The 144179-nt window shown below is 40.3% G+C and overlaps 4 protein-coding genes across 7 annotated transcripts in view; 2 read left to right on the top strand and 2 right to left on the bottom strand.

The window, feature by feature from the left end:
- Nucleotides 1-31468: 31468 nt before the first annotated feature.
- On the bottom strand, nucleotides 31469-81048 carry foxo1a (forkhead box O1 a). Of its 2 annotated transcripts, XM_077207732.1 has the most exons (5): nucleotides 80900-81048; nucleotides 80231-80814; nucleotides 36441-36632; nucleotides 35118-36328; nucleotides 31469-35016 (listed from the first exon to the last, which is right to left on the bottom strand). In XM_077207732.1, coding segments are annotated over exons 1-5 (1992 nt in total). In that variant the 5' UTR covers nucleotides 80901-81048; the 3' UTR covers nucleotides 31469-35012. The 2 variants fall into 2 exon arrangements, with proteins under 2 accessions (XP_077063847.1, XP_077063846.1); XM_077207731.1 differs by having other exon boundaries at nucleotides 80231-80939.
- Nucleotides 80660-102001, top strand: slc25a15a (solute carrier family 25 member 15a). Of its 3 annotated transcripts, none has more exons than XM_077207745.1 (7): nucleotides 80660-80792; nucleotides 84192-84275; nucleotides 84527-84785; nucleotides 88072-88212; nucleotides 89070-89245; nucleotides 91642-91800; nucleotides 101700-102001. In XM_077207745.1, exons 2-7 carry the CDS (start codon nucleotides 84221-84223, stop codon nucleotides 101819-101821), a joined length of 912 nt encoding a protein of 303 aa, XP_077063860.1. In that variant the 5' UTR covers nucleotides 80660-80792; nucleotides 84192-84220; the 3' UTR covers nucleotides 101822-102001. The 3 variants fall into 3 exon arrangements, with proteins under 3 accessions (XP_077063860.1, XP_077063859.1, XP_077063857.1); XM_077207744.1 differs by lacking the exon at nucleotides 80660-80792 and adding an exon at nucleotides 82020-82160; XM_077207742.1 differs by lacking the exon at nucleotides 80660-80792 and adding an exon at nucleotides 82085-82272.
- Nucleotides 102002-121936: 19935 nt separating this feature from the next.
- Nucleotides 121937-137089, top strand: stoml3a (stomatin (EPB72)-like 3a). Its single transcript, XM_077207747.1, has 7 exons — nucleotides 121937-124613; nucleotides 125621-125724; nucleotides 125846-125918; nucleotides 131001-131083; nucleotides 134453-134656; nucleotides 135127-135261; nucleotides 136662-137089. Exons 1-7 carry the CDS (start codon nucleotides 124553-124555, stop codon nucleotides 136854-136856), a joined length of 855 nt encoding a protein of 284 aa, XP_077063862.1. The 5' UTR covers nucleotides 121937-124552; the 3' UTR covers nucleotides 136857-137089.
- The window catches only part of mtus2b (microtubule associated tumor suppressor candidate 2b), a 55624-nt gene continuing 48470 nt past the window's right edge, over nucleotides 137026-144179 (bottom strand). The window contains exons 13-15 of the mRNA XM_077207719.1: nucleotides 143131-143250; nucleotides 142749-142846; nucleotides 137026-141432 (exon numbers count right to left, since the gene is read on the bottom strand). Of these exons, the coding sequence (XP_077063834.1) occupies nucleotides 141225-141432; nucleotides 142749-142846; nucleotides 143131-143250 (426 nt within the window). The 3' untranslated portion in view covers nucleotides 137026-141224. The remainder of the gene's footprint in view (nucleotides 141433-142748; nucleotides 142847-143130; nucleotides 143251-144179) is intronic.

Raw genomic sequence — 144179 nt, 5'->3', positions numbered from 1 at the left:
TGTAAACTCTGTGACCTTCTCTGAAACTGGTCTTTCTTAGATTATGCAGAAATGCTGCATCATTTCAAAGTGATGAAATATCGCCGGCACATGCAAAAGTGTGATTCACACACGCAGAGGTTCCCGATGTTTTTTTTCTATTTTAAATCACCTACAGTATTTTAACTTCATTAACTTGTTTTCAAGAAGTGCAGGTAAAAAATTAAACTTTGCTGTCGTTAGTTCTGCTGTTGTGTTCATGTAACATGAGGTGCTGACTGGAAATTCGACAAGAGTCTCCTAACCACACAGTCTTTAAAAGAGGAAACAGATTAAGTTATAGTGCTGTGGCAATTCCAAAATACCATGTTATGATCAACCATGAGACTCTGCCTGCACAGCCTCATGCACTTCCCCTAAGAGAACCGAAGGCTCGTGCCACACCATGACAAAACTCATGGACTGAAAGAGTCAGGGAGATAGAAAGAGTTTTTTCAAAATGTGTTTTGATAAAATAATAATATTCTCTCACACAAAAGACCGGTTTATATCCTTGAACATATTTTAATGGTATGTGATTTTTTTAATTTTGTGCCGATTTTTGAAGGGGTCATCGGGTGCCCATTTTCCACAAGTTGGTATGATTCTTTAGGGTCTTCATGTAAAGTTTGTAACACACTTTGGTTAAAATTCCTCATTGGTTGTGTAAAATAACACCCTTTTTACCTCAAAAACAGCTCTTCTCACAACAACCCGTTTCGGTGCATGTCTCTTTAAATGATAGCAACTGCTCACCCCACCCCTCTCTTCCATGGGGGGTGTCAACACAAGGCTCGTTTTTTTTTTTTTTTTTTTTTTTTAGGGATCGAGGGGGTTTCTTTTTTCTTTTTTTTTAGGGATCAATCGGGATTCTTTTTTTTTAGGGATCAATCGGGATTATTCTTTTTTTTAACAATTATTCATGTACAAATAATAAGGCAATAGTAATAATTATTTACATTAAACAGACAAATTAAATACAGTACATACAGAACAGGTGCATAAAATAAACAAATACACACAAAAAAGAAATAAAAAAATAAAAAAATTAGGGGCTAAGGTTTTTCCTTTTAAATCATATTTTTCTATAATGTACAATAGACTAATTGCGTTTTTCTTCTTTATCACTTTGAGGGCTTTTGTATATGAAACAAATACACAAAGAAATGCACAGAACATTGGTTTCACCTTTAGGTATTTCGATTTGTGTACAAAAAATGTCCCAAGCATGAGGATATTGTTAACCAGGAAGTTATCTTTGTTATTGTTCATTAAACAAAGCATAAATAATGTCCTTTGCAGTGAAGTCTTCGAGGTGAGGTATCTTTGGGTAGAGCCAGTCATAAATATCAGGCCTCCACAAACATACAGTGAAAAAACGTCTCGGGTTATGACTATAACCCTTGTTCCCTGAGAAGGGAACGAGACATTGCATCGAGAATCGACTCTTTGGGGACGCTCCCTTAGCGTGCGTCTCTGAAGTATGAATGAAACTATTCCATCCTGATTGGTGTTGCGTCATGACGTAACATGTGACGGCATAACCGGATGCATAAAAGCGACGCCGGCACACACACACACTAGCCTAGCGGAGAAGCAAGACGCTCTCAGGCCCAGAGGGGCGTGGCAGGACGACGCAGTGTCTCGTTCCCTTCTCAGGGAACAAGGGTTATAGTCATAACCCCGAGACGTTCCCTTTCGAGGGAACTCAACACTGCGTCGAGAATCGACTCTTTGGGGAACGAATGCCCACTAGGCCACGCACCGAAAACAGGCCTGCCCAGGAGTGAAACTGATTCAGGCACTCAGCAGGACGAGAGCACACGTGCGCCAGGCGTACTGGGGAGGTGCAGACTATAGAACCTAATAAAAGTGTGTGGGGTAGCCCAACCGGCTGCCTCACAGATCTCCTGGAGGGGAACTCCCGAGAGGAGGGCCCTAGAGGACGCCATGCCTCTAGTAGAATGAGCCCTTATGGCCAGAGGTGAAGGCAAATTGCGCACCTCATAAGCCAAGGCAATAACCTGCACAATCCAATTACTAATGGTTTGCTTGGATGCCGGGAGCCCTCTCCTAGGTGACCCGAAACACACTAACAGTTGGTCCGACCTCCTCCAAGAAGAGGACCTCTCGAGATAAATACTCAAAGCTCTGACGGGGCAGAGCAAATGAAGCTTCTCTTCTTCTGCCGACACATGAGGTGGAGGATGGAAAGCCTGAAGGGTCGTAGAACTAGCCGTATTAGCAGGCACTTTAGGCACATAGCCCGGTCTCGGGTGCAAAAAGGCCTTAACCTTGCCAGGGGCAAACTCCAAGCAAGCTGGTGTCACTGCCAGGGCTTGGAGATCTCCCACCCTCTTAAGAGAGGTGATGGCTAAGAGAAAGACCAATTTGTAGGTAAGATCTTTAGGCGAATCCGACTGAAGAGGTTCGAAGGGGGCCAGGGATAACCCTTTCAGAACCACTGCCAGGTCCCAGGCAGGAACCCTGGGCCTGGTTGGCGGTGTCATCCTCCAAGTACCACGGAGAAAACGAATGACCAGCTGGTGCCTCCCCAGAGGCCCATCACTTAATGGCGCGTGGAAAGCCGCAATGGCAGCCACGTACACCTTAAGCGTGGAAGGGGAGAGACCCGCAGAGAAACGATCTTGAAGAAACTCCAGAACTGAAGCCACCGGGCAGTTAACTGGATCTAAATTATGTTCTCTACACCAGGTGACGAAAGCATTCCACTTGAGGCCATATAATCTCCTAGTAGACGAAGCCCTAGAGCTAAGTATGGTTTCAACCACCCCGGCTGATAGACCAGCGTTTAGGTACTGAAACCCCTCAGAGGCCAGGCCCACAGTTTCCACAGCTCTGGTTGAGGGTGGAAGATTGTGCCCTCCACCTGAGACAATAGATCCCTCCTCAGAGGAATCTGCCATGGCTGAGCTATCAGGAGCGAAATGATGTCTGAAAACCATACTCGGGTCGGCCACATTGGGGCAACCAGAAGTAGACTGATGCCCTCCTGACGGACCCTCTCCAGGACTGCCGGAAACAGAGCGATCGGGGGAAATGCGTACAGGCGAAGCCTCGGCCAGGCCTGTACCATGGCATCCAACCCCAGTGGGGCTGGATGTGAGAGGGAGAACCAAAGTGGGCAGTGGGACGTCTCTCGAGACGCGAATAGATCCACTTCCATGGGCCCAAACCTCTCCCATATCAACTTCACCACATCTGGATTAAGTCTCCATTCCCCGGGCCTCAGTCCCTACCTCGACAGGATGTCTGCTCCCTGATTCTGAACCCCCGGAATATACATAGCTCTGATAGACAGTATTTTCCCTTGGGACCAGAGAATAACCTGATGCGCCAGTCTGCACAGAGGGCGCGATCTGAGTCCCCCTTGTCGGTTCAGATAAGCTACCACTGATGTATTGTCTGATCGTACTAAGACATGGTAACCCTTGATGTCTGGAAGGAAGCTCCTCAGAACCCTGAACACAGCCAACATCTCTAGACAATTTATGTGCCAAAAATGATGTTGGTCCTGCCACAGACCCCTGGCAAAGCGGCCGTCCATGACCACGCCCCAGCCAGTGAGGGAGGCGTCTGTCGAAACAGTTTTCCGGCGACATGACGCTCCTAACACTGGCCCTTGGGACAGGAACCAAGGTTTTTTCCATATTACTAGAGAACGAAGGCATCTGCCCGTTACTCTGATCATACGAAATGGATTCCCCTTGGGGGAAAACCCCTTGGGTTTCAGCCACCACTGAAGGAGCCTCATGTGTAGAAGGCCCAAAAGTATAATGTTGGATGCCGCTGCCATGAGGCCCAGCAGTCTTTGGAATTGCTTTACAGTAGTGGCCTGGCCTAGCTTCAACTTGGACACCATGTCCAGAATGGACTCGATACACGCCGGAGACATGCGTGCCTGCATCGTAGTCGAGTTCCACACAACGCCTAGAAACGTTGTGGACTGGGACGGTTCTAACACACTATTCTTTGTGTTGAGTCTCAACCCCAATTTTTGAATGTGGCCAAGGACGACATCTCGATGCCGAACTGCCATTTCTCGAGACTGGGCCAGAATGAGCCAGTCGTCGATATAATTCAGTATGCGGATGCCCTGAAGTCTTAGTGGAGCAAGTGCTGCATCCATACATTTGGTGAATGTGCGGGGGGAGAGAGTGCTAGGCCGAACGGAAGAACCCGATATTGGTAAGCTTCGCCCCCGAAAGCGAATCTCAGGAACCTCCTGTGACATGGAAGGATGGATACGTGAAAATAGCGTCACCGACGGCGGACAACTCACATCGTTTCCTTGAGGGCTCCGCTGTGAGAACAACCTCGGTTGTTCTACAACGGAGGGGACAGCCCTCAGAGGTCCCACCACTCTGGCTAGGACCTCTTTCCTGAAGCCCTCCTAGCCTGAAGGACATCCCTTAAATCGCCCTTCTGGCTGGGGGGCTTCTGCTGGGAGCGTTTCCTTCGTTGCCAAGCTCCCGGAGGAGGGGCTCTAGAGGAAACGCTCTCCCTTTGCTCTGCCCGGTGTGAGGAGCTGGTTGATGGCTGGGGCTGATGTTCTTGCCCCACCCTACTCGATTTGGACTTGAAAAAGAAACCTGTCCTCCTGAAACCTGTCGACGACTGATGAAACGGCGTCGCCGAACAGGCCAGAAGGCGAAAGTGGCGCATCCAGCAAAACAGATTTATCTTTTTCCTTTAAACCTGATAAATTGAGCCACAGATGCCTCTCCGTGGCCACCATAGCTGCCATAGAGCGGCCAATAGCACGGGCCGTCTCTTTAGTGGCCCGGAGAGACAAATCTGTGGCTTTGCGCAACTCCGCAATATCTTCAGGAGTTGGCCCCTCCCCCTCGTCCAAATCTTTCAGGAGGTCGGCCTGGTATGCCTGCAAGATAGCCATAGAGTGCAGACATGAACCAGCCCGACCTGCCGCCATGTAAGCCCTGCCTACTGAAGCAGATGTATCTCTGCAGGGCTTACTAGGCAGCGCCGGGGTTTTAAGGGAAGATGCCGACTCAGGAGATAGATAACCGGCTAGAGCTTCTTCGACTTTAGGCATCTTCCCATAACCCATATCCCGTGCCCCCACAACATTGCTATAATCGACAACAGATGGATGGGAGACACGGGACGAATGCGGTTTATCCCACGATCTCGAGATCTCTTTGTGGAGAAAAACGGCAAACCCCGGCGCTGAGGCTGTGACCTGTGCCGCAGGAAACGCTCGTCTAACTTGCTTACGACTTGCGTTCCCTGCTCATCTTGTGGCCAGCTGTTGTTAAGTCTGGCCACGGCACTAGTCACAACCTCCACCAGCTCCTCATAAGCCTGGGTGTGAACTGGCACGCTCGACTCACGGTCATCCTCGATGCTGATCACCTCTGCCTCCTCGGAAGCAGAGAGCTCAAGCACCGGGACCTGGTCGTGGGCAGAAGAAGCCGCAGCGCGGGCTTCTGCACCACTCACAGGGGCTTCGGGATCTTCAGATGAAGAATGAGAAAGTGCTGCAGCAGTCTCATTCTCATCTGCAAGATCCCGCTGCAAACCCCACGATCTGATTCGGCGCGCCGCCTCAACAGACGCGGGACCAGAACCGCGGGGAACGCGAGCCTGACCGAGCTCATCAAAGCACGCCAGCCAGGAGCGCAGCACCCTCATGGGTAGGGATGGGAATCGAAAACCGGTTCCACTCGAGAACCGGTTCTAAATTTTACGATCCATCGATATTGTATGCCCTCGACGTTAACGAGTCCTCTTATCGATGCTCCTGCTCTGAGTCAGCCATAGTATGTACAGACCGTGAACTCACAACTGTCCCTTTTGTCCTTTATCAAGCACCATAGCACCGCGTCCAAAGATAATCTTTGTCCTGCAAAGTCTTATTTGATCAGTGAGTAAAATTGTCTCTCTCTGGTAATGTAGATGAACCGCTGCGCTTGTGACAGGGCGCATGTTAAACTGATCGAGCAGAGAGAGAGAGAGAGAGAGCCCCGGTCGCGCGCACGCACTCTCTCTCTTCGGAGCAAGGCGAAAGTAGGCTTCACCGTCTCAAAACTAAGCGCTGTCTTCCTCTCTCCCTCGCACATATTAATCAAAATAAACGACACGATGGTAAGGTAGGGAGACTAAAGTTTTATGTGGAGCATTCGGAGATTTGTTTTTCCTGAATTGCCGCTGGGTGTGAATTGTGCTAAAATACGTTGCCTTATCTTCTCTGAAAAGTCTTCCGCACATTCAGCTGACATAATCACACTACAAATAAACGAAAAAAAACGATCCAGTGATGAAATGTTTTCTGTGATGACACACATCTTGTGGGATGTCCCAACTGGCGGGATAATCACACAACGCGCACACGTCCGATAATGACACGTCCAATTCGCGAACTAATGACTCATTTGAACCGATTCGTTTAATGAATGGTTAAAACAACTGATCTTTCCAACACTGAACTCACGGGACGTTTAATCGGTGTATAACTAATCGGTAACACTTTACAATAAGGTTCCATTTATTACAGAAATTACATAAAAAGTACAGTTTGCTTAGTCAAGTGTAAGCATTAAAACGACTTGTTTTCCCCCCCGAAAAAGACTACTTTTTCCCACACAGTGCTATCAGGAATCGATAAGAGAATCGTTAAAGAATCGGATCGATAAGCAGAATCGTTAGTGGCATTGATATTGATAAAATCTTATCAATTCCCATCCCTACTCATGGGTAGTGCTTCACAGTGTACGCAGGCAGCTCCCTCGAGAGCTGCCTGGGCGTGCTGCGCTCCCAAACAGTTCACACACAAAACATGCGTGTCCCCATCCGTAATAAAACGAGGACAGGGGTGCACACACATTCTGAACTACTGGCTGGCCATAATATATATATATATATATATATAGGAATAGACAAACAACACCAAATAAGACAGACAGCCGTAACATAGAGCGCTTGCTGAAGAGCGAAAAGCTGGTGTGTGTGTGTGTGTGCCGGCGTCGCTTTTATGCATCCGGTTATGCCGTTACACATGTTACGTCATGACGCAACACCAATCAGGATTGGAATAGTTTCATTCATACTTCAGAGACGCACGCTAAGGGAGCGTCCCCAAAGAGTCGATTCTCGACGCAGTGTTGAGTTCCCCCGAAAGTGAACAGATGCTCCTTGGTTTCAATATCATCACAAAATAAACATTTGAGTCAAATCCAAATCTAAGTCGTAAATATTCCCTCGATGGATATATCCCATTTAAAATTTTAAATTGAACTTCTTTAACTTTGGGAGGTAATGGGAATTTTAAATATTTGATTCTAAGTCTGTGAATGGTATCTTTTGAGAAAAAATTTGAAATTGAGTTTCTATAAGCTAATATAGGATAAGAAATGTTGAATTTATTTCTAACAGTTTTGTTTGAAAGTTGGCTTCCTTTAAAATCACGGCCTGCAACTGAAAGTACTGGAAGATTATAGAGACAGAATAAGAGATAATTTCTTTAATTAGACATCTGACAGCATTAGGGATGGCTTTAGTAATAGATTCAAATATGGCCCGATTGCAAATAAGATTATATTTAACAAAAAATTGTTCATATGATATAATTCCACTATTACTATCAATTAAATGGGACACTGACCAAATACCTTTCTCCGTCCAGTTCTTGTCAGACAGTGATTTGTTCCTAACCGTAATATATCTATTATTCCATAATGGTGTATTGTGTGGTATAAAGTTATGATTATATAAAGTCTTCCAGTATAGCAAAACCTGTTGATGAAATTTGGATAATTTAATTGGTAGACGTTGAAATCACAATTTAGTAAAAATTCTATTCCTCCTAATTTCTTAAACAGTTCTCTGGGAATATGAAACCAAAAATTATTGTGGTTTAAAAAGGATTTCAACCAATTAATTTTCAGGGTCCCATTTATAGAATCAAAATCAATGGCTTGTAACCCTCTGTCTCTATAATCTTTAATCTCTATCCTTCTAATGTAATGGGTTTTACACAAGGCACGTAAAGTGCTGCCTTGGAGGACAGATCACAAATGACTGAGGGCGGAAATATGCTAATACGGGACAGTCCGTCAGCGGACACGGGCGGAGCATGAGCAATATGACATCATATTGCTCAGAAAATCCAAACGGCTTTGTAAAACTGGAGAAACAGGAAGAACTGGAAGAGAGGGCTACTCTCCGAGAAAACAAAGGAAATTAACATTTGAACTCTCTTGCTATATTACTATGCCCATTCGAGACATGATCACACTTGAGTTGATCACCTCCCAATTTACACATTATTCCCTTCACCCATCCCTACCCGAATTCACCCAAAAATCGATATGGTTTAATATGAACACTCACCATACAGTATTATAGATGTTTGGTATCATTTGAAATGCCTCAGTGCGACTGGTACAAAGGTCTCATTCCCACAGTATTAAACCAAAAAGGTAATAAGGTGTGGAGAGTATAGTTTAAACAGTAGGCTACAATTTATACATATATAAATATATAATATACATTTATATATATATATATATATATATCAGTGGCGGCTGCTGGTCTTTCAAAGAGGGGAAGCTGTATTAATGAATGAATGAACAAAAAATCAAAAAAAAAGATGGCAATGTGGGAATTAGATTAAACTGAAACAAGGAATGTGGTTATATAATTGTGTGAAATGTATGATGAAAATTGGCTAGCAATTTCACCAAGCAAATACCAAGAAATAGGTTGCAGCAGTTTATCTTTCGACTACACTTGCAAAACCCGCGATGGGACAGAGTTCGAATATCTTCAGCGTCAGCGACTTTTTATAGTAAAAAATCGCTGTCAATCAAAAGGAGATGCAGTCTTTGGACAGACCCTCCAATCATCACGCAGAAGCCCGGAGTCCAACCCCGGGACATAATCGCAGATTTATCCAATGACCGTCTAGTTTCGAAGCACTGAAAAAATCTGTTCAAAGCAGCTCCATTGAAGTCAATAGACGCTCTGCTTCAACAGGGAAATGCACTGTGATGCTCCGGGAATGAATGAGAAGGAAATCGACGAAAACATTTTTTTTTTAACACAATAGTACATATTTGACCATTCATTTTTTAACATTATAGGGGGAGCCGAGCTTCCCTTGCCAGTCTTAAAGAAATCCCCACTGATACATATATATATATATATATATACAGTAGTCAACATTTGAAGTGGATCAAAAAATGTCATCAATGTTATCCTACAAGAACAGGTAGCCTATTGTTCAAAATGCATGTATAACTTTGATGTAAGGTTTTGATGCACTTCACATGTTGACTAATATACAAAAACAAAAATCTTCTTTGAAGAAAATATAAACTCCCTCATGCAAACATGCAAACATACTAGGCTGCATCTGAAATCACATAGCCTACTAGGTAGGTATTTCTTTTGTAATTACTTCATGGCCATTAAAAAGTATGTTTTATATAGTATGAATGTAATCAATATACTACAATTGATCATGTTGTCATTATCATGTGACCTACCAGCTTCAGTTGTGTTATCACTGCCAGTCACAAATCCTGTCCCATGGATAGTAAAGTGTCCACCGTTTGCACACTTCAGGATCTCACCAGAAAGTGAAAGTGAAAGTGATGGCCAAGTATGGTAACCCATACTTGGAATTTGACCTCTGCATTTAACCCATCCAAGTAAGTGCACACACATTAGGAGCAGAGTAGTGAGTAGTGAACACACACACACACACACACACACTGCAAACGTGGATACTTACACCCGGAGCAGCGGGCAGCCTTGAGTGGCACCCGGGGAGCGATTGCGATTGGGTAAGGTGACTTGCTCAAGGACACCTCAATCATATTCCTGCCAGTACTGGAATCGGACCAGCAACCTTTGGGTCACCAGTCCAACTCTGTTACCATTAGGCCATGAATTCCCTATTTGGGAAGTAGTAGGTCATCCGGGAACTTTTTTAAACTGTGAATTTGGACATACTGCTGTTCTCACCTTAGGAAAGTGATTTCGGATGCAGCCCTAGAGTGATGGTGGAGGCAAGAACAAAAGAAACAAGCGTTCACTAGAGACCTTATTTCAGCCATTTAAGCAAAAACCTGTTGACTTCAGGACGATGGAACTGGATTTTGGCTACAAAAATTCCCACAGCACACTATGACGGACCATTTCGACTTCACCGTATAAGCTCAAACAGTGCTGATGGGTAAGCTGTGTGATGATGTGTCATATTTAGATATCTTATTCTGTTTAGCTCTCACTTTGACAAGTTGCTAACAGCCAAATATTCTCCCTAATGAGCTGAAACAGTGGGAGGTGATTTGAAATGGGTTACCTCAAAACTACTTTCTCACCAGAAAGGGAAAGATCACCTAAAAATGTTACTGTCATCATTTACTCATTCTCATGTTTGACTTTCTTTCTTCCATGAAAAGATGTTTAGCAGAATTTCCAAGCAACACTTTTCCCTGCAGCTAAGTGAATGGACATGGGTTGTCAAATTCCCCCAAAAATAAAACTTGCTTCTCAACTGGTGGGTCGAATAACGATGACAACGACGGCGTAATTCTGAACATTTTACTCATGCGAGACCTTTACTGTAGGTTCACACCGCCGCATACTTGAGCTTCCAAAGCTACCGGAAGTCATTAATTTTCAATGGAAGCTGGGTTCTCTCAGCTGCAAGGAGCGTCAAATCCATCTGCGTCGCGTTTTGGGCGTTTTGAGCGTTTTGGGCGTAAATCAGAAAGTTGAAAGTAGCTCAACTTTATGGTAATGAGCTATGACGCGGTTCAGCGCAAGCAGCGGCAAAAGCCAGCAACCAATCGGAATATAGACGTCCTTCGCGCTGGGTGATTCCAGAGAAACATACCATGTAAACTTTCATTCCTACCAAAACATTAGTTCCGAGAAAATGGAGGAGAAGCTAATCATCACCGTTGCTGGGTTTCCTATCATTTATGATATCACCATATCACGTTGTTTGCATATATAACGGTGCTGGAGGGTGTCATGAACCCAAAATCTCTGAATCCGACGTCTTCTCCGCAAATACAATACAGCAGCACCAAACATGACAACTTCGCGATTATCCATGATCCAGTGATACACGTTTGAGAATGAGCGCAACTTTTATTTGAAATATTTACGAACGCTCGTATCAAGCGGGAATGCAATTCATTTGCTCATGGTAACACCGATTTGACCAATTGCACTGATGCAAATAATAATAATAATAATAATGATAATAATCGAATTTGGTATCGATCCGATACCAAGTAAATACAGGGCCTGTATCGCCGATATCGATACCGATATCAATACTTTTTAATTTTAAAAGCATGCACTTGAACTTACATGCACTTTCCTCTGCTAAAGCAGTGTCAGGATTTATTAGGTGAATGCATCATTATGCTAAATCTGAATACGTTTTCATGACCACTAAATATTTTGTGATTTGTGCTCTCAACTCGCCGGGAATTAGTCAGTGACATTTACCAAACTACCCTAATTATAGTAAATGCACTATTGTACACTAGCCTAATGTTCAAAAGTTTGGGGTCTGTAAGATTTTTAATTCTCTTCTGCATTTATTTGATCAAAAATACAGTAAAAACTGTAATATTATTTCAATTTAACATAGGCTATTCTGTAATTTATTCCTGTGATCAAAGCTGATTTTTCAGCATCATTACTAAACGCTTGACTGTCACTTTGGATCAATTTAATGCATCGGTCCTTGTTGAATAAAAATATTAATTTCATTATACAAATCTTAGTTATGTCAACATGTTAAACCGTTATGTAAACTTTTAATTTGTTTATTGCGAAATAACTCCCGATTGTTTCCCTGTCATCTAAGCAAGGCTTCGTTTACCAAACGCACTGTGACAGAAGCACCAGCATTGTGTGATTGATTAGTTTCGTCTTGTATCCAGATGACTAGGAGAAATAGTTCTACCCTACACAATTATTCGCTAACCTTCGCTTATTTTTCAACTTAGAAGCTTTTTTTACGCACTGAATTGCGTTCTAAATTAATAAAAATTACATTAAAAACACAATAAAAAAACACATTTGGATCGATATTTTTATGTGAGGATTGATCCTTTTCGATACCACGTCAGTATCGAAAGTATCGATACTTCAGGATCGATCCGCCCACCCCTAATAGCTGCCATGTTCGCTCTGTAGAAATCCTATGGTGGAAATACTTCACACTGGAAACCCTGCAGCAGAGCAAGACAGCAAAATGCAATGTTTGCAAAGCCGTATTAATTAAACCATTGGTCTGTGATGCATTTTTGCAATTCGCAGTCCAGAAGAGAGAGAGAGAGAGAGATCTCTCACGTGGAGCCACAGCGCTCACAACACGACAGCCCTGCTCAATCAGTAACGACGGAGAACAGAACTAAACATTCAAACGTAGCCTATATGGTTACACTTTAGATCTGTGATATTAGACTGATTTTATTTTAGATTTCGGCTTCCAAAGATTATTGAATATATTGAGATTATAAAACCATTAAAAACTATAACTTATGCTGGGCGTACACCAAAGGATTTTCACAGTCCCAGACTAAAGACTGGCAGTCTTTAGGAATCTTACTGGAGTTTCAGCGCGCTCCCGTTGTCTCGATCGTTAAATGTGAGGTGATAATCTGCAGTCGGCGACCCGATTTATGCCAGTCTTTCATATCCAACATGTTTGATATTATCGCAAGTCTTTAGTCTAAGACTAAAAACTGTGAACCCAAGTCTGTCGATGTGAGCTGATAAGCTTATAAAGTCTTTTATAAATCTTTTCAAAGTCTTTAGGTGTACAGAAAACATTAGCCGCTTTCTGTCTAGCGCAACTTCCTTCCCATCGCAGCAGTAGCCTACACTGTCATTTCTCCTTAAAACTCAAACTTTAAGACAGAATCAGCACGATCGGTGATTGTTGTAAAATGGAGTCTCTACTGTTGCTAAATTGCGGGACGCTTTTAATAATAAAAAGAGCTATTATTATGGAGCTAGAAATGTGTCTTTATTACATGCGAGAAAATAAATGATCTGAGAGAAAAAAAAAAGTTTGAGAGAAAAAGTTATCACACTGATAGCAAAAAAGCATTTCATGAGAGAAAAAAGAATATTTGAGAGAAAAAGTTTTCATACCAATAGCAAAAAATAATATTTGAGACTAAAAAAAGTTTTGAGAGAAAGTATTTTCTCATAGAACATAAAAAAATATAAATTTGAAAATTTTTAAATTATTTCTGAGAAAAAAAATCTCTCTTAAAATACTTGGAAAAAAAATCTCAAATATATATTTTTTGCTATCAGTGTGAAAACATTTTCTCTAAAAATAAAAAGTGTTTCTCTCAAAACGCTTTTCTTTGCTCTCGATGCAATTTTTTGCTCTCGTGTCAGGATTTTGCTTTAGCTGTGAAAATTGTGTCATTGGCGGGGCCACGTTCTTTTTTTCCTATTGGAACGTTCCTATTGGCCAGTCGGGTGAGCATCGTCTTGTCTTAGGAGTCGAACTGAATCATTACACCATTGTTCGCGTTCGGTTCACCTAGATAGATGCAGTCTCTGCCTTAGAGTTTAGATTCTCTGCCCGAGCCCAGGCCCGACCTCGGGCCGATATTTCCCGTCACCATCCTCGGGCCAGGCCGGGCTTTTGATCTAGAGACGTGCACTCCCAACGCAAGAGAGTGTGGCGCGGGACTAGGTTTGATGGCCGAGTGCGAGCGCGGGCGCGGGCTGTAATGCACTCACTCTGTGTGTGTGGGTTCCGGGAGAATAAAACGATTTGTGGGACTCCCGCAAACTAGAAATATCTATGAATAAAACATAAAAACTAATACATTTTTATTCATCTGTTGCAGAAAAACAACAAGAACAACTAAAACAAAATACAAATGATTTACAGGCCAGAGTTTTGTTTTATAACATGTTTGCAGCGTTGAGCGATGTAGCCAATCACAGACATATGTGTTGATTTCTTGAACGCAATGGCCAATCAGAAGCATTTAAGATAGTCTCCCCTCACTGCTCAAAACGGACTTTTTGTTCAGAGCTGAATTCTGTATGCTGGCAAATCCTCAAATTATAACAAACAAAGTGTATATATTATGAAAGATTCATTGTGCAATCAGCGTCATTGATAATAACAGAGATGTGTGAGATCGCGATGAACTGATGTCAGCTTTAGGGATTTTTCAGGGAGCGCACTTTGCGCGCATTCAGTCATGCCAAACCATGCACTCAGTAGCTGCTTGATTTTATGTTATAACAGTGGTTTGTGTGTTAATGCTTTAATAACACATAATTTATCAGGAGCATTTATGCTGATGTGTATGATGGCGACACGTAGGCTAACTTGAAAGTATTTGGAGGTGCAGGACAGAGGAGGAGAAAGTAACATAGAAAGTAGTTGAGAACGTCAGTTATAACGACCCACGTATTAAAATGGTCGGGACTCGGGTTTAAATCGGGCTCGGGCTCATAATTATTGTTAATGCGTCGGGCTGGGCTCGGACACAACGTGCACGGGCTCGGGTAGGATCGGGCTTGATTTTTTGGGCCTGATCTAAGCTCTAAGTCGAGCACGGACACTCCAATGTTTGGGTAAGATGATGACACACACAACTGGATGTTAGCTGGCTGAGCAAGTTCAGCATCACTGAAGATTAAACATTAAAAATAGCACTCATATTCATGAATGAATGTGTATTATATTATTAGCTTGCTAATCACTAGTAAAGCTAATTATTAATTAGCCATCATGCTAGGTAAACTTGCATGAGTGCTATTGTTTAATGTGTAATCTTCAGTGATGCTGAACTTGCTCAGCCAGCTACCCATCGAGTTGTGTGTGTGTCATCATCTGCAGAGACGGCATCTATCTAGGTGAACCGAACGCGAACAATGGTGTAATGATTCAGTTCGACTCCTAAGACAAGACGATGCTCACCCGACTGGCCAATAGGAACGTTCCAATAGGAAAAAAAAGAACGTGGCCCCGCCCATGACACAATTTTCACAGCTAAAGCAAAATCCTGACACGAGAGCAAAAAATTGCATCGAGAGCAAAGAAAAGCGTTTTGAGAGAAACACTTTTTATTTTTAGAGAAAATGTTTTCACACTGATAGCAAAAAATATATATTCGAGATTTTTTTCAAAGTATTTTGAGAGAGATTTTTTTTCTCAGAAATAATTTTAAAAATTTCAAATTTATATTTTTTTATGTTCTATGAGAAAATACTTTCTCTCAAAACTTTTTTAGTCTCAAATATTATTTTTTGCTATTGGTATGAAAACTTTTTCTCTCAAATATTCTTTTTTCTCTCATGAAATGCTTTTTTGCTATCAGTGTGATAACTTTTTCTCTCAAACTTTTTTTTCTTCTCTCAGATCATTTATTTTCTCGCATGTAATAAAGACACATTTCTAGCTCCATATATTATAAGCACAAAAATCTGCGCTAGAGATGCTGTTCCCAATGCGGCGCGCGCTCCGAAACAGACCGCAACGAGACAAGCAAATTATACTTTGGGCTTCATGTGCGCGCCTAAACGATCAAATGTACGCAAAAATATTTAAAAATGACCGGCTTGGAGATTCACTTAAACAGTTTATGTCTAAAATGGACGTAGTTATGAAAATAGTTGGGAGAAAATATGGTGCATCAGTAGACTCGTTCTTAAAGGGGAAGCAGTCTATGCTGACGATTGCGCCATTACTGCGAATCAAACAACACAAGGCAAAGAGAAAATCACTCACAGCTCTTGAATGAATAACTTTAGCTTTAATAAGCATAAATCTATCTATGATAAACTTTGCAGTGCTATTTTACTTTTGATTACTTTATTATAATTATTTTTAGACCATACATGAATAGTAATGTTAGTAGACCTTCCTGAAATTAAAGCACTGTGTAGGCCTGTATAATGTGTATCTTTGTTTAATTGTCTATCTTTTGTTTATCTATTGTTTTATATATATATATATATATATATATATATATATATATATATATATATATATATATATTGTGACATACATGCATATACATGCATATATGTACATATCATACTTGCCTGTAGAGAGAATTTAATTTCAGCATCATATAAAATCAACAATAATGATAATAATACTATTAAAGCAAACACAGCTCTGGTATCGGAATAGTATCGGTATCCGGCGATATCCAAATTCAGGTATCGAGATCGGATCGGAAGTGAAAAAATGAGGATCGCTGCATCCCTAGAAAATACAGTATATTTTTTTAGTATGATAGTTGTTTTTACTGAACATCTCTGCTGTGAATGTTTTTGTTTAAATAATTCCAAGGATATAAAGTAGATTGATTATTATTTTAACGTTATTACATTGCATTTCTACGTTTATTTGATGGCTTCTTTTATTCTGATGTGAGTGATGTACCGTTTTACACACTTATTTCATTAAAAGGGGGAAAAGTCTGTCCATCTTCATTTCTGAAAATGTTTAACATTTGAGACCCCAGCTCGGTCACATTCATATTTCACTAATGTTAATTACATAACTTGCAGTTCAGAAAGAAGTTAGAACTACCACTTGAAGTGTAACAAACACTGGAACATGCCACTATGTACAGTAATAGTACGATTTGATTTTGATTAAAAATAAGCTACAAAATAAACTGTGGTCGTCGAGTGGTAGACAATTGAACTTAAATTGAAGTGTTCAAGCCATTAAACAAATTAAACATAAACATAAACATCTTCCAGTCGTGATGCAGGGAGTCTTGTGATTGGTTGTCAAGCTAGCCAATCAGAATTTAGCAGCCTCATCTGTAATTGGCTGGAATTATGGCATATTGTAACGCTGGGTTCCCTTTCAGTCGAGAACGTCAGACGTAGTCGACGGTCGACTGAATTGGGATCTCGCTAGAGAGCCTGTCTTCTTCGAGTACTATTGAACGAGCCAATGTAATTGGCGTGCGTGATTCGCATCAGACACTCCGCCCCCGCGGCGCGGGTATACATACGGAAGTGGATGCACGCACTAGTTGCCTTTCGCTTCGGAGCCGATCGTTTGATGTCTCTGAGAGTGCTGTTGTCTACGACGAGCGAGTGTGTCGGTGTTCTTCAGGAAGACTCTCCCAGTGCTGGTGTTCTACAGCGCGAGTGCAGCGGTGATCGCGAGCTTTGAGCTCTCAACTGCTGTTTTAACAGCAACAAATTTCTAAATGTTTGTGTGTGTTGATGGCTGGTTAGAGGGCGGAAAAGTGAGTGCTTCACTGTTTCAGTTCTCTGTTCAGTGTTGCCGCGGTCATTCCCCTGTGTGCTCCGGCACTGGTGACGGTCCTATTTTCTGAAAGAGCAACACGGGTGCGTTTGCGTCTTTTTCAAGATGTCATTCCGCCCGTGCGTTTCTGGGTGCGGTCGTTCCCTGTCTCTCTCTGATGGTCACAACTGTTGTGTCACGTGTTTGGCTTACAGCACGCTGAGACAGCTTTTGTGGACAGCTCATGTTTTCACTGTGGGAACATGACTGTCGCAGTGTTGAGGGCGAGACTCGCCTTCGTTCGCGGAGAGCGAGTCCCCATTACCATGCCCCACCCTCGGGTGCTGTGTGGGATGGGTGACCGGAGGATAGTGTTGGATGTCCCGCCCGGTAACCATTCCCTGTGGGCTCCTCACTCCTCCCTTCCACTGCAACCACTGGAGCCTCCTGTGTTGTCTGCTGGTCCATCTGTAATGGGTGGGCCAGCGGTTTCACTCGGGGCTCCCCTGGAGGACAGGACGCCGATTGCAGCATCGGAGGGTGAGCTGACTTCTAGAGATGATGACTCGGCTGCATTGTCTCCCTCCGGGAGTTCAATGTTGCCCGAGCCGGATCCAGAATTATCAGCTATGCTGAAACGGGCCGCCGAGGCTGCCGGGCTCGAGTGGAACCTCCACCGTGTCCCGTTCAGTCTCGGTTGGAATCTGGAGTTTGGTATCTTGGGGCGGGCCGCGCTGGTTCTCAGCTCGCCGCCCCAGTGCCTTTCTTTCCCGAAATGCATGGAGAGCTTATAAGGGGGTGAACAGCATCTTTCTCTGCCAGAAACTGCCTGAATAGCTTTTCCCCCTCATTACCCTTGATGGAGGAACGGTGAAGGGTTGCGAGGTGTCCCTCCATTGGAGCGGTCTGTCGACACAGGTGCACCTGTGTCCGGCGGCCGCTGCCTAAGGCCTGTGAGTTTCGTCTGTTCCGACGGGCAGAGCTTACAAAGCCTGTGGGCAAGCCCCTTCCTTTTGCGTGCCATGGCGTTGCTGCAGGTTAGGGCACCCATGGCATGCACGAGGGTAATCCAGACCGTGCGCTCATAGGTGAGCACCGCACTGCATCCGTTCTCACCCTCCGGGGTACGGGTGTCATAGCGTGCGTGATCGGTCTGGCGATGTCCACCTTGGTGGTCCAGTAGCGCCTTTGTTGGCTCAGCCTGGTTGGTATGGCGGATGCGGACAAGGTGGACGCTCCTCCAGCCGGTACGAAGGCCAGTTGTAAACTCGTTCTTCGTGCTACTAGGTGGTGGGTCGTGACCATCTTGGCCCAAGATTGGTCTGCAGCTTTGACCTGAAAGACATGTGCTTCAGATCTCTACCTCCCGCACCGCAGGCCATCCGGTGTGTTGCGTCTAAGGGTGGAGTATCAGTACAGTGTCCTTCCCCTCGAGTGCTCCAGAGCCCGTTGGGTCTTCAGGTCAACTGGAAGAGAGTAATCTCGCCCACGGGCTGAGTATCTCTTTTTTAGTTTTGGAGAGGTACTCGGTCCAACAGGTCTCTCCAATGAGAATGTGTTCAGCTGGTGTTGAAGTGAGAAAGGGTCCCACTGAAAGAACTTTCAGAGGCTCCTGGGGTATATGGTAGTCGCAGCCTTTGGGTTCCTCCATATGTGACCGCTTCAGCGCTAGCTTCACGATCGAGTCCCGAGGTGACCGTGGCAGAGCAGCTCACCCTGTGTGACTATAGTTCATCCCGGTCTGCTGCCAAACCCTCTTCAACAGAGGGGCCATGTACAAAGGGCGTGTTTTAACGGGGGCCTGGGCGACCCCCGACTACACGGGCATTCGTGCCTCGAGTTGTTAGACATTGCAACCGTTGCTCAAGCTTCCCCTGCATGTCACAAACTCACCCGTCACCTCCTCCTTGGAGTCAGACGCTTCTGAGGGCGCCTTGTTCCACTCCTCCCGCTTACTCAATCGTGCCGCCATCGAGCCTCACGACAGTTATAGCCAGGGCAAGTGGAGACTCCATCCCCTGGGTCCGGCTGGGTCATGACCATTCCGGGGCCGCTCAGTTGCCCCCCCGGTTTTATTTTTCCGCCAGTGTTTGGGTAAACCGAGCGGACTACCCTTGGACAAACACTGGGTCTCAGCTGCCCCAGGGGCCCGCAGAAGTGCGTTTAACCCCAGTGAGCCTTTTAAAAGTGACTGCGACTCATGGTCGCCTTGCGCCTGCTCAAGTCAGTGAAATCATCACTCTTCATGTTGACCAGAATTGCTCCTGAAACTCAGTGAAGTTCATGGCACTCAGGTGTTGAGCAGCAATTCTCCTGTAGCTCTGTGAGTTCATCACAGGTAGCTCAGTGAATTCGTCACACGCAGTGCTGAGCAGAAATGCTCCTGGTGCTCAGTGAAGTTCTTCGCACTCAAGTGTTGAGCAGAAATGCTCCTGCAGCTCAGTGAGTTTATCACACTCAGGTGTTGAGCAGTAATGCTCCTGAAGCTCAGTGAACTTGTCACACTCAAGTGCTGAGCAGAAATGCTCCTGTCGCTCAGTGAAGTTCTTCGCACTCAAGTGTTGAGCAGAAATGCTCCTGAAGCTCGGTGAGTTTATCACACTCAGGTGTTGAGCAGGAATGCTCCTGAAGCTCAGTGAACTTGTCACACCCAAGTGCTGAGCAGAAAATGCTCCTGAAGCCCAGTGATCTTCACATGTTGTGTTGAGCAATGCTCCTGTCTTTTGCGCCCTCCGCTTGCACCTACGTGCCAAGTCAGGAGAGGAACAGGTCTTCATAGTTGCCCCTTATTGGCCCAACTAGACCTGGTTCCCTTCAACAGCCTTCCTGACTTCCCCTGAAAACTCTTTCGGGGACGGGGCACGATGGCACACGCGTTCTTCCCCCGGAGATTCCGGGCGGTCTTACATCTGAACGCGGAGGTTCAGGTGGCTATCACAAGAACATGTGATAGTTACCATCACTTCTGCAAGCACCCCCTAGAATTGGGTAGCGTGCTTACGCCTTTAGAAGTGTAACCTAGTCGTTGAGTGCGTCTTCTCTCCAGAGGAGATCCTGAAAGCTTTCGATCACTTCAGCGCTCTCTTTCCTGCAAAATGGGTTGCAGTAGGCTGTTTTCCTTCACCCTCAAAATGATGTTGCCTCGGTGTTTAAACGACGCTCATCGTGTTGCAGAAGTATGCAGAAGCACGTTCTGATCGTCAGGTTCCTGAGGAGCAAGGTCTTGTAAATCCTTGTGTCCCTCTTTATCCTCTTGTGCCTTGTCCCTGGTGCGACTGCACTGCAGAGACCGCCCCTGAGCCACTGCAGGCAGTGAGTTAAAAATTCTGTTATATCAGTTCTCCTGCTCGCGTGGTCTCTACTAGAGGGTAGGGACTTGCTCGCTTTCGGTCAACGTATTGTGCCTGGAGTCTGGGCCGGCTAACTCTCACAAGCTGAGACCCCGGCTCGGATTGTGCCCAAGGTTCCTACCTCTCCCGTAATAGGAGCAGGTGGTGAGCCTGCAAGCGCTGCCCTGGAGGAGGCAGATCCAGCCCTGGCTTCTCTGTCCGTTCGCTTGGACGTGTACAGCATGCAAGTCATAGACCTCAGACAAGCTCTTCAAATATCTGTTGGAATTCAGCAGAGAGGGAAGGCTGTTTCCATGCAAAGTTGCACTTAGTGCTTGCCTTCATTTCGGCAAAGATCCGAGATGCAACATGTCCACTTAGGTGTTGAGCTCCTCTATGATGAGTGTAAAGTGCTCCGCCTGGGCGTTGACGATATGCTTTGCTAAAACAGATTCTAGAGTTGGGGGCTGGACGACACCTAGTTGAACCGCTGCCTCACGTGGGCTCCCTTCTCATGAAGCCAGTTTCACCGTGAGCCCGGTTCAAGTGTCGGCTTGCTGCGCCATTCCCCTCCTATGGACTGGATACGTGCGCCTTTCTACTCCAGTTGAGTTCCCTTAAAATTGAACCCTGTTGAGTTCCTCCGCACCCCTCCGACGTCGGACGTGCGGAACGTCTGGTGTTAGGCCTACCACTCGTAAGCAGTGTGGAACCTGTGTTAGGCTGGGTCCGTATGTTGCGGTCCCTTCGGTGACCCCATATGTGTATTCTTCCACGATACGGCTCCCTGCGGTGAGCCCGTGTCTTCCCTCGGCAGAGTCTCTCTGCCGTCACTGTCCGGTGTGTCTCCCCCCGTCTTAGGCTGGAGCCACCCCAGGGACATTCCATATGTTAGACTGCCCGGTTTCCGCCCAGTTCATATGTGTATTCTCCACATTACCTCCCTCTGGGTTGGATGTGGCTTCCGCAGCGTCCCTTCCTTCCAACGTACGGGGAACGCTTTCCCAGTGGTCCTGTAGGAACAGCAGTGACTTCCCTGGCCTAAGCCCTGTCCTTCCCCGCATTAAGTTTGCGGGCGCATCAGGAGGCTTTGGTTTAGGCACTGGAAGGTGGCAGCGTTAGTGGCGTGTTCAATGGGTGATCCCAATTCAGTCGACCGTCGACTACGTCTGACGTTCTCGACTGAAAGGGAACGTCCTGGTTGCGTATGCAACCCACCGTTCCCTGAAGGAGGGAACGGAGGACGTAGTCCCCTTGCCACTACCGCTGGACCACCGCTGACCCCGGGTTACTCTCGGCTCCTCAGCGAAAAGCAACTAGTGCGTGCATCCACTTCCGTATTTATACCCGCGCCGCGGGGGCGGAGTGTGTGATGCGAATCACGCACGCCAATTACATTGGCTCGTTCAATAGTACTCGAAGAAGACAGGCTCTCTAGCGAGATCCCAATTCAGTCGACCGTCGAGTACGTCCTCCGTTCCCTCCTTCAGGGAACGGTGGGTTGCATACGCAACCAAGACGTTGGTCTGAGCAAGCGATGTCTGCGCTTATAGAGCGCTTATGGCTGGTATGAAAGGAGCATGAAAGTGAAACTTTGTACATGTGAAAGAGAATGTCTGCGCACATCCAAATAATTATTTTAAATGCAAAATTGATTTTCGTTCGCTCTAAATATTTTCTTATCTGCGAGACGAACATTTCTCCGCAAAACTCAGTTCACGCGCGTGCGAAATGACCTTTTGCGCCCTCAAAATGTGATCTTGCGCGCGCAGAATTGTGACCGTCATAGTTACATTGTCAAGTCATTAGCAAAAAGTATCAATAAATTGCTAGTACGTCATCTGTTGTCTGGGAAGGATTTGCATGCAGGTATTCTGTAATAAATATGTTAATCAGGATCTGTATGTTTTATTAACTCTTCATGTTAGTATTGTGCATTTAGCATGATGAGTTTCCATAACCTTAACCCAAAACTATCAGATATTTTCACTTTGTGTTTTTTTTTTTTTTTTTTTTTTTTTGATGACTGTGGTGGCTCATTCCAACTTACTAAATTTATTATATTAATAAAACTATTTTGGGACTGTTATTTAATAGTTTTACCATACTGTTTAGTCATCAGTGTTAGTGATATTCTCACAATTTACGTGCAGCCCATGTTAAGTATAGTGGGACTGTACTTATTGTGTGTCAACCATTTTTGAAAAATAATAGGCTACTTGATTCAAATTCCTAAAAATGTGGGTCCCATGGCCAAACCAGTTGAGAACCACAGCTTTAAAGCATCAAAAAAGTAGCGCTTATAAGCACTCCTATAAAGCTATAAGTCTTCTAAAGCAATATGATAAGTTTGTGGAAGGAACGAAAGTATATATTCTCCGGAAATTCACCACTTTTGCGTTCGAATCTCATTTGTCCTTGGTCACATTCAAACATGATGCCTAATTAGTCTCATTTTATGTGAGTTATACTTTTTGAGTATTTTCAACAAATAACTTGTGTACATTTGTTTATTAATTATGGGCTATTTTTATGGTACTTTTATTGTCTTTTTGTGACCTGACCATTCACTTAAATTGGATGTAAATGAGCAGCTTAGACATTCTGCGAAATAACAGATTTTCGTTTCATGGAAAAAAAGAAACCATACACGTTTGGAATAACATTAAGACAGAGAATGATGACAGATTTTTATTTTTATTTTTGGGTAAACTATTCCTTTGGAATAATTGGAAACATGTCAATATATCCAAGACTCCAAGAGTTATTTCCCACCCAGTCTGGTGATCGTCACACCAGTGGGGAGTCAGTTGAGGACAGCAGTCTGAGACGCCTCACCTCTCTTCACACAACCGTCCACTACATCTGCTTTTCTTTTTTTCCTTATTCTTTTCTCTCTCCAAGTGGGTTGATGAATGCACTAGTTACGTTTGCTCTTGGAAGAGCATGTAATTTAGGGGCTGAATGCTTTTTCAGAGTCTCTAACTGGCTCCGTATGGAGAAGCAGGGTGAGACACACTGGACCAGGCTGCTGCTTAGACGGCATGCAAATCATATGGTGACTATCAAACCCTTCTTTTGGAGTAGCTTGGCTCTAGAGGCATTGTATCCATTGGATGGGTATTTTGGACCTTGTCATAAATAATGACTTGAGGGTGGGCTTTTTTTAAGCAAACATCTAGCAATGCCCTATACAGCGCCCATTGTAGCGGTTACATTTGTACAGACTAGAGACACTCTTAAGTGCAGGATTAAACAGTACATATGACAGAATGTCTGCACCACTATGCTGAAAACAGGGCTGCGTTCAGCCCCGACAAGAAGTTGCAAAGCGTTTTTTAAAAAGAAACGGTGCTGGTTTGAACACCCTGTTGTGTTGCGCAAGAGTTGCAACCATGGCAGATGAGAATGGTCATTCTTTGTGTTCTTATTGAAGAAGTTTCGTAGCCTGATGAAATCAGTATAAATACGTGTTTAATACTGCAAAATATGCTTGATGTTACAGTCACTGCCCTTGCCGTCCAGAATAAAAGGCAACATCCCAATCGAGTGAAGGGACTTCACTCAGACTGTGAGGTCCCTCTATGATCGTCGCAACCGACAAATAGGAATCTCGCTAGAGAGGCCAATCTACTTCGAGTGAAACTAAAAAGCCAATGCACATTGGTGTGCAAACATTTGCATCAGCTGTTCAGCCACGCAGCGCGGGTATATAATGAGCAGCAGGTGCGATTGGACTTCAGCTTTTTGCTTCGTAGCCGAGCACTTCATTGCTGTGTTCTCTACAACAAGAGTGTTACGACGAGCGAGCTTTCAACGGGACCTCTCCAGGTGCACCGTGAGAGTGCTGAAAGGCTGTTTTTATGGCTAGAAAGATGGCCAGCGAGAGAGACAGCACACGACAGGTGACTGCGCAGTCAGTGGGTCGTTCGATGTCCACTATAGTGGTCCAGGAACGCCATCTCTGGCTGTGTCTGGCTGACATGAGCCAACCCCGGAGCCTGGCCACCGAGGACCTTTTTAACTACCTCTGTGATTTCAGCTTGGGTGATGGACGAGTCCACCTCGAGTCCTCGAGTCCTACCCGTCAGCTGCCTCAGGAGTCCCACAAGCCAGACAGGCCTGATAGGACTTCTTCTTCAGCTTGACGGCATCCCTTACTTACGGTGTCCACCACCGGGTTCGGGGATTGCCGCCTCGACAGTGTAAGCCCGGCTCAATCGGCCTAATGGTGGCATTCCATCAGCGGGTGAAGGTCTCTGCGCGTTACCGTCTTTCCACGTGGCAAAGTAATTTGATTAAAGGAAATACATTTTCTTATATGTATTAACTCGTTATTTCATCTGACTCCATAAATGAAAAAGGTTTTAATGATAGCTGTGCATCATTAAGTGTGAGCGAATGTTTGACTATTCCTTTGAACTCTTTACTGAAAATAATGTAAGTTAAGTAAGTAAGAGTCGATTAGAATAAAATCAAATGTTTACAATTTATTATGTCAGGTAAATGTATCACGTCAATTGCATAATCAGTTCAAAGATAATATATAGAAACATCAAATGCTCTGGAATAAAGAGAGAAGATGCAATACCTTGACATTATAAAATACATGATGCAAAGTGTTTTGCTTACACTTCACATCACGGGCTAGTCTGGGTTACAGAATCACGCCAGCCTCTCGTTGCATTTCATTATATAGACAGACCAAGGCAGAAACCTCTTTTCAAATGAGTTCACAGTGGGAATTTACATTAATCACTGCCCCAGACATACTGGGGGCAGAAGTTGATTTAAATGGAACCATTTGCTAACATTGGGAATTTGTTTGAGTTTACACCTTCTAAGAGCAGGAGACCATTTGCCTGGAAGACACACCCTCCTATGTGTACGAATTATCTCTAAACTCTTAAATACCTTATTTCCTTTTGGTTTATTTCTTTGAGAATTAGACCTTTGTACCAGTCACACTGAGACATTTCAAATAATATCAAACATGTGTAATACCGTATGATAATTATTTACATTAATCCATATAGATTTTTGGGTGAATTTCAGATGATCTCAGCATGATAGTACAAGAGAGAAATTCAAATGTTAATTTCCTTTGTTTTCTCAGAGAGTTGCCCTATCTTCCATTTCTTCCAGTTTCTCCAGTCTTACAACAGACACCGGAGACCTTACGGCCACAGCTCTGAGCGGCCGCGTCGACAATGGAGGTGGAGAACATGGTCCACTCGGACTCAATATCTCCAGACTCCCTCAGGATCCGGTCGAACCTCCGCCGAAGGTGGGAGTTGAAGATCTCTCTGACAGGGGCTCGACCAAACGTTCCCAACAGACCCTCACAGTACGTTTAGGTCTGCCGAGTCCGTCCCTAAAGCCAGTTTCCATGTCCAGAGATCGGGTCGTCGGGGCTCTCGCCTTTGACTGCCGCCCGATCCACTAAGCCCCGGCCCCTTACGATCCCTCCTGCAGGTGGTGAGTCCACGGGCTGGTGGCCCCACGTCACTCTTTCGGTCTGAGCCCGGGCACCACATGAAGTCCAAAACAAATTTCCTTTCGAGGACAATAAAAAAGTATACTACTACTACTACTACTACTACTACCAGTCACTCGCATGAGAGCCCCAACCCCGGGCCTGGCTCCAGGGTGGGGCCCCGGCTGCGCCATGCCGGGTGACATCTCAGCCCTTGATTTCTCTTTCTTCATAAGGGTTTTTGAACCGCTCTTAGTCTGACCCGTCATCTAGGACCTGTTTGCCTTGGGAGACCCTACCAGGAGCATATAGCCCCGGACAACATAGCTCCTAGGATCATTCGGGTACTCAAACCCCTCCACCCCGATAAGGTGACAGTTCAAGGAGGGGTACCTGTGCTCTTTGCAACTTATATGGTTTATAAATTATATGGTCAATAAATCATGGCAACATGTTTTAATATTACTCTAACTCATCAAAATGATGTAACCAATTTCCACTTCATTTTTTAAAGACCCCTCTAGTGAAAATCAAGCTTTTAATGTCTATGTGGTGTTTTTAATATGCTTTAAGACAAACCATGTGCAAATTCATAAGTCAACACCATTGCTGAGTATTTTCTCCTTAAAACTGCAGTGTACCAAAGACAGTCTCAAAAACACGGTTTGAAATCGCTGGTGTTTCTGACGTCACAAACTACCTTGTAACTAATCACATCAACGTGTGATCGTCAACGTGTGGATCTCTGAGCTGGTGCGAGTGAGTGGAGGCGGGGCTAATTTGCATATTCATAGAACCATGCATACTAAAAGAGGCAAGGGTGTAGAGTTACATTAAAGCTATTTTAAGGCATGAAAAAAAATTTCAAGGAAAAAACATTTAAATATGTAATTTTGGTGATCAAATTGATAAATTTTTTGACTACAGGGGGACTTTTTAGTTATATGTGTTTCAACTACTATAAAAAATAATTTTCATGATTTATCACAGACTTTTTTTGTCAAATCAACTTAGATCATTAATGTGGTTCAGATAACATAGTATTTGAGTTTCCGTTGATTAAACCAATCTCCTTCATTGCATTAAATCAAATTTACGAATTTCAGTGAACTCAAAATTAAGGCAACTTACTTTTTTGAAGTTAAACCAACAATATTTTTTTTACAGTGTAGACACTTTTTGTTGAATTGACTTGCACAATCGATTTGCTTTTAGTTACACATTTAAGTTGAGTTGCTACCTTTAATTTGTATGTTGAAGTAAGTGGGACATTCCAAGGAGAGAAAAAATATTTTGAAATTGAAGAAGGAACTCTTTTTGTTCACTCAATAATACAGTAGGTTGTTGAAAAGAACCTGAAAAACCACCTTTAAAGACTCCAGACTGTACCAGCATCACAGCTGTGTGTCCTCACATAACCTGTCTTGCCTTGTGCCCTCTGTAATGTAAGGGCCATATATACAGTTGGCTGCCGTCCACACCAATCTTACGCACGCATGCAGAAAACTCACACGCAGTGCATTCCACAGGAGCCTGCTCATGAGGGGCCTTCAGCGGGGTGGAGATCCCTCCTCCCTGTACTGCTCTCTGTCAGCACATGCCGCTCAAAGCTAATGCTGGACCACACTGCTAAGGAAAGGAGCGAGATGGAGAGCAAGGCAAAACTCAGGAGAGTTGTGAGACAAAGTAGTAAATGCCAGTTCTCATTTTGCACTGAGCTTTACCACCTGTTTATCTCTCAGAACCCAACGTAAGTCCTTGGTTGACACACTCATAGACACTTTTTTTCCACAAAACCCTCATTTGCCTGGATCTTAAGAAATGTATAATGGATAAACTTTATTGGATCCAGATAACTCTCTTTGCTGGGTGTTGTCCAAAGGCGGAGAGATCAGGGCATAATGTCAAGATCATTCTAATGACGAGGACCAGCTGGAAGCCTGAACCATAATAGAAATCCAACACCCAGACCTGGAGAGAAGTGCAAGGAGGAAAAAAGTGCCAGTTAAGCACTTTTTTTCCTGGCGTCCTTTACTATCAAAGCCAGGACAAAGATCCCCACTGCTTTTCACACGATTGCTTTCCACAGGACCATCTGGCTCCAGAAACCCCCAAGCCGATCACATCTCAGTGCTGAGGAGGAGCCAGAAAGAACCCAGAGCATGAAGTGGGGTGACTGAGTTCATTCTGACTAAACGTATGGGCTATTTCAGGGAGAACTTTTTACAAACTTTGATTAGGATTTATTAGTGAAATATATCCTGGAGCTCCTTTAAAGTTTCACCAAGTCAGTTTTAAAAGACGATCATGTTACACCTTAAGAAATTACTAATACTTTAGATTACACTGCTAGTCAAAAGTTTTTGTATTTCAAATAAATGCTGTTCTTTTGAACTTTCTATTCAGCAAATAATCTTTTTTTTTTTTTTTTAAATCACAGTTTCCACATAAATATTAAGCAGCAAAACATTGACATTGATAGTAATCAGAAATGTTTCTTGAGCATCAAATCACCATATTAGAATGATTTATGAAGGATAATGTGACACTGAAGACTGGAGCAATGATGCTGAAAATGCAGCTTTGACATCACAGTAATACATTACATTTTAAAATATGTTCAAATAGAAATAGTTATTTTAAATAATGTAATGGCAAGTATAAGAGACTTTTTTCAAAAAGAACTTTTAACCAGTAGTGTTGAAAGCTATGCATTCTCACATAAGTCACCATTAGTGGTACTGGCCTACTGTCTATATAAAGCTGGTCCTATCTTTCAGATCACATGACCAGACGAATACCACTCACTTTATCTTGGCAGCCCCCCAGTATTGTATACGTTTGATTGTGGAATAATTTTACAATGGGTGAGAAATACGCCTGTGAATATAGTATTGTTAACTGAAAACATTTTTCTGATTGGTAGAGTTTAGGGGGAAAGCACTTTACCGATATTTTTGGCAGCTGCCAAAAAAGCATTACATTTAAACGGCTCAAGAAAGCCCCACCAACATTTGAGAAGTATGTGTGGACTGTGAGGGAGAACAACTATGTGATGGAAAAGATAACACCAATTACGGCTCCAGATGAGTCCGTTCATGGAGAGTCTGGATGGAGTTAATGACCTTTTGATAGTTTCAGAGCGTAGGAGCAAACAAGATGGTTTGTTTTTATAGTAATTTCATCAGATCCTAATCCAGGTTATATTCCCTGTACTCTGATTTTCGTCATTGGTTCTATGTATATGTACTGTATGTATATACATATACAGTATATATATATATGTGTGTGTGTGTGTGTGTGTGTGTGTGTGTGTGTGTGTGTGTGTGTGTGTGTGTGTTATATCCATAACATAACCATGACACGTCCTCCATCTTTCACTGCCTTTTCAGTCTTTCCCCAGTTTATAATGTTCCCCATCGGACCCAAATAGATTAAACTTGCTCTCATCACTAAAGTAAACTTTGGACCAGTTGTCCTCTCACCACACAACATATGCTCCCCAGAATAGGTTAGCTTAGCCTTTCGATTCATGGCTTGGTCACTGCAGAGTGGAGTCTCTTAAACGGCAAGACAGATCCTTACCCTGTTCAGCGCTGAACTGGCGAGCAATTCCAGGAGTGATTCCAGTGTTGAGTCTCCATATTATCCTGTCCTCTCATGCATTTTGTTTTACGTGGACGACCAGCCATTTGGGGGAACTTGAATGAATTAGTGTTATTGAAGCTGCAGTAATCTAGAAATCACAGATTTGGAACAACCAACTTCTCTTGCGATGGATGATAGGGTCTCTCTCTTTCTCTCCCTTTGGCCTTTATCTGGATAACCTGCTGTCAGTAACCTTAGAGCGACTCGCCATCTTGCAATGTTAGTGAAAATTGGAAAGTGGCAGTTAAACAGGGTTTGTCAGATAATTAAGGAAATTAGCACCAGGTGCAAGATTAACACCAATAACTGGAAGGTATCTGAGGCCATGTCCACACTAAAACGTTTTTGATTGAAAACACATCTTTTTCTCTCTGTTTTAGCCTTCTGTCCACACTGAGACGGCGTTTTTAGCAACGAAAACGAAGCTTTTTGAAAACGCTCTCCTAAGTGGATACATTTGACAACGCCGTTTCCGCGTTGTAACGTGGACTGTGAAAATGGATGTATTTAAAAACGATGACATGTGACGCATATTGAAACCATAAATATTCATGTTTATACCGGTATTGTGCCTGTTATGTGCTTTCACACAGTTGCTAAAATATGTTATTTTGTACACTCTTCATATCACAGTCCTGCAAAGATGACAGAAAATTAATTCGTATTTGCTGTCCTGCGGCAAAACATGAGAGCAGTTTTAGACCAAACATATAATGGTGACTGAGAGCAACGTTGATGCATCAGTTAAAAAGGTGAGATATTTTGCTAAATAAATTTATCCTGCCAGAAGAATTGCGTGATAATGTCTTGTTTGTCTCATCTCAGTGAGCTTTTATGAGGGTTTACGCATGAGATCAGAGTTCTTTTTCAAATGTCTCATTTAAGGTTTTTATAATGTGTTTCAGAATATATTTAACATATGAAATGTACTTAAATGACTGCCCGTCTACTCCTTTTATCTTCAAATAGGACAAAGCAGTGACATTGAAATTAAGGAAATTGTAGGTTGTTCTCTGATTTTGATCTCCACTGTATGTAAAACTCTATAGGAACTGTATGTAATCCAAGTTATACTGTATTTTTTTATGTCCCTGAAAGACAATGATAGGTACCTGAGTATCATTGAACACTAATGTTTGTATAAAAATGAAAAGATGTGTAAAAAGGTATACAAATAAAGTCCCCTTCAACCGAAGCTAAAGTTCATTTAAATGTGATTATACCTTTTTAAAAAGTATTTTTTTTTAAACTTAGAAAGTTTTGTGTTTGAAAGTTGTGTATGACTTTGCACATTGACAATGATCATATTAAGGACTTCACTAAACATCATAGGAAATATAAACACATGACCATAGTTCTATACTCTATTTTATTAAAGACCAAGCTCATAATGCCGTTTGATTAAAATGTTAAAGTACTCGACAAAACAAAATGAGACTCAAATGATTATTTGAAGGTTCAACTGACCTTGTCTGACAGATGACAGTCCTGCTACTGATTTAGAGGAACGTCTTTAAGCATGTGTGTAAGTCGGTCAAAACTGTTAAAGATTGTTGATATCCCTGAGAATATAAATTTTTCATAATGGTAATAATTTGTTTCTTTCCAGGTTCTTCAAAGCGGTCACATACCTGTACTGTATTTTTTGGACAATGATTTTAAGATTTCCCTCAAGCACTCAAAGTTTCCAAAGTACGCTTGTGAATGAATAAGGAGAGGCAGTCACATTGGATTCTTCTTTATATAACATCATTTATATACACATGGCTTTTTACAGCGGCAGCATGTTTCTTGTACAGAAATACAAGCACACGATCGGCATCAAGAGCAAAAAGCAGAGCTCTGTAGCCTCACATTTCACAAACTGTTTGCTCTCTGCTGATGAATTTAAAGAATGAAGATATAATATACATATGTCAGTATTGGCATGTCAGCTTAACAATATCATTTCTCTCTTATAGATTATTACTTTCTCAACTACATAAACAAATTGCACCTTTAGTTATATCATCTGTTGATTGTGAATCAAATAGTTTCTGTACATAAGTTAAGAAATGTAACAGTTTGTTTCAAAATAGATAATCTTCACTTTTTTCGTATCTCTAAGAGAACTCATTACATCTATAGACAAAGTGCAGTATTTTAATTTAAAGGTTTTTTTCCATTAAAAATTGGTCCAAACTCCACAATCTGAAGAAAAACAGCTAAATTTTCTTCCAAATTTCTTCAATTATTATTATTATTAGTTTTTTTTTTGCCTTTTTATTAGTTCATGTTTTCTACAAACTGCTTCTAAATACAAGAATAACAGTGTCAGTGTACAAAAAGCTTTGCATGTAAATCATCTTCTACTCTCTAAATATACTTCATATTCTTCAGAACTATGAACTAACATCTGTGACATTAACATGACTCCACAGCTCTATCAAACATGAAATATCAAATATCTCGTCATCGATAAAAACATACTGGAGATGACAATAATCATAATAATCATTAAAGTACATGGATGTGCATAGGTGGGATCAACAGCTAAATTCACAAAGCAAATGCATATTCATGATGATGCTGAGCACAGTGATATTAGTAAAAAAAGCATCCAATCTTTTCCCTGTGCTGAGTGAGGCAGTGTGGGTCAGAGGTTGATAATAATAATATTTTGATGGTGTGAAGTAAACAGATGTCTGACTTTCGTCCAATGACTGAACCTCACTGTATCCCAACCAGGTGCGACAAGAAATTTGTCTGTTCATACTGAAAGTGAAAATTATGGCACAGCCAATCATATTTTTATGTTACATATAGAGTTATGTAAAGTGGAATTTTGGACCAATTAGATTTCGCAATGCGGGCTTCACAGTTACAAAGCCACAGGAATAGAAACCAAAACTTGCAGATTGTTGATGGTTAGAAAACCGTGTTAGTCTAATAACATTAAGCATTTAATATTTAAAGGTAGGCCACTGATATATCATAGTCTTCTCCAACGCATTAAAATGTCTTCAGTGTTTTATAACCCCAGACAGCAACATAGTGTCAGCCCAGATCCGGCCCACATCTGGTACGTGTGGATTCCACGTGTACCAGATGTGGGCCAGATGTCGGCCAACACTATGTTGCTGTCTGTGACTACTCAAGAAGTAATTTTCAATATTTGTAAGTCGTTAATGAATTATCTGAGATATTGGCCCCCTGCTTCAATTTTTACCAGTTTGAACATTTTGAAGGTCTACTGTAGTAGTGCAAGGAAGCAAAACTGTTGAAATTTTCAGTAAAGGGAACGAGAAATGAAAAGGAAATGATAAACAAAGGTTGAAGCAGCACAGACTTGGAAAAACACCACAAACTTGTAGAACGTATACATCACAGTGCCTGCAATTTGAGAGAGATGTGAAATCAAACAGAAATATAATACAAGTTTAAATGATACACCATGACATGATACAATCACACCACTTCTCCTTCAGCCAAATAAATAATGTTAAGTCAAAAACTCTCTACACTTTCTTAAAGGCAGAAAACTGCAGCATTACTACAGCAACAGATTCAATATGGTGGCAAAGGCATAGGAGTCTGCTAGCGCTGTAGCTCTAAACTACTTTAGCCACTGTAAAAGGCTTTGGTTGTGTCCGGAGCCCAGTAAAAAATTCAGAGAAAGAGAAAATCCAACAGTTTTTTCCCTGTATTTTTTCTTCCCATGGGAATCTTTAGATTTAGCTCTTATATGGGTCATAACAAAGACAGGCCTGATCTTTTTTTTTTTTTTAATACAGGAATGCACAGACGATTTTATTATTATTATTTTTAAACGCTAAATTTGTCTTTTGAGGACCACAAACCTCTGAAGAAACACACTATACACAGCTTAGAGGAGTAATTCATCCAAATATTTTAATTCTGGGATCATTTACTCGCCCTCCTGCCATTCCAAACATGTGTGACATTCTTTCTTCCATGACACACAAAGGATGAATTTGAATGAAACACTGGTGTTTGCCATTGAATGATAATGATGCCCGATTTGATAGACTTTTTCACCACCTTTTTTTACCTTTTGTGTCACCTTTTGTGTTCCACAGAATAAATAAATGGGTTTGGAATGACATGAGTAAAATAGGTTTTTCATCTTTCAACTATTCCTTTAAATAACACAAATCTCAAACCAAATAATAAATCTGAAGCCAATAATAAACAGCAATACGAATAATTATGATAATACAAAAGAAAAAAAAACTAAATATTTCTACTTTATACGTTTTTGAAATATATATTTCATGTATTTACAAGAAATGTGGAAAGATGTATACAATTCAGATGAGAAACATTCTTCCAAGCCCACCAAAATGTTGAATACCAAATCCAGTTTCTCTCAGGTTTACAAAACAACATTAAATATGTTGCCCTGATTGTTGATATCATTGTGTAAACTCTCTGTACACCAGTTTATAGTAACATACTCATTAGAATTGTAGTACTGTACATCTGCTCGACGTCAAATATGCTGACGAAACAGAAATGAAAGTGTTATGATGTGCTGTATGCGACGTAGTTCAACTAGTCTGCAACAATTTCCCTAACGTTTTCAAGGTCTTGTTTCTGCAGGACCATTTCTAAATAAATCTATTTACAGTCATTCCTGCCTACAACTGTTCCAGTTCTTCTTCCCAATAAGGCCAATCATGGAGTCTTTATGAAGCACAGCATGAATGTGTTACCCTAAGCAATAACTGCAGGGTAGGGTTTTAAACTGACAACACAATGAATAAAAGAAAGCTATTAACTTGGGTGACACTTTTCTGAGGTGTATCAAATGTACTTGAGGTGTGCTGCTGTGTGTTATACCTTATCACATTTTTCCCTTAATGGAAATGTGACTTAAAAACCATTCCTGTAAATTGGTGTGGACATTGGTAAGTATGTGCTGCAGCAGATGTAAGGGCCTTAGGTTCTCATTGGCCTGATTTGTGCACAGATTCTCTACAGCAAGAAGAAGGCAGTAAAATAAAGCTTGTCAATTTGGCTATGGAGCACAGGCACCTGGTTTGGCACTTGGTTTGAACGTGAGTCCCAATGTCTGAGGAAAACGTCCTTGCAATTTAGCTCCGCACTGAGCCAATGTGCTTGGCAGTGTGAGGTTTCATCTCAGCCGCCTTTGTTGAAGAAAGCGAAAGAACAACAGGGGCTACGTTCCCTGACGAGGGGTTGACGAGAGGTTTGGATGCATGTGGACAGCAGCTCAGTGTTGCTGTACTCCAGTTGAGAGTTTTTACCTGTGAAGAAACAAAAAAATGAGTCAAATTGTTTTACTGTCTAAGAGGCCACCTTGTAAACATCTTATTGACCCCTAAGTTTAATAAAAGTAGTGCCCTACCCAGACACCCAGCTGTGAGTAGTGGTCTTTACACTGTGAGGCGGGAACCCCTGTTGGGCGGCCATGGGGTCGAAGTTGAAGTCCAGCGATTCTCCATCCATGAGTGTATCATGCAATATGGACTCCACGTCACAATCGAAATGCTCCACAGGCATACCGTCCAGATCACTGGGCAGCTTCTCCAGGTGTTGCTGTTGCAGGTGGGGCATCATTCCTGGGCCCCGGCCATATCCGTTGCTGTTGATGCTGCAGTAAGGAATTCCACCACCAAGATGACTAGAGCCTCCGTACTGCATATGCAATGCTGACTTGACGGTTCCCAGGCGCCCACTGCCACCGCCAATCGTGGCCATAGGGTGCAGTGATCGCCCATTCAATGCCACAGGTGTGGTCGGGGCTTGTCCATGCATATTGTGCGGATGAGAGAGGACATGGCTATGAGTTGCTCCAACTCCCATAAGTTCATTCCGCCTACTGCTGTAGGGGGGCAACATACACCCACCACTTCCAGCTGACTGGGAGACAACGGTATCCACAGAGGGCAGGAGCTCTCCAGACTCCCCATCAGACGTAAGAAGCTCCTTCAGCAGCCCTGCTGAGCAGTTAAACTGGCCCATAGTTCCTGGTCCAGGACCAAAACTTGACTTGCTTTCTGACAGAGACTGCATCGGCATGGGGGACATGCTGCCCATTCCTGCCTGGCCGTAGAGACACTTTCGATAGTCTTGTTGAGTCTGCTGGTTGACTGCAGACAGACCTGGGGAACTGTAGGGTGAGTAGCCAGGGCTGGCCTGCATGAGTGAAGAGGGTGAGGACTGGCTGGATCCTGACCCAGGGCCTCCTGTGGGCCCCACGGATGCGTTCTTAGGTGAGAGCAAGTTGAGGTTATCCAGAAGGTTTTCCATCACATTCTCAGGGCCACTGTGACCCAAAGAACCAGCCATTTCAGACAAGCTGGGGAGGGTGGAGGTCATTTTGGCCCCTGACCCAGGGCCTGGGTAGACCATGTGGACATCAGAGTCGCCAAGTTCGTCGTCAATAAAGGGCGAGAGACGACCGCTCAGTGTGCTTGCATTGGAGCTGGTGCGGGGACGGAAGGCCGTCCAGGCATCAAAGTCGTCGTTGCTGTGGGAGTTTGGACTGCCGGGCCACTTGCCGTACTGAGAGCCTGGGCTGTCTCCACCCGCCTCGGGCCCACCTTGAAGAGCCAGCTATAAATATAGAGAGGAACAGAAGCACTCTTGAGAAAAATAACATATTTTCATGGATAGTGTGTACTGTTTATCAAAGAGATCACAGCAAGGTTTGATGTGCGGCTTTTACCTTTTTCTTTGCCGCTCGTCCTCTGCTCTTGGCAAACTTGCTGTTGTTGTCCATGGAGGCGGCCCGGCGTCGAGGCGACTTGCCGCTTTTGCCACCTTCAGGGTTGAGCATCCACCAAGAGCTCTTACCGGTCCCCTCATTCTGCACACGGATAAACCTACTATGTAGGGATAGGTTGTGTCTGATTGAGTTCTATGGAAGAGAAGCAGAGCAAGGAGAAAAAGCATGAGTGTTATGTTCGTAGTTTGCCTCATTCCCGTAAATTCCCCTCTGACGGTAAATAAGCAGAGTGCATATCCTCGCAGCACCTGTTTTCTATAAAACTCTCTTTTCTCTTCACCTCCGCTTTCTTCCACTCACCCTTTCCTTCACCTATATGTATCATTTTCTGTCATTCAAAGGAGACAGTTTTCCTTGAACATCGGCCATTCTTTTAAACATATTCTTGCAAATATTTACAAATTGCTCTCAGTGGTGCATTCAAATAGAACGGAGAATCCCTTCAATGTTTTGCTGTGAATCATAAAAACATTATTCTATTTTTAGTGAGAATTGTATAATCCTCAGGTTTAGACCACCAAGACTATTATCTAGTAGACAATTTTAAATTATAACATTTGTGTACAAGAGAAAGAATATTTTCCTCCAAAAGTTATAATAATAATTAATAATTAGTTACATTTATATAGCGCTTTTTCAAGGTACTCAAAGCGCTTTATATGGAAGGGGGTATCTCCTCAACCAACACCAATTAGCCAAGTTACGATTTTGATTTGAAATTATTAAAGGTGACAGTTTTACATGGAAACACAACTATAAGAAAACACTGGCATTTCAAAAAAAATGCTTTGTTTGTTTGAGTGGCTTGACCTGTCAATTACCTGTTCAACTGAACAATGCAAGACGGGAATTGATTCAAAAACCCATTTAGAAACAGGCACATGTAAGTTCCAAGAACAATTTTGGTTTCTTTACCTGTTCCTTTACAGGAGATCAAAAATGGACTTAATTAGCAACAAGTCACTTAAAAAGCTTAATGACCAGCCAAAGCAGCCATTTTATGCCTGCTATTCTACTCTTCCGTCCTTCGGATGAGAAGTAATACCGAGATCCTGACTCTCTGTGGGCATTAAAAATCCCAGGATGTCCTCGAAAAAGATTAGGGATGTGACCCCGGCATCCTGGCCAAATTTTCCATTTGGCCTCTGTCCATCATGACATCTTAATCATCCCCATATACTGATTGGCTTCATCACTGTCTACTCTCCACCACTAAGCTGGTGTGTGGTGGGCGTTCTGGCGCAATATGGCTGCCGTCGCATCATCCAGTTGATGCTGCACATTGGTGGTGGTTGAGGAGATTCCCCCTTCTATGTAAAGCGCTTTGAGTACCTAGAAAAGCTCTATATAAATGTAACGAATTATACTCTGGCCAAAAAATAAATGTTGTGGCATTAGGGCGAATTTAGTCTAGTATAATTATGAACTTTTCTATCATTCTGATGAGTTCACATACCGTAATGTCGAAAAAAACATGGGTAAACATTCAGCCTGGCATAGACACATTACCTACGTTGTCATGGTGATCCCAATCATTAGAACCATTTTCCCTAGAGAGGTGGAAAATGGGGTATTTTTGAAATGCTGGCCTAATGCTTCCTATGTCTAATTTAGAGTTGTTAATGGATAGTTACAGGATGTGATGGCAGCTTAGGATGGTCTTTGCTGTTGTTTGTGAACTAAAAGGCTTCATGTAGCACATGCAGAGACATGATATTTTTTTCTTTTTTTTCTTTTCTTTTAAATCTGACCCATTAATCCTATAGTGGCTGTTAAATTTTACATATGGTGCTGCTCACAATAAAACAGATATTCACAGATCAAATTGTATTAATATCTAAAATACTTAATTTGGAATAAAATTCTTTATATTAAAATTATTTATATTACCTTAAATAATTATATTACATAATGCCTTTATCTCTGATTTTTTTTGTCTTGCATTTCATAATGAAATTGGACAAGCTCAATGCCGACTCATTTTCTGCCAAATCTTCTTTATTGGAATTTGTGCAAAGGATTGGGGGTGATTGGAGGACACAGATGACACACTTGATGCATCCTTCAAAATAAGCTGAATTAATCTTTTAAATTGAGATGGCCTTCGATGCAGCTTGGGGACGTGGCAGCCGAGATATGCAGCTTTAACCAACATGTGGTGTAACAAACATGCAAGGAAGCCATTTTGCTGTTGTCATGTGACAAAAAAAACAAACATAAAACAGGAAATGATATCACAGAAAGGAATTCTGTACACCCTCATCACAGTGTCAGTAAGTTTTTAAAACAATCACATATTTCAACCAAAATTTTGGTATAGGCCTAAACGTTTTGCAAAAATGCATGGGAAAAAAACTGGACTCCCAGCTCTTGCCATTGCATCACTTTGTTCATGAACAGGGAAATATCACAATAACTGGACAGAAAATATCCTATGAAGACTTACACTATATGTGCCCGCATTAACAGAGGGAAGCAAAACCTGAAAATTAACAACACGCTACGCACAACACGAATCCATAGCAGAAGAGTACAAACTGAACCCACTAACCATCTGGCTTAAATTTTAAAATCCTTTCCACACATGGCAGAACAGAAAACACAGCATCACTGCTTTAAAACACAACTTTGCATGTCATGTGAAATGACTCCTGGCCAGTCCGCAAACTTGTATAGCGTGACAAATTTAACCACAACCACATTAGAAGACAGTTCACTGATGGATATATGGAGAGGTTTGGAAGAATGGGAGCCCCGGGAAACTGGGGAATATCAGGACAGAATGTGGCATTCTGAGTCCACATTAATCCAGATTCACATTTGAAAAAATCCATCTTTTTTTCTACCCTTCTGTACACAGAGATGGCATTTTTGTCCTGCAAGCTTTCTGAAGACGCTCTATCAAAGTGGATAAATTTGAAAATGCAGGGTTTTTTTTTTTTTACTGTTACCCAGTAAGATGATTTCAACGTTTTCCAATGTTTCAGCGTAGATGAAGAACTTCTGAAAAATGCTTGAAAACGCTAGTGTGGACGGGGAGCGTTTTGAAACGAAAAGAACATACGGCCAAAAAACGACAAAGTGAACCCAAACGATATCAAAGCCCGCTCATCCTGTGTGCAGGTCTGCGGCTTCCTTCCCGATCGACACATTTTTAGCCTATTTTGACAATAGTTGATGTATTAATGGCGGCAGAACACAGGAACTTCGACATTCCAGCTAATCACTGTGTTCAAAGTTCAAACACAATCACAGCTAACCCGCTAATACCCTATCTCTTCTGGAACTACAGTGTCCCAACCCACATTCCTGTCTGTGGATACTAAACCCCAACCATCACTCTTGTTGTGTGAAGATCCTATAATCTTAGGTTCACAACTATACTGCCATTCCACAGATACCACAACACTGCACACAATGAGACGACATTATATAAAACGGAGCAATTTCTGGAATGTTATGATCGAGTTCAACCACACTGTCTCATCTATGCAAATTAATCATATCATCATGTTGACCTACAGTGGAAGTGTGAATACATATTATATTGTCAGCATATTGTGCTGTGCTATAAAACATCTACTTTTCATATCCTCTTTCCAAATGGACTATGATCTGAATAAAATGGCAAAAATGCCACTAAAAAATGCAATCATTATAAATAAATAAATATAATATATATTTTTTAGATATTATGTTTTTAAATATTTTAGGGTGCCCACAATATGGTAGTTATTACAGTTATACTATAATAAATTTGTAGTAACTTATGTAATACGTGTAGAAAAAGTGTCGCTGATTTATGACGTTTAAAGAATAATATGGCAATGCATTTGTTTTGCAGGTGTGTGATTGTCAACAGAGAAGATCGTTCACCGTGTTTATACTTCGATCTCTTGCTCGAAGTTTTATGATCATATAAAATGCATCTATGTTTCAAAGTGTCTGCATTATGTTTTAAAAAGAAACTGATTATATCTGTGAACATTTCCGTTGATGTTTCCGTCATGTTTACCTGAGGTCATACATTTGTATCTGGAAGTTTAACTTCAAGTGGCGAACTATTGTACTTTTCTAAATTTAATTTGAAAGTCAGGTTTTCATTTACATGGAGCACATCAAATGAATGAAAGAAAATAATAATTAATTTTATCTTAATGTTTCATTTGTATATTCCTTTTTCTAAACAGAATGTGTGTATATATATATATATATATATATATATATATATATATATATATATATATATATATTTTTTTTTTTTTTTTTTTTTTTGCAGTTTCCTATTTTTTTTTTTTTTTTTTTTTTTTTGGTCAGTCCAATTGAGTCGTATCTTCCGAACTCACTCTTATCATAGCACTGGAAATAAGACTTTCCCCCATGGAATAAAAATTATTATCAAAACTGTTATTATCTAAAATGTTCTTTCTCATAAAACAAAAATGCTGGATGATCACTGTCTGTCAAATTCATTTACAATTATGCATTACATTTTTTTTAAATATTTTTTTTTTAGTTTGGGGAAAAACCTTTTAAAAGTATAAAATTATTACAAAAATATTTCACAAATGCTCAGTTTTTGGAAGTGATTAAATGATTAATCTTGACATTTCTAGTCATTTGTACATACTAAAAAAGAACTTTTCAAAATTATTTTATATACGTTACGTTGATAATAAGCAGTTTCTTGACAAACTAAGCATAACAATTCCCATGTCTTTCTCTTGACTTTTGATGATTTTATTAGTTAAATTATTAGATTATGCCAGCAAAAGTCTTTAAAAAACGAAAATGTCAAACTCCTTGATATTTCCAGGGTGTCCTTCACCGTGGGAACCCTGACAGACATGTCATCATACCCTTGCATGTACTGCTATTACATATTCAAAGTACTAATTTCACATTCACGAAGCCCCTGCTGCATGAACAATGAAGAAAGTCAACAGCAAGAGCCAAACACCAGGAAGTGACCACATGAAAGAGGACTGTCACAGGAAGCTGGCCTCACTTCCTGTCTTTCAGGAAGCAGTGGTTGTGTATTTGAGCATGTGAGTGTGTGCAGAGCGGACTGGAATGCCAGGCCTCAGAGCCAAGCTGGAGGTGGAGAGAGAGAGAGAGAGAGAGAGAGAGAGAGAGAGAGAGAGAGAGAGAGAGAGAGAGAGAGAGAGAGAGAGAGAGAGAGAGAGAGAGCTGCCCTACTGCACTCCTCTGGCAGACTTCTGTTTGGCACCAGCTCCAGCCGTGCCGAGAGAATAAACAAAGCGCTACAGACCAGAGATACAAACCCAAGAGCTCAACTACTGCCCACTCCATTACCCCCTTAAATAATGGACATCTAGACCTTGAATATGCCTTAAAATGTCTCTATAAATCACAGCCATTCAAGCCCTACGACCTGATAAGTATAAATCTTATAGAGAACTGTTATTTGTAGTCTAATGTTTGAAGTAGGTCTGGTCTGTTTTGGAAGCTCCATCGCTTAACCTCACTACTGAGGAAATTATGATGTTGTTTAACGAGACATGTACAAACATCTCAGATTTGGTTGCACCACTAAAATCAAAGCGCTCTCAACGCAGCTCTCGCCCATGGTTTAATCATCATACCAGGGCTCTCAGGCAGGAGTGCCGTAAAGCAGAACGTAAATGGAAAAAGGGTAGGCTACATGTCTCATCTGAGATTTTCAAGAACCATCTGTCTACCTATAAGTGCGCTGTTAAAGCAGCTAAAATCGAGTACTTCTCAGATTTTATAAAGAAAAATTCACATAATCCTAAAGTACTGTTTAATACTTTTGATAATGTGGTTAACACGAAGCCTCCCTCACATCCAGACGCTACTCCTGAGTTGTGTATACAATTTCTTGATTTTTTTAGGAATAAGATTGATGTTCTATACTCGAGTATCCCCACCTATCACGCCTCCAATTTTATCAATTCTTCCACCTATCATGTCTCTAATTCTTTCAATTCCAGTCTCGATAATGTCCAGCTAACACATTTTACTCAAATTGATCTTATTAAAATGACAGAGCTAATTTTAAAACTGAAACCGACTATCTCACCAGCGGATATTATGCCGACACGTCTTTTTAGAGAGGTGTTAGGTGTGACTGGCCCATCCGTTTGACTATAATGAATAGCTAATTATGCACTGGCATTATTCCGTCTTGTTTTAAGCATACCGTGATTAGGCCAGTTTTGAAGAAGCCAAGTCTTGATTCTTCTGAGTTTAATAACTTTCGACCTATCTCCACAATACCTTTTCTGTCTAAAGTGTTGGAGAAGATCGTCTTTCTCCAACTCTCTGCATTCTTAACAGATCAAGATATTCTTGATAAATTTCAATCGGGATTTAGGACCCGTCATAGTACGGAAACTGCCCTCCTTAAAGTGACAAACGACCTTTTGCGCACATCGGACTTGGGTAATTCCGCTATTTTAATTTTACTCGACCTAACCGCCGCCTTTGATACAATCCATCACAGTATTCTTTTAGATCGTCTAAAGCAGGAGGTTGGGCTTAGCGGCTTGGTCTTATGCTGGTTCCATTCATATCTCTCAAATAGATCTTTTTCAGTTAAAATTGTTAACTATTCATCACCTTCAGTACGACTAACATGCTGGCTCCCACAAGGGTCCATACTAAGTCCTATACTATTTTCCTTGTATATGTTACCTCTGGGCTCTATTTTCAGGAAATATGAGATTACATATCACTGTTACGCTGACGACACTCAAATGTATGTCCCACTACATCCTCTTGATAAGTATTGTTCTATCCTTGTAAAGTGTCTTGATGAGGTAAAGTGCTGGATGGCTAAGAATTTTCTCCACTTAAATGAGAGCAAAACTGATGTTATCGTTTTTGGCCCTCTTGGCTCTTCACCACTCATCTCTTCCTATTTGGGGCCACTATCCAGTAATGTCCACCGATGTGCAAAAAATCTGGGTTTTTTGACTCTGAATTAAAGTTTACAAAACAAGTGAGTGCTGTGGTGAAAAGTAGTTTCTACTACCTAAGATTAATAGCGAAAATGAAACCTATGCTCTCACCTAGGGACTTGGAGACGATCATCCATGCATTTATATTATCAAGACTGGACTATTGTAACGTGGTATATCTGGGACTCTCTCAGTCTTTGCTGAATCGATTGCAGCTGGTTCAAAATGCCACTGCTAGATTATTGACCAGCATGAGAAAGAGTGATAGAATCTAAAATTTAGAATTCTAAAATCCCTTCATTGCCTACCAATCAGATTTCGGATTGATTTTAAGACCTTAATATTCATTTTTAAAATTTTAAATGACCTGGCACCATCCTATCTATCCGACCTTATTATTCTGCACCAGCCAGTAAAGAATCTGAGATCGGCAGATAAATTATTGCTCCAGGTACCCCGGTCCAGACTCAAGCGGAAAGGTGACCGAGCCTTTTCGATAGCTGGTCCCAGGGTATGGAATACTTTACCTCTCGCCATCCGCTCCATCCCCATGCTGCATTCTTTTAAAACGGCTTTGAAAAAACACTTCCATAGCTTGGCATTTAACTCCGACCCAAGAAAGACCAAAATATATTAATTTTATGTTTTTGTGTTTTGTATCCTTTCTGTTTGGTTTTATTGTTGGAATTGTACAGCACTTTGGGCAGCACTTGAGGCAGTAGAAATGTGCTATATAAAAAACTAAACTAAACTAAACTAAGTACCTCATGTGTAGCATGCTAATGATTAGCATACCACACGTGATACATAAACAGTAGGGTGAAAATAACCTGGGATATTTCTTAAATATGCATACTCTACGTGAACTCAAATGCTTCAGGTCATTACATTTGGAAATGTGTTCATAATTTATAACGCAGTGCAAGTACACACACCATTCTCAGGGTCATCACAAGGGGCAGTACTGTATAGTGATGTAATTTATACAAAAATACATTAAAAATGCAATTCATACATACCTGTGCTCTGATTGACACGAAAACAGAAATGTCACTGTGATACAACTGCCCTTCCATAATGTGATGTGACAGCCCATAAACATAATTAAATTAACCTAAAAAAAAATATGTTGTGCTGCTACACCGGTCGTGAGCGGCATGATGCAACAAGACAAAATAATAGAGAACCCATTATAGTCAGTGATACTGTCTACTCTGGATATGGAGTGATGTGGCGGGAAATTGATGCCACATTGTATGTCTGATGTACTCTATGCGCTTGCGTGACTTCCGACAGCAGTGCAAATGGATTTGGAACAACCGTTGTGACCGGTGTAGATAGTGTTATTTGTCATTGACCCACCTAACCAACAAAGGAACAGATCTGTTCCATTGTTGGTTTAGTCACCACATTGTGTCGGCCCAGATCCGGCCCACATCTGGTACACATGGAATCCACATGTGGCCTGGATCTGGGCCGACACTATGTTGCTGTCTGGGGAGAAAATGCATTTAAATATTTCGATTTGATATCAAATTTCAATCTGATTTTGGTCATAAGTGTGTATGGTTAATGGATCGTTCTAGGGACAGGTGGATCAACCAACAGTCTTTCTGAGCAAGTTAGTTAGTTGACTTTAGTTAAACTGTCAACATGATTAAAGCTAACTACCTGAAAAATAACACATCCAGTTCAATAGTGATATTTCAAGGTAACTCTATCGGGTTTTGAGGTTGGTTTCTGCCAAAGTGTGCGCACTTGCAATACGCTAGCCAAGCATCCGTGTCTGCAAACCGGCGAAGAGTATATTTCTGGCTTAAGCGGTCATATTTGGTTGTACATGAAGATGTGAATCATTACGTGACACACTAACATACATTAGTGCGTGTGTGTGTTTGAGTGTGTGTCACTGTAAGCCGCACAAGCATATGGAGGTCATGTGTTCGGGCCAGTCCACAAGCCAAGGACACAGAGTTCCATTTCTATTTCTCTCCCTCCTTACTTCAATCCCTTCCTCCAAGGAGCCTGAAAGGCCACACTGTTCTACGACTGCAACCCCTCCTTCACCCTCTCATTCCATTTCTAAGCATCCAAGACTTACTGAAGGCATCAGCATTGGGAATCAAAAAAACAGCTTTTAATCAGAAATTGGGATCTAGACAATATCAGTTTGTATTCTTTTAATTCAGGTAAGAAGCAATGCCATGATGGACACACGACTTCATGTAATACAAATTCGCAAGTCAGAGTTCACCAAACTTCTTCGCATGAGCTTATTGTTTCAGGTCTATGAATGGAAGTCAATGGAACGGAAACTTTCCTTTCTGTTTTACCATGCACAATGACAATAACTTTTAATTGAAAAGTGTAAAAATATATAGATTAATATTAAAACGAAATAACAAACTCTAAGAAGTTATCTAAATAAATTTGTTGAATTTGTTTAGCACTGGTTCAAGAAAATGATTTTCATGACGCAGCAAATTTCTAAAGATGGCGACTCAGCATGACAGCAACATAAATCATGTTTTAGCTGATTTGTGAGTTTGCAGCCAGATTGGAATGTGATGACGGAACCTGTAGGCCCGGAGAAGCAAGGAACAACTTCTTAAGCAGAACTAAAATGTCACTAAAATTGTCCTCTGTGCTCTAAAATGTAAAAATCCCCAGGAAAGGTTGGTGGAGAGAAGGCCGGTGTGACTCAGATGTAGGCACTTGAGGGGAAATTTTCTTCAGAGTGAAAGACATAGAGACAATCTCAGGAGTGCATATGATAATCAGATGTCAGAAAAAGAGCATGAAGCGTGCTAAGATGATCTAGTTCCTACAGAACTTCAAAGCAGTTTCTTGCAGCCGTGGGGGAGCGAATGTAGTGACGCATGAGCAGGAGAAAAGCAGAGGCCGCAAAAAGGCCACAACAAATGGAGTAATACACCTCCCAACGTTCAAGTCTTCAAAACACAAAGTCCAGAAAAATACGAGGGTCTAATTATGCATTCGTTTTGAGCCTTGGCCTCGTGTTGGGTCATGTCTGGTGTAGACAGCGCTGCTTTCTGCTGACAGACGTCAAGAATGTTTGAGTGTGGTTAGCAGGAGACAGAGAGAGCGCCCAGACCTGTCATTAGCTCATCACTAGCTCAGCAGGTCTCACACATACTAAGTATAACCCAAGCCTCAGAACTGAAGCAGTCAGGTGGAAACTAATCCAAAGGTTAGCCCTGGAAATAAGCTGGAAGTTCAGTGTTATGATCAAAATCTTAAAGCAGACCTATTAAGCCCCTTTACAAAGCCTTGATTTTGTTTTTGGGCTCTACTAGAATAGGTTTTCATGGTTGGATATTTTTCACGTATTCGACATTGTTGCAGCACCTCTCTTCCCAGTCTGTCTGTAATGCTTTGGGTACATTTCAAAAAAGCATTGGTAGCCAACTATGGTCGCAAGTTCTGTTGTTATCAGCATAGATCAACATTTCCAGAAACCATAGTTCCAACGAACATTCGCACAGAGCATCACAAAGTTGTGTGGTTGGAACGACACCTCTCAACCTGTGGTTAGAAGCAGAGTTTCTTGTTTGCATGACGTGGACTTAATAAATCCTTTTCTTGAGCAAAATAAGCAAGCTGACATTCAGTACAATCTATATCTTTCATCTAGAATATATACAAATTTATTTTACGTCTTTTAGTTTGTCAAAAGATTTAAAGAACCGTTTTTGAAGAGTGCGCATGTGCAAACGTGCTCTAGTACGTAAGAACCAGCCTATGATTGAATATGGGAATAAAGTAAAATAACTGAGAAAAATTGAATTAGTCCACAGATGCCATGTCCGTAATTTATAGCAAAAATCTTGCATTAATTCGGTCTCAAGCGGATTCACAAATTTGGGACATTACGGTCTTGGGAAACCGTCGTGACTAGCTACTTGATTTCTTCAGCGATGCATCGTACTGTTTAGTTCCAGTCTCTATGAACTCCTCCTTCCGAGATGCACAATGTGCTCTGATTGGTCGGCTGAATCAGTGTTTTGTGATTGGTCGACTGCTTCGATCCTGTTTGGGAAATGTCACGACCTTTACCAAAACCACGAGTTTCAAGACACTACTAACACTACTAACCAGGGCTTGATATTAACACCCGCCAAGTGCTAGTGAAAATGCTGAGTGGCTAGTAACTTTGGAAAACCACTAGCTACAGTGGCTGGTGAGCAAAAAAGTTAATGTCAAACCTGAACAAAACCCAACCAGGCCCCGCCCCTTTTTTGCGTATGTCAATATTTAAAGGGATAGTTCACCCAAAAATGAAAATGATCCTACGATTTACTCACCCTCAAGCCATCCAAGGTGTACATGACATTCTTCTTTCAGACGACACAATCGGAGTTATATTAAAAAATATCCTGGCTCTTCCAAACTTTATAATGGGAGGGAATGGGGGGGCAAGATTTTAAAGCCTTGGGAGAGTCGTCATTATTTATTAATGCCGAGAAATTGCAACATATGTGATGCACTTATTATTATATTATATTATTTAATATTATATTATATTATATTATAAATATAACATAATATATAATATATTCCGGCCGTCTGCCGGAAGCTAGTTATTATAGCTAATAAAGTTTTAAATGTGGACATTTTTCTTACAAATATGCATTGATTTGCTTCAGAAGGCCTTTATTAACCCCCTGGAGCCATGTGGATCACTTATTTGATGGATGGATGCGTTTTTTTGGGCTTCAAAATCTCACCCCCATTCACTCCCATTATATAGCTTGGAAGAGCCAGGATATTTTTACATATAACTCTGATTGTGTTCGTCTGAAATAAGATATACACCTTTGGATGGCTTGAGGGTGAGTAAATCATGGTATAATTTTCTTTTTTTGGTGAACTATCCCTTTAAATGATGAATGCTGTGATGTGATTGTTCCTGGGAGAGAACTCAAGACTACAATGGGAGTTCAGGGAGTTCAGAATCAGTGCTTACTGATATAGAGAATAACTCTTTCTGGAGTAACTTTGTGCTTTGAAACTTTGCAGACATTTTCCATGCTCAAAAACCAACAAGGAAAGTTGAAAATGTTACAAAAGCATACTAGGTCATCTTTAAATGACAGTATCAGCATGAGTTACATCACAATATATAAAAGTACTTTTGTGGGGAATTTCATGAAAAAAAAAAAGTGTATATAATTTACCCATTCGGTAACGTATAATTTTGTATAATCAAACAAATTAAATACTTTACAAATAGAAGATAATCTCATTTGACTTAAATTACAGTCCTCACATAAAATTAGCTCATGCTTTTCAGCAGGTGTCATGTGTCCCATGACCGCTAATATGCTAACATGAGTTATGCTTTCACAAATACAGTGACTTTGTGGTGGTGTTGCACTTGATGTCATACAAACTTTCATATTCAGTTGTTGTTTTTCTTATCCCCCAACTAGACATGACACTATTTGATGACTGTTTTCGTAGATGTAAATGCTTGCTTCTTGAGTACGCATTACACTGTGCTTATTAGTAATAAAGTCTAGTAAAAATATTTAACATTCATCCTTTATGGACATAATAGCCCTTAGCCAAGGTAGATTTACTTTGAGAGACACAAATGAAATTGCACTTATTTCCCTTGATTAAAACTATTAAATATATTATATTATATTATATTATAATTAATTTTAAATAAATGCTGTTCTTTTGAACTTTCTATTCATCAAAGAATACTGTGTTTCCACAAAAACATTAAGCAGCAACAAGAAAACAATAATGTGTGTGTATTTTAAAATTGATAATAATCTTCTTGAGCATCAGATCATCATATTAGAATGATTTCTAAAGGATCATGTGACACTGAAGACTGGAGGAATGATGCTGAAAATACAGCTTTACCATCACAGAAATCACAGAAATAAAATACATTTTAACATATATTCACAAAGAAAAGTTATTTTAGAAAAGTTAAAAGTCACAAAGTTATTTTAAATTGTAATATTTCACAATATCACTGTATTTTTGATCAAATAAAAGCAGTCTTTGAGAGCATAAAATATTTCTTTCAAAAACATTAAAAAAAATGAGACGCTAAACATTTGACAGTAGTGTATATTTGGGGGCTCTTCACAGCAAATATTGATATATGTGATTAATTGCAATTCAATTGATTAATTAATCACCCACCATACTGTGAAATGAACTTGATTAACATGTTTAATGGATTGACAGTTCTGCTTCTTATGCAACCGCATTCCTTCAGGCCGCACATCAGGGAAATCCCTGAGTTGGCAACAAGTCTGGAAACTCGAAAAAACAATATCCGTGCCAAGTTCTGTCCATTTTTAAAAGATCATTCAGCTGTTTGGCTTTTTTATTCAGCTCTCCGCATTCGAACCTGCAAAGTGCCCAATGGTTCCTATTACTGGCTCAAACGGGGTGCGGGTTTTGTCTTTGAACAGCGCCAGTATGCAGTCGCACTGGGAGATTATAAAGAGACAGGGACAGATAAGACGCCCACACGAGAATATCTCCGTTCTCAGCAGAAAACGACACATTGATTTATAGCCACATTAAAGTGAACACACAAACTCAGATTCAGTGAACACAGAGATTCAGATGAGCAGAAATACACACTACCAAATCCAACTCTTTCTATCTCTTTCCTCACACACAGACACACAGGGGCAAATGTTTCTAACAAGTCAGGTGTGAGTGTCAGAAGTTCAGCGGTTACAAGGAAACAATCTTCTATTAGATTTGCAGTATGCAGACATACTGTGCTCGCCACTTCCTGTTACGCACTTCCTGTAAATTGCGTCAGTAGCTGAAGCTGTAGATTTTTTTTTTTAAATCCATTTTTTAAATCAAGTCTTCAGGAATTGGGCTGCATATCACCAACTTCCTTAATATATGGCACAATGGCACGATGAATCAAACAAAATCGAGATTTATTGTTGGATTTATTGTGGATTCATTAGATGTTGTGATTTCATTTGTAATAATGGCCATACAGATTCCACATACTAGACTGCAAAGGTTTTTGTGCAAATTGGAAGGATAAAACCGCAGTAACATACAGCATTTGTATCTTTTTTGTCTATTATTGACACTGACATGCTACAACAGAAATCTAGGGGGTCCATGAAAAATTTCTGAGAAATCTTCTTTATTTAAGGTTGCTTTGGAGCAATATTTATTGTGTAAAGCATTACAGAATAAAAATTGAAGACTTGAATGAATTATTTTACTGATATTTCCAGTTATAGTAATTTCTTTTGGCTTTAGTACAATAACAATGTAAATGTTAATTATTCATACCATCACATTTACTAATTTTCTCACACAATATAAATAAGTGTCAAACTATATAGCTGTCTATATATTTTATCCAAGGGAATGATCTACTGTGGGGGTCCTTGGCATCAAATAGTTTAAAAATCCCACCAAAATAAAAACACCATAAATTGCAACACTGATGACTATGGCGACATGACACAAAACATCACTACTGGTGGTATTTATGAACAACAGCAGAACTGATTTTTTTTTTTGACATTACTTTTTTCTAATTCTATTTAGAGTACAGTATGATAAATACTTTGATTGTTACACATCCTTTCAAAATTTCAACAGTAACGTACTGAAATTGAGTAGGTACTACATTTGAATTAGAATTTACTTCGCTACCATTAAAAAAGTATGCTTTATATAGTATGAAAATGGGTAATATGAATGAAATTTGGACGTACTACATCCGCCATGTTGTTGCTGACAGGCGTCGCTTTGCTTCCATTTGTAAGTCCTGTCCCGTGGCCTCATGAAATAGTAAAGTGGTCATCGTATACACACTTCAGAATCTCAACGGAAGAAGTAGGTCATCCTGTTTTTCAAATATTATGTATTCGGACATACTACTCTTTTGGTGTACTGTTTTTTGCATACTATATAGTAAGGAGGTATTCGATTTGGGACGCAGCATAAATTATAAATGGTAGCTAGATTATGTTGACCACCTGTCTATCAATGTGTGTTTATGCTTAAGTATAATTAAATAACAGTTTTAAAACATCTATTGTGTCATTCTGAGAGGTTTCATGCTTCAGAACTTCCGTCAAGGGAACATTGATGGTCCCTGGTTTTCACGGTGCATTATGGGAGATTTTAGGGAGCGAACGTTTCAGGCCCTGTCCACACGGAGACACGTTTAGCTGTATACGTACAAATTTTTGATCGGATCGGCATTTCGTCCAGACGGATCCGCCGTTTTGGGAGACTGAAACCGCTATTTTCTTAAACCGGGTCCCAGGGTGGATAAATCTGAAAACGACACCCTTGCGTTTTCGTGTTTACGGCCAATTCGTATATTTTGTGAAACGATGATGTCATCCCCCCACGTGTCGACTAGTCAGACGCGCTAAATCAGTAGCCTAACAGCAACAACAGCTGCGACTACTTGCTTGAGTTAATGCTTCAGAAGCTACTGAGCCTCTTTTATTTCTTTATTTATTATTTAGGCCTACTATAATGTATTTTTATTTTATTTCTTTATTTTACTTCTTTATTTATTTATATTTCTTTCGTATGCTATGATGCTTGTATATTGTCTGATTAAGATATTTCGTATATTGTATGGATGGGCATTTCAAGCAAAAATAATACTCGACGATCGCTGGGAATTATTTGATTATTATAAAAAAAACGGTTTATGCGCAAGTCTTCTTCTCTGTTTTTAGTGTATCTGTGTCAGAGTTACAGCGCCTCACACTGGTCTGGCATGTATTCTACATTGGTTTGAGTCGGTTTCAGTGGTTTCGTGTGTACGCAGATATTTCTTGAGACGCCGCCGCGTTTACGGAAATTATTTTTAGAACGAGGGAAAAAAGCGAGTTCATCGGATAGGGAAAGCTCTGGTTTCGTGTGGATGTGGCCTCAGTGCGCTGGAAAGATTTTGCCCTTAAAATGGCCAACTCCCTGATCAGTGCCCTGACTACTGAACTAGGGAGCTGATTAAGACGCAGCCCTTGTTTGCTCTTTCAATGTAAATTTAGCAGACAAATGGGTTTGAGAGTTCAAAAGCAAAAATTTACTTTTATTAATTCTGTAGTAAAAAAGTTTATTGGCATAGTAAAGGACTATATCGTCCTTTTTGGTTTAAGCTGTAAACAACCCGGAGTATTCCTCTAAAGATAGCTGGTGTTTTTCAGAAAGGGGGTGAAATGTTCAAAGCCTTTTTAGAATAGGACACTAAACCCGCTTGGAGTGATAGTTGCCAAGTCCTTCGTGACTGACTCTGGCCTGAATGTGTGTCTGTGGGGCCGCCTGACTCACGGGATCAGAATGTTTCCCAAATCAGAACCAGCTCCAGCTGAGGTCTCGCCAGGCCTCTCGTCTGTCTCTCTGTTTCGGATTCCACTCCGGGGAAATGAAATATTGGACTCCAGCTGAACTCAATACAGCCAGTCAATAGCTGAACACGAGACTTAAGTGTGGGCTCCTTTTCCTTCCAAATAAAGATCACGCTCCATAACCCTGGATCATGCTGTTGTAAGAGAACCAATTTAGGTTGGCCTAATCTTATTTAGTGTGATTTTGCAAACTATCCCTGAATCGGTCGGCCTTCAAGGCATGATGAAATTAAATATATTCACCACACTAGTTGCCGCCACACTTTGGACTAGTGAATTAGCCAATCCCGAGCTGCGACAGAAGAAAACCTTAATGTCTATTCGAGTGTACAGGACACAGTTGTGTCTCCTCGAGCTTGTGTTGATTTCCTGTGTTTGCACTTTGATAAGCTATCTTAGCCAACAGGGCACAATCACGGTAATACGCGCTGGCCTACTTTTAAAAGTCAATAAAGGAGCTCTTAAACGGCTTGCGAGGGAGAGGCGGATGGGGAAATATGACGCGCCTGGTGTCCTGTTGTATTTACATACCTGCTTTCATTAAAAAATCATCCGCAGAGGGGGAAATGACAGTCGTCATTACAATCCTCACATACCTGGCAACCGCTATGTGTTGCCAAGGAAAGGCAACTGAGGAAATGTGACAGTTCAAGAGGAAATCCCTGAACAGAAGGTGGACCTTTGAAGAAAAGTGGAGTAGAAATGAACCAGCTTGGTTTTGTGGTTTGGGCAGTATTGACTGTTAAAATATACTGAAGGAATATTTCAAAGGCAAATTTCAGGCATGTCAATTAACATGACTATTAGTCAAAATAACAATTTTGTTTATTTAAATTATAATAAGTCACTAAAGAAATATATCACAATTTAAATAATACAATTGTACTGTAAAATAAAAACAAACATTTAATAATAATAATATATGATAAAAATAATCAAATTAAATACTATTATTTATTATTTTCATTTAATTTTTGTATTTGTTTCATGTTTTACTTTCATGTTTTTCTTTCTCAACGATTAACGTGTGAAGCAGCATATACTGTGAATCGAGTCGCTCTGAGACACTCACTGCATCCCAATTCGCTTACATGTACTATGTCCTAAAAGTATGTACTGTTTGTGAAGAAAAAGTACATACTTTTGAGTGTGTATCAGAATAGTAGGCAAGCTTTGGGACATACTACTTCACCATAATCGCGTCTTTAACGGACGCCCTGTCGCGTAGTTACATGCATCATTACATGCACCGTTTAAACGGCCCTGTCAATCATCTTGTCACAGTTAAAATACTTCACATTCAATTTCATTTAATTTCCTACCGTTTCAGAGAGAAATGTAGTGGCACGTTGATCTGCCAGTCGTGGGTCTTTCATGCAAACTCTCCTCATGTGTTCGCATTATGATGCATTTATAAGTTAATGACCAACCGTATCATTACAAAAGTTCACAATGTTGTTACAGATTAAATATAAAGTGGATAAAATGTAATAAATATAATTTCGTCTAAACCTCTCTGCTTAACAGTCGGACTCCGACATCCGCCATTTTTGTAGTATTTTAACACGTTTTATTTGTGTTTGTAGTTCTAATCGAATTCTCGTCCAACGCACAGTGTATTGTGGGAAATATTAGCCGTTAAGTGTGTGCACGGATCTGCACTTCGAATTCTAACCGGAAGAAGTAGACCATCCGGGTATCTTGAGTATCTGGAATACTCATTTCAACACTACGATTTGGGACACACTAATTCTAATTTCGAATACTATTTAGGACGGATATGCAAATTGGGATGCAGCAACTGAAAACTTCGGATCATGAGCTCCAAAGGGTGTAAAAGAACACAGTCCCACACAAATGTGGAAATCTGTATAAGTATGGAAAAATCCACATTCCTTAATTTTGAATGATGACTGCTAAACCCAAAATAAATGTGAAATTTGGCCGATATGTATAATATTCACAATTTATTCACAATAATTTGTCTGACAACATCGCAATGATTTCAATTCGCTTTTCATTTAACGGTAACGATCTATACATGATTGGATTCTCTTTTCTGAGTTTTCTCCTTTGTCCTTTCATCCCCTTTATTCTCTCAAACACGCCACTCTGACACACCATCGGCTCATGAGCCAGTTGATCACATACTCGTGCTGTCACAAAAGAAAACCTGTGTCACGCGATGACGTCAGCTCCTCCTAATTGAATTTTGGGCGAGGGGAAACCTGCTAGACAGAGCTCCCAGTGTGCAACTCCTCAATCCAATTTCCTCAAAGCTCCTCTCCATTTTTCCTGAAAGAAACCTAATTTTTACTGGTATCCTTGAAATACCAGTCTTTCCACTTACATTACCACCATTCTGATGTAAAATTAACATGCAGAGCAGAGTAAATTGGTGGCAGCTTTTTGGGAATTGCAAATGTATGACAATATGACTCTTGCTGATGTGAGCGATTCAAATCAAAGTCATCTTCTCAACTTTTACCTCAGTGAAAAAATTTTACCATCGGGAGTTTATCGAGGACACCTACAGTTTCTATCCCTTTAGAATTCTATCCCTGCATCCGAAACCATGTACCTCTATATAAAACTATATAAAATATAAAAAGAAGTAGGCCTACACATTGAGTAGCATGTCTGAATCCTTCATGACACAGTATGAGGCGGATTATTTACTTTTGTCGAGATTTTTGAGTGTACATCCGATGGACACTCTTCCATCCCATAAAGCCATAAGTAGGTAAAGAAGCGACGCCACTGATGTTGTAGATAACATCACAATGCCAACGCCAACATGGTGGATGTAGTATATGAATTGCATTTATACTACACGCATTATAACAACGGTTGTGAAGGAAGTTCTTTATCTAATGTAGTACCTACTAAGTACATGATTTTGGATGCACTTTTACATGGCAAAATATCTGTGGAAAATTTGCCCTAACAAAACTCCAAATGAATATATTAGAAATGGAGATGGAGACCGGATCATATGTACTACATACTATATAGGCTAGTAGGCAAATTGTTAGAATTCGTAGTGGTCAGAAAACAGTTGCCGAAAAGTACCAGGACTTTCACTGATTTCCGAAGTGCACACCTGACCTGAAAGTATCCCATGAGGCCACGGGAGAGGAGTTGTGACTGGCAGTGAAGTGACGCAACTGGGGCTGTAGGTCACGTAATGACAACATGACCAATGTAGTTTGGATTTCATTCATACAACACATACTGTATAGAACGCATGTTTTAATGGTTGGAAAATTCTTAATACCAGTATATATATACTGTATGTATACAGTAAATGTGTGTGTGTGTGTGTGTGTGTGTGTGTGTGTGTGTGTGTGTGTGTGTGTGTGTGTGTGTGTGTGTGTGTGTGTGTGTGTGTGTGTGTGTGTGTGTGTGTGTGTGTGTGTGTGTACATTTACACTATTCTCGCCACTGGGTGCTTGATAATGTGTTATTGCGCAAGTGATGTTGTTGAAGGCAGAGAGCTTTGATACGTTGTGTGAAAAGACGAGGCGGTCTGCCATGGCTAAAGGGTTGCTGGCAATTTTCTTTCATAACATCTGCAAAAAAAGAATCTGGGTACACACATCCCAGACAATATCCGTCAGCTAGCATAGCTGAGCATTAGCCAAGCAGTTAAACGCTTGCCAAAGAGCACTTCTTCAGTATTTGAGAGCAAAATCCCACTAGGATACACTACAGTAGTTTCCTAAGGCAGTCTTTTAGTATTATGCAAACCAGCAACTAATTTGTTTTTGCATACATCATGTTCATGCTCCAGGTTTTAGCTTTCTATTAGCCTGATTGATATTAGCCTGCAAAGACATATTAGCTACTCAAGGTTGAGTCTTACAGATATCTGAACTATTTATCGGGTTGGAACAAGGAAAGATTGGTTCTAATAATGTGTTAAACCACATATTTTTAAAATTGACAAGTTGATGGACAACTAGTGAACTTTGCGAACCACACACTTAGCTACAGTTAGCACATCATGCTAACACCCTTTCTGAGATTGTATTGAATGTGCATTTTTAATGTCCTTTAAAGCATAAAAGTATATTTTTATAAACTGTACTTGCAGATAATATTTCTGAAATAAAAGGCCACTTAAGTGTAGGCCTACTTAAAATCAAGTACACTTTCAAGAATGTTTCTTAACACATTATGGTACAATTTCAAAAAGTGCACCTATTGTCATAATGCGCATACTGTAAGCACTGAGTGTTCACGTGTGTATGTTATGCCCCCGATGGCCCTGTTGTGGCATACAAATTGATAGCGGAAAGGTTAACACATGGTTTCAAAGAGGTTAGCAGTCGTTGCTATGCAGCGCTATTAGTTGACTTCCTCTCCATTGTATTAGAGCAGGAAGTACTGGCTAGCACTGATACGAATCCAGCTAATATCACCGTTTCGCGCAAAAACACTGGAGCCACAGTCCACCTCACACGCTGCCCAGAAAAGGATGGGGTTCGAGAGCTAACGCCTCCTTAACAAAACACAGGCGTCCGATAGCAGAAAAAAATGGGAGAAAGGGAGGAAAAAAAGAACAGAGCAAATGACAATGATTTCTCAAGGCATACACTGAGATAAAAACAGCATTGCTAACAATGAACTACCATGATTGTAGTGAACACCATATTTTAAGAGCCTCAATCTAAAAGTCATTTCCTTTGAGCATTTGTACAGCTGTTCCGACAGAAAACACGCTAACGTTATAAATACAGGCACTGTTTAGATCTCAGAGGACCATCCTTAACGTCAATGGAGAAAATTCCATCGCTAATCCAAGTGACCTTTCTTAGCAGCGCAAACAACACAGCCTCTTTATGAAATTCTATATATTTACTTATGTTTGCAGTTCACTGGTGGAACAGTGCGGTTTGGCCATGGGGTGTCAAATGAGATGGGCTGCCTTGCGAATCAGGTTGGCGTCATCAAAAACAGTTGATGAATCAAACCGAGAGAGCTGCCAGGGCCAAGGTAGGCGGCCTCAGAAGGAAACAGATATAGCACTTTTCACACTTCTTTTCTCACACATTTTGCAGGTTGCGGATGCTCTCATTGGCAGGAAGTGCATCAACATGACCTTTTAATGGTGGTTTGCTGTAGTGATTCTGCACTCAAGGCCCTGCGCCAACTTGTATTTTCTGATATGAGATAAGTTTTGTTGCAAATTTTGAATGGAAAGACTAAGCGAATAAAAAAATATAAGGGGAATGACCTTACATCTACAATGAAGTCACTGCTTGATGATCCATGACTACTTAAAATTAATTTGTGATTTATCTGATGCTTTTCCCAAAGCAACTTATTATTAGTGTCTAAACAAAATGCTACCATACTACTCATTTCTGCAGTATGCATTTTGAATATATATATATATATATATATATATATATATATATATATATATACACATACATACATACCGTTTAACCATATATGCTTATTAAAATAGCATAATACAGCATAATACATTAATGTATTTTTGAAAATATTATTAGACAAATTAACCATGTCATTGACCCAATAACAATAGACAGTGTACAGTCTATACTGTGCAGTATTCAGTACACTAATATTTCATATGAACATGACAATAGTTTGAAACCTGCATGGTTTGAACCTTTTGGTTCACACCACATTTCTTACATCTCCCCTACTTGTAACTACGTCATACTAGAAGTACCTCCACTGCCACGTATACTAATTCTACACCCAAAGTACACGATTAAAACAAACATTAAAACTACTTAAGTGACTTAAGATGATGTTTAATTGCATCCTCTGGGCTGCATGTATCGCACTAGTATCCGTGTAGCCAACATTTGTACAGAATGTCGCTGTGCACGGACAGAGCAACGTTTGTGGCCATCAGGGAAGGAGATATTTTAGAGTGTGCTCGAGAGAACGTGTCTTTTTCTGTGCTTGGATAAAGACTCTGTGTGGTTACGACACACTATTCCATGTCTTTGTGGTGAGGTGGGGTTTCATAGGTGGGTACGAGCGTTAGCGACAGCTAGGCTACGGTACATTAGACAAGTGTAGCCAGACAGATGTCTGCCTCTAGGGTGTTATTGCAGCCAGGCCACAAGAGACCTTATTTGAGCACCGTAGACGTTAACTGTCACGCAACCTTGAACCGTGGGTGGCTGTACTGAAAGGTTTTAGTAAGAAATAAGGTGCGTCCCAATTTGCGTACTTGTGCACTATTTTATGTGGTTTTGTAGTGTAAATAGTGTGAGTGGTGTGTTCACACTAAGGATTCCAAAGAGAAAAAGTGCACTTCAAATACCCACAAGTATGGCATGGTGGTCACGTCAAGCACTCAAATAGGGCTGAAATGATTAGTCGACATTATCGACAATAAAAAAGTTAAATAGCCTTTTGATATCATATTACCTATTTTAAGAGCCTGCAATAACATGTTTTGACCAGTGGGGCGCTGCAGTAATATAAATAAAAAATGTAAAATACAAAAAAAGACAATGCACCCACAGACGAGACAGAGCAGGTTACTTTTAAGTATAAAACAACGTCTCAGCTTTTAAATTCTGTCAATTTTACTATGAAATTCAAACAATGATTGTGGTTTTGTGGCTTTTTATAATGTGGCGTGACAGATAGCGACTCAGTTTAAGCGGCACGTTTGAAGAGGAAGAACATTTTATTCCCCTTTACTACTAGTTACAGCACGAAATAAACATGAATGAACATCAGAAGGTATGTTGATAGATACTGTACAACTTACTTAAATGTATCCTGTCTCATTTAATTGCTCAATCAGAGTTTCAAACGCTGAAAGACATCAATAAAACTCCATGCAAACAATGACACATAAAGTTATTTACCTCAGGAAAGCCATTCAATGACCCTAAACTCGAAAGTTAGCAAGCAAAATGAACTCTAGACAGGAGAATTTTGCTAAATATATATGCACTATATTACATATTCATATTTTTACTACAATTAAAAAGTTATAAAACTGGATTATATGCAGCTGTATACAAATCAGTTATCTTAACCTTTAATATTATTTTAATGTGCTCGCTGACGGCATTATTAGAGAGATTTTCTTCATTGAGAAAATGAATTTGAATTTGAAATCGAATTGGAAATTTGTGTCAATGCCCAGTCCCAGTAAAAACACACCAGTTTTTGTAGCAGTTGGACTATTGATGACTTCTGAGGAGGACAGAAAACCTGAAAGAGATTGGTCTATTCAGTTGGCTCTGAGTTCATTTAAAAGACATTTCAAAATATGAAGAGAGTTAGAATAGGTATAACTCAATAATTGAACTAACTGCAAAAGCTGAATAATTGATCAAAGGTGACGATTAATCGACGATTAATCGTTCTAATAATCATTATATTAACTGATTATCAAAATAATTTAGGGATGCACCGATATGAAAATTTTGGTCAATACTGATAACCGATAATCCTTTATATTTGAAAGACGCTAACCGATATATAGGCCGATAAATCTAAATCCAAATTTGAAAAATGTTTGATAACAAAAACAAAAGTCTCACCATTAAAAGCTATTTCCCAAGCATTTTCTCATTAATATTTTAAGTAGCCTAAAGGACATGTTGCATTTAACTGTACTTTCCTTTTTGAAGTGATTTCAATCATATTCCAAGCAATTCGAAACCATCATGGTGAACAGTGTGCATTTGAGGTGTCTCAGCTGAAGGAAATATTTACCAGCCATTATTTATCAGCCAAATCTTCTTATTGGGCAAATAATGATAATATTAATTAATGAACATATATCGTCCGATACCCATATGGTGGCTGATATATTGTGCATCATTAAAATAATTGTTTGTAGCATCCCTACACTCAACTGTCACAGTTTTCTTTGCGTAGCGGAGATAGAGGGGCTATCAGATTCCAACTGTATAAAATTCATAGACTACACGGTTGAGTACATACTAGTGTATAGTGAGTTATTTGGGACACAACTTTAGTTTAGGAATGGTAAGAACTGTTTAGCTTGTGCGGTCCACTTGACTGTCCTTAAAAACAAATTAATCGAATGTAATATGATAATAAAATAATGTAATAAAAATAATTCTTGACTCGTTGACTAAATTTGGAATAGCATACTACTCTTATTATCTTATGGATTTCTGTTACAATGTCTTTTATGGACTTTTTGAGACATCAGAGTTTTGGGGTAAAGGACCTTGCAATGGAGGAACAGAAATCTCTCAGGATTCATCAAAAATATTATCTTCATATGTGTTTCGAAGATGAACGAAAACCTTATGGGTAGAAATAGTACAAGCAGTAGGCCAGTATGCAATATAATTGGTCATTTAATTAATTTATTCTTTTTTTTCCCTAGACTAAAGGGTTTTAGTAAGAAAAAGAGTTTAGAGTGGGAGTGTTAATTGTTAATCCTCGCTGGAATTGGCTGAGAAGAATGCTAATGGTATCATGACTGGTGATCTCTGACACACGTTCACTTTAAACGCGAGTTGGCGATTCTTGAACTTCACTTGAGGTCCCGCAAAGTTTGACCTGTGAGTGGTTGGCCTGCAGGGTTTACATAAAGCACTATATGTGTGAGAGGGGGAAAAGAGGTGGTTTGTGTTAAATAGGTCCGTCTGCTTTGTGAAATCAATACCAGATGTCTTCTGTTTGAGTGGATCTGTCAGAGCTCACGAGAGATATTTAAACTGAAAGGTAGACGTACGTATGTTATGAAGGACTTCATGGTGTAAGAATGTGAAATATTTACCAAAGGGGAATTGAGGGCATAGAAAGCACATTCACTGAGGAGAGGAGAACCCTTATTTTCAGCAACAGGAAGTGTTCAAATCAAGGATGCGGGTTAATCGGACTACGGCCATTTTTTAATTATGTTCTTTTTTTAGGGGGAAATTAGGAAGTTCAATTCTTTGTTCATCATTATTTGTTTATGGGAAATACTATGTGTATTGACGTATATAGAGTATATGTCGCAGACTTTTTAGAAATGACTGAGTCATCCAAAATCAAAAGAAGGAATTAAGCCTAAGATTTTCTTCCACACCAAATAAGTACATTTGCACTAAAATAATGTGAGAAAAAACAAAAATTATATATTATTCAATTTTAGAAGTATTTATACATTATAGAAGCGTTTAATTTGTGCAGATTTAAAACAGGGATGTTACTATTAACTAAAAATATTACAAATTATTTTTGTTTTTGAAAAAAAACAACTATAAAACCTAGACGAAAATTAGAAATGTTGCCTTGCCAACTAACTGACATAATATATATTTTAAGTTGAAGAACTAAAATTACAAAAAAACAAACTGAAATAAAAATAAATTAAAGCTAAATAGAAACAAATAAAAATGACAAAAGTACATAAGAAAATTATACTTAAATGAAAGTCAAAATAAAAAAATTAAAATATGCCTAAACTAGTGCTGTCAAATCAATTCATCACAATTATTGACATCTATATAAATATATTACAATGACATATAAGCACAATTTTTTATGTTTGATGCGATTAATCGATTTGACAGCACTAGTACTAAAATAGTATATAGATGATACTAAAATAGCACTGATTTACATGAAAAAACACAATTGCAGTAATGTTTTAATGAGGAAATAACTGTAATTACAGTAACTAGAATCTCCTTTGAGAATAATAATAAAAAATGTGCTTAATTGTTGTGAAAGATATCGTCAAGGTACACAAACATGCTTAATTTTCTCTTTCAGTCATGTCATCGTGAGGGTCATCCAATAAAGTTGACGCACTGTCTCTGATGTGACTGATCATTCAGTAATCGTGAGAGGAAGAATAAAGGGCTTCAGTGTCTAAATGCAATGATTTGTAGTAACATAAGCAGAAGGTTTGTTTCTGAAGGTTCTGGTTCAGATCAAGTTAAGACGTGTGCGGATCCGAGGCCAGATCTAATTGCACGTTGAATTCGATCCCTCTTGGCCAAAAAGCCCCATAATGCAGACTCCACTGCGACTGCTGAAACATTCCGACGGTTCCGTGTGGGAGACGGGAATGTGGAAGAGGAAAGGGAAGGATGAAGGGAAGGTTTGGGTGGTGATTTAGAGGAAACAGGGGAACGGGAAGAGGCGTCAGAGTCAGCACGATGACATCACTTCATTCACGCTGATGATGACTTCCTGTCAGAGTCGAGGAGAACCTCTTCAACTGATGGCCATTTTGTGAACACAGGATAAATAAGTGTCCTCTATGGATAGAAATTATACTTAAAATAGCCTACCTTTAGTGATGAGTGTTTACTAAAGACATTATAATATTATAATTAATTATGGAATAAATAATTACATATTATATAATCTAATTTATTTATTACTAGTTAATTTAGTATTTTCTATTATTCTATTTAATAATTAATTAATATTTAATACACATGTATTTTAATAATAATAATAATAATAATAATACAAATTATAAATGATAATATCCTTATTATACAATATTATAATGCAATGTAATTTAATTATTACATTTACATTTATTTTATAGTAAATCATTGTCATATCTGAAAATATATTTGTAATGTAAAATTGCTTTTAATAATTTAAAATATAGACTACCATAAAAATGTAATGCAAAATTATATACACACATAAATAACATGCATTTGAATATACATATAACAATTATATACCAGTGTGTGTGTGTGTGTGTGTGTATATATATATATATATATATATATATATATATATATATATATATATATATATATATATATAAAATTAATTTTTAGATTTATAAAAATAAATCAATTATATATATATATATATATATATATATATATATATATATATATATATATATATATATACATATATATATATATATAATATGACATAAAAAATCTTTAAAAGGTAAATAAATAAATTTTATATAAAGCAATTTTATTCAAACAAAATCATATATATATATATATATATATATATATATATATATATATATATATATATATATAGTTGTTATATGTATATTCAAATGCATGTTATATGCTTTTAATTACTTTTCATTACACAGACTTGTTTTAATATGCAAATAAATATTCATCATATTAGAACGAAGCATATTTTTTTTCAAAATATTTTTTTTGGGATTGTTTTCAACATTTAATGCAAATCACAGTCACCATAATATGAACATAATATCTGCAGACACACATTCCACTGAAAGGTTGATCCAGCTTTTCACTCCAAGTTTTGAATGAGTCACGGAAACCCCGGCGTCTGTGACAGGAAGACTGACGCATGAAAAACCTTCATCACCAAAACATCAACAACATGCAGAAACAAAACAAACCCGAGTGGAGAGGCTTAAAACTCCCGCCACTTGTTTTCACTCCACTATGTTGTGTTCGACCTCAGTGAGTCAAATGAATGATTCATTGAAACAAAACGGAGAGCACGTGTGGGCACACGTTTAATCTGCCCAACTGGCTCGGCCTCAACACAGGAATTCACCATCACAAAAACAGCCGCCACACACGCAGAGCTCAAAAGAGCCAGAGAAAACAGTTTACCGTCACAGGTCCGTCTTAAACCAGATACACAAAGAGAAGCAGATGCTGATATTTAAATGATATCAAATGAAATCACACCGTCTTCAACAAAATCAAGATGAAATACTTGATACATTTCCACATACAATATTCAAATGTTGACAATAACTTTTGATAAATTTAATGCATTCTTACTAAATAAAAGTATAATTACATATATATATATATATATATATATATATATATATATATATATATATATATATATATATATATATATATATTATATATATATCTATAAGGGCCCCTTAATTAGGTACATCTTGCTAGTAGTGGGTTGTACCCCCTTTTGCCTCCAGAACACCCTTAAAGGGATAGTTCACCCAAAAATGAAAATTCTGTCAGTATTTACTCACCCTCATGTTGTTCCAACCCCGTAAGACCTTCGTTCATCTTCGGAACACGAATTAAGATATTTTTGATTAAATCTGAGAGCTGGATCACTCCTCCATAGGCTTCTTCAGGGATTGAAACTTGCCAGCCCCGAAATGTTATTAAAGACATCGTTAAAATAGTCCAAGTGACTACAGTGGCTCAATATTACATTTATCAAACGACGAGAATACTTTTTGTGCGCAAAAACTAAATAAAAATAACGTCTTTATTTCAACTATTCATGTCCTTCTCTGTGGGCCTCGAGTCAGTTCACTAGTGTAATAGCGTAAGCTTCTGTTGTTGTACGTCACACGCATCACACACATGACCAGCGTCGGCCAATAGTGAGCCTATGTGTGACGTAACACTACGCTATTACAGTACGCTACTGACTCGAGGCCCACAGAGAAGGAAATGAATAGTTGAAATAAAGTCATTATTTTTGTTTTGTTTTTGCGCACAAAAAGTATTCTCGTCGCTTGATAAACTTAATATTGATTCACTGTAGTCACTTGGACTATTTATATTAACTATTAATAACTTTTCAGGGCCGGCAAGTTTAATCCCTTAGAAGCCTATGGAGGAGTGATCCAGCTCTTAGATTTCATCAAAAATATCTTAATTCGTGTTCCGAAGATGAACGAAGGTCTTACGAGGTTGGAACAACATCAGGGTGAATAACTAATGACAGAATTTAAATTTTTGGGTGAACTATCCCTTTAAATCTTCATAGCATAGATTCAACAAGGTTCTAGAAACATTTCTCAGAGATTCTGATCCATATTGACATGATAACATCACACATTACTGCAGATTTGTCGGCCGCACATCCATGATGCAAATCTCCCGTTCCACTACATCCCAAAAGTGCTCTATTGGACTGAGATCTGGTGACTGTGGAGAGTTCAGTGAACTAGTCAGGTTCAAGAAACCAGTGTGAGATGAGTTGAGCTTTGTGACACGGCATGTTCTAATCTCCTGCTGGAAGATGATACACTGTGTTCATAAAGGGATGAACGTGATCAGCAATAATACTCGGGATGGCTGTGGTGTTTAAACGATGCTCAATTGGTATTTCTATCAGCTTGAACTAGACTGGCTTTTCTCCTCTGACCTCTGACCTCTGGCATCAACAAGGCATTTTCACCCACAGAACCGCCACTTACTGGATATTTTCTCTTTTGGTGGAGGGGTTGGATTTGAATATAGTAAAATGTGTTAAACAGAACTAAGATGCTCATATTGGTACCTGAAAGAGTTATTATATTAGATATTTTAATGATGCTAAAAGAAATCCCTCAGTCTGCGCCTGATGAAGATAAAAATCCAACAATTCTCTGGCAATCTCGAAACAGAATCAAGATGAAACACTCGATACGCTTTTCGGCACGGAAGAGGGTCCGCGTTTGAATATTGTGTGTGGAAAGGCATGTCTGTGTGTGTGAGAGGCTGAAGCCGCTCACTGTGTGTCTATGTGTCATAATAGTGGGGCCAGTCTGACAGGCACCACGTATAATCACTTTAGGGCAAAGAGTTGCACAACAGTGGGGAGAGGGTAATGCCTGCGGTTTGGGGCCTAGGCAGCCGGCGGGCTCATAAAAGTGACGGCTACAATATACTCGCACACAAATACTGGCATCAAGACACATATTTCTCTCTCTCTTTCACTTCCATGCACAAAAATGAGCCGAGAAATGTGGCATGTTGAGTGGTGGCCCCTGTGATCAGTCTGGGTGGCCCCGTCCGTCGCTGCTATCGGTCGCACTCCCTCATTTGTCAGTCAGCAGCAGACGAAGCTCTTCTTACTATCAGGAAATGTGAGGTGACGGCTCAAGTCTGCTCCTGAATGAGAGCCGCTTAATAACAAACATCACTTCTGCCGGCAAAGTGCACAAAGCCATTTTCGTTTCATCATTCGCACCAACTTACAGCAATTATATTTCCATAATCTTGCGCTGACCTACATTCACGTAAAAGTGCCAACATACAAGTTCAAAAAGAGCATCAGAGTTTTTCTGTTTTTAAAAAAGCTGAATATGCTATTGTATAATTTAAGTGCACTTACAATACTGATCAAAAGTTTGGAGTTGGTATTAAGTTGGTAACACTTTACAATAAGGTTCATTAGTTAACATTAGTTAATTACTTGAGTTATGAACTAAGAATGAACTAAACTTTTTCAGCGTTTATTAATCTTAGTTAATATTAATTTCAACATTTACTTATATATTATTAATATCAAAAGTTGTATTTGTTAACATTATTTAATGCACTGTGAACTAATATGAACAAACAATAAACAGCTGTATTTTTATAATAATAATAATAATAATATAATAATGATAATACATTTTATTTGTTTGGTGCCTTTCTGGACACTCAAGGTCGCCTTTTTTATTAACTAACATTAAAAAAGATTAATAAATACTGTAACAAATGTGTTTCTCATTGTTAGTTCCTGTTAGTTAATACATTAACTAATGTTAACTAATGAACCTTATTGTAAAGTGTTATTTATTTGATCACAAAAACAGCAAGAACAGTAAAATTGTGAAATATCACTACAATTTCAAATAAGTTCTGTAATATAACGTAATTTATTCCTGTGATCAAAGCTGTATTTTCAGCATCCTAACTCCAGTATCACATGATCCTTCAGAAATAATTCTAATATGATGATTTGATGCTCAAGAATCATTCCTTCTTGTTATTTATTTTCAATAAATGGTCAACTAGGGTGAACTAGGGAGGATGCTTAGCACTGTGAACATGAAAATGATCTGTGTAGCTTCTAATTTCAGAAGAACAAGGAGAATCTTGTTTCCCGTGACATGAGCCCAGTAACGAGAGTGTTGATTTACAGTAAAGATGGAGTAGATGAGTTTCTTATGCTGGTGCCGTGCTCACCTACTGCCATAGCAAACAACTCCGTGACTCACTCTGACTCACTCTCCAAGACTATTTGCTTTTAAATGATCCAGTATGTCTACCCTCACCATCTGATGGGCTCTTAAATCTTGCAAAGAGAAGGAAAAACAAACCAGTTGGTGCAAATTCCTTCAGTTGGATTTTTTGAGCTCTAGGTGAGTATTGCGTGATTAAAGTCACGCAACCATGTTGAACATTGTTGAAAGAGCCGAAAACCGCTACAAACTTTAAAGTCATTTTCTACCTAAATACTAATGGAGAAGCCTAAATGTATTTGTGTGGTAACAGCCGAGGATGACAAGACGTACCTGTTTTTGGTGGCCTATCCTTGAAATTTCCATATTGATAAATAATATAATATAATATAATATAATATAATAACAAAAGAAATATAATATAGATAGGCACAGGTGCATGCGATCCCGATTTCAGTTCTCTTTCACGGCTTATTGCGCTTGAACGGTCAAATACACACACAATTAAGTCCAAATGCACATCGTATGGAGTATTCATGTAAACATAGTCTGTTATGTCCTACATGAAGGTAAACAGTAAGGAGAAAATCAAATGTGTAACAGTATATTAGATCTGCACTTTTATTCTTAAAGGGACAATAGCCTCATAAACTGTTGCCATCTGTTTCATTAATGTTAATTTAAAGTGCTGTAAAACTGCTTTTGACTGAATCACTTTTGTATCTTTAATATGAATACATTTATATTTAAATCATACAGTAAAGACTATACAGTGTTTTATTTTTATATTTGATTATTACATTTCTGTAGTATTTCTTACTATATGTTAAATAAACAGGCTACTGTACCTGAAAAACATAAAGTTTATTTAATTTGTATAATTTTTTTATTGTATTTGTCCTATTGTTAGTAATCTGCTTCTTTGTTCCTATTGTTAAAATCAAAATAAAATAAAATTGCCTTTATTACAGAAGACTGACAGTCATGTGTGTAATGATTACAGTCAGCTGAAATGGCATTTCTTTTATAATATTGGATTGACTAAAATGGGAAGAAAAACTAAATACATTTCTAATTTAATTTTGTGGGATTTTTTTTTCTTTAAGACCTATTAAACTATCTACCGCAGTCAATTAGGAAAAGTAACACAAAACAATAAAGTAGAATCAAATCTATGCAAATATCAAATTAAAATTTGTTTCAGAATCTAAAGTCGTGAGTTACCAAAAGATTCCCACCCTTATAATATAATAAAGTATAATATAATATAATATAATATAATATAATATAATATAATATAATATAATATAATATAATATAATATAATATAATATAATATAATTAATATAATATTCAAAAGTTTGGGGCTGGGAGGATTAAAAAAATATTATTATACTATTATACTCACCCACTCTGCACTATTTTTTTTTACGTCACTTTAATCAATTGAATTTGTCTTTGCTGAACAAAAGTATTAATTTCTTAAAAAAGCCCTACTGATAATAATATAATATAATATAATATAATATAATATAATATAATATAATATAATATAATATAATATATGAATAAGTGCATCACACATTATGTTGCCATTCATCGCCATTAATGAATAATGACGACACTCCTGTCGTCATAATAATGACACATGGATTCATGGGAAAATAGTGTCATTTGGATACATATTTCAAAATCTGACCAGAAGCAGTAGGTCATCAGGGTACTTTTCCGTTATGGCTTCATGGCTTTATGAATTCTGTGTATTCATTTGACTTATTGCTTTTCAAATACTAGGAAAGTTCTGTTTCAGAAATCTGGTCCCCTTATAATAATCCCAAGTCTCCAAACGTCTACATCACTGCTGGAACCTATAATCAGTGGCGAAACTGTCCGACATCATGTATGTCCAAACATTTCCCATCTTTCTCCCTGTATTTATATGTTATGGGGTTGAGAGCGCATGTTGCAACCCAAACAGCAATCCTGCCAACATGCAGCTCTGCGGCCCGTTTCCCCATGCAATCCCCAGCCCTGCTAAACTGAACCATGAGGATGTGTTGTTCTGTCCCTGGGCTGTCGAGATATCAGCATGTTCTGACCACAGCGAGGGCAGTTACGCCACCCTGTCACCCTGTCCGGACAGGCAGATGGGCACAGGAGGGTGTGGGGAGAGGCATGCTAAGCCCCAAAATACTTCCCCGTCCACCTCGCCAACCAGTTTAAATTCGGCAGATGGTTTTAAAGGTCGGCTGCGGACTTGCCGGAACTGTCCTACTTGGAAGGGTTTAGCACAGTGCACTCTTACATCATAGGTGAGGGAACTCAGATTGCTATGTAACGCGGCTCAAAATACACTGCCTTGCCTAAGTTCATGTTGATAAACGAAATAAGAACAACTGTTAGTAAACTTGAGTAAGAGTTCAGGCTCTGACAATTTCTTTCCATTTGTACATTGTGTAGCTATTGAGAACAGACTCTATAATGACGATGAATATTGAGTCTGATTTCTTTGGACCACCAAGCACTTGTGGGAGAGCAGAAATCTGCAGAACATTTGATCATTCCCAGCTAATATGTCCCTTGGATCTCACGGTACTTGAAGAATATCAAACATTGCTCTTATTTAATTCCTTTTTCTCTGTCAGTGGTCTGTTTAGTCTGGAGAAGGGTGCAACATAAATCTCTGCTTCTTGTCTCTGGTTCTTCTTGCGTTCTCTGAGGTCCAAGAGGTAAACTAGAGTATTGAAGCAATACAGGGTCAGGTTGGTAATCTCAACTTCCATGAAAATAAAATGGGGTTTTCATGAGCTTAAAGCAGGGGTGTTCATCCTGCTCCTGGAGGGCCACTATCCAGCAGAGTTTAGTTCAAATCCTAATTAAACACGCCTGAATCTGTTAATAAAGGTCTTAAGGATTGCTTGGAAGTGTGTTGGGGCAGAACTCTGCGGAGCATTGGCCCTCCAGGATCACCACTTTTTATTCCCATTTATTCTCTCACATTGTTTCAAATATGTAAGCTTTCTTTGTGTAGAACACAAAAGGTGATCTTGAAGAATATCTATATATAATGGAAGTTAATGAGGACTGGGACTGTCAGGCTCACAATATATGACTTGTGAGATATATTCTAAAGCAGTGGGGATTTCTTTAAGACTGGCAAAGGCAAGCTCGGCTCCCCCTATGATGTTAAAAAATGAATGGTCAAATATGTACTATTGTGTTAACATTTTATTGACTAAAAAGACAAGTTCGTTCAGATGGGGTGGGCGGGGCTGGACTCCGGGCTTCTGCGTGATGATTGGAGGGTCTGTCCAAAGACTGCATCTCCTTTTGATTGACCGATTTTTTACTATAAAAAGTCCCTGACGCTGAAGATATTCGAGCTCAGTCCAATCGCGGATTTTTCAAGTGTAGTCGAAAGATAAACTGCTCCAACCTATTTCTTGGTATTTGCTTGGCGAAATTGCTAGGCAAGTTTCATCATAGATTTCACACAATTATACACCACATTCCTTGTTTCAGTTTAACCTAATTCCCACCAGTGGGGCTCGACAGCCTTAGTCAAACGGGTTGGCGCGTATGGTTGGGATGCGGAGAGATTGTTAGATTGTGGTTAGGTCTCAGCAGCAAGAGGGAAGTAGAGGTCAGTAAGCTGGGCTGAGTTGAGTGGGGGACGGAGGGGGGTGACTCTGGGACGCCAGAGTCACTGTCGAGCCCTCTTGAGGTGTCGTGGGCTAGTCGACGAAACACTGAGGACGGAAGGTGCCCACTTGAAGACCCTAGAGATGTTCCCTACTCCGCTCAATCCAGAGGGTTGTTATGGGGGGACCGCACTGTGGTTGCAGCCGTTGTGTGTGCTGACACGCAAATACACTGCAGCTATTAACACCAGACAGAAGGAGATTCACGTCACCAGATGGAATAAGCGTAAATGGATGGAGAAGCATAGGTTACTGTAAAGCTACGTCTTAGTTGGTGCTTATCTTGGCGAAAGCCGAGTACAAATCAGCATGAAGTTTTAACATCTACTCTCGTGTAATGGAAATCATTCCCACATTCCTTTTTTCTTTTCCATTTCCTTTTATATATATAATTATTATATAAAATAATTTAGCCGAAATTAGCTTCCCCTATTTGAAAGACCAGCAGCCGCCACTGTTATAAAGCCATACAATAGATTTGTGACATACCAATATTTAAGTCAATATTCAGTGAAATCTTTCTCTCCAGATACAGTAGCTGTTAACTGTTGTGACTGGATCACCGAGTTGACCAATGAAAGAGAAAACGTATCGGTTTGACTAAATCCTGAGTCCTAAATCATTCCAACCGCTTTTCTACCGATATAAATTGATTCATTGAACACTTAAGCCAGGGAAACGCTTAAGGACGCAAGGCCGATTATAAAAGTAATTTGCAGTCACTGTTCACAGTTGGTGTTTAAAATCTACTGCAGTCTATGGAAACAGTGTGTAAGTGTCAGTCTTACAATGTTTCAGCTAGTTGTTAAGTGTGTCCCTGGCATTAATTGAATTCAAAATCCAACTCCAATTATTTGTTGCCCATTTAGATGTTGTTACTAATTGTCTCACAAACTTTCATAAATGCGCCAAAGAGAGAATGTCAAGACCTTGTGAAAAAAGTGAAAAAATGACTTCCATCTCTTCCACAAACAAACTTGTACAGTCACAATACAATTCTGTGAGTCACATGGACCACATTTATGGTGTTTTTTTAATAATTTTGGAGCTTGAAAGCCTCATGTTTCCAGGATAGTGACCAGGATGTTCTTCAAAATAACTAATTATTTTGTTCCACAAAAGAAAGGAAGAGGAAGGTGAGTGAATAATCATTATTCAATAATCATTTAATCAATCATTTAATCAATGATGGAAGAACTATCTCTTTAAAGTGTGGGTGTCCAAAATCTTGAGCAGGATTGGATTCCCCTGCTTTAAAGAGTCTGAAGTAAACCAAACAAGCTTCTTTCTTCATACACAACACCTTCACACGCATATGCACTTGCATACACACTTCTACTCGCATGCCAGGAATAGTGATTCAGCATTTCAAACATTCACCATAACAGGGTGTAGACGGAAAGGACAGCGATACCTCAAGCTGGGTTTATTGGTTTTAAAAGAGGTTTATTGCAAGACTGAAGCCTGAAGTAAAATGTGCTAGGATATGACATATCCACCGGCCCTTATCCGTCAGTTTGTTGGGTCTGCATTGGGAAAAGCAGGTCACATTAGTGCACAGGAGGGGCAGAGACGCCCCCGTCTCGCTCACACTCCGCTGAAGGAGCTCCACTGACTAACAAGTGGCACCAGACTTTGGCCCGAAGCTCTCGGATTCCAGTAAACGTTTCATTATGCAACCTTTAATGAGTGTCGCCTTATCTGAACTCCAGCAAAAGCGCGTGTGTCGGGCAGCCAGAGCCTGAGGAGATCTCTATCCGTCATTTCACAGCTTTCGCAGTTAAAAAATAACAGCCGACGACCCACTTTCTGCACAGTCATATTCGATTAAGTGTAGCGGCCCGCGCGCAGGCACAAAACGACGACCGGAAGAGAGGAGAGGAAGGAGAGGAGAACGGAGGGGAGGTCAGGGCTTTTGGACGGATGTAGGTATCCTACATAATGAAGTTAAGGGCAAACCGCACTGTCCCAGCAGGAGCTTCATAAGCAAGACACAGCTTTCCTTGAGCCAAAATATGTGATTCTTGGAATGATGTTCCAGCTAATGTTCTCAACTCTTCAAGGAATCACCCGAGCAGGAGGCAATGTGAAAACATCACTGGGAGAAGTTATGGACACATGGAACACAACTTGTGTCCTCAATTAAAAAGCTCTCTGAAAAATGGCATATAATTATCAATTATAAATCAATTAATCAATATCAAGTAATAATAATAAATGAAATAATATTTATGCAATTGCCTTATATGCAATGTAAATGTTTATATACAACTTAATGTTTTTGTTTGAGAGTTGATTATTAAATAAATTTGATTAATTGATCGATTATTAAGTAAACTTTATTTTTGGTTTCGGTTTCCAGCCAAAATGAAAACTTTCGGTTAAAGAATCCTTCAAATCAATAAACATTTAAGGGGTATATTTAATACCTGATTCAGTTTATTATGTCATAAATATTCATTAAACAACACTTACGAAAAAGAAAAGAGAAAACCGAATGCAGAGTTTTTGTTTTCATTTGATTTAGTTTTATTTACTTGTTTTTATTTTTCTAATATTTTAAGTAAACACACTAAACTTTTTACAAAACACAATTTAGCCATATTAATAAAATAATAATAACAGTAATATTAATAATTATTATTATTTTTATCATCATCATCATCATCATTTTTATTATTTAAATTGTAACTGTCATTTCAGCGTATTTATAAACTCATAAACTATCAGTCATTCCACTCTTAAGTTCTATTAATATTATGATAATTATTATTATAATTATTTAAATGGCTAATTTCATTCCAGCGTATTTATAAATCTCACATACTATTGGTATTTGAACTGTCTAGTTATATTATTATTATTATTATTATTATTATTATTATTAATCTTCAAACTTCAAGCTTTTAAAACTTTTTCATCTAGTTATTATTATTATTATTCCCCAAGAGAACTCGGTCATTCCACTCTCTAGTTTTCATATCGCCACTGAACCCTGAAATAAACATATCGGTCGCTACTTGATATAGTTATACAAGTGTCAATCAAAATCTGAATCTCTAGAATCTCACTAGGCCGAACTGTTTGTGATTGTGCCTTTGTTTTGAAAGCGGTGATTGGATGAGGGTTTATCACAGTGATAGTGTGACGTACCACAGGACAGGGAAATCGATCGGGGACATCAAAGAGCGCACAAGTGATTGGCGACAGAGGCCTGCGTCAAATATTTACACTGCGAGAGTGACGTGTGTGCTTCATAGATCTAGCAAGAGCAACACAGCACAGATCAAACCCAACCATCTAGCCATGTTTGTTTAGAAACACTCAGAGACCTCATATCACGTGTAACCTTTCAAACCCAACACATGCAAGAGCACTAGAGTTGACCACTCCACAGACACATGATATTCACCACAGCACAAGAGCGCTCGACACAAACCATCACACACATGTGACGTCAAGGTGCAAAACTCTGAACTGAAACATGGATCCTCGAACGAAACTCTGACTGAACGTGTGGACTAGTGGTTAATGCACGTGCCTATTCGTAACAGAAGAGTCAAAATGCTGAAATAACCAAAATTAAGTAAATACAGCAGCAATGAGCTGGTTTGATTTCTGAAATCTGAACAAATGTCTCTTGATGTGCTCTGGGAGAAGAGGTGAGCGATCATGTCACGCTGCTCACAGATCATGACTGACTCACTATTAATAGAGGACATGTGTCATTGGCTAAAAGCTGGATGACAATTCAATTATTTGATTTTATTATTATTTAATTCATTTTATTTGATTTATTATATTAAAATAAATATATAATAAATTATATTTAAATAATATTAATGAAATAAAAAATGACAAATGAAAAATATGTTATATTATATTTTGTAGATTTATTTATTCAGATTATTATTTATATAAAAAAAAATATATATATATATATATAACCACATTTTTCATTTAAAATAAATAATATATATAATTTTTATTTATATAATTATATTCAATGACGTATTGCTATTTTATTTAATATAAATATTGAATTTAATTATTTAATCATTTATTTAAATACATTTTATTGATAATTAATTAATTAATTATTAATTTATAAATTATAATTTATTTGTAATTTTATAATTTAAAAAAAAATTAATAATCTCATTATTCCTTTGCATCATACAATAATTGTTTGCATATTAATATATATATATATATATATATATATATATATATATATATATATATATATAATTTCTATGTCTATTATTGTCTTTTATACTTTATTTAATATAAATATTTATTTTTTAAATTTAATAAATAAATAAATAACTTATTTAAGTAGCCTATTAATTTATATTATTCATTCATAAATTATAAGTTATATAAATAACTTTATGTATATAATTTATTTCATATATACATATATATATATTTTTTTTTATTATTTAAATATTAAAATATATTGAAACAGGCATTCAAACTGAACAACAGTGACAAACCATTGATTTAACTGAAGCTTAAGAGACAGTAAACATCAGATTTATCTCAAAGGAATGTGTATTTAGCGTCTGGTATTCACTTTGAACTGTATTCCCTTCACTAAACAACCAATGTGACCATTTAACCGATGTTCAGTCTTTATTCTGTTACCATGTAAATTTCACATGCCAAAGTTCGCCAACATCTTGTTACGAAAACACATAAATGCGTAAGACTAACTGACACTGGATTTCAGTGGATTGTGGGAACTGGATGAGTGGCGACCCGAGTACGGTAACCTGGCTTCAAGAATTTACCCTTTGGAAGTGTGACATTAACCGCCCGAAAGTTACTTTGTCAAATCCTCCGGTCCGAAGCCCATGTGTGCAAGAAGCAGCACTGATACATTTCTGCCCCTCTCACCCTTGCCTTATTCTCTGTGTGAATGCAGCTCTCGGGAGAGAACAAATCTGGCTAAAAAAGTGCCTGTGTCCCTTTGTCTTCCCCTAGAGAACTGTCTGGCCGACTGCCTGGAGGAGAGCCTGCGAGGTTTTGGTGTTGTTTTATACCACCATCGATATTTCAGGGGGAAAAATTAATATAAGTCATGTAAAAGAGTGAAGTTTTGATTTCACTAATCAATTTTAAAAGTCATGCAATAATGACAAATGCATTTTAAAAGACCAAGCAGTCTCACCAATTAGTTCATTAAAAAAAAAAAAAGTTGAACAATGAAATAATTGTTTTAATAAAATTAAAATAAAATCTCAAATTAATTATTAGCATAAATTTAAAATATGTGTATTTATTTATTTAAAATTATTAATTATAATATATATTAATATATTATTATTAATTTTAACCAATGTTTTAGGTAACCAATATGAAAAATATATTTTTAATTAAAGTATAATTCATTTCAATATATTATTTTATTTTTTAATGACATTTAATTCAAACAATGAAACAATTGATTTAATATTTTTTTTATTAAATCTAAAATTGATTATCAATAGAATTATTTTCTTTGAAAAAAATTTGAACGGTTTTCGATTTGTATTAAATAATTGGTTAATTGATTATTTTAAATTTAAAACATTTAAAATGATAATAATTCATTATGGAAAATTATTATTATACTACATTTTATTAAAATAATAATTAAATCTAAAATGAATACCTAATCAATGATTTTTCCCCCTTTGACACCTCAGGTTTCTTGATAGTAATATTTGAAACATGCTTCTTCTCTCTGAAAGATGCTCTGAAAAAATATGTACAGTAAAAAGATCTATACAAATAAATATGAGTTTAATTGTTTTAATTAAGAGGAGCATGTCACACTGTAGGATACTACTTTTACTGTTTGTCACACACACACACACACACACACACACACACACACACACACACACACACACACACACACACACACAAAACCTGCATGTTCAGTAGTGTCAATGAAAAAGCTGCATTATCCAGGATGGACACCGTGGCCAAGTGACAAAGTCACTATATACTGCTCACTTTAACCCCATTTAATACATAGTCAACATAAACAGTACAAATAAACAAGGCAACCTTAAACACATTAACACTCATGCATATCAGTCATTCGCCAACAAAGAAATGAAATGATGTCCATCTCTAGCTCTTCCGGATAACTTAAAATGACTCAAAACCCGGTGATTGTCAACAGTTACTCCTCTCAGCCTCTCGCTCCTTGCAGCACATTGGTTTTGACTGACAGAAGCTGATCTACGGTCAAATGTGTGTGTGTGTGTGTGTGTGTGTGTGTGTGTGTGTGTGTGTGTGTGTGTGTGTGTGTGTGTGTGTGTGTGTGTGTGTGTGTGTGTGTGTGTGTGTGTGTGTGTGTGTGAAAAGCCCCCGAGGGAGCTGATCATTACCAGCGCCACATTGTTTATGAGATCAGAATAAAATTGAACAGTTCCTGCGGGAAATTTCCTGTGGTTTCTCAAAAACATCGCCCCATTATGAGTCACATGTAGGCTACTGAGCATCCAATCACGGCACAGATTCAACAGATCAAATCAGTTTTACAACCACAACACAAACACACAGATTTGACCTTGCTTTTATCAGATGTGCCTCCGATAACAATGCAGTGCTGCCCGTGCTACTAAGAGTTATGTGTCGTCAGAGGTAAGAGAGGTAAACGCATGCGTATTCAGTCATCGATGCGTACGCCTCCACAAGGGACACACAAAAGCATGACAACTGTGGAATGCTGGCACACAGACACACAATAAATCCGAGTGTGGGGCGGGTCCTTACTTGCACGCGTAGCATACTTGGCAAACATCAGAGGGGTATTGACGGTTAATCCCGCGGATATTAATAGCGTGTTGTGTGATGATGCACTACACCTAACAACACGACTTTGGACCCACTTAACAACGAGGTTTCCATGGATATGAAAACCACTGTTTTCCTGTTTCTCCGGTTGCCAGGGTGCTTCACGCATACCGGTGGTACAAGCATGTCACCTGAACTTATTTATTAAGATCCTCCTTTTCACGTATCTTCTGCTTAGTCTTCATCTTGATGACGTATAACCATGACTAAGCGCAGTTTTATAGATACTATGTGTCACTGCTTATGTCCAACTGTAGTTCCAGTTTATGAAAAGCCACAATAAAACTTCTTTTCACTTCTTTTGATGAGCCCAAAAACTTTATTTAAACCATTAAACTTTTTTTTATTGCCAATGCCAATAGGATAGTTTATACACAAATTATTTGATATAATACACTTTATTTAATGGAAAAAATATATTTTTTTTTTGAAAAATGTAAAATGAGGTGATTGTCTTGATGAAAGAATATTGAGATAAATTCAACCACATCTAATGAGAAAACAACTATTTTAGTTAAGAAGTGTCGATTTTGTATAATTTCGAACTTACTTTTTGTAAAAATTGAAATTACGGTGAAAACTTGATTCTCTTGATTAAATAATATTAATGAATAATAATGAATTAATAATGAATTCAATCATATCTCATGAGAAAACAACTATTTTAGTTAAGGTGTGTCGATTTCGTATGAATTTTGTTTCCCAATTTTAAGAAGTGTTGATTTCGTATAATTTTCGAACTTTCAATTTTACTTTTCGGAAAAAATTGAAATTACGGTGAAAACATGTTTCTCTTGATTAAAGAATGTTGCGATAAATTCAACCAGATCTCATGATTAAACAACTATTTTAGTTAAGAAGTTTCGATTTCGTATTACGTATGAATCTGAACTTTCCATTTTTCTTTTTGGGAAAATTGAAAATGAGATGAAAATCTGATTCTTGTGATAAAAGAATGTTGTTATAACCAGATCTCATGAGAAAACAACTATTTCAGTTAAGAAGTGTTGATTTCATTTGAATTTCGTATGAATTTGATCTTTCAGTTTTTCATTTTGGTAAAATTGAAAATACGGCGAAAACCTGATTCTCATGGGAAAACAATTATTTCAGTTAATAGGAGGCGATTTTCTATGAATTCCTACAATGTCATTTGAGATAAGATACGATCACATTTACAATTGCTCAGCAAATTTTTAGGGGCGAAATCCATTTTAATAGGAATCAACATGAATGGGAATTTTTGTGTGAGGGCGAAAGATTTCAAGATTTAAAGGATTCAAGTTAGTCATGCGGATTCACTGTTAACCAACAGAAAGCTGTTTGTTAGAAAGTGACTTCTTTATGTGAATTGTGCTGCATACTGTGCTTTGCTACAATATTGACAAGAGACAATTCACCTTTTTGCCTGTGAAATTTCATTAATGTGACTGCAACTTTAGGGGCTCTGGCAATGGTCTGGCTCCAAACCTTGATCTTGTCCTAACTCCAACGACCTCTACCTGTAAATGTTGAAAGATCCTACAAGCCCTGACAGTCCACAGGCACCTATAACACATGTTCCTCGGGACCTGTCACGTGACAAGGGTCATGCATCACTTGAACTATTGACTGTGCTGAACCACCTCACTCTGCTCTGCCTGTAATGAGAGCCAATCATCTGTCCTACACAGCAGTGAATGGAGACTATTGACAATCCCATGACAATCCTAAAACAATAAGTGAATGATGCACCACAAAAAAAAAAAATCAGCTCTGAGACAAAATCACACAAAACGCTGTTTTCAAAACAGCTGGAGGGGAGCGTAACTCAAAGGGAACCAATGATAACCAAGACGCGTTTATAAAAAATTGTTTTGAAAAGATGCCCGCGTAAAAACGCAAAACTCCTGGCGCAACAGGGGAAAGCATAGACCAAAAAAAATGAAAACATAAATACCTTCCAACCGGCGGAGCTGTTACTATCCCCCTTGTCCTTAAAATAAGGGACGCTTTTAACCATCCAGTCGTAGATCTGAGACAAGGTGAGCCGTTTTTCGGGGGAGCTCTCGATGGCTTTGGTGATCAGGTCCGCGTATGACATATTCCCCCAGGCGTTGCGTCGGGACGAGCTGCTCTTGCGCTGCGCGGCTGCGGCTGCGGCCACCGAAGAGGAGAGCACGGGCACCTGTTGCTGGTGACTCGGGATCTGCTGCTGCTGCTGCTGCTGGTGGTGCTGATGGATGCAGTTCTCCTGGCACTGGAAGTCGCCGCACAGCATGAGAGGCTTCTGATCGGGGTAGTCCTCATTCTCCTCCAGCAGACTTAGGTTGTTGATGAAGTCCGCGTTGCTGCAGGGCTCCTGCTTGACGGACGGGGCCGGGGACGAGGTGTTGGAGTCCGGGGCGGCCGCGTTAGGGAACTCCGGTCGCGGGAGCGGCCAAGTGCAGGAGCGGGGTCGGGAGAGCGGCTCGAAGTCCGGGTCGATCTCGACCATCTGGTTTTGGGCTGCGTCAGCCATGGTACCAGCAATACTGTTTGCCACTTAAAATGTCACATATGATTGTCAAAAGAAAAGAAAAAATGACGTGAAACGCGAAACAATAACAGAAAGGAAATTAGTTCCTACTTTAAGCTGACTTTGTCACATTGGAAACGACGGAAAGGTCACAGTGCGGGTAGAACGGCATCAGATTGATGTTTGTTATGAAGTTTTGTAATCCAGTCCAGTCCAGTAGTGTGTGATAGTCCTCTTGCTGTCGCTTGTTGAATGTCTGTGTACTAAAACTCTAAGTGCGCTTTACTGGAACTCACTCATATGTCACCTGACGCCGCCCCTGCGTATGATTGACAAGCGCCGAGAGCCAATCACAGGCGCGCTTTTGAAAGCGAAACAAGCCGTGTTTTCGTCCTCTTGAAATCTAGTAAACAAACTTTCACGGAGTTCATATTATGAAAATACTCCTTTGACCGCATGGCTTCCAGCTACATTGTATTGCTTGGACATAACAGAAACGCAGTTGTTTTTTGATTGTTTAATTATATTGTAACAAAATAGTAATAGTAAAGGAAAGCTTGCTATATAAAATGAGAATGATTCTGGAAACAGCAGATCTTATGAAGCGTGTTTAGCCTATCTCTTTTACATTTTTAACTATTTTGTACAAGGGGGAACCAATGAGGACAATGAATATATGTCAATTTATCTCTCATTTATTTTGGTGGATTTATTATAAATACAATTATTTAGGCTGCATTTATTTTCAGTATATATAGCCTGCTCTTTCATAAATACGCAAAACCCATGCTACGTTGTGTAGTAAAATACATGCTTGAATAAATATATCCAATAGTGTTATTTAGTTAATTGATTATTAAATGAAAATCTGAAATGGAAATAAAATTTGGAATAATTGTATATGATGTAATATCAATACATTGCAAATAATTCTATTGATTTCATTAATATTCCCAGTATAAAAATAATGTGTGACAGGGTTTTTTCTTAAATTCAGGGTTTCTTACATTAATAGCCAACAAAATGACCATATTGTAGGCTACTCGTTTGTTTGTAAGAATTCAGGACCACATGTTAATCTGAACAAAGTTTGTTAGATAACTGGCATAATGCTCAAGGCTATCCTGCCATCTAGCGGATAAAATCCCTCACTGTCGCTGCTATATATCGCGTTTGATGAAATTACATTGTGTCACAATCTTTATTATGAGTCAACATCTTCTGAATCTGCAGGATATGACACATACAAGAAAGACCGCCTTGTCTTATTTCCAGGAAGCCCCCGCATCAACACACACCCCCTGCCCGGCATGTAGCCTACACACCTGTGGCGGTGTGTGATCGAGGAAGTGTGGATGTTTGCAGGCTTCAGGTGTGTTGTTGCGTCAGTAGTAAATACTACTTTCACAGGACGCTTCGTCCCGAGGTTCTTGCACCACAAAAGCCTAGTCTGTAGAAGTGTCTAGGTGATCGAGGAAGGGCGGGTGAGTGTGAGAATACATGGACTGTGTCATCATGCAGAACATAGGCTATGTAAATTGCAACAGCTGAGTTTAAGACATAATGATCTTGGCATGTGAATTTTGGCACATGATGAGGAGGTTCAGATGCCTAGTGTTGGGTTTAAATGTACTCTTGACCGCTCGAGGGGGATTCCCTCTGAATCTGGTTTAAATATTAAGACTAGCTGGATATTAATAGAGATCTCACAGGTCAGATATAAATATACTTGTCTTACCGACGTATTGCACTAGACTTATGCAATGTTCTGTGGTGTACGTGTAAAGATCAAAATGTTTCTGTTTCTCTTTACATGTGTACGTTTAATCATTCTCAAAACTAATTCACATATAGGCTGCCGTTGCAATGTAGCCTATCGTATTTAATTTAAAAAGTGTCCAGATTTTGATACTGTTATGGATAAATTGTCTTTACCTGCAATAGCCTATACAGATTCGTTCACAAACTGAGCAAGCAATAAAGAGCTGCTTCCCAGCAAACAAAAGTATATTCTAAGAACGGTTTGCCAACGTTCCAATTAAATTAAGAAAACGTACGTCATGCAAAAAAAGGGTTAGTTCACGCAAAAATGAAAATTACTCACCCTCTAGCTGTTCCAAACCTGTATGAGTTTCTTTCCTCTGTTGAACACAAAATAAGATATTTTAAATAATGTTGTTAACCATTTTTGTATTTTTGCAAACATTATGGTAATGTTTCAGAAATAAAATGTTACAACAATGTAGCTTATAAATAACTTTTTTGTGTGTGTTAACGTTTTAAGAGCATTGATTAAAAACCAGGTAAATCTTAACCAATATTATATTAACGTTATTGTAAGAACGTTTTTTTCATAACTTTAAAAGAAAAATACCAGAATGTTAGCTAAAGTTCCGAGAACGTTCCCTGTTAGCTGGATTCATCGTTCAACAAAATGACGTTTTGTTTCCTATACAGTGCAATGGATTGTAAGCAAGTATTCACTTCATATCATTCACAGAGAACGTGTTTTTGCTTTTGAAATCATGAAACATGACAGTGGAATAAAAAATCCGCAAGGGCCAGAGACATTTTTTTTTAAATTGGCGTTTTTCGCAATGCCATTTTTAAAGAAGCCAGACGTGAGTGCAGTTGTAAAATATCAGCCTGGTTCATGTTAACATAGAAAAAGCATGGAAACGCGTTCTCTGGGAACGTTCGTGTGATGGTCCCGTGTTCTGCTTGTTTGCTGCCTTAAAGTATCGCGAAACGTTTTCTGAAAACAATTCAGTGTGTGAGAGTGAATTGTTCCAATCAAACAGAATAGCGAACGATTGTAGACCTTTTTGCAAACCTGTTTGACCGATGAGATTTATATTGCGAATTTGGCCGTTCTGATTCTACATTAATTCTAATTCCAATAGAATTCTTACATCAAGCATGACTTCTGAAAAATAATTGAGTAAAATTACAGGGGTTGACATGTGTTTGTTTGTAATTTGAGCATTTACCCTATTCTTTAATTTTTTAACTATGTATAAATTATAGTGTAAAAATACTGTGTGTGTGTGTGTGTGTGTGTGTGTGTGTGTGTGTGTGTGTGTGTGTGTGTGTGTGTGTGTTGTATTATCAGGGATGTCCTGATCAGGTTAAAAATAGTCTCTCTCTCTCTCTCTCTCTCTCTATCTCTCTCTCTCTCTCTCTCTCTCTTTATATATATATATATATATATATATATATATATATATATATATATTATGCATACACACAAACTGTATGTATATTTATTTATGCTATAAATTGTGTGTAATAGTTTAGGCTACATTTTTTTCTTTATTGATGTGTATATTTGAAAGATGGCAGACGTGTATGTTAATGAGTGTGAATCTTGAGTAAAACGTTTTTCTGCACTTTTCCTACACAGGAAGTGATGCGATATTGCAGAAGTTAACCATGGCTCCACATCCTGTCACTCAAGCCGTCATTGATCTGTCAGCTGGAGCATGTGGTAACAGCCTTTATTTATCATTTCCTGTGTCTACATTAACAAATAGACAATAGGATTAGATTTAAAAATCCCAATTTTCATCAGAGTCGTTTTGACAGGCTGCCACGATACAGTGTATTTTCCACCTGTCTGAATTGCACAATGTTAGCATGTTGATGGGAAATTTTGTTAATGTAAGGAACAAGATATAGCCTAATCAGTTATTTAAAAACATTGAAGCATGTTCTGTTTCCTCTCCTGTTTTCTGTAAGGTGGGATTGCGTGTGTGTTTAGTGGGCAGCCCTTCGATACAGCCAAGGTGAAGATGCAGACTTTCCCCGGCTTGTATAGAAGTTTTGTCCACTGCTTCGTCTCAGTCTACAAACAGGTTGGACTGCGAGGTCTCTATCAGGGTACCACACCTGCCCTCATAGCCAACATTGCTGAGAACGCTGTGCTCTTCATGAGCTATGGCTTCTGCCAGAATGTCGTGCGCTTTGTTTCAGGACTGGACCGAGGCACAGAACTCAGGTGAGGTATTATTAACATTAAACTCCGGGCACTTAAACTATGAAAATCCATGATTAAAAATAAAAAATTGAATTATTACGTTAACAACTACGAAAATCTAAACAAATATTGAATTAAACATAACCCATTTCAATTTTTTTTATTTTTTTTATTTTTTTGGTTTATAAAGGATTTGTTAATTTTCTACAGTGATTTCAACTACACCAAACAATTTATAGTTTTTAAAGCTAGTGCACTTGTTTACCAAGGAGACACCAGTGTAAGTGAAGAATGAATCTCAACCTCTTTGACTCCATGGGCCCAAAAGTCCCAACAAAATATTCAAAGACCCCCTATATATATACATATATGTGTGTGTAAATTAATTAACCACAATTCATTTTGTAATCCCAGAAGTTTCAAGAACCGCATGATCTTCAATAAAAATAATCGTTGGGAGGGCGAAAAAAACTCCATTGTGTGTTTTTAGCATTTTAATACAGTTGTAATATATCACTTGTGTACGGCTTGTGTGAACAAAACAAATAAAAATCATGGTATATCAATTATCAACACAATATAATATAATAATAACCCTCTAGCGGTAAAAAACAAACAAAACTGCATGTATCCACAGCACAGGCGAGTTATGTGTACACAATTTCCCATGAAACCCACCCCGACAGGACACACTTATAATAGGCTTACCAAAGTGAATCAGGGTAAGATATAGTGTACCTTTAATTGAGTGTATTTAGAACAACATAACATGCTAGCTGTGAAATTAGCCTTAGCAAGACAACATAGCGATTTTATTTTTTTAAAAAAAATGTAATTTCCACCACAGTCATATGGTGGAAATGATACTGTGGTGAGAGTTTTCAACAAAGTCCACAGGGCCAAAACTGACTATAGTTGAAGAAACGTCCGTATGCTGTATATCATGTATACTCATGATACAGTGAAAATATGAAGCTCTGTTAGACTCGTGAGATGTCTACGTTATTTATATGGTATGTGTTGAAGCGTTGAGCACTCCTCTACCCCATTTTGCAGCATACAGTAATTCTTATGTGCTTGTGTTTCACTAGTCTACTCAATATGCATGATGCAATTCAATCTTCAAGGACAGACGCTGTGTCATGTGACACATGGCCAGCGGGTTCAGAACGCCTTTCTTGACTCCATAAACATTATGTTTAGAGTTAACACAGGGCTGACACCTCTTAGAAAAAATACTGTGTAGATAATGGTACAGTAATGGGATCAGATGGCCATTTGGCAGGGAAAAGAAGCTGTAAAGTCAAAAAAGCTATACAAGTTTTATTATATTTAACAAAACATGGTCGACCCTAAAACGACAAGAAAATCAAAGCCAAAACTATGAACAAATTTCAGTGTTGCAAGTTCCAGGTGTTCCAAATTTTAGGTGAGCTTTCAGTAAGATTTTGTTTGGGCGCAGTACCAAACTTTTCCACTAGATAACAATAAAGTACCATGTGTGACCATATTGAGGACTCACCCATTTCCATATAAGGTTTGAGTGATCTGAACCATATATCACCACACTTTTATTGTATTTCCACATACTATTTATGAAGTAGACATATTCATAAGTAGTATGGACAGTAGAACTGCACGGTTAATCGTTAAAAGATCACCCACGTGATCGGCTGTGTTGGTGCGTTCAAGTCATGTCAGAAAGATTGTATTTCTGAGTTGAATGCTACCACAAAGCCATAAATACGGATGGGAAGCTCTGGATTTTCTTTAATCTCCAATCTTGATGAGTTGGGGGCGTATCAGTGGCGAAATACCACAATACTTTGACTTTTATCTACAACAAAATAAGCTAATTGCCAGCACAAAATATAATAGAATTGTAATATAACAATACAATATGTAACAATAAATTTCACAGTGGTTTCATGAATTAATTAAAAACCCACCTGATGCACATTCTTTGCTCATTTTCTAGAAGTAGAGTTCAAAAACCTCGCTGTATTTTTGAATAAGAAAAGGTACACCGCAATCTTGCTCCACCTGACGTTGTAAACACAACTTCCCAAATCTTAAATACGAACTTGGCAGGAAGACTTGACCGCACCATCTATTAAACCAGGGATGGGTAAACTCGGTCCTGGATGGCCACAGGTCTGCAGAGTTTAGCTCCAACCCTGATAAACTCTCCTGCCTGTAGCTTTCTAGTAATCCTGAAAGTTCAACCCTCCAGAACTGAGTTTACCCATCCCTGTATTAAACCCTGTGTTGGCGCTACCGCTGATTTAGAGAGAGCAGTTGTTATGTAGGCCTATAGGTATGAAACCGCTTCACAAACAGTCTTTTCAACCACACAGCGTTTTTATTTTTAAAAGGCGACAAGTAACTGTTAATAAAATGTATTTGTCATTGAATCATTCATTCAAAAGATTCGTTATAAATGCTGATTCATCCAGTAATGAAACAAGTGAAGTCTTTATGAGTCATTGAATCATTCATTTAAACCTATTTTAACTGATAATTAATTCAAATTAATAAAATATTTTTTCAAATAGACTGTCACTGCAGCAATTAACATTTTGTCAGAACCTCTAGTAAATTACATGTTATTTTGTTTAGTTGTCTCTTCAGAATCAAGGAAGAATTGTGATCCCTATTTAAAAAAAAAACGGGATTCTCAATTTATCCAGAAACGCGCAGCTCTATTGGACAGTATATTCAACTTCTAACAAACACATAAAATATATGCGTAAAAAACCCAGACATCTGTTATAGTTTGACACCACATCAAAAATGGGGAATCGCTTTTACATTATATTTAATATTATTTTAGACATTTTTGCTCAAAAAATAGAATGGAGGTTATCTTTTGAACTCTTGGCGTGAAAACTAACCGCGGTTTCTACTGATTTTGATGATGTTTCATGTGCATCACTATTTCAAAATAAAGGTCTGAGCACTCCTTATGACTCTGATGAATATTCTTGTAACAAATTAATAAATTACTGTTGCCCTGTCATTTCTATCGAAAATCAGTCACCAAACATGACAACTAGAGTCTGAAAGCTTTCGAATGAAAAATAGTTTGTCAGTATTACTTTAGGTTGGTGGGACAGTATTAATCCTTTTTCATTTAAAGATGTGTAATATTGTTTTCTTCAGAAAATGTAAAAATGTACCCGTTTGGTTTGGTGACACTGTTGAGAAATGGTAGTATGTCTCTAACACAAATCCAGTCGTTCATATTACATTTGATTTGACCTGAAAGGATGAACCATAACAAGTGTATGTGATTATGTTTTTTCAGTGATATTCAGAAGGCCTGTTCGGGCTCTGTCGCCTCTGTTTTCTCCTCTCTGGCTTTATGCCCCACTGAACTGGTTAAATGTCGACTGCAGGCCATGCATGAAATGGAGGCGTGCGGCAAGATTGCCAGTGGACAGAAAAGGTCTGTCTGGATTGAAGAGGTTTTGGTAATTGAAAATGAGAAATGAGGCCTGTGGTAACTTCATGTCCATTTTAATAGGGATGATAAAGGGTTAATCAAATAATTTGTTCATAAGTATTTAAGTTGTTATTTTTTTAGTTGTTATTTGAGTTCATTCAGACTAAAGCTCCAATGTAGATTTTTTTGTCATTCAATTGAAATAAGAAATCAAACGTTTTAATGTACAGTACAATACTATATATACAAACATTTAAATATTTTGAGAGTGTAGAGGGATCGACTTGATTACGTAATTCACAGTGCTTCATCCATTCACAGTAGGCTGAGCTAAAGACCTCTTTTGACACGTTATGCTTTTTTCCGACTGTAATTGGTGTAATTTAGTTGTTGTTTTTTTACCAGGAATTCCACTGTGAAATGTAATAAAGTATTAGTAAATTAACTCATTAACTAAGATTGATAAATGGTGTTCATTAATAAATATTGTTAATTCTTAGTTCATGTTGACTAAGGTAGTTAACTAGTGTTAACTAATGGAAATATTTTCTAATGTGATACCCAGATTTTTTCCTTTTTGGATGAACTAACATTCAAGTGGCTGAATTTGGTTGAAGCCAACTACTGTTTTTAAGTTCGGTGTACTTTTTGTGTTTTTTAACTTTTAAATGAAGGCAAGGCAAGGCAAGGCAAGTTTATTTATGTAGCACATTTCATACACAATGGTAATTCAAAGTGTTTTACATAGAAGAAATTAAAATAATCAAAAATGAAGACAAAAATGACCTCAAAATCCGTTGTTCATCAGTTCTGCCGTCTAGAGTTGTCATATCTTGTTGAAGTTCCTCTCTGTCTTTCAGCACGGTGTGGTCCGTTGTGAGAAATGTGCTGCGGACAAACGGTCCTCTGGGTTTCTATCAGGGTCTGACCACCACTATCGTCCGTGAGATACCTGGATACTTCTGTTTCTTCGGAGGATATGAACTCAGCCGCTCCGTGTTTGCCAAGCACATGGACAGAGACAAAGAGCACATAGGTCAGCCCACGGGAGGAACACCATATACTCACCTTCATGTCTTTACAAACTCTTATCACGTTCTTTCATGTGTGGGAGACGGGAGAAGAGGAGATATTTTGAAGAATGTCCAAGTTTTATTCAGTGTATGGAAAAGACCAGTTTGGACATTTCCATTTTCAAAAAATTATACTTTGGACCAACTAAGCTTTAACCTCGTGCACGAGCAGATCCGTTTCCTCTCTAGAGAAGCGTTCAGTTTTTCAACTTGCAAATTCTGCCATGTAAATAGCGAATCTGCCATGGCGCGAGAGCAACTGGCTTTTAAAGGGAATGGGAGATGAGACTCTGATTGGTTTATTGCACGTTACGCCCAAAACACACCCATTACTCATCAAGAGAATAGAGACAACCCTTTTAGACCGTGCGCTGGGAGCACAGACCATTTTTCCCATCGTTAAACTAGCGAAAGTGGATTCGGACCTAAGTGCACTTGCGCCGTGCGCTTTAGATCATGCTCTTAAATCATTAACATAGGGCCCAAATAATTTGTAAAAGCCAAATGTATTAGTTTTTCTCAGATTATACAAATTACAAAATGTATTTATTATGAAGACTAGTCATTGAGTGAATTCATCAAGTGAATTTTTGTAGTGACTAAATTAAATATTCTCACAATAAATTTTTTATGGCCACTTGGCAGGATTTGATTTAATCAATTATATATATATATATATATATATATATCTTTCTTTTTTTCTTTTCTTTTTTTTGCATATCAATGCATTATAAGGTACAACTTTATATGCGTTTTGGCCATTCATTTACTCAACAACGGCTTTTTTGGGGCGCCAAAATGAAAAGTTTTGAAAACGTGTTTAAATGTACAAACGATATCGTTATTGTCTCTATGTAAACTACAAAAACGCAAATTTGTGAAAACAAATGATGTCATGCATGTTCAGTGTTTCTTTACAAAGTGGCATAGCCAACTACTGGCCTGACATAAATAATGCAACGTTTGTTCATAATCCATGTGAATGGGATCATTTTGACAACGTTGTTGTCTGTACATGAAAAACACAAAGGGTAAGCTTTTCCATTTTTAGGTACATCGTTATGTAACAGAGATTTTACTTAGCAAATTCATTACATTAATTGAAAGCAAAAATGTTTTATTAAGAGACATTTTACACAACTTTTTATGCGTTTTGGCCATTAATTTACACGACAATGGAAAATCCCATTTTTTTCAGTTTTCCAAATTTAATCAATATATTTTCTTTAGACATAAGCCAAAATGTAACTTAATGTAGGTCAATATAATAATTGTTGGCCTTTTTACACCTTAATTTCAAACAAAAGCTAAATCAGATATATTATGAAAGTTTCACTTCTGAAGAATTTTGTTAGTCAATGATTTACTTAGCATAAATGTTTGCAGCAAAGTTCTTTCCTCAAAATTATTCAAATTCTCAATGGATTATATATTGCCTAGAAAGTATGCAAAGACTGCTTCCTCTATGACCACTAAAAAGCTGTCGCTCATCTGAATTCATCACGCTCTCACAATGTTCCACTGCAATCAATGAAGCTGACTGAAGCACAATGAATCTCTTTTTTAGCCTGCATAATTGCTACACTTTGTTTGTTATAAGTTAACTTATAACGAGAGGATTTGCGAGCGTGCAGAACTTAGCACTGGACAAAAACTCCGGCGTTTTGACCGATTGAGTGAATTCAAACTTAAACACCTCTGATTGGTCATTGCATTCAAGAGATCAACTGTGATTGGCTGCATTTCTCACCGCTGCAAAAACACGTTGTAAAGAAAACAGAAACCTTTGCCGCTCTTAAGAGGGCAAAAAACACCAAATTTCTTTTGCCAATAAACTTTATTCACAGCAGCGCCATCTTTGATTTTTAATGGGAATGAAAGCGAGGCTGTCAGGGACAGACATGCATCCTTTCAATTGGCTGTACTGTTATTTAATGTGTTTTTTGGATTTGTTCTGCTCAAGAAACACTGGAAAAATATATTTCCAAGAAATTTCAGTCGACAAAAAACGCCCAATATAAACTGTGGAAAATTGTAAGTAATCTAGCTTTTTACAGCGGATGCCATTGGAAACACGACAAGTTTATCACTCACAGCCTCACCTTCATACCTGTCATGGCGCTGCTCTGAATAAGGTCTATTGCATATAGCATATATTATGGAGAAAACTGATTCTAGACCAGCAGTGATGGGGAGTGTTATTTACTTTTAGTCAAACTGAACGAAACGGGTTTAAACCAGAAACCATGGTTTTCGAATTGACCAATACAAAAATGCATTTTAAATAAATGACACAGGCTTTTCACTTTTTTCAGCGTATTTACCAGGAAATGCTCCTCACGATCCGTGTTTCTGACAGGTGTAGTGCCGTTGATGTTCAGCGGTGGTTTCGGCGGAGCCTGTCTGTGGTTGGTTGTGTACCCCATTGACTGTGTGAAGTCTCGCATCCAGGTTCTGTCTTTAGCAGGGAAGCAGGAAGGCTTCCTCAAGACTCTTATGGGGATTTTACGAAATGAGGGTGAGTTCCCTTTCGTTGTCACTCCGAGTTACGTCGGATGACGACGAATGGGGTTTCGCTTAGAAAGCCTATCAACTTCGAGTATTACAAAACGAGCCAATGGCAAAGAAATGCCATGGGTCTGCGGAATTTGCATGGCGTAACTCCGCCCCACCTCGTGGGTATAAAAGGAGGAAGCCGGCAGCAAGCAGATATGTTTTCGCTTCGGAGCCAAGTGTATTCTTCTCTCCACAAGCCATCTCTGAATTGTCAGCTTTACAAACGAGTACCTCGAGTGTTGGTGTGACGGCGATCTACGGCGAGAGCGTGCTTCCTGCTGATCTGTTGCAGTGGTCTGCCAGTCGGTGCGTTTCTCCCCGGGTGCTTCAACACTTGAGTTTTCTCTCACTAAAAGAGCTTACACGTGGCACGTCTTTTTAAAGATGTCTCGCCCGTGTACTTCTGGTTGCGGCAGATTGGTATCGGACTCTGATGGGCACGAGCGTTGCATAGTATGTTTGGGCATTGATCATGCTAGAGCAGCGCTCGTGGATGACTCATGTTCTCTCTGTGGGAACATGACCATCGCGTCATTACGGTCGAGACTCCGTGAACTCGCAAGAGTGAGAGTCCCCTCATCCACCCCCCGTCCTGCGGCTGGTGGCCAGGGTGATCTGAGGGTTACGGTCTGGAACAAGGCGCCGACTATGTGTCCGCGACCCCAGCCCCCCTCTTCAATGACGGTGCCCGCTAGTGAACTGCTGATTCCCGCGGGTCTACCTTCTGGTGGCCCGCGGGCTTCAGTTGAAGCTACAGAGGAGGATGCCATGTCTGTTGCAGCATCACTAGGCGGGTTTGACTCTTCTGGAAGTGAGGGCTCGTCACAGCTGCCACCTTCCGGTGTGCATACGGCTGTGCTCGAGTCTGATCCGGAGATGACGGCCATGCTTTCCCGGGCAGCCGCGAGCATCGGACTTGAGTGGAGGCCTCCACCCTGTCCTGAGCGCTCGCGGCTGGACGATTGGTTTTTGGGTAAGGCCGCCGACCCTCGTCCTCGGCAAACCCCAATACCTTTCTTCCCGGATGTGCATGATGAGATCTCGAAGTCCTGGAAGACCCCCCTGTCTTCTCGGGACCGCTCGCTGGTCTCATCCGCCTTTCCTCCCCTCGATGAGGCAGCTGCCCGTGGGTACACTGGGCTTCCCCCGGTTGAACGCTCTGTTGCCATGCAACTATGTCCTCAGAGTGCTTCTTCTCGGGGCGAGCCTAAGCACCCATCCAAAGCCTGTAGATTTTCGTCGACCCTGGTGGCGAAGTCTTACAGAGCGGCGGGACAGGCGGCTGCTTCACTGCATGCTATGGCCACTCTGCAGGTCTACCAGGCCCAGATGCTCAGAGACATGCACGAGGGTAGGACAAACCCAGGGCTCTTTGATGAGCTGCGCGCCGCGACCGACCTTGCTCTCCGGGCGACGAAGGTTACCGCGCGCTCCCTGGGTTTGGTGATGTCCACAGCTGTGGTCCAGGAGCGACATCTGTGGCTGAACCTGGCTGACATGCGGGACGCTGAGCGGACCCGTCTGCTTAACGCCCCCTTGTCCCAGGCCGGCCTCTTCGGCGGTGCAGTTGAAGACTTTGCCCAACAGTTTTCAACTGCCCAGAAACAGACCGAGGCCATCAAACACATTCTGCCCCGCCGGCCCGCTGCTGCCTCCACCTTGCCGGCCGGGCAGACGCCTCGACCTGTTTCCCGCCGAGGGCGCCCTCCTGCGGCTCCCGCCCCTCCCGCCCGGACCACGCAGCAGCCTCCACCCAGGGCCGGTCGCGGAGGAAGCCGTAAGAAGGCGCCACAGCCCTCTCCTGCCCCGCCCCCCGCTAAACGCCGGGCCAAGCGGCGCTCCTGAGACGGGCTGCTCAGGGATGATGATTGTTTCTCAGGAGGTGGTAGCAGGACCACTCCTTCCCCCGGTGGAGGGCCGGGGGAGAATCTTTTGTTCTCCACTCCCCGCTGCTCACCCACGGGTGGGCAGCACCCTAATGTGGTTAAAGACAGAAACAATCCCCTCTTCCCTGAGCTCACAGAGTTCTCGGGCGACACAGAGCGCCGCCCACAAGCCGTGCTCTCCTCGCCCCCCTCTGTCCCAGAGGCGGTTGACACGGCGTGCCGTCCACGGACCGCTTCGCCCCTGTCCCCCTCTGTCGCCAGACCCCTGGCAGAGCAGGCCCCCGCGGGACGACCAGCCTGGTCCTCCCCTGGCCCCCTCTGCCAGGGTGCGGTTGCTAACTGTGCCCCCTCTCCGGGCCGCTATGCCGTCCACTTCTGGGCCAGTTACTCCGCCTCGCTGCCCCTCCGGGGGGACGCCTGTGGCTCGCATGATCCCGTTGGTTCAGTTCCTGGGAGCCTGGCTAGAGCTTCCCCGTCTGTCCCACTGGATCGCGCGTACCGTCAGGCTCGGCTATGCGATTCAGTTCGCACGGTCTCCTCCCCGCTTCAGGGGAGTCCGCTCCACTTTGGTCGGTGGCAATGCCCCTATCATGAGAGCAGAGATTGCCACCCTGCTGGCGAAGGGTGCAATCGAGACTGTCCCTCCAGCCGAGATGAGGTCCGGCTTCTACAGCCCCTACTTCATTGTCCCCAAGAAAACCGGTGGGTTACGGCCAATCCTGGACTTGCGCGTGCTGAACCGCTCCCTTCACCGGATGCCGTTCAAGATGCTCACCGCCAAACGCGTTTTCGAATGCATACGGCCCCAGGATTGGTTTGCAGCGATCGACCTGAAGGACGCCTACTTTCATGTCTCCATTCTTCCTCGACACAGACCGTTCCTCCGGTTTGCTTTCGAGGGGCAGGCATACCAGTACGCGGTTCTCCCTTTCGGGCTAGCCCTGTCTCCTCGCATCTTCACGAAGGTCGTCGAGGCGGCCCTTGTTCCCCTTCGAGAGCAAGGGGTTCGCATCCTGAGTTATATCGACGACTGGCTGATCCTAGCTCACTCTCGAGATCAGGTTTGCGAACACAGGGACCTAGTGCTCCGGCACCTAGCCCGTCTGGGCCTTCGGGTCAACTGGGAGAAGAGCAAACTTTGCCCCGTGCAGAGGATCTCTTTTCTCGGTATGGACATCGACTCGGTCGCCATGTCCGCGCAGCTTACGAGCGAGCGCGCGCAGTCACTGCTGACTTGCCTAAGACAATTCGAGGGCAAGAGTGCGGTTCCACTGAAACTTTTTCAGAGGCTCCTGGGGCATATGGCATCTGCAGCCGCGGTCACGCCGCTCGGATTGCTTCATATGAGACCGCTTCAGCTTTGGCTTCGCGACCGAGTCCCGAGGTGGGCATGGCAACACGGCACGTTCCGAGTACCAGTTACTCCGACCTGCCGTCAGTTCTTCACCCCGTGGTCGAACCTCGATTTTCTCAGGGCCGGTGTCCCCCTGGCTCGAGCTTCCCGGCATGTTGTTGTCTCAACAGATGCCTCCACCACGGGCTGGGGCGCCATGTGCAATGGACATGCTGCTGCGGGCTCCTGGACAGGACCCCAGCGGCTGTGGCATGTCAATTGCCTCGAGTTGTTGGCAGTACGCCTTGCCCTGCACCGCTTCCGGGCGTTGCTCAGGGGTCAACACGTACTAGTCCGCTCAGACAATACCGCCACTGTAGCGTACATCAACCATCAAGGTGGTCTACGCTCCCGCCGTATGTCACAACTCGCTCGCCACCTCCTCCTATGGAGTCAGAAGCATCTGAGGTCGCTTCGAGCCATCTTCATTCCCGGAGCGCTGAACTGTGCAGCCGACGAGCTCTCACGGCTTCAGCCCCTCCCTGGAGAATGGCGACTCCATCCCCAGTCGGTTCAGCTGATTTGGGACCAGTTCGGGGACGCGCAGATAGATCTGTTTGCCTCTCACGTCTCGACCCATTGCGCCCAGTTCTATTCCCTGACCGAGGGCACGCTCGGCACGGATGCTCTGGCGCACAGCTGGCCGCAGGTCCGCAAGTATGCGTTTCCCCCAGTGAGCCTTCTTGCGCACACTTTGCGCAAGGTCAGGGAGGACGAGGAGCAGGTCATTCTGGTTGCCCCTTACTGGCCCAACCGGACCTGGTTCCCCGAACTAGTACTCCTCGCGACAGCTCCTCCCTGGCCGATCCCTCTGAGGAAGAACCTTCTTTCTCAGGGACGGGGCACCCTATGGCACCCTCGTCCCGATCTTTGGAACCTCCACGTGTGGCTCCTGGATGGGACGAGGCAGGTTTGAGTACCCTACCACCAGCGGTGGTGGCTACCATCACTTCCGCTAGAGCGTCGTCCACGAGACACGTCTATGCGTTGAAGTGGAACCTCTTCGTCAACTGGTGCTCTTCTCTCCGAGAAGACCCCCGGAGATGCTCGATCAGTGTTTTGCTTTCCTTCCTTCAACAGGGGCTGGAGCGAAGGCTGTCTCCCTCCACCCTGAAGGTCTATGTTGCCGCCATTGCCGCACATCATGACCTCATCGAAGGTAAGTCGGTGGGGAAGCACGACCTGATCATCAGGTTCCTGAGAGGAGCGAGGAGACTGAATCCTCCTCGTCCTCCTCTCGTTCCCTCTTGGGACCTCTCAGTGGTTCTAACTGCCCTGAAGAGTGCTCCCTTTGAGCCCCTGCAATCAGTTGAGCTTAAGTTCCTGTCTATGAAGACAGCGCTCCTGGTTGCACTGGCCTCCATCAAGAGGGTTGGGGACCTGCACGCATTCTCCGTTGACGAAGCGTGCCTGGAATTTGGGCCGGCTTACTCTCACGTGATCCTGAGACCCCGGCCTGGATATGTGCCCAAGGTTCCTACCACTCCCTTCCGGGACCAGGTGGTGAACCTGCAAGCGCTGCCCTCGGAGGAGGCAGACCCAGCCTTGGCACTGCTCTGTCCAGTACGCGCTCTCCGCGCCTATGTAGACAGAACGCAGTGTTTCAGGACCTCAGACCAGCTCTTTGTCTGTTATGGTGGGAAGCTGAAGGGAAAGGCTCTCTCCAAGCAAAGGTTGTCTCACTGGATAGTGGACACCATTGCCTTGGCTTACCAGCAGCAAGGTCGACCGTGCCCCCTTGGTGTGACTGCCCACTCCACCCGGAGTGTGGCGTCCTCTTGGGCTCTAGCGCATGGCGCCTCGCTAACAGACATCTGCAGAGCTGCAGGCTGGGCGACACCTAACACATTCGCCAGATTCTATAATCTCCGAGTGGAGCCTGTGTCCTCTCGTGTACTCGCTTCAACCAGCTAGTACCGGACCCGCTCAGGTGTCTTCGCTTGCTCGCCATTCCACTCCACGGACTGGATACGTGCGATATCTTTCTCAGGTGAGCTTCTCCGAAAGCCCTGAGCTCCTCCAGCACTCCTGACGTCGGCGCCAGTGTCTATTGCCTGTGCGTCGGCTAGGTGCCTCCCGTGTGCATGGTCCCTCCTCTGAGCGACCCCCACATGTGTATTTCCACTGTAAGCCTCTCTGAGCGTGTGTCTTTCCCTTGGCAAGCCACCTTGCCACCCCTGGGGTTGAAATATTCCACCTGCGGCTGGACACCCCAGTGTTTCCCATATGCTTCCTTCGGGTCATATGTGTATTCTCTAAGTCCCCCCCCTCCGGGCTGGCATTAATTGCATACTTCCCCTAGCTTGGGATATGCTTCCCAGTGTACCTTGGTATTCCTGTGTTATATGGAGTCCTTTGTCCAGGCTGACAGGGATCTCGATTTACGCAGGGCACTGGAAGACAGCTGAGAAGGTGGCGTGATTAGACTGGTAACCCCATTCGTCGTCATCCGACGTAACTCGGAGTGACAACGAAAGGGAACGTCTACGGTTACGTATGTAACCCTCGTTCCCTGAGTAGGGAACGGAGACGTTACGTCTGCCTGCCACTTTCCGCTGTACCGCGGGGATCGCCTGAGCTCAGTCTTGGCTCCTCAGCGAAGAAACATATCTGCTTGCTGCCGGCTTCCTCCTTTTATACCCACGAGGTGGGGCGGAGTTACGCCATGCAAATTCCGCAGACCCATGGCATTTCTTTGCCATTGGCTCGTTTTGTAATACTCGAAGTTGATAGGCTTTCTAAGCGAAACCCCATTCGTCGTCATCCGACGTAACGTCTCCGTTCCCTACTCAGGGAACGAGGGTTACATACGTAACCGTAGACGATTTCTGTATTTATCCTTGTTTCTTGCCACAGGAAACTTTTAGCTTGCATGTTGCTTGGCTAAGGACACAGAAAACAGCATCTGAATAGATGTTTGTTTCCTGTTTATAATTAGCATTTCAAAACACTACTCATAAAAAAAAAAAATCATAATGCCTTTTTCCTGATGTGGATGTTTATTACATGATGCTACTGGTGTTTAATGGGTCCTTCTCAGGAAACCATTTCTGCCAGAACATGTATTTTATATGATTCCATGACACACTTAACCCTTAAAGCCTGACTTTTGAAATAATAGAACATTTTGACAAAATAAAAAAAAATAAAAATAAAAAAAGTTTGCTTGTATCTTGCATATGTGCATATGTGTTTACAGTAAATGTAAAACTGTTTGCGCTATAAACCAGTGTGTTTATAATTAAGACAATACATAAAAATAACATAGTAAGCAATACCATGTTGCAATATCAAGCAGGATAACGAGCTGTTTTGTACAGATAAAAATAACTGGAAGCGATTGACACCGGAAGCCAGACACATTCAAATTACAAATGGCACCCGCGCTTACCTGAAAAAATAACGTGGATAGACTGCAGTTAATACACATGCGCATGACGTCACCGTTTTCAAAAATTTGGGTTTTTGTAGTTTACATGGTGATGATAATGTACAGGTCCTTCTCAAAAAATTGGCAATTATTTTCCATAATGTAATGATAAAAATTAAACTTTCATATATTTTAGATTCATTGCACACCAACTGAAATATTTCAGGTCTTTTATTGATTTAATACTGATGATTTTGGCATACAGCTCATGAAAATCTTAAAAAATTAGCATATTTCATCCGACCAATAAAATAAGTGTTTTTAATACAAAAAGGGTCAACCTTCAATTCAATTCAAATTTATTTGTATAGCGCTTTTCACAATACACATTGTCTCAAAGCAGCTTTACAGAAAGTGCATTTCGGAAATGTACATAGAAAAATACAGTTAGTTAATCATGTATTAATTTATGGCATAACATATCGCCGGCTTTGAGTCGTCTCTTCACAGGCGTCGAGTCGTCTCTTCACAGGCGTTGGGGCATCTGAAAGTCTCTGTGAGAGGCTGGATACAAACTGGAGCTGACGAACGCTATTTACCTCGGGACTAGCGTCCCGAGATAACAGCAGAAAGGCAGATGGGAAATAATTAGCATAGCTGATGTTCATAATGTTAATGCATTCGAACTGATACAGCAGTAGTATTAAAGGTTAAGCATTAAGTGAATGCTTGGTTAAAGAGATGCGTCTTTAATCTAGTTTTAAACTGGGACAGCGAGTCTGAGTCTCGAACAATATCAGGAAGGCTATTCCAGAGTTTAGGAGCTAAATGCGAGAACGCCCTCCCTCCTTTAGTGGACTTAGATATCCTAGGAATGACCAGAAGCCTCGAATTTAGTGATCTTAAAGAGCACGATGGATTGTATGGCGATAGAAGGTCTATTAAATACACAGGAGCTAAACCATTTAGGGCTTTATAGGTCAGTAGGAATACTTTGTAATTGATACGTAACTTAATAGGTAACCAGTGTAGAGATGATAAAATAGGTGTTATATGATCAAGTTTTCTTGATCTAGTAAGAACTCTAGCGGCTGCATTTTGCACTAACTGTAGCTTGTGTATTGAGGATGCAGGACAACCAGCTAATAAAGCATTACAGTAATCTAGTCTCAAGGTCATGAATGCATGAACTAACTTTTCTGCATCAGAAACAGATAGCATGTTACATAGCTTAGCAATGTTTCTAAGGTGGAAAAAGGCTGTTCTTGTAATATATGAAATATGATTTTCGAAAGTCAAGTTGCGGTCTAGTATAACACTCAGGTCTTTTACTGTAGTGGATAAAGTAACAGGACATCCTTCTAAATTAAAGTTGTATTGTAAGGGATTTTGTGGGTAGTTTTTTGGACCAATAAGTAATACCTCCGTTTTATATGAATTTAATAGCAGGAAATTACACGTCATCCAGCATTTTATATCATTTAGACACTCTCAAATAATTATGTTCAGTTATGCACTCAATACTTGGTCGGGAATCCTTTTGCAGCAAAGACTGCTTCAATGCGGCGTGGCATGGAGGCAATCAGCCTGTGGCACTGCTGAGGTGTTATGGAGGCCCAGGATGCTTCAATAGCGGCCTTAATCTCATCCAGAGTGTTGGGTCTTGCGTCTCTCAACTTTCTCTTCACAATATCCCACAGATTCTTTATGGCAGGCCAATTGAGCACAGTAATACCATGGTCAGTAAACCATTTGGCTTGAGGGTGTCAATGATGGCCTTCTGGACAGCAGTCAGGTCAGCAGTCTTACCCATGATTGCGGTTTTGAGTAATGAAACAGGCTGGGAGTTTTTAAAAGCCTCAGGAATCTTTTGCAGGTGTTTAGAGTTAATTAGTTGATTCAGATGATTAGGTTAATAGCTCGTTTAGAGACCCTTTTCATGATATGCTAATTTTTTGAGATAGGAATTTTGGGTTTTCATCAGCTGTATGCCAAAATCATCAGTATTAAAACAATAAAAGACCTGAAATATTTCAGTTGGTGTGCAATGAATCTAAAATATATGAAAGTTTAATTTTTATCATTACATAATGGAAAATAATGAACTTTATCACAATATGCTAATTTTTTGAGAAGGACCTGTATAACGTTTTCAAAAACTTGCACTTTGAAACCCTTAAAAAACAAAAGCCTAAAAAAGCCTGAAAATTCTGATGCTTGTTATGTAAATCAAGATTCTTATAACAGTATAGCAAAGTACTTACATTAAATGCATATAAATATCAGTCGGCACTCTATATCTCCCAATAATGTGTCTAAGTAAAGTGATATTTAAATGCCTAGTTGTATGATCATCTTGAAATATTACACAATAAAAGTTATTTTAATGCTTAATTTATAAAAATCAATAAAGATTTGACAGCAAAAAGTCACATGTTCCACGACCAGAAGGTGGACGTTATTAGAATTATAATAAAATGCCTTTTACAGTTTCAAATTCACAAACCCCTTGCAGAATCTGTGAAAATGTGAATACATTTTAACAAAATAAGAGGGATCATACAAAATGCATGTTATTCTTTATTTAGTGTTGTCCTGAATAAGATATTTTGCATAAAATATGTTTACATATAGTCCACACAAAAAAAGATGGATTTATAAATCCACCCAGTTCAAAAGTTAATGAACCCCCTGATTCTCAATTCTGTGTGTCGTTTGCCTTGGATGATCCATGATTGTTTTTTTGGTTTTGTGATTGTTGTTCTTGAGTCCCTTGTTTGTCCTGAGCAATTGAACTGCACAATGCTCTTCAGAAAAATCCCCCAGGTCCCAAAACATTCTTCAGTTTTCCAGCATCTTTTGCATATTTGAACCCTTTCCAGCAGTGGCTCTGTGTGCTTTTGAGATAGGCTACATCTTGAATTTCTGCAACATTTAAAGCTTTTTGGGTGGGAAAAATAGTGGCAAAATTCAATACAAAAATAGGTAGATTTCACTTTTTTATTCAACACACAGTACTTGGGCTGATATTCCAATGAAAAACATTAAAAAATAAATGTAACATTTGTTACCAGTTTCAGTATAGTACGTCATGAGATATATAGCACACGATACGAGTTTCATGATTCAAACTGAATCAGATTTTTATATGATGAAACAAAACAATTTGATCTTGGATTGCAGCATGTAATATTCTGGTGTCTTGCTTACAGGAGTGGCGCCTCTGTATTCTGGCTTGACCCCGACTATGATCCGAACGTTTCCTGCCAACGGAGCTCTCTTTTTGGCCTATGAAGTCAGTCGCAAGATCATGATGCAAAAGTTTGATCCCTGAGTTTATCTCTCAGTCTCTGGGGTTTTTCAGAAATGTTTTAATCCCATCTAAAATTTTCAGCTGCACGGAGCACATGCCTCGTGAACATTTTACTCACCTAAGTGTTGTTCATTTATGCACATCTTGAATATTTTATGTGTGAGAAAGAACATTAAATGAATTAAAAAAACTGAAAATCAATCTGTTTCAAACCATGGTTATTACTGTTGTAGGGTATCTGGCTAAATCATGGGTCGTTCATCTGAACACATATAAATGCACATTCCTTCTGAAATCACAAAGCTTTTAACCTCTGAACTCATGAAGGCAAATTATGCATTAGGCTCCGGCCAGTCTGCAATAGACGATTTGGGTGACAACTTTATGGCACCCAGAGGTCCAACAGACAACAAGACACCCAGCTTCACAGAGATGTGTTATCAGCCAACTATGCCCCCCTTTTTGGCAAGGAAGAACTCAGGGTGAAGACACACACCAACAAACACACACACACACACACACATGAAACTTTCATCATATAAAGACTTTACCAAAATATATTTGATAGGTTTTTATGTGTGTCGGCATGCCCAAGTCAGATGGGAATACACATATTGCTGTTGTAGTTTTAAATTAACTATAACGTGTGTAATTATGTATCAAGCCGTATCTTTGTAATTCCTAAGCTTTTTCATGTGTTGTCTGGTACCAATGTAAATCTCGCAGTTTATCCCAGCTGAATCCATATCGTAATTTGTGCTGAAATGTATTTTACTATGTTTTATCATCTCTGGAGTAAAATTTAACACATTTCTGTCACTGTCATAAAACATCTAAATGACCTTCGTGACAGGACAAAAGAAATTCTGCCCGCCAAAGTTTCGTTAAATGTCATTGGCCAGGGCTCCCCACAGAGGTGTGGACTTCAGTTCCTTTAAGAGAACTGACACCCCTGCCTCCTATCTCTCTTACCCTCTTGTCCTTGTTCATAATGGAACGTCTCGCCTCCGGGCGAGCTTTTCGCCTTTCTTTTATTTGTTTCTAGTTTAGTTTGTGTTTTTCAGTCTAAGATAAGTCTCCGTGTTTAATTCCAATCGACGAGTGAAAAGAACACAGCGTGACATATCTCTTCAGCAAATCCATCTACAAGGGACCTTTAAACCAGCGCGCGCTCGCTTTAAAGGAGAAACACGCGCACGTGACCACGTGATGCGCCGGACCGAGAAACACACACACGCTTCTTCAAAAGCCATGCAAAAAGTGCAAGTATCCGTGTTTGATCACGCTTTTAAGATTTGTTGAAGTCTTGTTGTCTCTCAAAGTTCCGTTGTCTATGTGAATTTGCTATTTAGAAAGATCCTCGGGTCTTTCTAAACTCCCTCTTGCATAACTACAACTCTCTACATTTCCTCTCTCTCTGTCTCTATGCATTTCTCTATACATCTTATCGTGTTTTGTTGTTTATTATGTTTGTAAACACATTTATCGTTTGTTATAACCGGTATACCTAACTTTGCCTTTATTAAATGCATTATATTCATTTATTGATTCTGTCTTTCGCTCGTCTACAAGTCCCTTTAATGTATAAAGATCCAAAGCTACGTGCTTTACAACATTTATTGATACTTAAACAGTATCGTTATAGACCAGGAAGGTTGTCCCTTGTGGCCACAGGGATAATTTCTCTTGAAAGTCTATAAGTAGGATAATTTTGGTGAGGTTTGATTAGATCGAATGATCAGGTTTGCTGGACAAACAGATGCTTCGATTATAAATGAATCCCCTTAAAGATTATCCTGACGATAGATCTATGATAAACATAATTGATATATTAAATATTTAATTATAATCCGTTGTGATTAGTATTAATATACAATTGAACTGATTTTAACCTGTCTGTAAAATATATTCTACATATGCAATTGATTATAATCCTTTGTGGTTAATTGCTTAGGTACATATATGAATGCAGATGCAGGGAAATATTATCCCTTTTTGGGAGATTTAACATGTATGATTATCTGGGTCCAACCGTATGAATAATTATTAATTGAAAAATTACAAATTTTTGAATACACATCCCCAAAGCCTGACCCAGGTAATTCGTTACAGTTTGGTGGAGAATGTGGGCACATTTTAAACTTGTTTATGAGCAATTCAGTTTCAATCTATGTGTATATTGTTTTTAATATTGTACGCGCGCTTCAAACCATGAGTCGCGCAATGCGAGTTCCCAGACTGAACTGACCGCACAGGCACAAAGCCAATTTCAGTTCAACACCATTAACAGCCCTAAATATGTCTAAACATTTTGGTCACTGTTAATCGCTAAAGTAAACTGCAGTTTCATATTATTAAATTTGTTCCTGCAAAAACGATGAAAATCTCTTTGCAGTATCACATTTTGTTTTTAATATTATCAAATCCGCCTGTAGAACGAAGAAATCTTCTCCAGCGCCTGAATACAACTGGATGGACGATGTTCTCCATCTACAGTTAAAAGGCCTGATCTTATATTATAATCGTTAGATAAACGATAACTCTTGGTTTAACATTGACGTAGCTAATCAATGGAAGACATAAGACATTTAAATAGGAGTGCTATTGTGATTAAATGTTTACGAGAGCCGGACAACAGAAGTACAATTCCTGTGTCCATATTTATGCGTAGTGTAAACCTGCCCATAAAACCTGCCTTTGTGGAGTATAGCACCGAAAAATCCGCCGAGACTTGAAATTGTATCTTGTGAATTGTGAAACCTAACTGAGTGAAAACTCTCAGAACTGATATCGAGTGGTTGTAATTCCGTTGACAAACACTAGAGGGCAGCCTCAAGTGTCTAACATTTCTCAAAATTACCACCCTCTGACGTCATTCTGCATGAGTGCAATAGCGCCATCTCGTGGCAGTTATCAGATTATGCTCTCTTATTGCTAAATTCTATATGACTAGTAAATTAGCCTGTCTAAATTCTCAATAATTATTTGCATTTACAGCTTTGCTCAGGCGAATATTATTTCGTGATAGACAATTTTCCTGCTTTTGACTGGTACACTTACTTTAAGTTTGGTCAAACAAGATTTGAATTAAAACTTAGATTAAAATCCCAGCCGAGCCAGCGCGAGCCCACTTAGAAGGAAGTCCGCCACCTAGTGGCCACCACCCGCTAAGTCGGGTCACTCAGCTCTCTTTTCTCTCTCTCTTTAGTTCTGTTGTGAATTGGTTTATTTCTACTTTTTCTCTTTTGATTATTTTATAATTATTGATGACACTTCACTGTTATCATAATTATTATAGGATATCATCTTGATTCTTCAATTCTTTTACACGCTTATTTAAAATTGGTTCAAACAACTTTGAATTTAACTTTAAATTAAAGTGTCTGGGTCAACCAAGTTACCCACAGGGAGGAAGTGCGCCCCCTTGTGGTGAAACACCACTACTGCGGTTTCATCCTGCTTGGCTTATTTCTACTTTTCTTTTTTTGATTATTTCATAATTATTAATGATACTTTACCGTTATCATTGGTAGTTATCGGATATTATTCTGATTTTCCTTAATTCTTCTTGCATGCTTATTTAAATTTGATTTAAACTTCTTTGAATTTAATTTGAATTAAGTTTGTCTATTCAGTCAGGTGCACCACCACTGAGGAAGTCGCACCCTCATCTGGTTTTCTTTATTTTCTATTTTCTCCTTTGGGGTTAGATTATTTTGATAAAATAATTTGATAAAATACCATCATTATCATAATTCCCTCTTTTTATTATTATTTAGTAAAACCTTCGACTCTTATTGCTACATAATTGCTCATTTTGGTTTAAACAAACAAACCTTAATCCACTTTAAGCTTCCCTTGTTCATCCTTTGTGTCTATTGTAGTACTCCCTTGGTGATTTGAAGTCATCTCTGGTGGTGTTCCGGCCAGCAGGGTTGTCCGACCAGCGTTACCAACACTGGCTGTGCGTGAATCTCGGTTTCTTTTATCTCTGTCCGTCGTTGCGGCCCGCAGTGCTGACATCAGCAATTTGGCACTCCAAAGGTAGTGAACCAGTCCAGCCGACACAAAAAGGCAATTTCTGGGACCAGTACCTAAACCGGGGCCTAAAAAGAGGCCACTCCTCCTGGAGGGTTCTGGGGAACAGCCCAAATTTGTAGTGTTGTCTGGCGGTTGACATCTTGGCGTTGCTGAGTTGTGTTTAAAGTCAAAAAGGCTGTTTGGGAGGGCGTAACGCGACACAGAGTAACGGAGGGCTGAGGGTTGAGTGTTTGGGAAGCGCCATGGAGGTTGACCATGCCACTGGTTCTCACCGGAGTGGACTCAATTCACCGCAGGTAACCTACATTTAGTAAAACCCATTCCACTTACTATAAGCCACAGAATACTAGAAATCTCCCAGATATTTTAAGTGTTTTGCCCATCTCTTCTCCAAGCCACACCATCGTCCTAGGGTTTCTACCCCGATAGCCCCCCACTCACCTGTTGGCCCTATCTTAAACCCTGGGTTAGCAGACTCAGGCCTCCTTATCTCCTATAACACTTTCTGTGTTAGTATTTCATTCCTATTCATTTATTTACTTATTTGTTTCATGCTATTTTTCTGTTCTGTTGTGATCTGTTCCTTTCATTTCACCTAGAGACAGAACCTCTGAGAGCCACCAAGGAAGCTAAATAATAGAGCGACATACCAAGCAGCCGGTGTCATCACGTGACCCGCTAGGCTACTGCCTGTCAAATCTCTAGTTTGGGTCCTTCGTCAAACCAAGTTAATTGGCTTCGCTAACTGTTTTTATCAGTTAGCCCCAAAATTCTCATAAACGGCATAGCCCGTATGAGTATAGCTTGTTAACCGTAGAACGAACTTGCATTGGTCTCTTTGTGTGTGTTGTGTTCCTCTCGCCCACAGTGAGCCAGTATGTTCCGGTCCTACAGTCATGGTCGAGAGCCATGACGACCTCCTTCCTGCCTAAGGATGCCGACGTGGACAAGCGGATGGCCCACGATCCGACCCAGAGCTGCAACTACAAAGACTGGGCCAAAATCGTTGGAATCCTCGCTCAAGCACGGCTCAGAGAAAGGAGCAGCATCAACCTGGAGCAGGAAGCCGCAACGCTAAAGCTTCAAGTAGAGGAGGCCCGGAGGAACCAGGCCCACGCGCAGAGCCGTCTAGATCAACTACTCCGCGAGACCCACGACCAGCAGATGATGCAACAGACAGATGATGCAACAGACCCAGCGCTACAGAAAGGAGCACAAAGACTTCAAAAGGCTGTGACGGATTCGGGATGAACCGCACAATTTAATTATGTATAGATATATATATCTATCTATATAATTAAATGAAAATGCAGGAGCCAATCGGGAGAAAGGTGTGGAGGAAATAAACGAATAAAAGCGGAAGTGGAAGGAGCAGCGGGAGAGATTAATGTGTTGAGTTGCATTGAGAGTGCGGAAACAAATAGAGGCTGCAGAGTCTAGTCGCAGGAAGAGTTGAATGTAACATGATTACCTGTAACCGGGCTGGCTTTCGGAACTTTAAGGCAGAGACTACAGAGCGCTTGTTTTGTTGCTGTGTACGGAACGTTGCCTGGCACGAACGCCAAAAAAGTGCCGGTTCCCTCCCGAGACTGTAGGCTGACTGAGCGTCTGTTCCTGAGTTACCGAAACCACCTGGAGTGTGTTGCTGAATCCAACCGTGGGCATTTTACCTCGATGCGTGTTCGGGTTCAGTGGACAAAGAGGGATTATTTCGTTTTCGGATCTACTCCTCCCTTTGGTGTTTCCTAGACTGTCGACTCACCGCAGGTACTCATTAAAGACAAGCACTTCTCTGACTACAAACGCAAGCTTCCCTGCGCAGAGCATTTGCACATTTGCACACACACACATCCACCAACACACGCAAAAACACATAATACTCACTGCAAAAGCTTGTTTTGTTTATTTGTCTTATTTCCTTTTTGGGGGAGAACCTGATGGGTTTTTTTTTTTTTGCTTATTGAAACAAAGTGTTTTTCTTTTTGAGTATCTAATTAACAGACTTTTTTTTTACAAGGCCCTGGGCGATCTTCGTCTTGACACAAACCTGAGAAAGCAAGCGGAGAGAAACGCCAGAGAGGAACTCAACGAGAAACTCCGACAAGGTGAAGCTCTCCTTGCAAGAGCAGAGACTGAACTAAAAGAAAGAGACACTAAAGCCAAGACCTACAAAAAACACTTGCACGCAGCCCGAGCTGAAATCCACGAGCTTACTCAGCAGAGACACAATCTCAAAAACGAACTTGACATTGTTCACAAAGAGTTGAAACACTCTTATAGACTGCAGAATGACTGGGAAGGGGAAACACACACCACAAAGTTTCCCCTAACCAGCCGGTCCGTACCTTTCAGCCACAAACTCAGAGATGAAAGGGGGGTTGAAAGCCCATTGCTCAAGATGTCACCAGCCAGCTTCCAGAGAACCCCTGCCGCTAACCACGGCATGGCCCCCAAAGAACTCGTCAAGCTGGCCAGAAACATTCCTACGTTCACTCCGAACCCTGCAGGAGGCCCCGACATGCATGTCTACCTGCAAGACATTGACTTTCATTCACAGACTGTCGCCAATGTAACTATTTGGGACAGATTTCACCTGCTAAGAATTATGTCTAGCCGTGACATGCGCAGCTTCCTAGATCGTCAACCAGAGACTGTCAAAACTGACTACCAGCAGCTGCGACAAGCTTTGATTAAAGAATTCTCTCATCCAGAATCAGACCAAGGGCTCCTCATCTCCATGGACCTCAAGCAGACAAGACTTTAAACCCCACAGACCTACTACGGCCAACTCCGACAAGCCTACTTTGAAGCATGGAAAGAGCCAGGTATGGAAGAGGATTTCAAATTCAGAACTCTGTTTCTCCGAAATCTGCATCCCACAGCGAGTCATCACCTGGGCGTCCTCGCCTCCCCACGTAGCATGCCTTCCCAACAGCTACGAGACTTGCCCCACAAAAGCTTATGTCAAGCAAAAGACTGTGTCCGAAAAGTCTGTGAAAAACACACAATCTACCCTGTCTCTGAACACTATTCAGAGCTGGCGCTAGAGGGCGCCCCACAACACCACAGACATTTTAACAGAGAGTCAAGACCGTTACAAGCCAGCAGAGGGCAGCACAAACGTAATGGTGCTCGTCCGAAGCACCAGAGTGGGCGCTCTGAAAGATTCTGGGACCGGCAACACCCATCCAACAACCCAAGGGGTGGAGCCACTTGGGAAGCCAGCCGGCGACCCAGAAATAGCCAAGCCCCATCGTCCGGAGCATCAAGCCCAGAAAGCCGGCATCGGAAACCCTCTCAACGTGTCACTGGAAAGCCCAAGTCTGAGCCTACATCAGATCAAAACAATGCAGCCGCGTCAGAGAGAGCAGAGATCCTGAAGACGCTGAAAGAGATTCTGCACAGAAAATCCCACAAGAAAGACAACAGGGACGAGCCAGACCTCCTATGCCTAAGCATAAGACCAAGCACCCGGAACACTGCTCGTCAGCCACAGACCACAGAGCTAGCTGTCACGTCACAAAGTGACAGCATCACCCAGCACCCACAGCTGACAGCTGCACAGCCTGAGCAAAACAGCACAATTTCCTACAACTGGGACCAAAATCCCAAAAGACCAAGAAATGCTGTCCTGGCTATCACTTTGGAAAATGAGTTGAGCTTTGACACCCTGCTAGACACAGACCTCAGCTCAGACCTTACTTTAATGTCAGCTCAACACTTTGAAAGACTCAATGCTAAAGCTAAGAGACAAGATCGAACTCTGACATCGCAAACGTGTGACCTGAATGTGCAGTCGTACCGCCAGAACGACATCCGGTTCGAAAAGGTAGCTCCCATTCACCTGACAATTGGATCTATGAGTCTGATTCACCCAGTGCACATATCAAAAACTAAAACTTACCCACTTCTAATTGGCAAAGACCTGCTAGATCGCTTTGAACCTTTACTGAACTTCAAACAACTGAAAGTTTGGGCTCAAGTGCGGGAACCCCTCCCCCTCTAGTCACACAGGCCACCCGATCCAGACTGTCAGGTCACAGAGGTCACGAGAATTCCCGCAGAGCCAGACTGTCAGGTCACAGAGTTCACAGGAACTCTCACAGCCAGCCACGGGGACACAGTTCCAGCACCAGACCAAGATTCAACTTCACCACTCTGTACATTTGTGACCGGTCACGGAAACTAGGGACACAAGTCGGTTCTGGGGCATTTTGAGTTGTTCATGGATTCTGAAAGTGTAATCTCCAAGCTTTCCAACGATGTGTAACATGTGGAAATCTGATAATATTTGGAAAAGTTGTGGCCATTTGAAATTAGGCACTTAAAAAAGCTCAAAGATGAGAAAACGACCTCTAAAGATTGTGCAGTTCTCACCTGTCTCTGCTGCTGGGGGTGACAATAGGGCTCATTTACATCTCATTTAGATAAGCCATACCCCCTGTAAAGCTCTCCCCTGTGCTTTACAGCTTTTTTTGCACTTCGAATGAGTGCACTTCTGCCGCACTAGGCGAAAAACAATTGTGCTGCCCCTCTATTTGCAACGTACCAGCAACATCACACAAAGACGAATATGCCATATACATATAACGCAAAACCAGCAACAACACACAAAGACCTATAAGCCATAGGCCTACATATAACGCAAATAGTGCACAAAGCTCGTGTGCCCAAATTGTCAACAATATTAAAGTTTATGCAGGAGGCAAATGCCTGCTGGCATTTTTCTTTAAGCAGTCATGACAGGAATTTTCCAAATAATCACATTTCACCTCCTCAAATTACTGTTGCAAATCTCTTTACACCACTTTCTTATGTGCGTATACACACACACAAATGAAATGTCCGCAAGCACATTATATCATCAGCAGGTTCAGCATCTTAAATAACAACTAAATAGCAAATTAAGATTAACTTACATTTCAGAAACGTGCACGGCAGGCCTTCATCGCAGCAAAGGTCTTAACTGCATTCTCTATTTCGATTCTCTGTGCCAGTTCATGTTCTATGGAGATTGTTGCCAGTCCATTAACTCTGTTCCCTTTTCACAAAATGACCCCCATTCAAAGCAATCGGGACGTCACATATGAAACAGCCAGCCACCGCTGACAGCGAGCCGAGCCGCCGTATTCAAGCACTGAGGGCTCGTCTGCGACAATCTTTGCGGCATCCATCTTCATTGAATTTTGATATCAGATAGAGCCGGCCAGAGCACAGCATAATAAGTAGCCATGCGGTTCACTTGGAGGGCGGGGGCAAAAGCGCCGGGTTATTCAGTATGGAAATACACACAGACAATGACACGCCACGCCCCTACTGCATGCTAGAATCTCTGAAAACAAGCCGATTTCAACCTCAAAATGTAAGCTTTTAAATATATCAATACTGACATCTCAAACATGGAGAGGCTTCTTCGTGATTTCAATTAACAGATTCTGCAAAAAATTGAAATACACCAATTTTGAAAAAAAACTCTTCTTTCTCATTTTGCTCGAAAGTTGTGCTTCCGACTTGTGTCCCTGGTTTCTGTGACGGGTCACATTTCAGCTCACCAAAGACTCTGATTCCTTCTGCCCCAAGGCCACAACTGGCCTGCAGTTGAATGATGTAACCACTACTGACATTGTACTTGCACTATGGACAGACAACTCAGCCATCAGTGTTTCACTCTGCAATGCTCTCATTGAAGACACACCGGACCTTCCTTCTGCCAGCAAGCGCACCCGTTTTCCTTTAAACACGTGCCCATCAACCATGATGACGGCCGAAGGTGTCTGCGCTTTGAACTTGAACTGGAACCACCGGTGTCTGACCCATTACTTCCTGGTCCTCCCGGACCCGCCCCATTATGTCTACATCGGAGCAGACATCCTGACTCGCCTCAAGACTCATGTGGGCATCATTAATGAGGCAGTGTGGGCCCTATTGACTTTACATTCCCCTGTTGTTCCAACCAACACTGAGAACCTCCTGTCAGGTCATACCATTCCTGAGGTTCACACCCTAATCAACGAACAGGAAACTGTGATATAGCCTGCATCAAGGGGTAGCCGTCTGGCTCGACATGCGTTGTGGTCAAACCCTAAACCACACGCTGGGCTTCTTTCAACCTTCACCCGAATGTGTTGAACTTGGACTCACACTGGAAGCCACACCCCTTTCCGAAGTGTCATCTCGTGTAGTCTACATCCTTTTCAACAACTGCATGGCAAGGGACATCACAATTCCCAAGGCCTACCGAGTGGGATGGCTAGCATCACTTCGGTCATGCCAATGGACAAAGACCAAGCATGCAGAACAGAACTGACAGAGAACCAACACCTTGCAGTATACACAGTCTCCAAACAGCCTGCCTGCGAGACTGACGACACTGCTGCACCTCTGCCTGCCAACAGGACAGACGACACACCAACAGAGGAGCCGTCCCCAGGATTTGAACCTCAAGTTCAGCAAATTCTAAAAGACGCTGACGCAATTAAAAATGATACAGCTCTACAAAGACTCAGACAAGTCCTTTACAAGTTCAAAGCATCCTTTGCCAAAGACTCTTTAGATTGTGGTCTCACCGTACTCCACACTGTGCACATCCCAATGCACCCTAATGCTCCTCCCACTTTTGTCAGGCAGTACAAGATCCCCATCGCTTCACACGAACCGATGCAAGAGATGATCGAATCCATGCTTGAAAAAGGTGTAATCCGTCCATGCAACAGCACCTATTCTGCCCCCATCTGGCCCGTCCCCAAACCAAACGTCAAGTGGCGACCCACCATTGACTACAGGAAACTGAATCAACAGGTGCCACTGTCCCGATGGCCCATGACCCAGCTGGAGCAAGAAATACCCAGAACCAGAGGAGCCACAATCTTCTCCACACTTGATGTGGCCTCTGGATTCTGGACCATACCTGTGCATCCAGAAGATCAGCACAAGCTAGCCTTCAAATTCAGCAACAGACAATTCACTTTCACCAGGTGCCCGTTCGGCTATGCCAACTCACCTGCTGAGTTTAACACCTCCCTGAACAAATCATGCCCAGATGCCAGAATAAGAGGCAACCTTATCTACGTTGATGTTGTTCTCATGAAAAGCACAACAGTGGCTGACCACCTGAAAGTGATAGACTATGTTTTGAAACAAATATTATTATTATATAGCAAACGTACCTTTCCTGGACAGCTCAGGACAGTGTTATATATATATATATATATATATATATATATATATATATGTAGACATGGGTGTTGCTTCCCTTTCTACAATGTAAAGGCCTTACAAAGTATTGTTAGATTGATGTAATTTACCTAAATTTTAGCTGCATCTACAAACAAAGAGCTACCTCGCGATCAAAACTGTTCACTCGCTGAAAAGTCAGCATTTATTCATGAGAGGGACGTAACTATATATGCTTAGACAAGCTTTGACTTACAACAAACCTATTTCCTTACTCTGTAAACAAATAGAATAAGTTGTGTAAAGTAAAGAGAAGAGTTCCATGAGTAAAATTATCAAATGCCAAAACACATGTGCATTTTACTGAATGTAACATCAAGTTCTTGAAAGACTTAAAGTATAGGCGCCCCCTTTCAACCCGTTTAAACAGGCATAACTCATCTAAAATGTGCAGACATTCTTCAGGTACTGTCGAATTGTTCTGACATGCTCTGGTTCCCATGACAACGACTTGTCACAGGAAGTGCTAACTCGTGATGTCACTTTGTAAACAAACCAGCCTAGGTGGCTAAGCTAACCTAACCTAGTGTCCATCCAGCTTAGGCTAAGCTAACCTATCCTAGCATCCATCCAGCTTAGGCTAAGCTAAATAATAACTTCTACAGTTAGCAGTTAGCATCATTTACTTGAAACCTTAATTACAGCTTTTGTTTATACAATGCAAAGTATTCTATAATACTTTCTTTAACCCCAGTTAGAGTTTTTAATTCTTCACTTTCCGTACTTTCAATTTTTCTCAGCTAAAAGTTCACCTTCACTACTTTAGGCATAGTCCTTGCTGAGCACTGTAGGCTAAATTTGCAGATGCCCCTCCAGTTACACTTAAGTTTAATTACATGTAAAATGTTTAGCTAGAGAAGAATCCGTATAGTAATGAGAGGTTTCATCAGCATGTTAACTAAACCTTTGGAGGGACACACACAGAGTGGTCTTGAACACGCAACCGCTGTAACCCACTATGGAGTGTTGGTCCAGGCAAATCCAAAGTTTAGTCACTAGTACTACTGATTATTCTCACATTCAGATCATTCCCGCTGTTCTGACCACTCACTTAAGTTTTAATTTTTGTTTTTACTCTAATAATAATAGCAGTCAGCTATTACCTTGTCTATTCGGTCATCTATATGATTTAATTCCATTTCCTCTCTTGTTTGAATGTGTTTCCATTTCCCATAGGGCCCAGAAAGGAAACAGAGCCACCTTTATTTGTGATTTTGTTTATTTTCAACAAGTGCACTCATTTTTGTGACCCTGCAATACAAGTAATTTCAACAATTACTAGGGCATAACTATAGGTCCTGCGGATTGATAATAAGCATAATTTGAATAGGAAAGCTGTCCTTTTTCCTCCTATCAGCCACTTTGTCAAGCCGTAGTGAACCAAAAGTTAAGTCCTGAGAAATAATTTAGTCATAAGAACCATCTTAGGTCAGTTATTTCATCTCGGCCATGCCCTTTCCAGGAAATACTCTCGGGACCACATAAGTCTTAGCCTCCTAACATCCACAGCTAAGATGATAAGGATACAAGACACACTTCACTAGCTAGATACACATGAAACACCTAGCTTTATGCTACATACCTAGCGAACCCGTTAAACCATGGTTCTGAACTTTTATGGTCATGCATTAGTCTCTCACCACAAGTGCGACAAAATGTCACAGAGCCTCTGCTTAACCTGACCTTAACCTTCCAGCTTACCAAAGACTATGACAAAACAATGGACACTATGAGAAACCACCTATCATACCGCTCCAACCACCCACGAACACCATCTGCACCCACCGACAACCGGTGCCCCAGACAACCGACGTCAACAAGCACATGCTGCGTGCACAAGACAACATTCAGCGTTCTGCACCTGATGTCATCACTGCGCCACAGCTTGTGGTGCCACATTGCAAAAGGGGGGTCATGCCAATGTATGTCCATGACGCACCATGTGCTGCACACCGCAGCACCAGAGAAACTTGCAAGACACCGAAGCAAGTGGCATACCGGCGTCCTCAAAGACTGTCCTAGCCAACCAAGGACGACACTCGCTGAAATTTTTCCTCCCTTTCTCTTTCTCTCTCCCTCTCCCTTTTTACTTTTACCAGGATGCTGCTTTGGTTCGCCATCCTGTGCCTCCAGCCAACCAGAGGGCAGTCGCAATCGGACACCAGGTCCGGCATCAGGCATCGTCCTGAGGGAACAACCAGGACTCCTTTTCTGCCGGACCCGCACTAAGAATGTGTATGTGCCACCTGATCCTCGCAATGCCTACAGAACACACTACCCCAGCGTAACAACACAATACAGCTGGGTAGGTGCCGATGGACAGAGGACGCCCTCACTCACGCTGAGGCCGATGTCGAGCACATGCTCAACCAACTTGAGAAAATGACCATCACACAAGTTAGGTGGACACAACCACCGCTCCAAACTGTTTCTGGGAGCTTTGCCCGGAGCTGCCGCCACTCTGTTTAACACTTGTATGTCCAATGTGAATACAGTGAACCTAGCCACCGTGAGGCCGCATGCAGCCGAAATTCAGACTGAGATTCCACAGATAAAAAAGCAACTCACAACACAGAGTGCATCCCTGCAGACCATCGACAAGACACTAAAGGGAATTGTGGTAATTTTCAACACTCACAGCATTCTGCTGACCCAGACAGTGAACTCCATGAAACAGCTGTTTACTGTCTTTTTGAATGACTTTGCTCAAACTCAGCTGGTAACACCCCTGATGACAGACACGCTGCGGGAGGTGAACTCCTCCATTGACAGCCTAGCCATGGGTAGAATTCCACCGCACCCGATACCCTTAAGCCTTGTGCAAACCGTGCTGGCTTCCGCCATCACCACGCCAGCTGACTCTCTACAAATACACCTTGCCTACTCGCTGGGTAGTGCCAGCCCACTCTGCGTCGACCCCAAGCAGAGAGAAGTGGGTTTTGCTCTTGAACTTGCCCATCATAGAGCCAAGCTGAATCTACCGGCTCAAGAACATTGTCAATGTCAGATTTTGCAAAGTAACACTTACATCAAGATCCGCACGCCGGACGTGGTTGACTTCAACGACAGCTACACAAAGCTGTCCTTAGCTCCGAACCCGTACGTGTGCACATTGACCAAAGACATTTACTATCTCTGCCCTAACAGACCCTTCCTCAGAGACAACAATGACGGAAATTGCGGGCTTTAGATCAGCGACACCCGCTGCCCTGCCGAAGCAATGCCTCGCACTCAAGTCATCTAGACCCAAGCAGAGATTGTAGATGACAGGTGGCTCGCTAACACTCCTGTGCGCACAGCTGCACTCACCTACGACTAGCATGACAAAGCCACCTGTGTCACCTTACTCAACCAGAGCATGTGGATTCAAGTACCGAAAGGTGCCATCCTCCACCTTGATGACCTGTCATTGTACCATCTTCCAAGCAACGAGTATGAATCAGAACTGGAAATCCCCTCCTTCTTTAAGAACCACGACTTCACCCTAGATCCAGAACTGGAACTGTGGATTGAAAAAAAAGGGGGATCCCAGCTAATTGACATTGCTCCTACCGACACAGCCCTCCAAGCTTTGTCTCGACCGCCCATCTTGACTACCTCACCTGTTGTCCAGGCCTGGGCCGCAGCTGACACTGCGCTGTGTATCTCTACGGCAATCAGCTACACCCTGACACTGGGCTTGGCCTTCATCCTGTACAGGAGGCTCGACGAGAGGCCAACATCTACAGCCAAGCTTACGAAAGCCGTGTCTGGAGGTTTCCAACGGAACCCTCGGAAAGAGAGTGCCACGCCAGAAACCACTTCGAACCTCATCGAGCTGAATCCTCAGCCCTGATAACCACCTGCTACCCGACCATCATGATTCACCTGCCATCCACCCACACACACACACATGAAACTTTCATCATATAAAGACTTTACCGAAATATATTTGATAGGTTTTTATGTGTGTCGGCATGCCCAAGTCAGATGGGAATACATATATTGCTGTTGTAGATTTAAATTAACTATAACGTGTGTAATTATGTATCAAGCCGTATCTTTGTAATTCCTAAGCTTTTTCATGTGTTGTCTGGTACCAATGTAAATCTCGCAGTTTATCCCAGCTGAATCCATATCGTATATTGTGCTGAAATGTATTTTACTATGTTTTATCATCTCTGGAGTAAAATTGAACGCATTTCTGTCACTGTCTTAAAAAATCTAAATGACCTACGTGACAGGACAAAAGAAATTCTGCCCGCCAAACTTTCGTTGAATGTCATTGGCCAGGGCTCCCCAAAGAGGTGTGGACTTCAGTTCCTTTAAGAGAACTGACACCCCTGCCTCCTATCTCTCTTACCCTCTTGTCCTCGTTCATAATGTAACGTCTCGCCTCCGGGCGAGCTCTTCGCCTTTCTTTTATTTGTTTCTAGTTTAGTTTGTGTTTTCAGTCTTAGATAAGTCTCCGTGTTTAATTCCAATCGACGAGTGAAAAGAACACCGCGTGACATATCTCTTCAGCAAATCCATCTACAAGGGACCTTTAAACGAGCGCGCACTCGCTTTGAAGGAGAAACACGCGCACGTGACCATGTGACGCGCCGGACCTAGAGACACACACGCTTCTTCACAAGCCATGCAAAGCCAAAGAGTGCAAGTATCCGTGTTTGATCACGCTTTTAAGATTTGTTGAAGTCTTGTTGTCTCTCAAAGTTCCGTTGTCTATGTGAATTTGCTGTTTAGAAAGATCCTCGGGTCTTTCTAAACTCCCTTTGCATAACTGCAACTTTCTACATTTCCTCTCTCTCTCTGTCTCTATGCATTTCTCGTTCATCGATGCCTTATCGTGTTTTGTTGTTTATTATGTTTGTAAATAGATTTATTGTTTGTTATAACCGGTATACGTAACTTTGCCTTTATTAAATGCATTATATTCATTTATTGATTCTGTCTTTCGCTCGTATAAAGATCCAAAGCTACGTGCTTTACAACATTTATTGATACTTAAACAGTATCGTTATAGACCAGGAAGGTTGTCCCTTGTGGCCACAGGGATAATTTCTCTTGAAAGTCTATAAGTAGGATAATTTTGGTGAGGTTTGATTAGATCGAATGATCAGGTTTGCTGGACAAACAGATGATTCGATTATAAATTAATCCCCTTAAAGATTATCCTGACGATAGATCTATGATAGACATAATTTATATATTAAATATTTACTTATAATCCGTTGTGATTAAGTTTTAAAATACAATTGAGCTGATTTTAACCTGTCTGTAAAATATATTCTACATATGCAATTAATTATAATCCTTTGTGGTTTATTGCTTAGGTACATATATGAATGCAGATGCAGGGAAATATTATCCCTTTTTGGGAGATTTAACATGTATGATTATCTGGGTCCACCCGTATTAATAATTATTAATTAAAAAATTAAAAATACACATCCCCAAAGCCTGACACAGGTAATTCGTTACACTGTTAACTAAAACTATTGAAAGCATTTGTTAATTGAAAAAAAAGAAAAAGAGATAAAATATAAATATTAGTTGGAAAAACTTAACAACACTAAACAGAAATTAGAAATGTTGCTTTGGCAAGAAACTGAATTTTAAGTTGAAGCACTAAAATTATTAACTGGAAATAAATAAAAACTAAAACTGAAAAATAAATAAATAGCAATAAAAAAACTAGCAACATGATAAACGCACATACAGAAATTCCTAATAATTGAGCTAAAATTAACATGAAAACAGAACTTTCCTTTTTGTAAGTAGTTAAGTAGTTGTTTTAAATATGATGTTAATTATATCAGTTAATAATAGCGCAAAAAATACTTTCAGGCAATTTCAGAAACCGTTTTTTTATTCCTTCTGACAAACCGCAGACATAGGATACAGAGAAAATACCTTTGTCTATAAAGTACAGGATGCAGCTTATGTCATGATGGCCAAATTCATATACATATATTGTAATGGTTGGCACAGTGTTTCTATTGAGGTGATCTGTGGTTTACATACATTACACACAGCCTGTCTCTATGGTGAGTAGCTCTTGACTGCATGTTACACTCGGTTCTCCAGAGACCCAAAGCTCTGCTTCTATTGTTCAACTAGTTTCCTTTTAATGAGGTCTTGGTTCATGCATATTTGAACAACTGAATAGTTGACTGAATAGTCGTGTGTGACTCCTTGTGTTGCAGTGCCTCATGGGCATTGTCACACAAATAAATGTAATTCAACGACTTTACAAACATGTATTTATTTAATATGAAAAAATCGAAATTAATCATTTAAAATTGTTATATTTATTATATGTAATATATATAAATATTTACATTTTACAAAGTAACAATATCAATATTTATTAATATTAGTGCTGGGCAACGATTAATCGCATCCAAAATAAAAGTTTGTTTACATAATATATGTGTTTGTAATTATTTTGTATACACCCATATGCATGTTTATATTTAAGAAATTTTAGCATGTATATACTGTACATGTATACATAATGTATATTATATTTTATATATAAATAACAAAGTTTTCTTAAATAAATACATCCTTGTGTGTGTATTTATATATACAAAATAATTATACACAGTTCAGTTCACACATACTTGTAAACACAAACTTTTATTTTGGATGTGATTGTGGCAAGCAGGGCAGGGTCGTGGGCTGTGAGAGAACGGCGTGATTGAAGATGAGCGACACCTGCGTGCTGCACCGGTCTCGTATCTCTCAGTATCCGTTTTCTGGTTGCTTTTATCCTGTCTCTCCACAACAATTACTTCAACAAGACACAGGTGTTTGTCATTTGCACTTGACCTACTTACTCATCGCTGTCTCCTGCCTCTCTCCTGTTGCAGACCTCGCTGAACCACACACCCCTCGCCACAGTGATTAAATCGCGATTAATCGTTGCCCAGCACCAGTGTTGTGCAAGTTACTTCCAAACTGTAATACATTATATATTACTTGTTACTGTTATTTAAAAGTAATTCATTACCTTACAATATTACTGTCTCAGAATTGTAATGCGTTACATTACTCCTGTATTACTTTTGAGTTACTTTCACAAAAATAACTATACAGAAGTAGAACTTAACATTCTAAAATGACTAGGGCTGTAAAGATATGCGATATGAAACCGAAATCGCGACACTCAGATCCACGAACCTGCAGAATCGCGACACACCACTTCCAACTCCCAGCGTTATCCATACCGTCCAGATCCAATGCTACCACATCTTTAAATTACTATTAGTATTATTTGAAGTTAACTTAACATTATAAAATATGTAGACCTACACCACAAAACTAGTTGAGGATAAATTATTTAAATTTTGGAAATTCCAGCATTATGGACATGACATTTGCAGACTTGTAGTCAAAACTTATATAATTATATAAATTCTCAGAAAGTGCATTAATACCAAAATATTGAAACGTCTGTTTATCCATAGGCTCCTCCCAGAAAGGAGTCCAGACATTAGAAAAATATCAGTCTACACATGCGTTTTATATTTAATATTAGGGAAATCGACAGTCATGTGTGACAAAAAAAAAAATCTTTAACTTTTAGGAGGAAACGATTTTTTTGTTGTAATTCTGTGAATTACACTGCGCAAATCTAATGAAGAAGGGTTGGCTCTCCACAGAACATAAAATATTAATTTTATTTTATTTTTCGTGTTCGCATTTATGAGGAAAAAACAATGTTACAGACGTGACAGTTCTCCGTTACGGACGCGACCGCTCTGAAGCGGCACTAAAAGACTGCTTTAAAACTTTCACAGACACCTTACACAGAAGACACGAAGCCTTTCTTTAAAGTGAATTTCGTTTTGTATTAATTGTACGGACCTGAAAAATATATCTATATTGAAATGTCTACTTGTAAACAGAACAATTCAAAACGAAAGAAAACAGACTGCTCTCTGCTTATGAAATGAAATGTGCATTTCTCTCTGGTGCATTCACTAGCCTACTGCGAAGATCGCGAGTCAGCATCGTCAACTTCATCTCGACTTTATTAATAAATAATCAACATGTCTCCTTGCTATATTTGACATTTTCAAAATCTTTTGCCGGTTCTTTGTGACAGCTTTTAGGTGCTTTATCGGCAGCGCCGCCGCCCTTACATGAACGCGTCACCACGGCATCAAAAACATGATTGCGTGATGAAAACATGAAAAATACCACATAAACATAGCCTAACTGTTTAGAAAGAAAAGAAAGAACGAATAGCCTAATGCGCATACGTCCATCTCGCGAATGTAGTCTTCATGCCATCTTCACCATTAGGCGCTTTTCCTCTGGCCAGCGCGAGCACAGAGGCCGAAATCATACCTCACAGCACTCCTGTAAAAAATAAATCGCTATACAAATATATCAGACGCTGCCATTTAGTCTTTAATTACAGACTTGGACATCACACGCGGCTATTGACTGACCACGAACAGGTAATTTAGCCTACTTGCATCTTTCATTCGTTAATGTCTGGCGGTCTTGCTGTATTTTTTGTTTTGTTTGTTTGTTTGTTTTACAATTAAAACTAAAAGTCTGTTGTAACGCAAGCCTTACCGAACATGTAGCCTACCGAGTAAAATATTACTGAAAATTGATTAGTAATGCCTTACACTACTGCGTTACAGCAAAACGTAATATGTTACTGTAATGCATTACTTTTGTAACGCGTTACTCCCAACACTGCCCAGCACCAATTAATATTAATAGTTTGTAACCCTTTACAATAAGGTATCATTTGTTAACAGTAGTTCATGTATTAACTAACATTAACCAACAATGAGCAATACATTTGTTACAGTATTAGTTCATCTTTGTTAACATTAGTTAATACAAATATAACTTCATTGTTTATTCATGTTAGTTCACGGTGCATTAACTAATGTTAACAAATACAACATTTAATTTTAATAATGCATTAGTAAATCTGGATGTTAACATTAATTAAGAATAATAAATGCCGTAATGACCACTACATTACTGGCTAAATGCCTGCATCTCAACCCGTGCCATATGGGACCCCTCAATTTCAGGGTGACTCACGATGGCGTCAAGTCCCTGGTCACCTGTTAATACAAATATAACTTCATTGTTTATTCATGTTAGTTCACGGTGCATTAACTAATGTTAACAAATACAACATTTAATTTTAATAATGCATTAGTAAATCTGGATGTTAACATTAATTAAGAATAATAAATGCCGTAATGACCACTACATTACTGGCTAAATGCCTGCATCTCAACCCGTGCCATATGGGACCCCTCAATTTCAGGGTGACTCACGATGGCGTCAAGTCCCTGGTCACCTGAAAATCACCCTGTCTGTACCAGTCAGGTGCGGATCTGGGCTCGTTTTCCAGAAGGATGGTGGTCGTGACGGACGCCTCCAAATCTGGTTGGGGTGCCCTGTGCGACGACAGGCCAGCATTTGGCTCATGGACGGGCCTGATGCTTAACTGGCACATCAACTGCCTTCAGATGATGGCAGTCTTCCTGGGCTTCATGCCTTCCAGTCAGAACAGGCAGGGCACTTCGTCCTGGTCCAATCGGACAGCATGACAATGGTAGCCTTCATAAATCACCAGAGGGGACTCGGGTCATGCCTGCTGAACAGGCCGGTGAGTCGCCTCTTCCTATGGGCTCAGCACAACCTCCGCTCAGTGAGGCCATGGCTCTCTGAACAACATGCTGTCCCGGAACGGACGGTCTCCAGGGGAAGGGAGACCATCCCCAACCCAAATTGTGGAGCCTCCATCTGTGGCCCTTCGACGGGAGCCTTCACGCCTCTCCCAGAACATCATGAACACTATCACTGAGGCGAGGGCACCCAATACTAGGCTCCTTTATGTCCTTAACTGTCTTTTCTGACTGGTACTCTGTCCGGAACTTAGACCCCCCATCTTGTGGCATTGCGCCAATACTGTAATTTCTGCAAGAGCTTCTAGATGGTGGACGCACCCAATGTAATGCTCAAAGTGTATGTGGTAGCCATTATGGTGCACCACGCCCCTCTTACCGGCCAATCAGTTGGAACAAATGACCTAATTGTGAAGTTCCTTCGGGACCCAGAAGGCTGAATCCACCTCTCTCCCTCACAGTTCCACCCTGGGATCTATCCGCAGTACTTAGGGCGCTTAGAGACCCCTCGTCCAAGCCGCTTCTGATGGCTGATCTCAGCCCTCTCTTGCTTAAGAGTGACCTTTTGTCAGTCTTATCTTGGATCCAATGACAGTAAAGTTGTCCTTAAAACAAGGCGAGGCTACGTACCTAAGATACTCTCCATGCTGTTCAGAGCTCAAGTCATAATGCTCTCTGCTCTTCCTGCTTCTGAGGAAGAGCAGTCATTACATCTACTCTGCCCAGTCTGGATCCTCAGAGTTTATATTGGGTGGTCTAGCCAGTTCTGCCAACCAGAGCAGCTGTCTGTGTGCTTCGGAGGGGCTGTCGTTCATAACGCAGAGACTGTCTCATTGGAAAGCAATAGCATCGGCCTATAGTTCCTTTGGCTTGCAGTGTCCTATCGGAGTGAAGGCTCACTCCACCAGGGGAACGGTCTCCTCCTGGTTATGGTCAAGTGGCCATCCACCTTTCGCCAGCGAAAAATGTGAGTGAACCGCATCGAAGGGAACATTTGGGTTACTTATTTAACCTCAGTTCCCTGAGATTACTAGAACGATGATTGCGTAGCTGGCCATGCTACTATGCTCAATCATGAGTCAACGCTTGCCGCCTCTCAGTCAAAAGATTCTCACGATATACTACCCATTTTGGCGGGCTGAAATGCCATTTGTTTGTGCAGGTGCACAAACGTGATCCAATCAGTCTTCAGTATTCAGAGAAACAGAGTTTCCCCATAGCGTCAGCAAAAATGATGCAATGCTCATTACCGTTATCTCAGGGAACCTGGGTTACGTTGGAAACCAAAACGTTTTTCCACATATATATTTGTTTTTTGTGCAAAAATAACTTTATTAACATTATAAGTGAACCTCAGGGAACATACTAAAATAAAAAAAAATCTATGTCATGAACACTTTAACCAAGAATTACAGCAAAAAAAATATGATATTGGAATTTTAGTTTAGCAGACATAATACAAAGGTCATATCTGGTCATATATTAGCATTTTTCATGTATGATGGTACATTATGTGATTACATAACTCATATTTCCTTCCTTGTGATGGTGCAGAAATCTTTGAATTATAAAGTTCCCACTACAGCTAAGACAATATTTAATAAATATACCTGAACAAATAAAATATCATTTTGCTCCACACAATATTCAAGTTCATGGTATTCACAGTCACATCTGATAAGAAGTCTGAATGCTCCCCTCCTCCAGTATTGTGTTCTAGCGGGAAGCAGGACACACCCTCATGGAAAGGTGAGTACATGTTAAAAGCTTTCATTACCTGCCATCTGCCATAACACATCATATTCTTGTGTCGCTCCTCAACATGACAACCGTAATCAGAGTTCAAGACAGGGAGAATGACCATGGCAGACATATAATGCAAGGTATGCCTGTTTACATTTCTATATCTTAAACAAAATCTTTAAAATACTAAAACAATATTAAATAAAACGTTCCTTTTTAAACTTAAAAAAAAAAACTGTGATTGTAATAATTCACAATTCCATTAACATGAAATAGGGTTTATATTTATTGTACAATAATGCACCATGGCAATAATGTCACCGCTAATTGTACATGACTAAGTTCCTAAGGACAGTGATGCTACATGTTGTATGCGTGATCGTCAGCACACTGTGAGTCAGTAGGAGTGTCTCTGTGGAATTTGATATGTTTACCTGACATGTAATCCAGGGTTAAATGAAATGTAATATCCCACTGATTAAACAATATCAGGGCATTACCTCCAAGTCTGGTTTGCATGTATCATGTTTGCAAGTAAACTTTCAAGAGGCTTCTTCAATAAAGTTTCAGTTATACATTTAATTAATGCGTTTCATTTATACATGTATATGTTATACAGTTATACTGATGTAGGACCTACACCTCCAACTTTTTTGTTCTTATTATATAAAGTTAATTTTAAATTTTCTAGCAATTGAAATCAATTTCAAATAGGCAAAAAAAAAAAAAAATCAAACACAAAACAACAAAATAACTTTTATTAGTAATAGGGTTTCACATTTAGTCATATTTAAGATAACTTGGCAAGGGTTAGCTAGTTTGAAATAAATATTAAACTTTTTAATTTTTTTACTTGAGTAACATGATTGAAGACTGAGCTGACAACTGCTGCCAAGAGAACAAAACATTGAATATAATTCATTACACTGTATTTCTATCGTGCTGTAGAAAAGTGTCTAAATTTGATTTGATTGATTGATTGATTGATTGATTGATTGATTGATTGATTGATTGAGGAAAAGTTGTAACAGGGTTGATTGTAACAATTTCAGGTAAGATCATCATCATTGCAGCTAAGCTGATTTCTAAATGATCTCCCACAACAACAACAAAAAGTCCTGAAAATGTTTGGCTCCATGTCTTTCAGATGATAAACCGCCCTCGCTAGGATGCTTCGGCTGGTTCATTATCTTTATCGCCGTCATTCTCACCATTGGATTGCTTCCTGTTACCATTTTTATGTGCATCAAGGTAAGGTGTGTTTTTAAGAAGATTTTCCATACATAATCAATGTCTTGTTCAACACAATAATTATCATCTATGTAAATTATGACTGATTGTATGTGCAATGTACTCATTGGCTCACTCTTAGATTGTGAAGGAGTATGAAAGGGCCGTGATTTTTCGATTAGGTCGTATTGTGGACAAGAAACCAAAAGGACCTGGTATGAAAAAGCTTTTCATTTTCAATTCCATTTAACACCTGGATCCCGTTAATCAAAGGGACACATAAGATGAATCAAAATTGTTAGTGATGAAGATGTGAAAAATAATGTACACCCTCTTTGAATTCTACGGTTTTACGTATCAGGACTTTAGCAGGTCTTAAAATTAGGTCAATACAACCTCAGATGAACAACAACGCATGGCATATTACACCATGTAATTATTTATTTAACAAAAACTAGGCCAAAATGGAGAAGCAATGCGTGAAAACACTACACCTTACTGCTTCCATAGGAATTAAGAGGGTAAAGTAGCAGTCAGACACTGCTAAAACCCAAGAGCTACATCTCAGTCTGTACAGGCCTCGGTTAATATGTTAAATGTTAAAGTTCCTGACAGTATACTATTGGATAAAGACTGAAGAATTATGGCTTGTTTGGAAAGGTTGCCATGAGAAAGACTCTTCTCTCTAAAAAGAACATGGCAGCACAACTAAGGTTTGCAAAGTTGCAACTTAACAAGACACTAGACTTCTGTAACAATGTATTTTGGACAGATGAGACCAACACAGCACACACACCTCATACCAACTGTCAAGCACGGTGGAGGAGGGGTGATGATTTGGGTTTGTTTCGTAGCCATATGACCTGGGCACCTTGCAGTCATTGAGTCGACCATGAACTCCTCTGTATACCAAAGTATTTCAGAGATAAATGTGAAGCCATCTGTACGACAGCTAAAGCTTGGCCAAAACTTGGTCATGCAACAGGACAATGATCCTGTCATGAAACTGCACATGGAACATGGACAGAGGTGATCCAAACGCAGGCTTTATTAAGAGGAGAATCCAGAGACAGGTACAAGGAAACAGGCAGGGGTCAAAACCAGGTAAGCAGTCCAAACAAACATCAAATCCGTGCAGGGATAAGGCAAACGGGAAACCGGGAACAGGCAGATAATCAAGGAACCGAAACACTAGAATACAAGGAAACTGGAACAAGGCTAGGTAATGCAGTCAGACACATACAAACACTTACAATACTGAGCCCTGAACAAAGGGAAAACTCAGGCTTAAATCAGGGACGCTCAATCTAAAACAGGTGCAACAAATAAACCATAATCAGTCCAGGGTGAAACATAATGGAAACAATAAACTAGGAAGGAGTGCCCTCCAGAGGCTCAAGCGGGCACTCCAGCCACAGATCGTCACATAACCCCCCCTCTAAGGAGCGGCTTCCAGACGCTCCTAAGAGCTCCGGAGGGAGGTCGACGGGGGATGGGATGGAGGGCCAGGCCCGTGGAGAGGCAGGGGGCCAGGCCCATGGAGAGACCTGGGGCCTGGAGACCAGAGCAGGGCAAGAGACCACGGGGAGGCACGCTCCGCAAGTAGCCAGGGCAGAGCATGCTTGGCAGGAAGACTGGCTGGAGCATAAGTGACAGGAGAACAGGACAAGGTACACATAACACAGGACCAGGGCAGAGTACACTTAACAGGGGACCAAGACGTGGGGAGCACAGGGCTGGACAGGACCAGTGACATGGTAAGCTCAGGCGAAGGTGGTTGTGCAAAGGTCCATGTAGGCACCACCTCCATGACCCTCTCAGGTGTAGGTGGTAGTGCAAGGGTCCACGTAGATGCCACCTCCATGGCCCTCTTTGGGTACCTATTGCCCCCCCCAAAAAAGTTCATGGGGAAATTGAAAGCTAAAGCCTCCGGGCTGGAAACCGCTACTGGAAAAGGCTCCCGAAACTTGAGAGGCGCAGGTAAGGCGAGGCGCGGAGGCGGGGCGAGGCGCGGAGGCGGGGCCGGCAGGGCGAGGCGCGGAGGCGGGGCAGGCAGGGCGAGGCGCGGAGGCGGGGCCGGCAGGGCGAGGCGCGGAGGCGGGGCCGGCAGGGCGAGGAGTCTGGGTACACCCACCGGAGCCTGGCGAACCAAACGAGTCCTCCTTCTCCTCCTGCGACGGCGAGTCACTGGGCTTGATACACTGACTTGACTGGATTCACTCATTTGGCTCGACTCATTTGATTCACTCGACTTGGTACTAGATTCACTTGACACGGCACTAGACTCACTTGACACGGCACTAGACTCACTTGACACGGCACTAGACTCACTTGACACGGCACTAGACTCACTTGACTCACTTGACTCGGCGGCACTTGACTCACTTGACTCGGCGGCACTTGACTCACTTGACTCGGCGGCACTTGACTCACTTGACTCGGCGGCACTTGACTCACTTGACTCGGCGGCACTTGACTCACTTGACTCGGCGGCACTTGACTCACTTGAATCGGCGGTACTTGACTCGGCAGTTGACTCACTTGACTCGGCACTTGACTCACTTGATTCAGCTGGCACGCGCTCAGACTCAGTAGAAAACTCTTGAGGCAGGAATATAACGGAGCTTACGTGAAGTGTTAGAACGTCGGGATTCACATGTTGCGTGGGTACGGCGGACCCTTTACGAAGCGCTGGTTCAACTGGGCTTTCATGTAGCGCAAACTCGGCGGAGCACGTGTGATGCGCTGGTTCACCGGGAGACAATTGATGCGTGGATTCAGTGGGTACCTTGTAAAGTGGCGAATCGTCGGGTCCTTTGTGAAGCAAAAGTTTCAAAAAATCCACAGTAAAAGCCGAACCGCTCATGGAAAGGGCCAGGTCAATATATTGGGTTAGAGTCCAGCTTGAACACGGAAATGGTATAGCAGAGCCGAGCGGTTCAGACAGTCCACCCCGAAAGAATATCATCAAACAGAAATCATTCAAGTAGGTCTGACGAGAGAGCTTCAAAAAATCTGTCACAAAAACCTTGAGAGGACGTTCTCCTTGACGGAGGCTTACGATCTGCGCTGTGGGATCCATATCGAGGTCCGTGTTCCTCTCAGCCGCTGGATCAGTTGTGGCTCAGTATTCTGTCATGAAACTGCACATGGAACATTGACAGAGGTGATTCAAACGCAGGCTTTATTAAGAGGAGAATCCAGAGACAGGTACAAGGAAACAGGAAGGGGTCAAAACCAGGTAAGCAGTCCAAACAAACATCAAATCCGTGCAGGGATAAGGCAAACGGGAAACCGGGAACAGGCAGATAATCAAGGAACCGAAACACTAGAATACAAGGAAACTGGAACAAGGCTAGGTAATGCAGTCAGACACATACAAACACTTACAATACTGAGCCCTGAACAAAGGGAAAACTCAGGCTTAAATCAGGGACGCTCAATCTAAAACAGGTGCAACAAATAAACCATAATCAGTCCAGGGTGAAACATAATGGAAACAATAAACTAGGAAGGAGTGCCCTCCAGAGGCTCAAGCGGGCACTCCAGCAAAAGATCGTCACAGATCCCAAGAACACCAGCAAATATACAACAGAATGGCTGAAAAAGAAAAGAATCAAGGTGTTGCAGTGGCTCAAAGTCCAGACCTCAATCTGAGTGAAATGCTGTGGCGGGACCTTAACCTTTCATGCATGAATTATGGAAAACATTATCTAGATTTTTTTTAAGATTCTTTTTATTATTTTATTATGATGCTAAAATTGAAATGCACTTTAATTTTCACAAAATTCATTTTTATTTCAAAATTATTTAACTGTCCACATATGTGGACACCATGCAACAAAGGTGTATAATGGGACATAAAGCCACAGATGACAATATAGCACAATGGGTTTTTATTATGGCATTGTATGCTATGTATATCATTAAAAACAATCATATTACAATATGATAACTATAAAACACATATTGTAGGAACTTTAACAGTAGTTGCATATAAGCGGAAACCAAGTAGCGATATGGGCAAATCATGGAAAACATTCACTGCTGATTGTAACAACTTATTATATTTTCATCCTTATCTTACTTCATATTGAATAATCTCAGTTATAGTATATAAACATCTAAAATTTAACATAAATTTGTCTTGGTATGTATGTGTAAATTTTCCATTTAATGCCGCTATATGTAATTTTGAATGATTATTTATGATATATTTGTTAAATGTCTGTTTTATTGCAATATAAGACAATTCATAACATCTTTTAAAAAATAGAACAGATATACTAGCAGGTTACAGAATTCAGACTTCATGCAATCTGACTCCACCGTTGCATGACGTCCACATGCGTGGAAAGTTAGTTTTTGGTGTATAAAAACTACATTTTACTCAATTTTAGTTCTAACATATTCATCGTACTTTACTGTACATACTAATTTACCCACCTCAATTGATATCCATGTATAAAAGTTTTTCACAGATATGCCTGGGGGATTTGGCACATGGCTATCGCTGTGTCAGCCATCTTGAAATAATGACGTAATCAAGCAATGAATATTTGAAATGCAAGACCACTGTTACAATATTGCTGTTGATCTACTGACACTGCCCTCAAATGGTTTCAAAAAAATGACCATGATGATTGAGCCCTAAATGGAGTTAAATTATGGACACCATGCATGAAAGGGTTAAGAGAACTGTATGGAGCTGAGAGCATGGCTATCAACAGTGGATAAGTCAGGACTCCCAGGGAAGTTCAAGGCATGGATTTATCAGCATGCTATCCTGCCAAGCCGTCTCTGGCCACTGCTGTTTTGCAAAGTTCAAATGACCGTGGTGGAGGGCTTTGAGCGGAACATCAGCCTTTCACCAGTGTCTCTATGTTCCAAGGCATGTGATCGGCTGTTTGCTACTGATGTCAAACTTTCATGTGCACAATCTCCACCAAACTCGGGACCAAAGTCTGAGTGGACAGGGAAAGTTGACATTCAGTGTAATTGTACAAAAAAAGACTGATTGAATTGGTTTGGTTTCGAGAACTTGAAATTAATCCTGTAACCCTGAGTTTGTTCAACTACCATCATGGTGTAGGCTAAGGACCAGATGATTTTTTTTATTATGATCTGATATGTAAAACAATAGAATTCAAAGAGGGTATACTTTCTTTTTCACACGACTGTGCATATTTATATAATGTAATAAGTCATTAATAAAGAGTATTCCTGATCAAATATAAATATTTTTTTTTTACATTTGAATATTTGAAAAATTTAATGTTTATACTTTTCTTTTATAGGAATTTTCTTTGTGCTGCCATGTACTGATACTTTCAGGAAGGTGGACTTGAGAACTGTGACATTTGATATTCCTGCTCAAGAAGTAAGTATACACAGACTGATCTCATGAAATGGCGTATGAATGACACGCCAATTCGTATTTCCATTTTTGGCGTGCTATCAACACGCATAATCGCTTTTCAGCGTGTTTATCAACGCCTTTGACTTAACGTTATATTACTGTATTATGTATATATAGATATATGACCTACCCCAACCCCGTCCCTAAACCTACCCGTCACTGGGGTTAATACCATTTATGAGTGTTCTCCTACCATCCTAGGAAAAAAAAGATCGCTCCACAGATGTAGATATAGATTTTGCTTCGTTTCGCTCGGACATTTAACGGCGTACACATACACGCGGAATCACTCGGACATTTAATGGCGTAGACATACACGCAAAAGATTTCGGCGTGGACATACACGCGGATAGCTCAAAATGCGTATAGATAACACGCCACTTGACTTGAAAGTGCCGTGTATGTTTACGCAAAGTCATGATGTCATGTTGGTATACATACTGTATACAGTATAGGCCTATATATGTAGGTTTTATTTTCATTTTAGTTTGTTTTAGTTAAGTTTTATTTCAGGTAATATTTCAAATATTCAGTAAAATGTTTTTTATGCAAAGTAAGCTCAGTTTTTTACTTTGCTCACAAAGTAAGTGTTTTTTTTTAGAAAACTGTTGATATTTGAATTCCTGCTTTATTTCAATGAAGGAATCATTTTTTTACTTTTAGTTAACAATTGAAACATACTTATTCTGATGGAGGGAACCTTACAGACAGTGTTGGGATAGTTTCTTTTAAAAGTAATGCATTGCAATATTGCGTTATGCCCTAAAAAAGTTTTTTACGGAACGTGATGTCACGCTATTTTTGTGTTCATTTTTCTCACCTGGGCTGGACTTGCATGTTTGTTTTTTTAATAACAAAAAAACTAAAGCTCTATTTTTGGGAGATGTAAAGGCCCTTTCAACCCAAAAGTGAACTGAATACGCCTCAGGCTGAAGGAAATGCAAATTCACTCCTGTACAGTAGAGGGCGCCACTCAAACAAACCCAGTAGAAAGTTCAACCCTCTTAGCACTAAAAAATTAAACGACAATGTGATGTTTAACTAAAGTCATTTTTGCTTATTAGTATGGTTTAACTGGATCATCAATGGTCTGCAGTGAAGATATTGGGGTGAAGATACAGCGATGTGTCGGTGCTAGCCCCCGCTGATGTCATCAACATCGGTGGGGGGAGGTTGCTATACAATGCTAAATCAGATACAATACATGTGCACAATAACAATTTTCGGGAAAAATAACATTACGATGTCCAGAAATCAATTTCAATAGTACATTGGGTAATTTGTCATTTGTCAGTGAATTTTGACGTGAATAAGTGCATAGATTCGCAAACTTTATTTGTACACTTTAATGGTTTAGTGGTAGAACTTTTGCCAAGCTTGCAGGTTCTGGGTTCTAATCCGCACTCGTATAGTTTTTTTTTTCTTTCATCAAAACCGAATATGTTCATCAGTGGTTGTATATTAAGCAGGGACAAGTTTGTGTGCATTTTTGTTTTGTGATTTCACCGGAACGAATAGAGAGTCTCCGCAATGGCGATAGATTGAAGCGCAAGTCTGAGTGAAGACTGTGCGCGAGCCACTATGGGTAGTGGAGATCGTTACTGAAGGCCCTGACTGAAACCCCACGGTACAAGCAACTTGATTACATAACTCACGTAACTTGTAATGCATTACCCCAACACTTGTTACAGGTGTAGCCCTCATGACAACCCAAAGTTTGCCAAATAAAATAGCCATGCCAATAGAATGTTAAATCAACATGATTTGGCAAGCTAAATTTGAATAAATCATTTAAAGATTGTAAGGAACCTAGCTATATAAAATATTATTAATAAATAATAACTTGTTATGATTAATTATGAATATTTGGGTCAGTTAATTGGATTAACTTGACATGGCTAAATTAATATTACAATCAATTAATCAGTTCGTCCAACGAACTCTTTTGATTATTAATTTATTCTAAGAAAAGGGTATCTTCCCTGGCCACAGAATAATAATTATTTCTTAGCATGTACAACGTTTTGAGCATGTAGCAAGAACAAAAACCGTAAAGGGACTTGTATTGCAAGCGAATCAGAACCAAATACATAATGTTCATAATTTTATTAACTAAATCATAAACATAAATAAACTAAACACACATATATACAGAAATAGAGAAATAGGTTAGTGATAGGATTAAATTGGAAATCGGAAAAAGGGACTATGAGAAGAACCATCAGAATTTCATTTTCACATTTCATTGAACTGAATACTTGCATTTGTAGCGGGAACAATTCTTGAAGTTGTTGAAAATTTAAGTCATCGATGGTTCCGGCAGTGTCAAGTGGAAGTTGGTTGAGAGTTCTCTTTCTCCAGGAACACATGGCTGGTTTGGTGAAGGCCTGGGACCCTGTTGAGGCCACGCCGAGCACCCAGGAGAAGTGAGGAAGTCGGAAGAGTGGGTGATTGGAGTCGTTGTTGGTTGGAGTCTTTGTTCCAAAACTCCTGAGATTGTCCTTGGTTCTTTGTGAGAGAGTCATCTCTCTCCTGCCTGAGCCCATATCTGGTTGGATCGAGGCCTGCTGGGCCCTGGGGCCCCCGTGGAGGGGGAGGGGGTTCCCCAGTATCACCAGAACAGTGTTGCGGCTGGATGAAAGAACTAAGAGAGGGAGGTCACATGTGGACTGTCTCTAATAAAGCCTGGAAAAGATCCGCCCCTAAGGGTTGAACTCGACCAATCAGAAAGGTGACATGTCTGAGAGGGAAAGAGGCTCTTAGTTGATTTACGGTTCTTTGTCCCTAGCGTGGTTATACCTTAATAAATGCTCAGATAGCTATAACACATCCAGACTGCATTCTAGAAGAAGGTGATGTACATCAAAGTGTGAGTCATTAAATGAGGATTAATTAGGTAGGAGGCATGATACAGGTGAGGTTACATTGATCGTTAGTTGTATACCAGGATACATACCATAATATATACCTAATAGTACACGAGACAGTAAACCGTTTACACTGTTTCTTTCACAGTTTTTTGCATGTACATTTATAGATCAGTTAGTCTATGATTAATGCAGCAAAATCTGTTTTAAAGAGGGTTTCTGTTTTCCCATTGTCTCTCTCTTGTGCATGTGTCCACATTCCTCGGAGGCCGTAAAATCTCCTTATCATGCCCTGTAACATGACACTGTTTCTGCCCTTGTGTTCGTTCATTTGGGCTGTTAGTTTTGGAGTTTCATAAACCTTTGTATATAATGAATAATTATATGTGTCTGATTGGTCCATACCCTACAAGATTTAGATCAATATTCAGATGAGCATCTATATGTGTTTATGTGACAATAGTTCCTGACGAAGGACTCTGTGACCGTGAGTGTGGACGGTGTGGTGTACTTTCGTGTCTTTGACCCGATCTGTTCCGTGGTCAACGTGTCCAATGCAGACCACGCAACACGGCTGTTGGCACAGACCACCCTGAGAAATGTCCTGGGCACAAAGAACCTGTCTGAGCTGCTGTCTGACCGAGAGGGCATCTCATCTAGCATGCAGGTACAAGAAAGCTCTTCTCTGATGATGTGTTTACTGGCGTGAGGGCGGGGCAACCTGTCACTCACATCAGGGAGGGGCAACCTGTCACTCACATGAGATCCACCAATAGCAAACCACAACCATCCAACCAATTCCCCGTGGACAAAATCAAGTCCCATCCTACATTTGTTCTTGTTCCAGAAGTCGTTTCTCTCAGATATACATCACAATAGGGAATAAAACACTATGACAACTTCCATATCATGGCGACTAAATAAAAAGTAGCAAAAGCTTAAAAAAAAAATTGCCATATGTTAGAATAGCAAATAGTGCCGTGTACACGAGTATAAGGAGCCATTTTGGACACCCAGGATTATTTCTTTGCTGTTAAACTCATGCTTCAGCTGTAAAGCTAAACCCAGGCATCTGCCCCCTGAGAAGGGTATATCATACTCACAGATCCTGAAAGCTTTATAACATCTTGATGACAGATTGCCTTGGATGAGGCGACTGGCGTGTGGGGCATTAAAGTGGAGCGAGTGGAGATAAAGGATGTTAAACTGCCGCTCCAGCTCCAGAGAGCCATGGCTGCAGAGGCTGAAGCAACTCGAGAAGCCCGTGCCAAGGTGAGACCAACTCAAATGCAGTGCTTCATGCATTAAATTATGAAAGTCAGCTCAATATTGCCCAAATAAAGGGCCCAATATTGAATGTGGGTAGTAAAAATAAGCGAAATGAAGATGTCACACAATAGTGCGCACAGTGAATATTTAGTTTCAATAACACATGGAAAAAGTAGAAGCCTTGTTTTGTTGCAGTACATTGTCTTAGCAAATACATGCAATCCACACCGTACACAATAACAGCATACATAATAAATAAACCTTAAAGATTGATTGTTTCCTAACAGATTTTCCAAAAACTACCAGCCTATTCACTTACCATGATATAATTAACTTATTACATACATGAGTCAAAATCTGCTAATTAAATGTAACAAATCGTGTAAAAATGGTCATCTTTTATTGGAAAATTAAACATTTGATCAAACTTTGATAATTGCTTTAATTTTTTTAAACAAGAAGTGATCACACTACATTTTATAAACATCACCTGTTAATTTCCCAAATCAGAGTCAGTTATGTAATATGCACGTTATCGTCTCTGACAGACTGCATGTTAAAGCCGCTCAAACTGCCATTTTCTCCCTCTTCTCGAAAAGCGATGGCGCATTCAAAAGTGTGGGTTTTCCAGGAAAAGCTTCATGTAAATACTACCGTGTATTGTGCGCGTTATTTTTTGACAAACATCCATGTCGTGATATTCAAATAATGTGAATTTGAAAACCGATGGATTGTTAGGTAATAATTATTTATTTCCTAGCCGGAAAGTATTCGGTGAAGTGAAATTTTTTTATTTTCAAAACCCATGGAAATGCAGATGTTGGTGCATTGCAATTACATTTAATTAACATGTGTAGTTACACTGTTTACTTTACCCCCAAATGTAACCACAACTCTACCCCCAAATGTAACCACAACTCAACCGCCTATAATCATAAGCCTAACCCTAGACTTAAACACAACCATGTCTCATTAGCAGTAAATGTGGGAATTTGTAGTTAAAATAAATTTGATAAAACACTTAATTTGTAGTTAAATAACATGTACACAAGTAAATCCATAGTCTTAGGTTTTGAATGTTAGTAGGCCTACACAGTTAACGCCACCTAATATGAAGTGTGACTGAAAATAAAACAACATTTTCTAAAGGTTAAGCACCTCTTTGATTTTTTTATTTATTTCATTTTGTTATCAGGCCCTTTTTTGTATACCCCACTCATAAACTGGGATATGAGAAATTATTTTAAATGACAAAAATACACACTTTCCCCTTAAGTTAAGCTGTTTGTCTTGAGATTTCTCAATGCTCTAAGGGCCTTCGGGGATAATTTAGAGAAAATCAAGTGTACTATTATCAAGTGTATTAAGCGGCTCAAGTGTATTATTGTTGTATGTGTGTGCAGGTGATTGCAGCGGAGGGTGAGATGAACGCTTCGCGGGCCCTGAAGGAAGCGTCTCTGGTGATGTCTGAGTCTCCATCAGCTCTTCAGCTGCGATACCTCCAGACTCTAAACACAATCGCAGCAGAAAGAAACTCCACCATTATCTTCCCCTTGCCCATTGATATCATTCAGCATTTCATGTCTAAAAAAAATTGATGAATCCAGATTATTGTCTTAGATTATGTGCTTGTGTTCTACGTGAAATATGGTGACGGTGAAAGAGAATTCAGTGAGAAACAATGCAGCCATTATCCAACTGGTGAAATATAGTTAGATTCATCCAGACTCTTTAACAGACTTTAATAACTTAAAAGTAGACACAGGATGCTTTACATGATCTTTTAATATTTAAACCCAAAGTGCAATAAAGTGCAACATAATCATCAAAAGAGTTTTTTTGAATGCATCGCAACAGTGGTTAGCTACACTAACAAGGTTTGAATCAAATAAATGACTGCATATCACAGCGTTAAGTCATGCTTTTCCAATAGCGTGTTGTAACATAGATCACACATAAAGCTCATAAGCTGTTGGCTGCAACACAAATTAGGAGAAGAGGGAAAAAAAAAACAAGATGACATTTCATTAACACAATCATGGTATAATCCTCCCTTAAATATTTAATGACTGACAGTTGTTTTTATATTCCACTTAAAGGAATAGTTCATCAACACATAAACACTGTCATTATTTATTCACCCTTAAGGTCCATTCACACCAAGGACGATATAATTATAACGATACAGATATAGTTCAAAAATCTTTCTAAATATAAAAGAAAAAAAGATTCTACACCAAAACTATAATGGCACAAATAAACTATATTGTTGGAATCTCTTTCAGAACCATTTTTTTCAAGCTGATGAACGCTAAAAACATCGACAGCCAATCAGAATCCATCCCGCTTTAAAGAGCTCAAGCATTTAAAGTGACAGACGACAAAACTGCAGTGCGCACTTACAATAAACAGAACAATATTGTTCATTGGTGTGGACGCTAATATAGTTATTGTTATCGCTCTTGGTGTGAACGGGCCTTTATATTGTATCAAACTTTTGAAGTCTTCATGCAGCTTTCGCCCATACAATGCCAGTTCATAGTATGAATTTAGAAAACTTGGAACGTACACTCGTCTCGTATGTATTACATTTTATGACGTTTATGTTGGTTTTTATGATCAATATGAAATGTTGTTGTATGGAAAAACGCTACATTACCCTTATGAAAAAGAAGTATACATTAATAACTTTTCAAAAACAGTTATTACTGTTGTAATAACTATAAATTATGCATAATTACATACAATTAAACAAAACCTTCATCCTAACCCTGTAGTAAGTACATGTAGTTAATTATTATTAATCAGTACTTAAATGTATAATTACACTGAAATACTGACACCTTAAAATTAAGTTTAACTCAATTTTAAATATATTTACTTTAAATGTAATATTGAATAACACACTTCAGTTAGTTATAATCAAGTATGTGCTTTAATATGTATTTTAAACAATGATTTAAAATGTACTTTAAAGTAAAATGTTTAAAAGTGCACGTAAGTGTGCTAATAAATATAGTAATTGAAAAGCATTTTATTATGGTTATATTTTTTGCCAGCACCGAATTTAAATTTATTTTAAAATTACACTGTAAGCACATATTCAATACAATTAAGTGCACTTCTTTTCCACAAGGGTAAGATTCTTCAAAACTCGTTTTGTGGACAAAAATAACGTGAGTTTGAGAGTGAGTAAATGTTCATTCTCAGCTGAACTATTCCTTTATGAATACGAAGAAACATTCAGAAATTCCATAATCATGTCCATAGGACACACACAGAAAAAAAAGGAAAAAAACCTCAGTGTATTTCACAACCTGGTAGTTTGAAGATTTCCTTTCATTTGTGTCAAAACCAGAGATGAAAATAATCCAAGCGCACACCCAAGGAACCTTGACAGAGTAGGTAGTTGGTTTGATATTTCAATATTTCATTCAGACCTTTCGATCTAATTGCTGAGTGAAATACATTTACAAGTCTAATATTACATTGACACCAACCTTCAAATGTATCATTTAGTTTATATTATATACTGTAAATACAGTACACAGTTTACATTATTATGTACTGTGAAATGACATTTTTAACGCACCATCCTAACCTGAGCTAGATCTCTGACTGAGACGGGAGGTAATGATTCTCTGAGAGTGAGCTGGAAATAAATTCACCAGTACAATGGTATAACATCAGCCATCATGGTTTGCAATGGCAACAGCCATTTTTGCTCTCTGTTTGCACAAATGTTAAGGCTGAATAATGTAAACTTATGATTTTATGTTCTTATAAAAACCAATCATGGTCTGTGCAACTCACAAAAATGTAATCACTAATAGCTGCACTACTAAGTACACTTGGACATAAAATAAAACGTGTATATTTTCCCCTAAAGACATCAAATAATGGAACATTTATGAGCAATATGACTTCCTAACTCTTTTCTACTGTTCCCAAAGATTAAATCCAGACTTTTACCTCAACATCAGCAAGAATCAAACAATCCACCTAATATACAGGACAGTTGTTATAGGATATTCAGGGAAGATGGTGCAGTACACACACAGGTGCAGTTTAAATACTTTCAGGTTCTTATTCACGACTAGAGAACTTCCTGTATTGAGACCATGGCTTTGAGACCCTGAATGTATTATAATAAACAAAAAATCTCCATAGAGGCCTGCGTTTTCATTTCAAGAAGTGAGGTACTCATGATAGCGCATTGCTAATGTAAAATGCTAACATTATGTTCTGTAGTACTTTCACAAACCTTTCAGTTTAATATTATGCAGCCAAGTCTCTACAAAGTATGTCAAATGCCCTCAGTAGTGTCCACGTGAATGCAGTTTAAGCATATTATCTGGGTTAGAGCAACTGGAAGACTTATGATACATACTGTACAGAGAAGAGATACACAAATAGCCATGACTGATACCTAAGGCGTCAAGTTTACAGACAGTTCTTACAGTGTTATGCATTCTGGAGATTTCTGTAAACAAGGATAGTTGAGATGAAGGCATGAGGATTGTTTTCCCTCACAAACATGTGTGAGAAAACGCAGGTAAAGACGGCAGGTTGAAGTTTTGCAAGTCATTTACACAACTGAATTGTCAGTTCATGCTAATATCAGCATCCTTGTATAGTGGTTACAACATTTGGATGAACCACCTTAAAAAGTGTAAGTACTTGTTAAAATCCCGTTTGCATCAACATTCAAACCCTTAGACCATATAACTATGACAAAGTATTTACCTCATTTGAATGACATGTCCATCACAAACTTGCCTGTAGAGATGTTTTCCTGTTGAGTGTGTCGAGTACACTAATGCCTCGGCTTGCACAGAAGGTTGCTGGTGGGTGGCTTTCCTTTGAAAAAAGGCAAATATTCCTAGCAAAACTGGTATACATGATGTCCTGATCAATCTTTGGAAAAGCTTGAGACCATAGGCAAAGGTTGAAGACTTTTCACCTCAGCGCAAGCTCAAGAGCCAAATCCCTCAGAGTAGAAGGTACAAAAAGGTACATTTCGAAATGGCCTGTGAAACATCATAATGCACAACATTGTGATGGACACAATAAAGTATTAAAGTAAAGAAAGGAGAATAATGTTCCTTTTCATGTTTGTCAAACCGGTCCTACTCAACCCGCTCAGAGCGGGATCCAAACCTCCGTCTCCAGCATGAGAGGTGGGCACGCTAAGAAGGATGCTAAAGACTGCAGTCTTGAGTGTGCCTCTTGAGGCCAGTGGAATGAGGTTTACTCGCACAGCTCTTATATGGCCTCTTATAATCAACTTCCTAAGCCTCACTCACATCCGGGGCACGGCACCAATATAACTGGTCCTACTCAACCCGCTAAGTCCACATGTCATATTAACAAGAAACTATGCTGCAAACCACAAGTTGAGAGATGTTGTGCCAACCACACAACTTTGCTATGCTGTTTCCAAATGTCAGTTGGGACTATGGTTTCAGGAAACAGAAATGTTGAACTATGTTGGTACCAACAGAACTTGAGACCATTAAGTACCACTGATTGATTCTTTCATGAATAGGACTGATTTTGTTCAACTCACAGAAAGTTGAACATGATCAGTGAACTTACATATAAAAGCTTAAGACCCCATTAATTGTACTGCCATTGCATGAAAAAGAGCATCAATGGCAATTTTATGTTGTATGTTCCACATTGAAGTAAGTCATGCAGGTTTGGAATGGGTAAATTACAAAATAATGGGTGAACTATCCCACTTGCCTACAACTATTTTGTTCAGTAATGCTCAAACTCAAACCTTGATCACTGTATTAAAGCCTATCAATATTCAGTAAGAGCAACTTACAACGAATACAGTAACGATGAAGTTGAGACGTAATGAAGCATCTTCTGTTCCATCCAATCAGAAACCACATGATGAGAAATATAAGTTAAAGATACAAACAGAGTGTCAAAGATAGCGAAGGAGAATTGGACACTCATCTAGGGAAGGGCTGTTGTCGGGAGGGTGAAGAAGGACCAGAGGCTGGTCGATGAAGAGGCGACTGGGTGGGAGACATTCGAGGGCTCAACTCGCCCGTTTGAAGACGCCACATAAGCTCTTCGTTGGTGCGACTCAGTCGCTTCTTCTCGTTGCTCTCTTTCTCAACGTACACCTGCAGGTTGGCGTTTTCCTCTGACAGTTGCCTGGTAGAATAGAGGAAACAACTAATGAGAATTCTTCTGTAGCTTTAGGCCACGTAGACACTGTAAAGTTTCAGGAGTGACAACCGCATTTAAATACAGGAGTGTATCCCATATATTATCGTTCCGTGTTTGTACGGAACATGACTCAAAATTGTGATGATTGACAGCATGGTAATCATTGCAACGTTCTGGCATCTTGTGTGCTTGGTATCCGTTAATTAATGTTACAGGAACCAAATGTTCTGCAATTTTAACTGAACCACCGTCGACAGAGGCGTTGTGTTTTCTTTATGCTTTTAAGACTCCTACGCAGAGCTCGATCTTGAAGTTTTGCCATGTCCACTTATAAGCGTTTTTTGGGTTTGTTGTCTGCTCATAAAGTGATCAAGTTTATGGAGTTATTAAAATTTGGGAAGGTGCGGGTCGCAATATTTTGGCTCTTATTTTCAATATAAGGCATGTGTACTTACGGTACTTTAGTTTGTTATGGGCTTGTTCTTGTTCACTGTTTTTTGTAATAAGATCTGGCGAGTCGACGCTCTTAACTCTTTCCCTGTGGTTTTCTTGCAACGCACACACACAGAAGAGACACACATCTCTGATACACGCTTTAATACGTCCTTAACAACTAATTGTTTAGTTCCGTTCTATTCACAATGCGTATAAATGTAGAAAGCGGTTGTCACTCCTGTAAATTACTAAACTCTGTATAGAACAGGATTTTAAGCACTAAAAGGTGAACTGATAACCGAATTTAACTGCAGTGTGAATGTGGCATTAAAGTAGTCATAGTAAGGAAATCACAATTTCATTGCTCTTTGAAATAAGGGTTTCTGTCATGACAACTCTCAGGGTGTTTGGCATGGTAAAATGAGACAATGTTGGTATGATTGGTCTTGTCGGAGTAGATCTGCTACGCTGCTGCTGCTGCAGAGCAAGTGCAGGACTTGCTAATGCCAATACACACACTGAGAGCACGTAAGACATGATGCTGCAGTACAAAACAGCCTACATGAATTACCCGTGGCTGATCTATACAGGTGGAGCTGGGGAAGCTGGAGGGTTTCTGAAGGCGTGCTGCAACTGCTACAGCAAAGGTTGACCAGTATTTGAAAGTTGAGCAGCGAGATCATTGGCTTCTGATACAGCAGAAACCAAGCAGCTGTGCCTTATAGAGAGTGATGTGATGAATTGCAAGCAGATTGAGTTGACCTATTAGCATGTGCAGTCTAGAATTTTATGACAGAATTTTGTATTTGATTTACTTTCTACTCAGTACCTTCAATGGTATAAACTAGAAATGTTTTATAACATGCCTGGATGTTGCGACATTGCGGTCAATCCTGTCTTTTAGGTCTTCATTTTGCTGCTGCAACACCTGAATACGCTCCTCCAACAGAACGTTCTTTTGGGCCTGTGCAAAAACATGACAAACACACTAAATAACTGTGACATTTCTAATTCTCATTTTATAGAGCATTTGATTGGACAGAAATCTGTGTAGTGCAACATGAGTCATCAATATTTTTGACCTATTTTCCTATAGAAAAGACTGTCAATTTTACACATAATTTGAACACCTAAAACTTGTTTAAACTTTTGTTTATGAGTACAGGGAATAAAACTCACAAAACATCTAATTTCACGAAGATTTTAATAATTAAAGCTATCTTTCTAACTTTCTCCATTGTAATTCACCATTTTTTCCAGCTCTGAAATTTTGAGCTCCTGTTGATGAATCTGCTGGTTCTTCATCTCCAGAACCTCTTTAAGACTCTTCAGGTCCTCCTCAATATGCTGATATGGAGCAAGAGCATCCTGTAAACACACAAACACAAATTTGGAAAATTACTACATATCTGAATCACATAACTAATCACATCCAATCATTTAATTACCAGAATTTGATTATAATTATATGATAAAATATAAATTAACTAAAAGTATGCCCATTTAAGTTTCTTTACTACAATTTTAATTAACACAATTAAGAATTTAATTAATCAATACATTTTTCTTTTAATGTATGATCAAAACCAGGTACACTCTATAATAATCCAGCAAGCAATTTTGCGTTTAAAAGACGTCTAATAGCCGTCCAAACACAGCCCAGACGTCTAGGCTAAAACAAGGCAAAATCTGCGCTGTCAGTGAAAATTTAATAGACATCTAAACCTTAGCCCAAGAAAGTAACCAAACACCTTGTAATCACTGTTTACTTTGCTTACATGATCAAATATACATTGCACCATATATTTTAGCAAAAACAACATGTAACCAAATTCAAGGTTATTTTGGCTATAAGTGGGTTACTCATAGCCAGACTATATCGGGTCTATATTTAACCTAGACGGTGAAATGATGGCTATTGCTTACTGGGAAAGGTTCGTAATTGAACTTTTAACATCCATGGGTCCTTTACATTCCATAAAAGATTCTTTAGAGTGCAGAATAGTTCTTTAAATTATTAAAATATTCTTCACGCTGAGAAAAAAATGCTCTTTTAAGAACTTACTGAAAGGTTCTTTGGGGAACCAGAAATGATTCTTCTATAGAGGTTTTTGCATTGGGTAGTTATAGGAACTCAGTTAGAGGAAATAGCCACTAGGACGGTCCCCCAAGGACTACATTTACCCCTAGGGCCATTTTCCTGGTTGCATTTACATCTGAAGTGACATTAATGTAAAGCACAGCATTCAACAGCTGGAGGATGGAGGATAGTGTGATCGGAGCTGTGTTTTTGTTGT

This window comes from Siphateles boraxobius, unplaced genomic scaffold (genome assembly GCF_051911475.1).
Source record: "Siphateles boraxobius isolate OS27281-9 unplaced genomic scaffold, OSU_SipBor_1 6, whole genome shotgun sequence".
NCBI classification, from domain to species: domain Eukaryota; kingdom Metazoa; phylum Chordata; class Actinopteri; order Cypriniformes; family Leuciscidae; genus Siphateles; species Siphateles boraxobius.
The sequence above is the reverse complement of the archived record's forward strand: the minus strand, read 5'-3'. Positions and strand labels throughout refer to the sequence as shown.

Bases quoted from the DNA above. Each gene is read 5' to 3' on its own strand.
- stoml3a (XM_077207747.1), top strand. From the start codon at position 124,553: ATGACAACCGTAATCAGAGTTCAAGACAGGGAGAATGACCATGGCAGA. The intron at 125,725-125,845 runs GTAAGGTGTGTT...GCTCACTCTTAG, and splicing joins CCATTTTTATGTGCATCAAG to ATTGTGAAGGAGTATGAAAG. The intron at 135,262-136,661 runs GTGAGACCAACT...ATGTGTGTGCAG, and splicing joins CTCGAGAAGCCCGTGCCAAG to GTGATTGCAGCGGAGGGTGA.
- slc25a15a (XM_077207745.1), top strand. From the start codon at position 84,221: ATGGCTCCACATCCTGTCACTCAAGCCGTCATTGATCTGTCAGCTGGA. The intron at 88,213-89,069 runs GTCTGTCTGGAT...TCTGTCTTTCAG, and splicing joins ATTGCCAGTGGACAGAAAAG to CACGGTGTGGTCCGTTGTGA. The intron at 89,246-91,641 runs GTCAGCCCACGG...TGTTTCTGACAG, and splicing joins CAGAGACAAAGAGCACATAG to GTGTAGTGCCGTTGATGTTC.
- foxo1a (XM_077207732.1), bottom strand. The intron at 36,633-80,230 runs GTATTTATGTTT...TCTCTTCCATAG, and splicing joins ACAGCTCCGCCGGTTGGAAG to AACTCAATCAGACACAACCT. The intron at 36,329-36,440 runs GTAAAAGCCGCA...CTATATTTATAG, and splicing joins GACGAGCGGCAAAGAAAAAG to CTGGCTCTTCAAGGTGGGCC.